This window comes from Saccopteryx bilineata, chromosome 1 (assembly GCF_036850765.1).
Source record: "Saccopteryx bilineata isolate mSacBil1 chromosome 1, mSacBil1_pri_phased_curated, whole genome shotgun sequence".
NCBI lineage: Eukaryota > Metazoa > Chordata > Mammalia > Chiroptera > Emballonuridae > Saccopteryx > Saccopteryx bilineata.
The window spans coordinates 301118027-301260170 of record NC_089490.1 but is presented as its reverse complement, the minus strand read 5'-3'; the positions used below and the strand labels follow the sequence as shown (position 1 = coordinate 301260170).

Here is a 142144-nt window from a genome sequence, read left to right as displayed (position 1 = left end):
GTATACTAATGTTGTATTTGGCCCACTCAGTGAATTCTCTTACAGCTGTGATGGTTTATTTGGTGTTCTTTGCTTCTTGTGGGATTTTGGGGTTTCACATATGCAAATAGTGATAATTGTACCTTCTTTCCACTGTTTATAATCTAATTTCTTTCTATGTTTAATTGCATTGGTTAGCTATTTCTAGAACAGTATCAATGATGAAGATAGTGGACATCTTTCCTACGTTCCTAACACTGATGAAAATGCTTCTCACGTTTTCTCATTAAACTTTGGGATTCAGAGAGATTTATTTTATCCCGTGGAGAGAGTTCATACATTCTCACTTACCTGCAAGATTTTAATAAAAGCATATAGCTAATGATACAGAGTATATGGTTGCTTGATATGAAAATTCATGAGCAGACAAAAAAGTCATACTGTATATGGTAACAAAAGTGAGAACAGTGGTTATTTTAGTGGAGAAATGATTGCATGGGAAGGCTCCTGAGTGAGTCTTCTTGGGGGCAGGAAATATTCTCCATGTGGTCCCTGGTGGTGAGTGGTATTTTTGAATCAGTGCTAAGCTTGCTTCATTCAAAAGAATGGGGAGAATTCATTCTTTTTCTATGCTCTATAAGAATTTAAGGGCTTTTAGAGATCACTGGTTGTTGTTTTTTTCTTCTTCTTCTTTTAAAAATAGGCTTAGAAAATGATTGTAAAAATTTCTGGTATGTAGTGTTATAGAGAGAAAGTTCGCCAGCTTTTTCTATTTTTTAAAAATTGATTTTAGAGAGAGAGAAAGGGAGAGAGAGAGAGAAAGGGAGAGAGAGAGATTGAGAGACATCAGTTTGTTGTTCTACTTATTGATGCATTCATTGGTGGATTCTTGTATGTGTTCTGATCAGGGATTGAACCTGCAATCAGGATGCTATAACCAACTGAGCTACCCAGCCAGGGCCTATATTTATTCTTTTGTAATTGGTTTGTTTAAGTTTTCTGTCTTTTGTAGAGTCAGTTTAGAAAATTATATGACTTATACAATTATTCATTCCCTTGAAAAATTCAAATGAATGTACATAGAGTTGAGGAGAGTAGTTTTTTAATTTCCTTTATACCTTGGTTCCCCTCTATATGCCTCATTTGGTAGAGATTTGCTTTCTCTCTTATTAATTAGATTACTTACTTACTTATGCATTTTCCTAAAAGTCAGCTCTTAGATTTATTCTAACATTTTCCTTTTTTAATTAATATATTTATTTCTGCTCTTAGCTATTAAATCCTTCCTTCTGCTTTCCTAAGAACCGTTTTATTTTTATAGCTTCCAAAATTGAATGTTTCACTCATTTATTTTCTATACCCTTGATTATTATTAGTATTTAATCAAATAAATTTTCCTCTTGCTATTACTTTTGCTGTTATTTCATAGGAAATATTATATATATATATATATATATGGTCTTAATTATCATGTTCTAACTATTCTGCTGCGTAGATTTGCATTTCTTTTTGGACCTTAGAATTATTTAATTTTTTTTTTCTGGATGAAGCCGGTTTCCTTTTATTATAATTATAATTTTTTTTAATGGGGTGACATCAATAAATCAGGATACATATATTCAAAGATAACATGTCCAGGTTATCTTGTCATTCAATTATGTTGCATACCCATCACCCAAAGTCAGATTGTCCTCTATCACCTTCTATCTAGTTTTCTTTGTGCCCCTCCCCCTCCCCCTCCCCCTTTCCCTTTCCCTCTCCCCCCTCCCCCCATAACCACCACACTCTTATCAATGTCTCTTAGTTTCACTTTTATGTCCCACCTACGTATGGAATAATGCAGTTCCTGGTTTTTTCTGATTTACTTATTTTACTTGGTATAATGTTATCAAGATCCCACCATTTTGCTGTAAATGATCCGATGTCATCATTTCTTATGGCTGAGTAGTATTCCATAGTGTATATGTGCCACATCTTCTTTATCCAGTCATCTATTGATAGGCTTTTTGGTTGTTTCCATGTCCTGGCCACTGTGAACAATGCTGCAATGAACATGGGACTGCATGTGTCTTTGCATATCAATGTTTCTGAGTTTTGGGGGTATATACCCAGTAGAGGGATTGCTGGGTCATAAGGTAGTTCTATTTTCAGTTTTTTGAGGAACCACCATACTTTCTTCCATAATGGTTGTACTACTTTACATTCCCACCAATAGTGTATGAGGGTTCCTTTTTCTCCACAGCCTCTCCAACATTTGCTATTACCTGTCTTGTTAATAATAGCTAATCTAACAGGTGTAAGGTGGTATCTCATTGTAGTTTTGATTTGCATTTCTCTAATAACTAAAGAAGATGAGCATCTTTTCATATATCTGTTGGCCATTTGTATTTCTTCCTGGGAGAAGTGTCTGTTCATGTCCTCTTCCCATTATTTTCTATACCCTTGATTATTATTAGTATTTAATGAAATAAATTTTCCTCTTGCTATTACTTTTGCTGTTATTTCATAGGAAATATTATATATATATATATATATATATATATATATATATAGTCTTAATTATCATGTTCTAACTATTCTGCTGCATAGATTTGCATTTCTTTTTGGACCTTAGAATTATTTTTAAAAGACTTTAAACATTTTTTTCCAGCAGTGAGAATTTTTTATTTTAGATTTTATTATTCATTTCTAGTTTTAAGGCAATATGACAAGAGGAAAATTTTTTGCACTTTTTTACTTTGGGTGCATTTCAGATGAAGGGGTTTTTTTTGTTTTAAGAGTAGAGAATTTGAAATATGCAAATGAAGTATCCTTATTAAGCTCTATTATTTTGGTCTTCTGTAGACTTAACTTTTATCCACTTGATCTTTGATCAGAGAGGGTTGAATGAAAGACTTTTACAATTGATGTGGTTTCAGTTATTTCTTCTTGTATCTTCTTTCATATTTTCTTTGTAATTTTTTTTTTATGAGAGGAAGGGAAACAGTGAGTCAGATAGTGAGGCAAACTCCCACATGTGCCTTGACTGATATCCACTTGGCAACCCCAACTAGAGTCAATGCTTGAATACTGAGCTATTTTTAGTGCCTGAGGCTGTCATGCTTCCATGGAGTTATCCTCAGTGCCCAGGGCCACCCTTGAACCAATTGAACCACTACCTGCAAGAGGAGAAGAAGGAGAGAAGGTGTGGAGAGAGGGGAGAGAAGCAGATGGTTGCTTCTCCTATGTGTCTTGACTGGGTACCGAATTCCAAATGTCCATACTCTAAGCCGATGCTCTATCCACTGAGCCACCAGTCAGGGCCATTCTTTGTAAATATTGATGTTACCCATTTATGCATAGGTAGTCAGAACTGTTTTTATTTCATGGTGAGCCTTTTCTTTTAGCATTATAAAGTGTCATTCTTTGTCTCAGATAGTGTTTTTCATCCCAATTCAGCCTATCTGACATTTAGACCCTGAACTGTTTATTTTCCTGTGCATGTACTTGGTACCATTGTCCATCCTTTTATTTATTTACTTATTTGTTTATTCATTTATTTATTTTTATTTATTTATTTATTTTTAAATATTTTTTTATTTTATTTATTCATTTTAGAGAGGAGAGGGAGAGACAGAGAGAGAGAGAGAGAGAGAGGACAGACAGAGAGAAGGGGGGGGAGGAGCTGGAAGCATCAACTCTCATATGTACCTTGACCAGGCAAGCCCAGGGTTTCGAACCGGCGACCTCAGCATTTCCAGGTCAACGCTTTATCCACTGGGCCACCACAGGTCAGACTACTTATTTATTTTAATTCAGTGAGAGGAGGGTTCGAAGAGACAGATTCCTACATGTGCCCTGACCAGGATCCACCCAGAAAGCCTACTAGAGGAAGATGCTCTGCCCACTTGGGTTATTGCTTTGTTGCTTCTTAGTGTCTGAGGCAGAGGCCATGGAGCCATCCTCAGCACCAGGGGCCAACTTGCTCCAATTGAGCCATGGCTACAGGAAAGGAGGAAAAGAAAAAGAGAGAGAGAGAAGCAAGAGGGGTAGGGATGGAGAAGCAGATGGTTGCTTCCTCTGTGTGCCCTGACCAGGAATCAAATCTAGGACATCCACACGCTAGGTCAACGGTCTACCACTGAGCCAACTTGTCAGGCCATCCTTTTATTTTCAATCTTTTAAATCCCTTCGTACTATGTGTATTTTATATGCAACAGGGTTGGTTTTGCTTTGTCATGCATTCTGAAGTCCTTTTCTTTTAATAAGTGAGTTTGGCTTATTAACATGGATTAAATGACATATATGTTTGGTCTAGTTCTGTCATTGTCTTTGTGTTATGCTGCTGTGTTTTTTTTAACTTATTTACAAAACATTGTCTCTGTGGACTTACCTCACTGTGTGTGTAATTTAGAAGGTTTGTATTTTTCTGGAAGTTACCTTCATAACTATAACTTTATAGAATATTCTTAATATCTTGTTTCTTTAGACAGTTTCTGTTAATTCTCCGTAGAATGCATTCAATCCTCTATTTCTTAAGACAATAGGTAGTAATTTTTTTCATATCTCTGTTCAGTGTTCTTGCTTCACCATGATAATTGCCTCATTACATTATTTTTAAAATCCCGGTTGAAATATTTAGTTGCAATTTATTCAGCTCTGTGGAAACCTTTTCCTGCTGATTCTTCTTCGTCTACTATTTGTTTTCCCTATTTCTATCCTCTTTTCCTCATGCTTTCTTTGTACAGACCTGTGTTGACTCCTTCTCAAATACTCACTTTAGAAGGAGGGCAGTTTTTCTTGAACCAGATATTTGCGGTAAGTTTGTACCTACCTAGGTGAACACAGCAGGATGGGCTGCATTCTGGGTTTCCGGGACTTCCCATCAGGACTCAGCGTTTTTTGTTTGTTTTAATTATTTTTTTTAAGTGAGATGAGGGGAGATAGTGAGGCAGACTTTCACATGCACCCTGACTAGGATCCACCTAGCAACCCCATCTGGGGACAATGCTCACAACTGAGCTATTTTTAGTGCCTGAGGTGGAGGCTCCACAGAGCCATCCTCAGGGCCCAGGGCTAATGTGCTCAAATCAATTGAGTCATGGCTACAGGAGGGAAAGAGAAAGAGAGAGAAAAGGGGGAGAGGGAGGAGAAGAGAAGTAGATAGTCGCTTCTCATGTGTGCCCTGACTGGGAATCGAACCTGGAACTTCCACACTCCAGGTCGATACTTTACCACTGAGCCAACTGGACTTAGGGTTTTGTAGAGAATAGCTTGGACTTCATCTCTATTCAACCCAAGAGGGAAGGCAGCTTTGGGGGAATTCACAAGCACAGCCACTCTCTATCCTACTGTTATGAGGATGGACGGTCTCAGTGTGATATCTGGTCTTATTTCACCCTCTCTGCTTCATGGAATTGGGTCCAGGGACTCTCTTGCACCCATCTCATTTACTTCATTTCTGCTTTTGGAATCATGGGATGTCAGCTTTTCATCTCAAGGAGGGCTTCTCACCTTCTAGAAATGTATTTTGCATGTTCTTTCTGAGCTCTGCTTCTAGACCTCCTCTCTCCAGCGCTGCCAACCACATCTTCATCACTGGGATGGCATGTTCATCTCTCCTGTGGTTCCAAGCTTCGGCTATCTCCTAATTTGCAAAGATGTTATTTGTGCCCCTGCCTCTCCCGTGCCTCGTTGCTCACAGGTGAGGTCCCAGAAGAGGAGGAGGAAACGCCAGCTGTGCAGTTCTCTTGTCTCACTGGAAGCTGACTGCCTGGCTGATGTTATTGTCACTACAACTCTGCAGCCAGGTAGTGGCCACAGTGTGAGGTAGGTGTGCCCGAGGACAGCGGAATGGCTCCTAGGAAGCCCTGCCAGAGGTCAGGAAGATCTGAGCCTTCTGGCTCACAGGGAGAGGGCACCAGGCGAGGGTGAGAATGGTTCCCCTCACAAGTGGGCCGTAAGGTTTTGACCACCACACACAGGAGTGGGAGCTGAGGGCGCAGAAGCGGCTCTGCCTCCTGAGGACCTGGAGTCTGCTCTGCATGGCCAGGCTCCGTGATCTTGAACCTGCTCAGTGCTCACAGGGGCAAGATTGCCTTCTAGCATTTACAGATGGGACAACCAAGCGTTAGAGGAAGAAAGAGTGTCCCAGCAGGTGAGCTTTCTGACTTCCAGCTGTGAACTCTCTCTTTCGAAAGGTCGGCCTCACAAACCATCATAGGCGTCTGTGGTCTTAAGCATGGGCTCCTAGGAAGAGAACAATCACAGTGCCTGGAAGACTGTCTGCACGCTCAGCCTCTGGGCCTCGCACTGCTTGCTGTTCCCACACGTGGACCTCTCCTTCCACCAGCTGCAGTCCCAGCCCCTGCCCAGCACAAGCCCCTGACACGTTCCCCGGAGGTCAGCCTTTGACCATTTCCCATTCTCCCTCGCACTGGCCTAATTGGGTACCCGACCCTGAGCTTCCTTTGTATCTCGTACTTAACCTGTTCTTTTGAAAGACTCTGAGCTTGTTCCTTTGCCTTTACTGTTCCCTATGCAGGAACTCGCCTGCCTTCCATTGTTCACTGTTTATTCCTTTGTCTTACTTAGGTCTCTGCTCAGAAGTTATCTGCTCAAGGGCTGCCCTTGGCCATCCCCAATAAAATAGCACCCCAGTTACCAATGTACTTTTATGCACACGTTATTTTATAGATGTTTTTGTTAATTTGTCTAGCTTCAACCATTAGAATATGAGTTTCATGAGAGCAAGAATTTTGTTATATATGGTGTTATGTACTCAACAATGAGAAAGTGATGCTTATAATAGGCACTGCAGTGTACTATAAAAAGGAAAGAGGAAGGAAGGGAGGGAGGAAGGAAGGAAGGAAGGAAGGAAGGAAGAAAGGAAGGAAGGAAGGAAAAGAAGGAAGGAAGGAAGGAAGGAAGGAAGGAAGGAAGGAAGGAAGGAAGGAAGGAAGGAAAGAAGAAGCAAAGATCACTGTATTCACACATCACACCAAACTAGCATTTATATGTTAGTTGTCAATTTCTCCCTTTAACTGTCATGTTTTTGTGCCTTTTGGACAAAGGCTGCCCCTGCATAGTAGAGGGACAATATATGTTTGTTTGTTTTTTAATTGAATAAACACAGCATCTCTGCCTCAAAGTGAATCTCAGAGTGAAGAGGATTATGTTCAGAAACCTTGGGGAATAGGGCGCCTCTGTTCTGGTGCTCCCTATTATCGACCCCACCTCTAGGCATTATTTATTCACAAAAGCACCATTGTGATATGGAGAATTCTTTTTAGAAGCAATAGACTTCACTTCCTAGGGACCAGAAGTATTTCCAGGAGGGCTAGCTAAGGCCTGCCCCTCCCCTCTGCCATAGGTGGAGGGGGTGGGCCCCCTACCCATCAGTCCATCAGCTGTCCTCTGACTGGCTATACCCTTCCCTCCCCGTGCACATAAGCATTTAGAAAAGGAGTTGGAAAAGAGAAATGCCTAGCCATCGTGAGCACTCTGGGAGTTCCCTGACGGAATGAAGGCAACAGGTGGGATATACTCACTGGGTCAGGAGTGCCGTGTGGTCCTCACTCCTTCTAGCACACTGTATGGTCGCTCCCCCGGTCCTGGGCCCACCTGGTGCTCTCCAGCCGTGGCCCCGTCAGGTACCCACTGTGCTCTCAACCCCAATGGCTCAGGCTCAGATCATTCAGTGTAATGTTTCCTTCAAATGGAAGAATGTAAAATTGCTCAATATGACAAGCAATTTGCCACAAAAAGGAAGAGGAGTTCTCAGGGCTGGGGAGCCAGGTCCCATATACAACACCCTGGCCCAGCCACTTGCTGGATGCTGGTGATGTGGGACAGGCCCTCAGAGGTCGTCTGGCCCTAAAGGCCCCGAGGGTTGTGCTGCTGTAAGGGTCTCAGATTAACAGCCATCACCACAGGGGTCTCTGCAGGATCACTGTTCTGGTTCAAACTTCTTGGTGGCGGGGCCCTTTACACGTCCTTGTCACATCCACCTGGCCTCAGCTTGAAACAGCCAGTGCGGTGGCCTTCGCGGTCTCAGATGACAGCTTGATTCGGCAGAAAGCACTCATCGCTGCTGAACTGTCTGTGGTTTCCAGCTGTTGCCCTAGCTCTCCCTTCTAGAGAAAGTGGGTCTGTCCAACAGCCGCCCAGAGCAGAGCTGTGCGCACACCCCTTCGGTGCCACCATCATTTCTTTGCGACACCTGCTCTTGTTTCTCTGTGACAGTGCCGTGGGAAACCACATGGGGACTGCACACCCTGGACAGAGGAGCTGAGGGTTAACATCTTCCCAAAGGCAGCTGTAACCACCGAGTGATGCGTGCAGGTTCCTTCTTTCGCCGGGATAATTCCGAGGCGTGCGTGTTGCACTATTTCCCGATTTTCCAGCTGGATCCGGGCAGTCAGCTATTGAGAAGCGGGATCACTAACCCCCCCCCCCCTCATGGGCTGCCTTCCTCCCCTGTACCGCTCTCCCCCAAGTTCCTTGTACCTGTCAATAAACCTGACTCTAGACCTCTTGGCTCAGAGGTTGTTTCTGGAAGGACCTCACCCAAAAACCTAACAGGTTTGGAAGAAAATCGTAGACAACTGTATTTAAAAAAAAACAAAAAAAAAAAAACAGATGGAGAGGTGTAACCTATTCGTTCATGTGAGGACTAGCACCGTAAACGAAGCCTTTCTCCCCAGTTAATCTTTGTGCTTGTTGTGACTGTCACTGGGCTCCCCGTAGGATACATCAGACATTTGACAAAATGCTACCAAAAGTCACGTGATGAAATCAAGGGCTATACAGACACCTAAAACAATGCTGAGAGAGAAGAACAAAAATAGGGGGTCTCGCTCGGCCATGTCGCCACACCTACTGAAAGGAGTAAAAGGAAAGCAGTGGGCACTGCCCAGTCAGGGCGGGCCTGCGTGGAAGAGGCAGCTGGAGCCAGGAAAGCGGGCATGGTCGAGGTGGCCTTGACGTAAGCAGGACGGACAGAGCCTTGGGGACGGAGGGCCACATGTTCTTCTCCATTTCTACAGAGACCCAACAGAGGAAATGGGCTTGGCCTCCAGCAGAAAGGTGTAGTTTAGGTCAAAGTAAGAGGGTCAGGCTCAAGGCGGGATGGCTGAGGCAAACAGGGGCATTTCTCACTGGGTAACTAGGAATTCCTGTTCTGAGAATGCCAGGACTTGTCTGTGTCCCACGGGGTGTTTCCTGGTTTGAGAAACACATACCACTCATGGGGCAGGTGGGACGAGCCATGGGGCCAGTCCCTGGTCGAGGTATCTTGACACTTCCCATGTAGTGCTTCTATGATCTCGTAAAGAGCGTAATGGCAACATTTCTGGATGGTGATATGCTATTTGCTCTAAAAAAGTAGAAGTGTGGATTCTTGTCATCTGTCACCAGCAACTGGCCACATCTACACACTCTGACTGCAGACCTAGATACAGACATAGCAAGCCCACTAGGAAACACACAGACTTGCCGAGAGGACGTGTGGGTAAGATTTGGTTTCTCACACTAAACTTTATGGCAAAGATCTTTTTTGGTGCTGGGAGCTGGCTTGCTGGTGGGAGACACGATGCCTCCAACCCCTCTGGAGCAGGCACTCACGCACACACGCACGTGCTTGTGTGCAGACTTTGCCCCTAGGCTGTAGTGCAGAGTGGGTTTAGCCTCCATCCCCTGCTGTCATCCTCTGCCTCACATCTCTCCACAAGTCCCAAGGATGGACAGAGATAGAGGAAGAACTCTAGATCCAACATCCCAAGAGCATTTCTCGGGCTGACTCTGGGAGACCATCTTGACGAGCATCCACACCTGGAGTTTCTTCAGCCTCACCCAGACCTCCTGGAAGGTTCCCAGAGGGCACTGCAGAAAGACCGCTCCTGCTCGGGGACAGTAGGCTTTCCCGAGCGCTGGTTTCTCTGGCTGGTCCTATACTCCGTGCTGCCACCTCCCTCCACTCCGCCCCCTCCTTCCTCATTTCTCCTTCCCATACGCCTGCACCATGGAACCCCTGCTATGCTCAGGTCCTTGGAAACCAGACCCCTAGTCTCAGTGAGAGGAGGAAGGCGTATAAGAGAGCAGCCTGGACCAGAAGTCAGAACACTGAGGCTCACTTCACCACTTCCCAGTCCAGTGGCCGGTATGTCACCAAGCAGCGCCCTTGTCCTAGCCTGTAAGAGCAGGGGGTCTCCAAGCATGGACTTTTGGAGAGCCTCCACCATGTCCCAGCTGGAGTGTAGTGGAGAGAATGCTGGCTGTGCCCTGCACATGATGGGGACCCAGTGAATCCTTGCTAAATGCCGTTGAATAATGGAAACAGAAGACCTAGATTTGCAACCCAGTAGCGTGACTTTTGCCAAATCACTAGTCTTTCTTCAATCTCACTTTCAGCAGGAACAAGGGTCTTGAAGCGACCATCCTGCAAGACCATACCTGTGAAAAATATCATTCCCCCTCAAGGTGGTCTCATTTCCTACTTTAGATCTAGCCTTTTGACAAGCACTTCCACATTCAGGGTAGTATATTCTCAGGAATTCTCTGACATTTCCTGAGTGTCCGGCCTTGTGTTGGACTTATAGCCATCACGTTTCATCATCTTAACAATTTAATGGAAAACTTTTTGCTATATGTGTGTCTTCACAGGCATTGAAGGAGAGTCTCAGACAGTGAAGGCCCAAAGTTTCATTTGTTCACTTGTTTATTTACTCATTTACAACTGCTCCAGGCCCTGTGCTTGAACCTGGGCATACATTGGTGAATCAGGCGGCAGGGCTTTCATGCCATGGAGCTGAGGTCTTTCAGACTCCCGCTCAGAGCTCTCCCTCTCTCCATCGTCAGATGGTCTCTAGAATGTCCCAGTCCCAACACTCTCATTTTAGGTCCTGTGATAGCTTTTAGTCTGGTACAGTGTGCTCTCTGTTGGCTGGCAGCTCCCTTTGCTGGAAAGTTAAAAAAAAACAAAACAGCCCCTAGGTGGCTTGCAAGGAACCACAGATAACCCTCGCCCATATGAGTCACCCCAAGATGAGGTTAAGATTCCATGTTTTGGGTTCATCTATTTCAGGAAACTTTATTCTAAGTATTAAAGTTTGTGCCTTTATTTGCAACAGTCACCAGGCTCTGGGGGGCTTGCAGAACACAGACCTCTAGGCCTTAGTACAGGTGCCTCACACACAGTCGGTATTTAAGAGACACTTGCTGAGTGAATGAATACAGAGTTGAGTGAACGTTCTTTGGAGGGGGGACTGAGTGTGAGCCCTGGAGGCTGAGCCCAGAGTAATGTGCACCTTACTCCGGCCTCCTCTTCCAGATGTTCTCCAGCTGAGCACACAGCTTCCCCTCACCTTTCCATAATTAATGTGGCATCCTCAGTAATAAACATGCGCCCTGTGGGCTCCAATCTTTCTCATTAGAAGCCCAGGTAGATGGCTTCTCTTCATTTTCCTGGTGCTAATGAATGAATCATGCTGCCCAGCAGATGACCCTGTGCTGCCCTGGTCTGAAAACACTCCCATCCTTTCAAGATATGGTTTTGGTGGCCAACACAGAGTCCCCACATTGAATGGGCATCGACCCAGGTTCGGTGTCTTTGGGTGGATGGTGGCGCAGGTGGTGCCCCAGCCCTAATGGGCTTCAGGATGAAGCCTCAGCCTTCAGCATGATATTCAAGAACCTCTCGGGCTTGGTCTCAACCTGCCCCATTGGACCTTTATATCCTTCTCTGTGGTGTGTTCCTTCCTTTTCCAGTAGCTAGTTCCTGCATTTCCCCCTTATTGGACCCTCTTCCTGACGGGTCTCTCTGCAGCCCGGGGCGTATGGGAAAAGCCCACAGGAGTCCCCCCTTCATGACACCCTCCGTGAGCAGCCCTAGCCCACGTCCCCAGGTCCTCCTTCCACGCTCACACAGACTGCCTTCTAGCAGTCACTGACTGCACGTCACTCTCCTTACCCGGTCTCAGATTCCTTGTCTTTAAAGGAAAGGAGAGCCCTTCACAGACTTCTAATGGAATTTCAGTGACCTTGATTCATTGAACATTTACAAACGTTTATCACGTGTTTAGTTTAAAACACACAGGACTATGTGCAGAGGACACGAATTCGAATAAAAACACAGCTTTACTTTCTTTATTTTTCTCTTCCTTTCCAGGTGAGAGGAAGAGAGATAGACAGATTCTCACATGCGCCTTGACCAGGATCCGCCTGGCAACCCCTGTCTGGGGCCGATGCATTGCCCATCTCCAGCCATGTTCACAGCCAAGCTGTTTTTAGTATTGAGGAGGCTCCACAAAGGCTAATATGCTCAAACCAATCAAGCCATGGCTGCAGGAGAGGGAGAGAGATAGAAAGAAAAAGAGAGAGAGAAAGAAGGGAGAGGGGTAGAAAAGCAGATGCTTCTCCTGTATGCCCTGACCGGGAATTGAACCCAGGACTTCCGTGTTGGGGGCCGATGGTCTACCACTGAGCCAACCAGCCAGAGCCAGCTTCACTTTCCAGTGGCTGTGTTGTTCAATGAAACGTTAAATAATAATAATGATGATGATGATGATGATGATAATAATAATAATAATAATAATGGCTTCATGTTTACGCTTTCCAGGCACATGAAGCCCAATGCTTTCTATCCGGGCAAATGTAAAGGAGACTATAATACCAAGTAATAAAGTGCTTTAAAATTAGATAGTTACAAATAAATTGGAGCGGATCTCACTATCACTGCTCATCTTTAGCTCTCTGTCTGTCTGGGCTCCCTATGTAGGCTGTGAGCTCCACGAATCAGAACAGGAACTGTCCCTCCTCGTGATTTCCACAGTGCTCTTGGCAAAGTCTGTCCACGATTTCCTGGCTGGTTAATCTCCTTTCAGAACCAGGAGGACCAAGGGAGACGCTGCCTGCTCAGAAGAGGATGGCACTGGCTGCCCAGCCAGCCGGGCCTTACAGAGGTCACCTCCCCAGCTCCTGCCACTGGCCAAGCCCAGCGGGTGAGGAGTGGTTGTCCCTCCCGAAGGGCTTCAGGGTAGAAGCTCCTGTTCTTCCCACTAGATCTTGAATTTCTGACTCTTGTTTCCTGAAGATTCTTCTCTTGGAACCATTTCTGCTCCCAGATCATCTCTTCTAAACCTCCTCCTTTGCCGACGCTTTGGCCCGTGAGCAAGGCCGAGCGAGGAAAGAGCAGTCCCCTCCCTCCCTGTCCCCTCAGCCAGCCGTGCCTCCTCCCTGCCCACCTCCAGCCTCCCCGGTCTGCCCGCTGAGAACTCAAGCACAGCGGGCTGGTGGGAAAGCCCTGAGCCTCTGGAGACCGGGGTCGGGTCTCAGTTCTGGAACTGTCCCTGTTCCATCTCCAGGCCCTGATTCTGTGTCACTTCCAAGATTATTAGGAGAATCAAATAAGACACATGTTAATGGACTTGACTATCTGGCTCATGGGAAGCAGAGCTGAGGGGTCATCATTACTTGCATTTTAAAGAGAAACCTTTAGGTTTTGAGTTTTAAAGTAGTTTCCTAAAGCAAGGATGGACATTCAGACCATGTGGCCTATGGGAGGAATGGAATATGGGGACATCAGGATTGTCCAGGCCCCATCTAGTGACATCATACAAGTAGAGTGTGCTCCATCTCTCTCCCATCTCTGTCTCTCAGGGCAGGTGCTGCCGGGAGGCAGAGAAGGACAGGGTGACGCCTTGTCATGCTGGGCAGAAAGAGGACAGGGGAGAGGTCACTGGTCAGGGCAGCATGCTCCCGGGGGACCCAGCCAGCTTCCAGGTCATTTCACAAAGGTTGCTGCATCTGCAGAGAGAATTTTCCAGCTCTTAATGAAGCACGGAGGCAGTGCGTTGGTCAAGTTCAGCGTCTAATCCCCAATTAAGGTGCTGGGTCTTAGCTGTATCCGGCACCTGGCTGCTGATGGCTACGGTGATTGTGTTTCTCACTGGCTCTCTCTTTCACTTCCTTGTACAATTTCCCATGGTGGGGGTGAGGGCCTGGGGGGGTCCTTCCCTCTGGCTCTGACAGCCAGGACCCTCTCCCCCAGGGTATGCCCTGGTGTGTGAACAGGGAACCCCCTGCATTCAGCATAGCTTCCAGCTCTTCCCTCGTCCCTGTCCCCCACCCTGGTCTGAGTCCCTCCCCTGCTCCCTTAAGATTCCCCAGCCATGTCTCTTGTGGCCTTAGCCCATTTACTAAGAACCTATTCTGTGCCGTGGAGGAAGAGTGACCCCCTCTTCACCAAGGCAGAGGCAAGGGTCCCAGAAGGCATGACTTGCCCCAGATGGGCAAGGGTGGAGCTCAGATCTGCTGTGGGTCTGTGTGACCCGGGTCCTTCACCACACCGATCCCCCTTCCACCGCTGATATGACACGAGGTCTGCAGGGCCCTGTGTCTGAGGACAAGGAAGGATGAAGATTGCTATAAAGCAGCTTACTACAATGATGACAGCTGCCATGTTCGAGCCAGTGGCCAGGCATTTAGCAGATGCTGAGTTTTAGTTTTTACATAAAAGGAGTGTGCCCACATACTGTCTGGGCAGGTGACTGTCCATCTCATCTTCACAACAATCCTGACACCTGAGTAACGTACCCTCGTTCTACAGATGAACAAGTGGAGACATGAAGAGACTACAGGTTAAAATGTAAGAAATTTCCGTATCTGTAGGTAGAAAATGGAAAACAAAATATCACCAACTACATTATGGCTCAGCCGAACTGTAAATGAAATAGCCAACCTAGTTCTTTCTTTCTTTTTTTTTTTTTTTTTTTGTATTTTTCTGAAGCTGGAAACGGGGAGAGACAGTCAGACAGACTCCCGCATACGCCCGACCGGGATCCACCCAGCACGCCCACCAGGGGTGATGCTCTGCCCACCAGGGGGCGATGCTCTGCCCCTCCGGGGCATCGCTCTGCCACGACCAGAGCCACTCTAGCGCCTGGGGCAGAGGCCAAGGAGCCATCCCCAGCGCCCGAGCCATCTTTGCTCCAAAGGAGCCTTGGCTGCGGGAGGGGAAGAGAGAGACAGAGAGGAAGGAGGGAGGGGGGTGGAGAAGCAAATGGGCGCTTCTCCTATGTGCCCTGGCCAGGAATCAAACCCGGATCCCCCGCATGCCAGGCCGACGCTCTACCGCTGAGCCAACCGGCCAGGGCCCCTAGTTCTTTCTTAATTCCAAAATTCTTGCCTTCCCTCCACAGCACAGCATTTTTTTGTGCAGTTCTCTGAAAACGTATGATACAATGGAACGGAGCTGGTGCTGTGCAGGAGAGGACACAAGCTCGGCTCACCTTCTCCTTTGACTTTGGAAGTCCCTTTTCCTGCTCCAAGGAGCACTGGCCTGGTGAGACTCTCTTGAGCAGGGGCCATCTCTAAGAGCTGCTGGTCAGAAGCACTCCGGCTGGACATTGGTCTTGGAACAACCACAACAACTCTCTAACAACTCTCTAAGTAGAAAATGCATGGGCAACACCCAAGTAGAAAGAGGTCCTCACATAGCATTTTGCCCAAGCGGAGGCAGACCCAAGACAGAGCTCCCTGAGGAGGGAGTGCCAGGGAATGTGCTGGGGTCTGGCCACAGGCCCGCCCAGGCTCAGCACAGCACAGCACACAGCTTTCATCAGAGCTGAAGCCTTGATTGTACACGTGCAATTGGGGTTTTCTCTGATTTCTAAAATCAGATAGTTGGGCCAGCCTGAGAACACCAAAATTATATGCATTATTTACCAACCACTAGAAAAGTCAGCTTAGGAGGCAAAGACCATCTTTCCATTTTTACCTCCACCAGAATGTCATAGAAACACAAAGATAGCAGACTCTTTCAGAACTTGAGAGAGTTCCCTTCATTATGTCTTTGACTTATGCACAAAGAAGCTGAGGCCCAGTGTGTGCCCTGCCCAAGATCACATGCTCACTGAGGGTTAGGACCCGGTGGTTTCTATTCCCTAAGCTCCCAGTGTCTGGTCGAGAGCCTGAATCATGGTAGGTGCTCAAAAAATGTGTGTGTGTGTGTGTGTGTGTGTGTGTGTGTGTGTGTGTGTGTGTATGGACCAAACTGTTGACAAAAGAGTAAAAATAATGGAATGAAATGAGAGCTATCTGCCTCTGGCCTTGACCCATGGCCATGTACCCTAGAAATGGTGGTGTCTCTGTGAGCACAAGAGCACCTTGCTTCAAAGTGAACATCATGTTTCTGTTAGAGGAAGGGAGATAGTGAGACAGACTCCCTCATGAGCCTCAACCAGAATCCACCCAGCAACCCCATCTGTGGCCAATGTTCAAGTACCAAGCTATTTTTAGCACCTGAGGCTGATGCACTCCAATGGAGCCATCCTCAGTGCCCAGGACCATGCTCAAACCAATAAGTCACTGGCTATGGGAGGGGAAGAAGGAGAGAAGATGGATGGGGGGAGAAGTAGATGGACACTATTCCTGTGTATCCTGACTGAGAATTGAACCCAGGGCATTCATACACCATGCCCATGCTCTATCTTCTGAGCAAACCGGCCAGGGCTGGAGCAAAGCCATTTCAAGTTCCAGTTTTTGGTCCGACCAACTTGAGGGGCTTGGGTAGGGCTGCTTCATCCTTCCTTGGGACAGCACTGAGACCTATTCCTTTTGAACACTACCCTGGGTCAGTCCTCTCCACCTTCTCTGCACTGCCTGATGAGGGGTACTGAAGATACCACATGGCTAGCATGTGCACTGTGATGGCATCCATCTATAGGTAGGTTTTATGGATCTCCCAACAGGCTAAGTGAGACCCGAATCCTCCCTAGCACATGCTTTCTTAGAATTCTTTTGCCCTCAAACCAAAATATTGAAATCATGTGCAACATTTTTAAATTCCTGATTCCTGGGTCCTACACCCTGGAGCACGGCCCAGGCATCAGGCTTTTCAAATGTTCTCCGAATGTTTTTTCTGTGCAGCCAAACCCAAAAACCTCTGCATAAGGTCCATTGTCTCCCCATCACCTACCACACAGTCCTTGTGTTCAAGGAATGTCTGTTGAACGGATGAATGAATCGTGAAGGAAGGGAGGAATGGGGGGCTCCCGGGCAGGAGCAAGCAACAGTGTAACCTGGGAAAGTTTTGGAGCTGTATGAGCCAAGGCCAGCACCCCTCCCCCTTCCCATGCCTCTCCACCACCCTCCCTCTTTCCCCACTAACTCTGATTCAGGGTATCTGCCTACAGTTTGGGTTTGTGTGCTTCAAAAAAAAAAAAAAAAAAAAAACCATCCCAGATGATTTGAATGTGCAGGTTTAGTTAAGAAAACCAAGTGAGGGACTGAATAAACGAGACATTTAAGCTAATTGGAGGGGTTTTAGTTGGGACTGAAAAAATGCAGAAGCAAGAACATACTGTATGATTTAGGAAACTGGTGAGTTTGATCTCCCACTTGTCTTGTTTCCTTTCACTTGATTCTCAGAATAAACAGCACTTAGTGGGGCAGCAAGAAGTAGCTCTTTCCTCCTTCCTTCTCAGAGAAGCTAGTAACTGCCTGGAAACGTGAGTCTGGCCTTCTCTCTCTCTCTCTCTCTCTCTCTCTCTCTCTCTTTGCAGGTCGCTGTGGTTGCTGCCCCATTGGTATATTGTACCACAAGGTCACGGTGTGGAGGAATAAACCATGAAGGGAAAGAGGGGTGAGTCAATCCGGAACTTCTCAATAGTCTCCATGCTCCACTCAACTCAGCAGGACCTTGGAGCCTGAAGAGCTGTTCCAGACATTTAACCGGCCATCACCGGGGACATGGGGGAACAGCAGAGACAGTGAAAGACGATGGTGAGGAAAGAGACAGCAAGTTAGCCCCTGCAGACACTGTGGAGTCTCCTCCACTTTTTCATCTGCTGCTGCAGGTACCCATGGCCCCTCCTTGGCCTACAGGGAGCTGAATGGCCAGGCAGGGACATGAAGTGACACTATCCACCAACCCAGAGGTCTGCAAATGACTCGAGGCTGGGCATGCAGCAATTTTCAGTAAACATAGTAAGACAAACGGGCAAAGAGCAAAACTACAGAAGCGGGCCTTTTTCTACCAATGCCCAACGGTGTTTTCTGCAGGGATGAGAATATCTTATTCTGTGCTGTCCGATATGTCAGCCACTGGCTTCCAGGCCACACTTGGGTGTGACTTAGTAGAAGGAACGGAGTTATACATGTCATTTCATATTAATGAGTTTAAATTTAAATAGCCATGTTAGGAGCTACAATATGGGCCAGTGTAGGTCTATACTGTGGGGTGAACGGAGGAGGAACATGAACTTGGGATGCGTGGGAAAAGGAAGCACGGGTCTGGCTCCATGTCACGGGCGAACATATCAAGCTCCCGTGTGTGGGAGGAACACTGCGGCACGTTTTCCCTTGTAGCGAGAGCCAGGCCCTGGGCTGCAGCTTCTCGGCATCTTGCGCTGACTCAGAGTTCTTGTTCCCGTGACACCAATGGCAGCAGGAGGGGCTCCTACGAACCTGTGGCACCTGCGGAGGAATAGCTCCATTCCTCCGCTGCAGCGTTCTCTGACCCCTTCCCAGGGAGGATGCTCTCTGCCGGGCTGGGGGAAGGAGGGGAAGAGCCGAGATGAGTGCTCACAGCTGACCAGACCCTCTGCAATATGCAGTTACCTCTCAAATTGAGAGGCAAGACTTCCCCGGGTCAGAGTCTGTTATTAACTTGCTAAGAGTGGTGTTGGGAAAATCACTTAACTTTCTCTGAGGCTTCTCTGTAAAATGAGGGGCCTGACAGACTCTGAGATGTCCAAGGCTCCTCATAGTGTGAAAATTAGTTTTCTAAGGCTGTAAAATTCCCTTTCTGGACACGAACTGAAGTCAAATGGGACAGTGGAGTGGCTCCTCTCCCAAGTGCACTGAGTTTTTCTTTCAACCCTAATCACACTCAACATCAGCTGTTTTATTTATTCATATTATCAGTACTATTAGAACAGCTTCTATTTTCTGCTGCTCAGCCTGGATCACCCCCAGGAAAACCATGGTTGGCTTCAGCCAGGCCTGAGCGAGCAGCGGCCCAGGAACTCACACAATCAGGCCCCGAAACCACCGAGCGGGGTTCACATAGTGAGCACTCGTTGCCACTTCTGCCTTCTCGCCAGCTCCCATTTCTTCCTTGCTTCTATCGTTCTTCCCTGTCTTCTCTCTTTCCATTTCCTCATTCCTCCTCCATTCTTCCCTCTAGCTTCCTCTTTCTCTCCCTGTTCCTGTCTCCCATCCCTCACCCTCTGGGCTCCACCAGCCCTCGTACTCCTGCCCTCTCTCAAGTCCTGGGAGCTCTGGCCAACCTGGTTTCATACTCTTCCCAAGTGACAGACTAAGCCACACTTTGGTGGGTCGGAGGGGCAGCAGGTAGCCGCATGGGCTGGGGACACAACTTCCAATGTTTTTTCAAACACAATGAGAGCCAGGCTATGGGAGCAGCGCCTGTGGCTAACAGAAATCAAAAGCAGAAAGTCAGAAAGCTGCCAGCCTGGTGTGGACTAAACATTTGTGTACCCCACAAATTAGTGTTGAAACCCTAACACCTGGTGTGATGACATTAGAAGGTTGGGATTTCAGAAGGCAATTAAGATGGAATGAAGTAGCCCTGGCCGGTTGGCTCAGTGGTAGAGCATTGGCCTGGCGTGCGGAAGTCCCGGGTTCGATTCCCAGCCAGGGCACACAGGAGAAGCGCCCATCTGCTTCTCCACCCCTCCCCCTCTCCTTCCTCTCTGTCTCTCTCTTCCCCTCCCGCAGCCAAGGCTCAATTGGAGCAAAGATGGCCCAGGCACTGAGGATGGCTCCGTGGCCTCTGCCTCAGGCGCTAGAATGGCTCTGGTCGCGACAGAGCGACGCCCCCTGGTGGGTGTACCGGGTGGATCCCGGTCGGGCGCATGCGGGAGTCTGTCTGACTGCCTCCTCGTTTCCAGCTTCAGAAAAAAAATACAAAAACAAAACAAAACAACAAAAAAAAGATGGAATGAAGTCATGAGGGTGGGTGGGGCCTTATTAGTGCCCTGATAAGTGTCAGGGGAGAACTTGCTTCCTCTATTTCTTTCTGCTGTGTGTAGGTAGATAGAAGGAGACGTTGGCTGTCTGAAATCTGGAGTCAACATTAATCAGAGCCCAACCACCCTGACACTATGATCTTGAACCTGTAGCCTCTGGAACGGTGAGAAATAAACCTCTGCTGTTGATAGCCCACCCAGTCTATGATATGTTGTTATAGCAGCCTGAACAAACTAAAACACAGCCAAACCCACTCTCAAACACAAGTACCCCATAAGGCATTAGGAGTGATATTTGGGAGTTGGGAATCAAAATGGGGGAGGTTATCTTCTCTCCTCTAGTTCACGGAGGGGGACCTGCTCCTCGAACTCAAAGAGCCTCATCTTACAGAGAGAGGCAGGCAAAGGACAGACACAGGCGGGGGGGGCGGGGGGCATCCAGCAACCTCTCCAAGGAAGCCCTGCAGTCTTCCACTTGTGGCTCAGACCCCTCAGCGTGGCTGCCTCGTTGTTGGGAAGACCTCCTCAGGGTAGCTGCAGCTCGGGCTAGAGACCACTGAGTTTGTATTTCACACGTGTCTCTGTTCTCCTTCCCCATGTAGGGAAGTGAGAGAAAACCCTGGCTTACAGGCACTGTGCTCTCAACAATGTCTTAAGGACTTGCTGCTAGGTCAAATCAGTCATTCTTTCTTCTCACCCCACCCTCTGCTCTCCCATTCTCCAAGGTACCCTGCTCTACAGAAGTAAAACTTGGGACCCTGGCTGTGTCTGGGACCCAAGCCCCCTTTCCAGCCCTATTCCTCTTCGTCGAGGGTAGCTGAAAAGCAGAGGAAGGGAAGATGTCTTTGAACAGTTAGTTTTCTGTAAGTCTGCAGGGCCAGGCTGGGGGGACGAAATTAGTCCCAAGGCTGGGTTCCTACCCAGCACACCAGAAATCGATAAGCCTTAACAGTTCGTTACCTGTGTAGCTGACAAAGCGTCAGGGCCCTCAGAATATTGAAACAGTCAAGAGAAGGTGCCAGTAATGGGCATGTCCTTAGCATCTGTCCTTAGCATCTGGAGCAAGTTTCCCCAGCATCACACACATCCAATCCCAGCAGGCTCCTGATGATTTGGTTTTCATGGTGGTGTGGTGTGGAGAGGCTGGCACTGATGTGTTGGAAGAAGAAGAACAAAGGGAGCATTGTCACATTTGAGTAACATAGAAGCTCAACCAGGAACAAAGGCGCTTGTTATGCAATAGACATAATGAAAAGGGCGAACCCAGGGCAGCAACCTTGAGCTGCAGAGCTATGGAGTGACAATTTCTTCAAAGGAGATGAAACCAAACTAGCTTCAGCTTCAGCTTTGGGTAATGGGAAGAAACAGGCTCAGCCTAAGTTGCTGGTCAGCTTTCAAGAAGGGGGATGTTTTCAATGGACCACTCTCCCGACCACTGTGGCTAGTCACACAGACTTAAAGGCAATAAATGATGACAGTAAATGGCTATAAAGGGAAGGTGAGTGACAGGCTGGCAATCGGTGTTCAGGAAATTAACTGAGATTGAAGAGTCTGTAAGTTTTAAAGACCAAGGCTGACAGGGACACCAGGAGAGTCATAGCTCACGGCTCCAGTGAGCATGAGGCATGTCCCTGTACTCACATTCCGCAGCAGAGGCTGTCTGCTCTTCCCTCCTCCGTCATCTCTGTGGTGTCAGCGAGTTGAAGGGTGGGGCAAGGCTGGGGACTGGGCAGAGCGACTTGTTCACACTTGAGGCAGAGCTGTCAGTGCCCTCTGCAGTGAGAGACCTTTACATGGAAGACAGAAATGGTATCCTGCAGTTCTGTGAGGAGTACTTTACCCAAAGGAGCATGGCTTTCTGATTTTTTTCTTCCCATCAGAGAAATAGAGTTTAACAGAGCAGCACAATGGCCCGTGAAATTCAGGGAAGAGTTTTCTTTCTGACCCTAAAGACTATGAGTGTGTGAGCAGGAAAGCTGGGAGATTTCTTTCTTTCTTTTTTTAAATTTTTTTAGAGACAGACAGACACACAGAGACAGACAGGGAAGGAAAGAGATGAGAAACATCGACTTGTTGTTATGGCACTTTAGTTTTTCTCATACAACTAAAAATATATGCCTTTACTTTCTCATACATGCCTTGACCTGGGGCTCCAGCTGAGCCAGTGACCCCTTGCTCAAGCCAGCAACCCTGTGCTCAAGCTGAATGAACCCGTGCTCAAGCCAGCGATCTGTGGCTCAAGCTGGATGAACCCGCGCTCAAGCCTGCAACATGGGGTTTTGAAACTGGGTCCTCAACATCCCAGGTCGATGCTCTAACCACTGCACCACCACCTGGTCAGGCGAGATTCCTTTCAAAGAAGACAAGCTGGCAAGCAGTAGGGAAAAGGTTTCAGTATGGAAAAGGTCTTTAAAATACTGGAGATTTTCTTCTGGACTGGAATGGTTAACTCGCCTGTAGGCACAGGGGGGGGGAGGTCCACAAATAACTGCTCTGAGTCACCAGTTCCACAGTGCCTGGTGTGTCCCCGGCTGCCTCACTCACCCAGCCAACTCAGCCTGCGTGACACAGGTAGATGACCTAGCAGCCACACAGCCTCTCAGATTGCAACACATCTTATTTAAATACACCCAAGACTGAGTGAAATGATCATGAGCTATCACTTTGATTTTCACGACTAACATTTCAAATGTCTTGATATTTCCTCCGTCTTCATTGTGCTCACGTGTGAAGCAGATCAGGCTTCTCTCCCTCTTTCTGTCTCTCTTTCTTTGAGCATTTTATTATATGAAACTTTTACATTAAAAAAACTATAAACAAATATATAGAGCTCTACTTAGTAATATGATCACTGCAGTATCCAGGGGGTGTGCACTGATGTCTAAAATCTACTTTAAAATTTATCAAAAAATCAGTAAGTGTTATGGGTTGAATTGCATCCACCAAAGTTCACATTTAATGTCCTGCCCATCAATACCTCAGAATGACCTTATTTAGTGATAGGGCCATTACAGAGATCATATAGTTAAAATCAGGTGATTAGGGTGGGTGTAATCCTATATGACTGGTGTCCTTATAAAAAGGGAGAATTTGGACACAAACACAAACACACTTAAAGGGATGGCAATGTGAAGAGGCACAGGGAGATGACAGTCATCTATAAGCCATGGAGAGAGGCTGTGGACAGGTCCTTCCCTCACAGCCCTCTGAAGGATCCAACCCTGCTGACACCTTGATCTCTGACTTCCAGCCTCCAGACAGTGAGATGAGACATGTCTGTTGTTACAGCTAGAAATTATGGGGACTTTTCTTCCCAGCTCTGGAATCCTGGGCTGGGGGCCTGGTGTGGGGCTGGGAATGTTGGATTCTCAGGGGGGACCTCTGCAAGTGAGATGTCCCTCCTGATTTTTATCTACCACACATGGGTTTGGGACCAGCCATTCCATGTCTCTCCCTTCTACCAGCTTCAATGTGGCTTCTTTTTGTAGCTTTAGTTGTGGGACTTCTGTTCAGCTAGATTTCAGGCAGATCTGAACAATGGTTGTTTTCTAGTTTAGCTGTAAATTTCTGACGTGGTTGTGGGAGGATGTGATTACTGTGTTTACCTACGCCATGGTCTTGATCAGAAGCTCATTTCTTCCTTGTTCCAACCATCTAACCTCAGAGCAAGAACTCCCAGCCGGCCCTGGGTACTAGCCCTTCTCCTAAATGACTGGGGATGCAGGAATGTGGCTGGCCAACAAGGCCACCTGTCCATAGTAAGAGTCTCTGAAGAGGGATGACCGCTTCCTTTTATCTTTTAAAGCTGTATCTTTCTTAGTCCTTTGTTATAAAAGTAAAGATACTCTTTGAAATACAGGTTTTATTGAGACACAGTATGGGGCGGAGATGAAAAATAGGGGGAAAATACAGGTTTACCTCCAAATAAGAGACACAGTATTCCACAGATAAATTGTCATTTAGTCAGCCATTCCCTACTAATGGACAGTCAGGTGTGTCCAGGGTTGTTTTTTTTTTTTCCTTTTTGTCATTACAACCAATAGTGAATTAAGCAAATATTTACATATGCACTGGTATTATTATTTTTATAATAGAGTGTCTCCAAAGCAGAATTTCTAAGTCAACATGTAGGGATGTGGTGTGTGTGTCTTTTAAATACCATTGTTACTGTGGAGATTGCTCATTTGATCTTTTCTGTAAAATTATCTAGTCATTGAACTTCTAGGAACAGAGCTACTATTTGTAACAAAGTTACCTGTTCTTTGTTCTAAGAAAACATGCTGTAATGCTCTCTTTCCCTCCTAACATTTTTCAAAACCTCAAGCATACAGCACAGTTGAAAGGACTTTACATTGAACATCCATAGAGTCAGCACCTCAATTCTCCTCTATTAACATGTCACTATACTTGTTTTATTAGGTGTCTGTCTCTCTATCAAAACCTCTAAGTATCCATCAATCCAGCTGCGCCATTTTCCTAGGGCTGCTATAGCAAAGTATGTCAGACCAGGTGCGTAAACAACAGAGACATCTCGTCTCACAGTGTGGAAGCCGGAAGTCTGAGCTGAAGGTGTGAGCAGGGTTGGATCCTTCAGAGGGCTGTGAAGGAAGGACCTGGCCCCAGCCTCTCTCCCTGGCTTGCAGATGGCTGTCATGGTGGGGGTCTTCCACACAATCAGCAGAAGAATGACCAGAATAGTAGGAATGGGGGGAAGGACGAGGGGTAGGCAGTGCTCCCAAAGGGAGACCGGCAGCTCCAACCTCACTGCAGGCCACAGTGGCAGCCTTGCTGCGTGAGGAGAACCGACAGCATCAGCACCGTGTTCTGACCCTCTTGTGCAAACCGGGGTGGAAGGTACTGACCACCGGGGTGCAGGGGAGCAAGGTAGACTGTTGAGATAGCTTCTGCATCAGGGTCAGAAAGCACCACGCTGTGGGTGCCCACCTCGCTGAGCTAGACTAGAGAGGATGGCCAGGCAGAAGGTAAGGAAAACCAAGGGGAGGGGACCCCAGTCAGCAGTCACCTCAATGTTGGTACTACTGTGGACGCCCAGAAAACCCTAAACCACAAGATGGCAAAGATAGATTGATCTTATCGGCATGAAACTTCCAAAATATGTTTCTAAGGAGACGTTCTCAGCCCACTGAAGTCATCGCGGCAAATGGGACCAGCTGCTGAAAGCGTGGAACTGTGGCTACAAGTTTTGAGCATCTGCTGCCCTTAGTGTCCTGGCTCCTGTCTCCTGGCTATTATCCAAGTTTAAGATTTATGTCTTAATTATGTAAATAGAGTGACTATGCCATCAGGGGCTCTGGAAAGCTAATTACTAAACAAGATTTCGACACTGCTGAAGTCGAGACTAATGAATCCCTAGGCCCCTGATGCCCTGACTGTAATTGTGATTTTGAGGATCTCATGTATTTCAACAGACCATGCGAGAGCACCTGGAGAGAGAAGCCCCTCTCTCCATGATTGATTCACTGAGACTCCATCCAACTCCCTTCTTTCACGGACGCTGGGGGCTGGAAACCATCCCTGGCCAGCCTCTCTTATTGCGTGACCACCTCTACGCTCACCCAATCAGCCTGTCAGAGCTCAGGCTCTGGGCAGGGACCATATGAATTATTACACCTCATGCCAGTGGGGAGAGGGAGATTCAGCCAGAGCATCAGCTCAACTGGATGTGACATTTGCATTTGGAGAACGGTGGGAGGTTGAGAGGGTTTCACTGTGGTCCCTTTCTCCCCAACTCTCTACTTTTCATGACATGTCTGATTGCCCCTGACAACGGACAGACTGGACAGAGAGATCTCTTGACCCCAAAAGGCCCCTGAAGGCACAGGAACGCTGGCTCTCCTCGTTGTCCACCCTCACCCTCCTCCACTACCACATCCCAGGGCTCTGGGCTCTGTCTCTCTTGCTTTATGTGGCCATTTCTCCTTTAATTCCAAGTCGCCTGGTCTTGGCCTCTGCTGTTATCCAGTGCTGTTACAAGAAACAGCCCTGTGCACTCTGGTTCTGTGATTATTATAAAATACTTTTGAGGACCATGTCTGGGTACATCTGCAACAATGTGATGTTGGGGATTTGTCTGGTATCCCAGAACTGTGGCCAAGGTCCAAACCAAAGCAGCAGTGGGAAGGAGACACCAAGGAGCCCTACGTTCTAAAGAGAGCTGCCCAGGAGCAGAGTCAGCGGGTCCTGGCAATATGATAACGAGGTTTAAAAGCCACAGGTTGCAGAACCAGCCTGCCACCTTCAACCCTCATGCCATCCTGACCCCTGTCCCCCCACTCCTGTTTATATAAAGAGAGGGCTGGGAAACATGTTGACCTTACAGTGCTCGGGGTGAGGAGCAGCTCCTTTTTGTCCCCATGGGAAGACACACGTGAGCACAGAGACCACTGGCCACTTCTGGCCTGGAGGTATCTGTAGGAGGCCGGTGGAGGCGGCCTCTGCTGGCAGAGGAGAAATAACTCTAGAAGACCTGGAAGGAAGGGTTGGAAGTACCCCCTCCCAGGCCCATCACCCTTGGAGAACACAGGGAAAGTCTGCCGCCTTCCCTGTGGCCTACCTGAAGAGGCGTGGGGCGAGGAGGGCCAGGAGTGGTGTGCTATCCAGATTGTTGCTGTCACAAGTGAGGAGAGCCTCCAGCCAAGGGGGGTTGGTGGTCACAACCCAGATTGAAGGGGGACTTTGCCACCTCCTCTCTGGGTGGGTCCTTGTATGAAAGGAGACCAGGTTGAGTTGAGCATTGCTCTAAAACATGATCCCACCTTTTACGTGGAGACTGCCACTTCGGCAGGGTCCACTAGCCTCACAGGGGGCCAGACTGAACCAGACCAAGATGAGGAATGCCTCCTTACCACCACTGGCCCGCAACGATGCCGAGGTGCCTCTTGCCTCCCCATCCCTCTCCCTGTCCCCAAGTCTAGAAAGCTAGACCCAGAAGAGGAAAGAGGGGGAGCAGACAGGAAAGAAGAGACCACGCTGCCCTTTCCGCCTCTAGTCCCTAGAGCCGTAATCCTCCCGAGGCTTTAGGGGGAAGGAAGAGCTTTGAGTCAGATACAAATTTGGAGTTTTAAACTGACTGGACTGAGTTTCAATAACTGAAAGTGACAGGAACATCCACTTTCTGCCCAAAATGTCATGAAGTGATGGGGGAAAAGGGATCCAACAGAACATAGCAGAAAGCAGCGACTGGAAAAAAATTAACTTTCGTCTTCATATCCCGCTGAGCTGAGACTCTTCAATGACTCACTACACATCATTCCAGTCAGTGCTCCCTAATAAAGCCCTGTGGATGGAAAGCTCAGAAGTCTTTACAGGGTTCACCAGGACACGAGAGAACGGGTATGCTCACATGCTCTGAGTAGGGGTCAACTGGGAAGGCCTATTGAGGGAGCAGTTTGGCAATATGTGTCCTAAGCCTTGAAAAGTCCAGGCCACTGACCCAGCAGTCTTATTCTTAGGAATGTTTATATCCATCCAAAAGATCTGAGGGGGCACCGATCACGCAGCAGGCAGGCTCCGGGTGCGCTGACCAGGACAGATACGATCCTCATCCCCGAGGACATTACAACTTGGTGGAAGGGAGATACAGGAAGACGAGATACCACAAAAGCCTGACTAGTGCTCTCACAGGATGAAAGGCAGGCAACGGTGGCCACCATGAGAGAAACAGCTGAGCCTGTCTGTGGTAATAATTGTGATGGTGGCGTGTCAGGGGAGGCTCATCCAAGACAGTGATGTCTGAGAGATGAATAGGGATTAGCTATGGGTGAGAATGCAGCTGAGGAAGAATGTTCTAGGCAGTGGGAAGCGTGTGTACAGAGCACAGAGGCAGAGAGATCATGGAGTGCTTGCGAACCCAAAGCAATTCAGTTTGGCTAGGAAGAGAAGCAGGAGCGGGGAGGTGATGAGGGGGAGGCTGGAACAGGGATGCAAGGGACCCTAAGGAAATAATTCAGGATGCGTACAAAACCCCACCAAAGCACCATTTATAATACAGTATCTGAAGTTTGGAGACAACTTAGATGTCAAATGGTAGATTCCCAGCAGCACCAATACAATAGAACACTGCACAGTGGTGAATGAGGCTGTCGAGGAATATTTATTGACACAAAGAGATGTTCAAGGTTATATTATCCAATAAAAATCAGGATATAAAATATGTAGAGTATGATCTTACTATTATTTTAAAAAGAACTTCCTGGCTCTGATACTCTGGAATATGATGAGAAATTCAGAGAAGCTCTGTGTTCCCCTTTCCTGGAAAGCTTTAAGGAAAAGTCTCATCCTGTACTCACCTGGCCCACTTGGACCCTGGACAGTTCTGCCTGGAGGCTGGGAGAGGCACCCAATGACCTCTAGAGGGCCCTGACAGCCCTCTAGGAGCAGGGAATCTGGTGCAGTGCTGCTTGGCCGCAGATGTTCCCTGTCATCAGTCAGTTGAGGCATCTGTGTGCTGTGCCGCTTGTTTAAAGAGTGAGGCACTTGCTAATTGAAACTAAAAGATCCCTCTGTCTCATATCTCACTCACAGCCAACATGAAAGCCACTGGGCCACACGTGACCGGGATAAAAAGGCAGCCCAGAGCTGCAGTGCCTGTGGGTTGGTACACCCCTTGGAGGTCACATCTTGCTCTCTTTCTCTCTCTGCTACTTGAATGAGCAAACTGCCCCACCTCAGAGCAGCCAGGTTACAATTTGCTTGACATGTCCTCATCTATTATCCTCAGTGCAGCCAAAGAGAAAGGTATTTTTAGACCCAATTAAAGATGGGCAATCTGAGCTCAGAGAGATTAAAATGATTTAGGTAAGGTCACACAACTGGTCGGTGACAAAAGCAGGACACCAATCCAAGTACCTCTGACTAGCCAGGAGAGGGGTGTCCTGTCTACTGGGTGGCTCTGTCCTCGGACCCGTGAGGAGGTGCTGAGTTGGAAGGCACCAAGTCCTTCCTTAAGCAGATTGAACCTTGGAAATAATGGCCTAAAGGTAGATGAGGAGGAGCACTGGGGTTCCAACTATCTCTGTAATGTTTTGAAAGCAAATACACCAAAATGTTAGGATTCCTGATTGTTGTACCATCTTCCTCTGAAGCTTGCAGGGAGACAGGGGAGAGTCCAAATCCACATGCTAATACCAAAGGGGTCGGGGAAGAGGTACCATGTACCCCTTCCCCAGTTTCCTTCAAAAGATGGCGTGTTTGAGAGATGCTCTAGCCTCTGCCTGGGCAGATGGTGGACTCACCCAGGGTGAGATCTATGCAGAAGCTGGACAGTCCTTGGTTTTCCCGCTGGAGCAATGAAAGTGGAGATTAGATGGACGCCAAGGTCATTTCCAACCTGAATTTTCAATAATTGTGTGGACCATTGGAGGAAACAGAAACTTAATCTTTGTAGCCCAGAGTGGCCTCCAGCCTTAATGGATTGATTCCCTGCTATGCAAAGTCGGTCCTTTGTCCACGTCTGCCTTGAGTGCTGTGCTGCCTTCTCCCCTGTGGAACTGGGCTGCTTCAATGACCAGCCCTGTGGGGTCTCCCTTGCCTATGTGCACAGCATCTGTTTAACTCGCAGGTGCTGAGGTATGTTACACTAGTTCTTGGAGGTGTCCACTCTGGATTGGCAAGACGAGAACAAAAACCTGGCTTTATTCCTCTCCATGACCTTAGAATCTGAAAGAGCTCAGCGAAGAGGGGACAGTCAGTAAGTAATTAATCCCTCAAGAAGAAAGAAAGGGAAGGAGAGAGGGCGAAAGGAGAGGAATGAGATTTCTCTGCAGCCCTACGGACCCCAGCCCTCACCACCGCCTCCTTTACCGCCCCCCACTTCAATATGGAGTCAAAGGTGACCTGGAATCCCGCAATTGAATTTTTGTTTGAAGTCAACTCCAAGCAGGGTTTCTCCCGGAAGAGTCGAGAAACAAAAGGTTGACCAAGAGCAGAGGTCAGAAAACGGACCTTGGACCTCTCCTGCTCACGTGACTACCTGGATGGTGGTGCCCCCCACTCTCCACGTCCTTGTTCGCTGACTTCTCAAAGAAAGGAACAGAGAAGCAAGCAATGGAAACATTTGTCACGGCAGCCCTGCACACACAGACTGTTATTTTGCGGGTCTGCGGGGAGCTCAACGTGTAGTGGACCACTCAGTCCCTGCTTCAGTTGGGACCGGCTTCCGAGCCATGGATAGGGGCGTCCTCCACCCCACCCCACGCCGCCCCGGGCAGCTCAGGCACGCAGATGGTACACACGCGCACAGCCGGGCAAGGCTGGGCTGCCCCGCCCCCGGGGCGAGGCCTGTCCCGGGGCGGGGTCTTCCCGGGGCGGGGTCTTCCAGGGGCGGGGTCTTCCAGGGGCGGGGTCCTCCGGGGCGGGGTCTTCCAGGGGCGGGGCCCTGGCGCCCCGTGGCCAGGGCGTCCCCGCTCCTGCCCGCCCTGCCCCGTGCGGCGCTCGGGCTCCGCGGAGCTGTCTAGGAGCAGAGCGGGAGCAGGCGGCCCTCCGCGCGCACCGCACCGCCTCCACGCTCGGTCCCTACGCCACACGCCCACCCGCGTCCGGCCCCGCCCCGCCCCGCCGCTGCCCGTCCACTGCTCCCCGCGGGCCGGAGCTGGCCGAGCGGCTGCTCGCTGGGGCTCCTAACGGCGCGGCGAGGGCGGGAGCAGGCACTCGCCAAGGGAGCGGCGGCCCAGACGGCTGCCGGTGGTGGTGGTGGGGGCGGCCCCGCGTGGATGCGGCGGGAGCCGGACACCTGGAGCAGCCTGCGCCGCCTCCGCCCCAGGGCGCCCTATGGCTTGAAGGTAAGCGCCCGCGGGACAGACGGGCGGGCCGTACCGGGCCGGTTCGCAGGGAGGCCGGCGGGCCGGGCCAGAAGTTTGTTCGGCCACGCTGGCGCGGTCCGCGCGGACCACTCCGCTTGCGGTCAGGCTGTCCACCGACTTTCCGTCGGGCAGCCTTCCCCAGGGGTGGTCTAGTCGCGACGGCCACCCCACTATCCCTCCCTCTCGGCGTCCTCCGTGCCGCCGGGCGGGCGGATGGGGGTGGCCTCCCCGCGGAGCCGCGGATGCTGGGGCGGGCGCCTCTCGGCCTCCCCAGTAGGGCACTTTCTGCCCGGGACGCCAGAGCGCGCGGCCAAGGGTTCGACCCCCCCAACCCCGAGGGAGAAGGGTGGTTTTTGGCTACTCGGCGTTTGTGTGGCCAGAGACTTTTCAGTGTCTAAAGACTAAAGCCAGGGAGGGCTGCGGGCCCTTTTACCTTCCGGCTGTCTAACGGACCGCTGTCCTTGGTGCTGAATTGCCGCTCTCCTTCGCCCCCTGTCTGTTCAAGATCCAGCCCAGGTGGGAGGCTGGGATTTCAGACCCATCTAAATTTGAGATGGTGGGAGCAGTAGCGGAGAGTGACCGTCTGGCTCTGAAGTGGACCAGGAGCCCAGAGCCCCCGCAGGGCAGGGCGGGATGCAGAGGCAAGAGGCAGCTCTAAGCGCCAGGGACAGCATGTCCCCCTCCTTGTCTGCGACCAGCAGCCTGCTTGAAACTCCTCTTTGGAGAGCAGAGAGAAAAGGCTGTGTGTGTCTATACACAGCAGGCTTCATCGTGGACACTAGGCACAGCCCTGTGGCCCCACAGAGACAGATCCGTGCTCTCAGCCACAGAGAAGCTGTTTGAGCGAGTCACTGTTGCCCACCTGGCACCCCACTACTTTTTGTGCTGGGGACTCCTGAGGTTGGTGCATGACACTTTATGGATCTCTTTCCAGTTTCTTCTGCAGATCCAGTCACTTCTGGATTTACCCGGGCTACAAACCTTTCAGGCTAATCCTTGTTCTTCCCCAGGAACTAGATTTTCAGTTATTCTCTCTCCTTTGGATGCAAATATGTACTCTGATTATCCCTAATTTCCTCCTGTGGAATTAGGACCACTTGAAAAAAGAATCATTCTTCTCATCTTTTCTTCTGTTGCTGCTGTTTGATGAAGGTGGGGGGGGGGAGAGAGAGAGAGAGAGAGAGAGAGAGAGAGAGAGAGAGAGAGAGAGGCCATGATGCATGTGGCCAGTTGCAAGAGAATCAGTGAGGGTTTTGCTGGGTCCCAGCCCCCTGCCTTTGACTTCCTTGCTTAGTGTTCAAAATTCCTGGCATATGTGATTAGGAGTGGGGGGTTGATGCTATTTCTGAAACCAAACATCTCACAAGGAAGAGGTTTGAGAGGTTGAACTTAGAGCCAAGTGAGGGCGATGGTAGCCCCAGCCTTGTTCTAGTGGAGAATATTCTGAGGTCCTCCTACCTGCACAGCCTAGAGATGGGAGGTGCGAAAGGGCCTGGAAAATGGGGGATTCTGATTTATCATAGATGCGTTTCTCCAAGGTCATTTTTTTTGTTTTTGTTTTTGTTTGAACTCCCTGCATCTGAATCACCCAGGAATCTAGTTAAGATGTTTATTTTCGGTTCTTCCCAGGCTGAGGCCCAGGAATGTACTGTATATTTTAACTATATTTCTGAGTGATTTGTGTGGACACTGGATTAAGAAATCACCTGTCATAAAAGTTCTGACTTCTTTGAGTGACTAGAAGGAACATAATTAAGATCTTCATCGGCCCCCTCCTTGGGTCCTGCAGTTATACATATTAAATTTTTAAGTGGGGGACCATCCCCCTGATTAAATCCCTTTGCTGCAATAAAGAGTGCAGCTCAGTCTCTCTCCTCTCTCCCAAGATCTTCCTGGACTTTTCTTCTAAAATAAATTTTTAACTTTAACAGTCTTCAATATGGCTTCAGGTTGACCTGTGTAAATATTGATACTAACTGTCCTCCTTGGGTTCCAATGCAGTGTGTTCCTCCTCCCCTCACATTCTGAGGGAATTATTGTTTTTCATTATGTGTGTACTGTGATCTGCTAACCTAACTGCTCCTGAAATATCAAGGAGTAATTAGTTCAGCTTAGTAGCATGTCATGTTCCCCAAGGCCGGTAGCCGCTCGTGCCCAGCTCGCAATGACATATTGACTGTATTGATTTGGTTTTTGTGCTCTGTAAGCCAGGAAGCTTGTAGGGTTGGATAAGTCTGTAATGATGCTTGTGGGCCAGTCTTCTGCCTTCACATGCAGGGTCACATTATTTATTTATTTATTTTGTCTAGAACATGCAATATTGCAGGACAATATGAACTTGAGAGAAACCCTTCTGTTCTTTTCTTCCTTCTTTACCGGGGAAACAAAGGGAGGTCAGGGGTGCTTATCAAATATGGCCTCTTATATACCTGGGATTGATCTGCTGAATTTAGATGGTCTGAGGTCACTGTTATCTGGGTGAACATATGTGAGGGGAAAGGCATGTAGACCTGGCCTGTAAACAGCTGTTTCCATCTTCCCTACAAACAGGAGTCTTATTTTGGAGTTGAAGAAGCAGGGCTGTGCAGATAGCATGGGTTGGGGGAGATAGATAATGAGAATGACGAGACTTCCTTGAGCCAGCCCTGCCCTTTCCAGTGACTCATATTTTCTGAAGTTCCACCTTCCATTTCTTTCACCCATAGGGCTTAATACCTATGAATCTCCATCAGTGAAAGTGTTTCAGAACCCAGGAAGGGAGAGAGGAATCAAAGTTGAGGTTTTATAACACCAGGACCCCAAGCACCAGATTGTCTATCACAAATCATATGACCTATAATTTGAGGTTCTGAAAAAAAACTTAGAATGGTTGTCCAGTCAGTTCCATTTCCCCAGGGACATCTTTCCTTTAGATTATTTGGGTTCCTCCATGGTCATCCTAGATGCCCCAGACCCCAGTCAAGGAAGCTTTTTTCTTTAGTCAAGAAATATGGTGGCCCTGGCCGGTTGGCTCAGTGGTAGAGCGTCGGCCTGGCGTGCAGAAGTCCTGGGTTCAATTCCTGGCCAGGGCACACAGGAGAAGTGCCCACCTGCTTCTCCACCCCTCCCCCTTTCCTTCCTCTCTGTCTCTCTCTTCCCCTCCCGCAGCCGAGGCTCCATTGGAGCAAAGATGGCCTGGGCGCTGGGGATGGCTCCTTGGCCTCTGCCCCAGGCGCTAGAGTGGCTCTAGTCGCGATAGAGCGATGCCCCGGAGGGGCAGAGCATCACCCCCTGGTGGGCGTGCCGGGTGGATCCCGGTGGGGCGCATGCGGGAGTCTGTCTGACTGTCTCTCCCTGTTTCCAGCTTCAGAGAAATACAAAATATATATATATATATATATATATATATATATATATATATATATATATATATATATATATATATATGGTGATCTCTCTCCTATTATTAAAATTCTCTCATAAAAGAGTGGGTAAGTTTTCTAGTTTTAGAGCATTGAGATTGGGCTCAGCAACCAATGCATCTCCATTTTATCAGGAGCTCTGCTTAGCAAGAAAACATCTTGCATCTAGGAAGTGCTTGGAAACCACATAGGGTACACTTTGGTTCAACTTCTCAGCAGACAGCCTCCCTGGATGTGATCTCTTGTTTAGCTGAACCCCAGCATGGCATTTCCCTTCCCCTCACTTCCAGTAGGGCATCTTATAGCCCTGGGAGGACTCAGTTATTTGGCTTTGGGATTATGTATCAGCGCTCCAGGATACTAAATGGAGCCACTAAGGGTGTGCATGCAAGTTGTATGTTTACCAATTCTGGGTGGGAGACTGTTACCTCCAATATTTTAGAATACTCTAACAGTATTGGAATCAAGTCTTAGTACACCCTGCGTCTCACCTGTTGCCATCGCCAATGCAATTGAAGATTTTTAAAAATAGAATCACATTATCTAAGTGCACAGGCTTGGAAAATAGCTTGATTATAGTGTCAGTAATGTGGGTGGAGATTTAGCCCCTTGGTTTGTTCCTGTTTGGGTCCAGAGAAAGGAGAGAAAATTGCCCTCCTGGTCTGCACACATTCCCTCTTCTTTCCCCTTTCACCTCAATTTTATAAGTGGGTTAAATCAACACCCTTGGCAGCTGGGATGTCCCCTGGGAAAGTGCAGCCTCCTCTCTCCCTAGGAGACAAGGGAATGTTTCTCTGTGGAGGAGCAGAGGCCCCTGCTGGCTCCAGAGTGCAGGGAAGAGGCAAAGATGACACACTGGGGACTTCTCCCTCCCCTGGATGGCAGAGGCTATGCTGCTGCAGTGTCCCCAAGCCTGAGACCTGGAGTCTTTGGGAGACTGTGGGGCAGTGTGCAGGGATGGGAGCTAAGAAGCAAACTCATGGAGGCCCTAGAAAGGGGATGATGTTACGCATGCACATACAAGGCATTGGGCATTGGCTTAGTGCAATGTGGGCAGTTTTGTCAATCTGATGGCACCTATAGGTATCTTTACTTTTTCCAGGAGGAGATGGGAATTCTTTGCTGTCTGCAGTGATGTGGAGGGGGTGGTGGGAGGACCCTGGCATCCCTGGAGCCCTCTGAGTGATGTCAGCCTGCTCCCAGACACAGATGGTGAATGAAGTCATTGCAGCATCACCCCCCAGGGCCCTGTCCATAGGCCCCAACCAGCCTGACAGACCTGCCCTCCAGGGCTCTGCAATTCACTATTAGGCCTAGTGTACAGAATGCAGCCACGGCCCTAAGGACACTCCCCTGCAGATATCTGGGAGCCAAAGTGAGTGGGCCTGTTCATCATCACTGGGCTCCTTTAGACTGCCCCTGCCCTTCTCATTCTCCATATAACAAGGCGTTGTTGTTATGGTTTGGATTCCAATTGGCCCAGTGGGGGAAAGGCATTAGAAATGAAATGATTTTTATTATGTGCTATATAATTGCCTCCTCTTCTTCCTGTTACCCAGGCAGAAACATCACTAGCAATTCCCTGGGAACCACTGGTCTGGGAACGTGGCTCACTCACAGACTTCCTTAGAAGGGCTGCTTTGGACAAGTGGTCCTGCTCACCAGTCTGTCCATCACTGGTCTCATTATCCTAACAGCCAACCTTTATTGTGCACTTGCTGTGTGCAAGCACTTGACATGTGTTTTTTATTTCAACTCCCGATTCTGCAACAACTCTATGAAGTTGGCACCATTATTACCCCCATTTTACACAGGAGAAGCATAGACTTAGAGAGGTAAGTGGCTTGCACAAGGTCACAGGGCTAATATGCAGAGTGAGATTCAAAGTCAAACTGATGCTAAAGCCATAGCTCTCTCTGAGCTGGGTAGGTGGCACACAGAACGTACTTTCTTTTATCCACTGAAGTGACAGAGCATATTGCTCAACATACCAGGAAAGGAGGAGACAGCAGAGGTGAAGGATGGATGGAATAACTTCTTGGGATTCTTGAAGTTGAGGAAAATCTACATGTTCTGTCCTTGGATCTGGGCCCTTTGGATGAAATGCACCAGGAATAAGCCTTAGCAAGCAATGTGCGTGGAGAGGAGGAAGGCAGGAACTGGAGGGAGGCAGGGTCAACTAAGCAAGGAGACTTCTGACCTCACTGTGAATTTTTTAAATGACATTTTACAGCATTTGGCCGCTTATTTAAACTGTTTAAAAACAACATAGAATGATAGTTCAGCCTGTGGGTTCTGGAATTAGATGGCCAGAATTTGAATCTCAACTTTAATATTTACTCACTCTGTTCCCTTAAGCAAGCTGGTTAATCTCCCTCACCTTGGGCTTCTCATCTATTAGTGGGATGGTAATACTGACCTCATGGTATTCTAAGGTGTAAGCCAGTAGGCACCAGAGATTTGAAATAGTCCTTAAAAAGCACCCCATAAATGCTAACAATAATGATTATTATTGTTAAGAAACTTGAGAGAACATTTTTAGTTTTTTTCTTTTTGCACTAGCGCAGCATCTGATTTTACATCTCTGAAATGAACTGCATTTCTAAAGCTTTTTACAGAATCCATGCTTCCATTTCTTTCTTACATTCTCCACTTATCTGAACTACAGTTTTCACACTCACCTCAATGAGTCAGAAGCTCTTACTCATCTTGAGCAAGGGGGTTCAGGTTGCAGTACCTTGCACACAGCAAGTGCATGATAAATGTTGGCTGTTGAGATGATGAGACCAGTGATCAAGGGACTGGTGAGCGGGACCACTTGTCCAAAGCAGCCCTTCTAAGGAAGTCTGTGACTGAGACACTTTCCCAGACCAAGGGTTCTGGGAAATTGCTAGTGATGTTTCTGCTGGGGTAACAAACGTAACTTCATTTCTAACGCCTTTCCCTCATTGGGCCACTTGGAATCCAACAATAACCACAAGGTGGGATGGAGACGTGAACGGCAGGGCAGTCTAAAGTAGCCCAGTGACTAAAACCAGGTCCGGGGCTCCCATATTACCACATTCAAGCCAAGAAAGGACACTAGTCTGCACAGTGACAGCTTTGCACAGCCTCATTTCTCTTCCTGGATTTCCGGGTCCTTCATCTCTCCTCGTGGTTGGAGCCTTCTTGATTGGCATTGTCACATGAGGTGATGCACTCGGGCACAACCCATTTTTAATTAAAAATGAGAAATAAGAAGAAAGTACTGGTGCACAAGGATAAGGAGCTGTCTTTCTTCCCCTGTGTTGAGAGGGCCGACACACCTCACTCTGAGAAAATCCCCAAGGCTGGTAGAAATACATCTTTTGGGGTCAATAATGGCAGGAGTAAATGCCACCTATTTTTTGGATGAAGTCTGAGAAGTCTGAGTTTTGGCCCTGCCTGAGAAAGGGATGGACACAGTTGTTTCTAGGACTCTCTTACCCTGAAAGCTATTTCCTGACATTGGTTTTTTTCTCTTTCTGTGAATCTTTTCTTGGGGAGCACTCTTTCCTAACTGATGCAGCTACTACTGACCACTCACAAAAGCTTGCTGTCCAGCGAAGGTAGGAGATTTCTGAGGGTGTGGCAGGTGTTGTTTCCTGGTCATCTCCGTCAGGTCATGTAAGCATTCCTCTCTTGGTCTCTGAGCTCCCTCAGCTCTGACACTCATTTGTGGCAGGGTCAACATGAGAAGCATATTGACAAGTAGAAACCAGGTCCAGGAAGAGGATGTCAGGCCCTCCAAAGGTATTTCCATACACATCTTCCCTTGGGAATGTGTACAGCTGAGGGCCTGGGTCACTCTGCATGACTAGTGTCACAAAGTCTGCCCTCCGGCCAGTCTTCTCTGGTATGCTGGAGGTAGATGGTGGCAGGTAATGACTGCTCTCCATAGAACCATGCTGCCCTCCGCACATCCTGAATCCTTCCTTAGTTACATGCTGTGGTAGCCAGCCTCCAAGATAGCCCTCACTACTTCCTACTTGCCAGTATTCATATTTTTGTGTAATTTCCTCCTATGTTAAATAGGGAAGACCTGAAGACTTGTGTACCAATAGCATAATGCCTAAATGACAGATTGCGACTTACAAAGATAGGTCATAGGAGATATCATGATGTCTACCCTTTTCTTTCTTGGAAAAGGGAAAAGCCAGCTTCCATGTCATAAGGACACCTGAGCAGCTCTCTAGAAAGGTCTGCACAGCAAGTAACTGAGGTGTCCTGCCAACAGCCATGTGAATGGAACATCTTGGAAGCATCTCTCTCCTCCCTGGACCAGCCTTCAAATGATTATGGCCAATGTTAAGGTCTCAACTCTATATAACCTTTTTGAGAGACCCTCAGCTAGAACCACCCAATCAAGATGCTTGAATTCCTAACCCATAGAAACTGTGAGATAATATATTTTTGTTGTGTTAAGATACTAGGTTTGAGGATAACTTGTTGTGCAATAGTAGATAACTAATATACACTCTGAAATTATTCTTCATGAAGTTGTCCAAACCTGTCTTCTACAACAACATGGGATCTGTTCACTCTCCATAAAGATGAATTTCTCTCACTGGACTAAAATTGCCTCCGTGAGTTTCAGGGGGTGCCCTCTGTTATTGTTACCCTGAGTGCTCATGTTCCACACATTGTGCTCGTGAGCCTCTCAACCATCATCCTCACAGCCCTGGGTACTGATTTCTGTGCCCTTCCTTCCCGCACTCCTCTCTGAAAGCCCTCTGCCATGGCAGCCCTTTGGTGTGCACTTTCTTTTAATTATTTCACTGAATAAGTATTATTGAGCACCTACTATGTACTAGGCATTGCTTTTGGTGGCAGATGCATCATGGCACAGAGCAAAGATCCCTGCTGTCTTGGAACTCACGCTCTCATGGGAGGAAAAAGATGATAAAAATAAATATGTAAAAGTAAATTACTGAGTGTGTTAGTGGGCAATAAGTACATGGGAAGAGAAAAAAAATCTATTAGAGATCGATGAGGTGGCATGCTGAGGGGTGAAAAGAGCAGGAAGTTTGCATTATGAATAGGGTAGACAGGAGGGACCTCACTGAGAAAGTGACATTTGAGAGCAAACTTAAAGGATGTGTAAGAATGAGAGATGCAGAGATATCAGAGAAAAGAGCATTCAAGGCGAGGGGCAGGCATCATCCAGTCTGCGTGCATTTATAAGCATTTTAACAACTGTCTTGTTCTTTATAGAATAGTAATAATACTCTGCATTTGGAACTCCCTTTTAATTTTTCAGAACCCATGAGGCGGTAGTAATCTTGTTGGTGTGTGAGTCACTTTCACGTACACTATCCCTGTTGGTCATTCCAACCCCTGTAATAACTCTTGTTTTGCAGACGTGGCCCCTGAGGCTTAGAGAGTTCATGTGAAACTTGCCTGGGCTCATGGGGCTTGGAAGTGCTGGAGCTGCTACCTTAGGACCACTCCTGTGGTCCTTTCTTATGTGGCCATCTCAGTGCTTAATGCCAGTCTTCCAATTGCACGTGACTGTCTTCCCCACTAGAAAGAGAGCTCCTTAATACAGAGTTTGTCTCCTACTTCTCTGGAAATTGTTATAACCTCAAATGATGCTGAACAATTGCTCATCACTTAAATTGATGTGAACTAGTGGGTGAGTGAGTGAGTGGGAGGGTGAGTGAGGAGGTGAGTGATGGCTTACTTCCCCATGGCCGCACTTACTTGGAGCCCAACAGGAGTGTTTGGAAGCGGCCGAGGCATCCTCCACAGGTTGAGTGGGTCAGCGAGAGGCTTCAGACCTTCTCTTTTATCTTTGGTTAGCACTCTCTGCTTAGGTACATTCTAGTTTGGCTGGACATTCTTCACAGTTGTTGTAGGGTGTGGGGGGTTGGGGTATGTTGAATAGGGAAAGCTGCTTCAGTCAGACATGCCCATGGAGAAGAAGGTATTGGGGGAGCTGTCAAGGAAACAGATGCAGCTGTGTTGGTCCAGGTTAACCTGGGGACCTGTAGACAAACAGAATGGGCGATTGTTGGGCATTATCTTTGGAGCCCTGAATAGTTTGTTTTGAATTTGGGATGTAAAGTTTGGGGAATTGGGCTGATCCTTAGTTTAAAAGATACAGATAAAAATTTTCTGATACATCTGATAAGGGCTTAATGTCCAGAGTTTATAAGGAACTTATAAAACTCAACACCAAAAAAAAAAGTCAATTAAGAAATGGGCAAGGGCCCTGGCCGGTTGGCTCAGCGGTAGAGCGTCGGCCTAGCGTGCGGAGGACCCGGGTTCGATTCCCGGCCAGGGCACACGGGAGAAGCGCCCATTTGCTTCTCCACCCCTCCGCCGCGCCTTCCTCTCTGTCTCTCTCTTCCCCTCCCGCAGCCAAGGCTCCATTGGAGCGAGGATGGCCCGGGCGCTGGGGCTGGCTCCTTGGCCTCTGCCCCAGGCGCTAGAGTGGCTCTGGTCGCAACATAGCGACGCCCAGGATGGGCAGATCATCGCCCCATGGTGGGCAGAGCATCGCCCCTGGTGGGCGTGCCGGGTGGATCCCGGTCGGGCGCATGCGGGAGTCTGTCTGACTGTCTCTCCCTGTTTCCAGCTTCAGAAAATAGCAAAAAAAAAAAAAAAAAAAAAAAGAAATGGGCAAAAGACTAGAATAGACACTTCTCCAAAAAAGGACATACAGATGGTCAATAGACATATGAAAAGATGTTCGTTGTCACTAATCACCAGCGAAATGCAAATTAAAACCACAAAGAGATATTACCTCACACCTATCGGAATGGCTATCATCAATAAATCAACAAACAAGTATTGATGAGGATGTGGGTAAAAAGGAACCCTACTGTTGGTGGGGAAGCAGATTGGTGCAGCCACTGTGGAAAGCAGTATGGAGTTACCTCAAAAAATTAAACATGGAACTGCCTTATGACCCAGTTATCCCACTTCTGGAAATACATCCTAAGAATCATGAAACACTAATTCAAAGAATATATGCACTCTTGTGTTCACTGAAGCATTTGCAATAGCCAAGATCTGTAAGCAGCCCAAGTGTCCATCAGTAGATGAGTGGACAAAAAAGCTGTGGTACATTTACACAATGAAATACTATTCAGCTATAAAAAACAGGGAAATGTTACCCTTTGCAACAGCATGAATGGACCTGAAGACTATTATGCTAAGTGAAATAAGCCAGATAGAGAAAGACAAGATTTCATGCATATGTAGAATCTAATTAACGAACAAAATAAAAACAGACTCATAGACACAGAGAGTAGACTGACAGCTGTCAGAGGGAAGAGAGTTGGGGGACTAGATGAAAGGTGAAGGGATTAAGCACAGAAAAAGTAGCTCATAAACACAAATAATAATACGGTGCTTACAGGAGGGAAAGGGGAGATAAATGGTGATGGAAGGAAATTAACTTGGTACAGATGATGTATTGTGGAATAGTACACCGGAAACCTATGTAATTTTATTAACTAATGTCACCCTAATCAATTCAATTTAATATTAAGAAAAAAAAGTTTACATCGTACTTTTTAAAAAGGTGTAGATATTACTACCTAAGACCCTTCAAAAACAATAACAATTTGAACTATCTTTCTCAAAATCACTTCTAAAACATGTGACACCACCCCCTGCATAGGTGGCTATTCAGTGTAACAAAGTGACTCAGATGACAAACTTGGAAGCCGGATGGATGGATGTTCAGGTCTGTGCTCTGCCAATGATCAGTTGTGTGATCTTGATCAAGTTACTATGACCCCTTTGAAATTCAGGTTTTTTCCTCCATAAAATAGAAAACCGTAACACTTATTTCATAGTCTCTGGCACATGGTAAGCACTAAATAAACATTCACTATCATTATTTTTATTATCATTGGGAGGCATAAAAATGTCTACATATCCTTCCCAAATTTTACCCTCTCTCTTCTGGAGGGAAGGAAGACATTGCAGATGAGGAAATTCAACAAGGTGGGACCTGACTCCTAGAGTGTTACCCTTAGAAGAACCCAGTGCCACACAGCAAGAGAGTGGCAGAGCTGGACTAGAACTTGGCTCTGCCCTGGCACCCTTTCTAGCACACTGTGCTGTTGCCAACCACAGGTTAGGGCGGGGAGCATTCAAGGAAGTCTAAGTAACTGAGTGCTACAGAGTAGAGTTTGAGGTGGTGGGGGAATAGTACAAGGTGAGCCAGAGGCTAAGCCAGGGGCCAGTCTACGGACCCTGCAGCCCTGTGGAGGGGACTGGAGGGCAACAGGAAGCCATTTTGAAGGGTTGGGCTTTAAGTCGGGCAATAATTCAATTGACTTCATTTTTATATATTTTTTAAATCACAGAGGCAGCCTTGCTGGAGAAATGATGCAGAGCAGGACTAGAGGAAGAGTAGCTAGGAGAGAACCTTCTGCATGTCCTTGAGAGGCCCCGCAGGGCTGAGGCAGGCTAGGATGTTCATCCAAAAGTGACTTCCCTGGAGGGAGCCCAGTGTGGCAAGGCTTCACAGCACCTTGGGGACCTAGACTAACTCTGTCACGCAGAGATGAGAATATGCCCAGAGAAGTAAGCAATGTATCTAGAGTCTCATGGCTGCATAGAAGGACCAGACCCAAACCTCAGGCCTCCCTGTGACCCAGCCCACTTCCTATTACACCAAACCCTGCGCCAAACCACGGAGAGCCAGAGATGGTGTTGGCTATACCGCTTGACCTCAGATAGCTTTACTGAAAGTTCCCCCCGGTTTATCCAGCTTTAGAACTCATCCTCTTGACCTTTCTCCCCATTTCTAGGTCAAATTGCTGATTTGGTGACCTTTATTACACTATTGCCTGGGAAATTCAGATAAGTACAGGAAAAGTGAAGTTTAAAGTAGGACCAAGTTGGTTCTTATATATTTTGAGGAGCTCACAGCTTTGAGAAAAGTCATTAACATTCCCATTTTTCACAGAGAAATGCAGATTGTAGGCAAGTTAGTGCTCAGTATAGTAAGTGACATGGAGAAGCCCTTTGGAGACTATATTATTGTCACTAATAATAACACAATAAGGTACACTGATAACTCATTAATCAGGTCTGAGCACGGGGCAGCAAGCAGGGGACAAAAGAAGGAGTGGCTCCCCTGCCCTACACTGAGCACACGCCTGGCAGGTAGTAGGCTTTCAATAAGTAATTGCTGCATCTTAGTGGATCTGGGTCCCACCATTCTGAAGGAACCAGATGGCAGGCAGTCACCCTGGAGAAAGCAAATGCCCATTGCCTTTCTGTCTAAGCACTTTCGCTTGGCTCCTAAATGTGATAAGCACAGGATGCCTGTGAAACCTGTGAATTAACCCCAGGGCATCAGGAGAGTCTCCACAGGAAGAGGGGAAGTGGAGCAGACCTCTGCAGAGCTGGCAGCTGGGAGTCTGACACACCACTGTAGGAGCAGTGTGCTGCAGGGCCGCTGTAACAAAGTAGCACAAACTGGGTGGCTTTACACAACAGAAACTTATCTTTTCTCAGTTCTGGAGGCCTGATGTCTGAAATCAAGGTGCCAGCAGGGCTGTGCTCCCTCCAGAGGCTCACGGCTCCTGGCTCTCCTTGGCTTGCAGCAGCATCATACCAAATCTGTCTCTATCCTCACATCCACTCCACCCTCACATCCCTTTCTCTCCCTGTGTCTCTGTCTTCTCTCCTTTTATTATTATTTTTATTATTATTAATTATTATTATTTTAGAAAGAGAAAGAGGGTCAGACATGAACGAAGAGAGATGAGAAGCTTCAACTCATAGTTATGGCACTTTAGTTGTTCATTGATTGCTTCTCATACGTGCCTTGATCTGGGGCTCCAGCTGAGCCAGTGACCTTGGGCTCAAGCCAGCGACCTTGGGCTTCAAGCCAGGGACCATGGGGTCATATCTATGATCCCACACTCAAGCCAAAAACCCTGCGCTCAAGCTGGGGACCTCAGGGCTTCAAACCTGAGTCCTCAGTGTCCTAGGTCGATACTCCATCCACTATGCCACCTCCTGGGCAGACTCCTCTCCTTATAAGGGTGCTATTGGACTTAGGACCCACCCTAATTTAATTATGACCCCATACCAACCCTGAACTATCTAGTAATTATCCTTAATTATATCTGCAAACACCCTATTTCTAAATATTGTCACATTTTGGGTTGTGGGTGGACCTGAATTTGGTGGGTGGGGAGAGTCACCGTTCAGTCCACTGCAGGAGCTCCCTGGTTCCTGGTCCCTGTGGACATCTTTGGCCTCTTCCAAGGCAGGGTCATTTCCCTCCCAGGCACCTGTTCTTAGAGCAGCTGTCCACTTACTGAAACTTTAATACCTGAGTTAGAAGGCAAACCAGGATAGGAAAGAAAGCCATTGGTATGTCCGGGAGCTCAGGATTAAAGAGGATGCCCTGACCTCTGGCACTATGGTTAGGAAGAGGCAAAGCCACGGGAGTTCAGGGAAACAGAGAGCATGGCAGGAGTCACTTGAGTGTTCCGTAAAGGGGCGGCCCAGGGGAACCTGGGTTCCTGCAGCACTTGGGCTTAGGCCTAGTGAAGGTGGAGGCTGGGTGCTAGTATAAAGCGCTTTATGTAATTGCCAGAAACTCAGGGATTCAGAGTTTTTCACTCAACATTCATTCTGCTAGCATTTATCAAATGCCACCTCCGTGTCAGATCCTCAGCCATTGTTCACATTTCACCGGTGAGAACACTGAGTCTCCAGTAAGCCAAGAGGATTATCCAAGGTCTCTGGGGGCAGAGACAGGACAAAATTCCAAATCTCCCAACTCTCGGTGTACCTCCTACATAGCAATGTTTTCTCTCATGGACTCCAGTCTGCCTTTAGGACCCATGGTCCCCACCAAGGAAGAGCAGTAATAGTAACAACCCTTGCATCTGGACAGGGCTTGACTTTGCAGAATGCATCTCTCCAAAGTCCTTTTACTACTGCCCTGTGATGTGAGGAGGTGGAGGCAGAGTGAGGAGGGCTTCACAGCTCCTGCCCCCGAGTTCATCTTTGCTAGGTGTGGAGGAAGGGAGGTGTGAGGTCTCCCCATAGAGAAGGGGGAAGAGCTAGGTCCTCACAGACAGAGGCTAGCAGGGACTGGCTCCGTAATAAACCCCAAGGGAGCCCTGTTAGTTTGCCCAGTTGGCCAGTCCTTGAGGACAGAGCAGACGCTGATGGTGCTGGACACTTTGGGGGCCCCTGGCATGGGTCACGTGCCTGCAAATGGGAATTGGCAGCCGTGCAGACTTCGCCTTCCTGTGGTTCTGCCTCAGCAGCCAACATGCAGTATCTGGAGCTGCCTGGTGCAGCTGGGCTGCCAGACCCTGCCCTCTGGAGCTTCCCAGTTTGGATGCTGCCTCCAATGACCTGGTCCATAGTGGGTACTCAGGAATTATGTGTTTCATGACTTGAGTGAGGAAAGTGTGTCCCTGCATTGTGACACATGGGAGCGGGGGGCTTGTGAAGGAAGGAGATACAGAGGACTTCCAAAGAGCTATTGTCCCAGCCTAGCTTTGGGACTTGAGGCCTGTGAGGCTTAGTCTGGGGCTTGGCTTGGGGCCTGTACCAGCTCCCTGAGCAGCCAGAATGCCAGGCCTCCCAGCCTCTCTGGCTTCTATCTCTTTATCCCTGGGCAGTTACCTGCCATCCATAGCATCTCGCCACTCTGTCTCCATGGCAATATCATAGCCCCAGGAGTTCATGGTAGTGGTAGAGGGGAGAGGAGGAAAAGGTCAAGGACAGGAGCACATGTGACCAGCATGTCCATGTGCCTGTTCTGAGTAATGAAGCTTCAAGAGGCCAGAGAGGGTGCCCTCACCAAGGGCCCCAGACATCATTTGGTTTAGGAAAGGAATCAGGAGCTCTTGAGCAGCAGGGGAGTCTCTGTCCTTGGGAGCCCTTTGGAGCCTGGCAGCTTGGGGTCTCCTTCCATGGAAATCATGGGTGGTCCAGCGTGGGACAGAACCCAGGCTCTCTGTGGTCCAGAGACACCCACCCAGTGGAGTGTACCCACAGCCTAGCCCTGCATGTCCTGCCCTGTCCCTGTTTCACCAGACAGCGGACCTTTCTTCTTCTAGTCAAGTGTCTGCTTGTGAGTCACATGTTCCATGAGGCTGAGCAAGGCCTGGAGCGGGCAGGGGGCACCAGTGCCAGCTGAGTGAGTGCAGAGCCTTCAGCAAACAGCCCTGGCTGCCTCAGCCCTGGGGAGAGACTGGCGGGATGAGCCATAATAATGGTCAAAATGAGCAACTGGTCTGAAGACAGTCGATTTGATAGTGCCTCTGTGCATAGCCTCTGAGTTTTAGTCCTTTAGACACAGAGACCTGGGAAAGCCTGATAGAGTGGGCACAAAAGTGAAGAAATAAAATATAAAGCCAGAATACAGTATTTTTTGCCAGACCATGACCCTACTCCTGGGAGCCTACTGCCTGCTCCTGGGTGATGTGGCACTCAGCTATTTCATGGGGCTTTCTTTCTGTGCAGACTAGACACACATGGGTCTTTATAGGGGTCTAGAGAGTCAGGAGACTTAGGTTCCAGCCTCTGTACCATCCCTCCTACTAAAGAAAAATATATTCTTTCATTTTTAAAACAAACACTTAGAAAAACTTATTTATGACTATGAATAGGTGTCAAGACTGCCACAATAGGGGAGAGAGATTACCTCTACTCCAAATATGCAAATAGGATAGACAGCTGGGATGTATAACCAATGAGCAGAATGAGGGGCTCAGGGGATTCTTTCTAAAAGGCTTCAAAGGATGCTGGCTAAAGGCAGGCCAGTGGGACCAGGTACCAAGGTGGGGATTCTCTCTAAACTCACTTAGTGGGATTCTTGCTAAAACTTGGCTGGGTAGGTCTAAGACAGGGCCTAAAGATGCGGCCAGTTGAAAGCTCAGAGAAGCCTGACTAAAGTTTGTTCAACCTTAGTTGGGTGGTCGGGGATATTTAACATCTCTTGTCCTCTGAATCCTATTTATAAGACTAGGATTGGATTGGATGAGGTCCTTTGAGTGGAAACAGACTACAACCACCAGTACTGGCTCTTGTTCCTCCTCCCTTCACCAAGGACCACACCTGCAAGTCACAGATGCTGCCTTAAAACAGTGGTCCCCAACCTTTTTTGGGCCACGGACTGGTTTAATGTCAGAAAATATTTTCACGGATTGGCCTTTAGGGTGGGATGGATAAATGCACAAAATAAAATTATGTGACCGGCGTAAAAACTGTGGTATTTTTTTGTATTTTTCTTAAGTTGGAAATGGGGAGGCAGTCAGACAGACTCCCGCATGCGCCCGACCGGGATCCACCTGGCATGCCCACCAGGGGGCGATGCTCTGCCCATCTGGGTCATCACTCTGCCGCAATCAGAGCCATTCTAGCGCCTGAGGCAGAGGCCACAGAGCCATCCTCAGTGCCCGGGCAAACTTTGCTCCAATAGAACCTCGGGGGCAGGAGGGGAAGAGAGAGACAGAGAGGAAGGAGAGAGGGAGGGGTGGAGAAGCAGATGGGCACTTCTCCTGTGTGCCTGGCCAGGAATCGAACCCAGGACTCCCGCACGCCAGGCCAACGTTCTACCACTGAGCCAACCGGCCAGTGCAAAACTGTGGTATTTTTATTTATTTTTTTTTCTTGTATTTTTCTGAAGCTGGAAACGGGGAGAGACAGACAGACTCCCGCATGCGCCCGACCGGGATCCACCCGGCACGCCCACCAGGGGCGACGCTCTGCCCACCAGGGGGCGATGCTCTGCCCCTGTGGGGCGTCGCTCTGCTGCGACCAGAGCCACTCTAGCTCCTGGGGCAGAGGCCAAGGAGCCATCCCCAGTGCCCGGGCCATCTTTGCTCCAATGGAGCCTTGGCTGCGGGAGGGGAAGAGAGACAGAGAGGAAGGGGGGGTGGAGAAGCAAATGGGCGCCTCTCCTATGTGCCCTGGCCGGGAATCGAACCCGGGTACCCTGCATGCCAGGCCGACACTCTACCGCTGAGCCAACCAGCCAGGGCCAACTGTGGTATTTTTAAATATAATTGTTGAACTTACGAGACAAGCGTCAAGAGTGAGTCTTAGATGGATGTAACAGAGGGAATCTGGTCATTTTAAAAAAATAAAACATCGTTCAGACTTAAATATAAATAAAACGGAAATAATGTAAGTTATTTATTCTTTCTCTGCGGACTGGTACCAAATGGCCCACAGACTGGTACCAGTCTGCGGCCCGGGGGTTGGGGACCACTGCTTTAAAACATCTACTATGAAGGTGTTAATTTTACAATCAGATGCTTTCTTGCCCGTGGTAGCATTCCATGTACCCAAGCGAATAATATCTATTATTTAAAAATACTGACCATATTGTATAAAGGATGATTTGTATCATCTTAAATTATTGTGACACAGCCATGAAAGATAGGGCATCTCCCTGTCCTTGGTGTTTAGTGCATAGTAGACCCTGAACATTTGTGGAGTGAATGTATGAATGAAGAAATACGTATATTCCACAAATTAAGAACTTGAGTAAGTTGGAGACTGCTTTTAAATCTTAAATATTGTCCACAGTGCTATACACAGTAGTGGGCATTCAATAAATGCTAATTCATATGTGCACACACACCATCAGTGCTTGCGGGGGTATACACACAGCATAGGTTGTGATGGACCAGCACTTTTTTTTCCAGATCATAACTGGTACACGTCCTTTCAGATACATTAGTGTGTTAATCTCGGCTGACATACTTGGAGGAAGCAGTAATCTGTGCAGGGTGGTCCCTGTGGCCTCTTTATCAATGACCATAAATAGCTGTGTTTCCACATTAGAAGTAAACACAACGCTTTCCTCATTTTTTCCTGGTGATGTCTGTCGGCCTACCCCTGGCCTTCTGTGTCACTGACATGGGCCAGAGCTGCAGATGCGGGAAGGAGAGTCCAGGCATGGGGTAAGGAAATTGGTGAAAGAAGCATTTATCAAACTATAAGGCCTGGAAAATCATTTTCTAATTTAAAAAGTAATATTATGTGTGTGTAGGAATATGTGTGCTCATGTGTAAAGATTGCTAAATACTCAGGTTAGACACCATTTAACTTGCTGAGCAATGGCCTCCTTTCACTAATTGCAGATCTTGGTTGTGTCGTCACCAACTAGCTGGGAGCCCTAAGGTCGCTGAGAAAATTTTGCACTTTGTTCTGCCCTTTTAATCATCTCTGTATGGTCTTGCCTCCCCACCATCAGCCGGCCACTCACCAGGCCTAGGAGTACACAGGTCTTTGATGTCCCTCCCCACTCAGGCTGGTCCCAGCCTGCCCTGCCCTATGCACAGTGAGCAGCCCTAGGAATGGGAAGCTGCTGTTAGGTTGAGTTTCCAGGAGGAGGGACAGCAGTTGGCCCAGGCTCTAATGAGCAGGACCAAGGTGACAAAGCCCATTAGTTTGGAACGGCTACCTGCAGAGGGACCAGGGCCAGCATCAAACCAGCAGCCTGGAGGCCTGCCATTTAGACAGCACATAATTTCCAAATTAGAGGTTTCTGGCCTGGATTTTGCAAGGCAGACAGAGCTCAGAGGTGGCTCTGGCAGAGGCTGCAGAGAGCAGACAAGTGGAAATCTTACATGGACTGTGATTTCATTCAGAGTCAAGTGGGCCCTGGGCTTCCCTCTCCCCCTTTTCATTTAGATGCAAATGCAGATTTCTTTTCAGGGAAGTCCTGATGCTGTGGTCTTGCTTCTGGGGTGGGGGGGGGAGGTGATGATGGGGGATTCCAGCTGCTGTGCCCTGTGGGAGTCAGTTACATCAGAGCCTGGGGTTGGGGCTGGAGACGTTGGAGTCAATGCAGCTGCAGCTTCTATTGTACTTTTTCAACTGGCCTGAGGCAGAGGTACCAGCAAGCTGTGTGTTAAACCCCAACTTCCCTGCTGAACAAGGACAGAAGCATCCAGTCCAGGAAAGGCTGTGCTGGAGAACAAGGTCCCTGTTGCCTTTAATGCTGAGAGTTCCTCTTCTTTTTGTTTACCTGTGGCTTTCTATGATTGAGTGAATCCCATGTATAAGACGATCCCATGTATAAGACGGACCTCAATTTTGGGACCCGAAATTTGAAAAAAAGACTACACTCGTGAAAAAGTGGGAAATGCAAGTAGAAAAAAAATCTACAACGAGTGCAAAAACAAGCGCAGAAAAACGGGAAATGCAAGTAAAAAAAACCTACAACCACTGTATAAGACTTGCCCAGTCTTTAGATCCCAAATTTTTTTTAAAAAAGTGCTTCTTATACATGGGGAAATATGGTATATAAAGAACTCTTACAAGTCATAAGAAGAAGAGAAATAACCCAATTATAAAATGGGTAAATGATTTGAACAGATATTCCTCCAAAGAAAATTTATAAATAAAATAACCATTGCCATCCTAATGGTGTAAACTGATACTTCATTGTGGTTTTGATTTGCATTTTTTCTCATGACTAGTGATGTTGAACATTGTTGGTCAAATAAGTTTGTAAATATGATATATATGTTTGCTCACTTATAGTTTGTATTGGGTGTGGGGGACAGGCTGTAAGCAGGCCGGGTCATTATAGCCTAAGCTTTAGTTTTAAGACTAAGTGCCTGACCAGGCGGTGGCGCAGTGGATAGAGCGTCGGACTGGGATGCAGAAGGACCCAGGTTCGAGACCCTGGGGTTGCCAGCTTGAGCACGGGCTCATCTGGCTTGAGCAAAAAGCTCACTAGCATGGACCCAAGGTCACTGGCTCGAGCAGGGGTTTACTCAGTCTGCTGAAGGCCCGCGGTCGTGGCACATATGAGAAAGCAATCAATGAACAACTATGGTGTCGCAACGAAAAACTGATGATTGATGCTTCTCATCTCTCTCCGTTCCTGTCTTTCTGTCCCTATCTATCCTTCTATCTGACTCTCTCTCTGTCCCTATAAAAAAAACTAAAAAAAAAAAAAGACTAAGCTTTTCCCCACACCCTTGACTGAATGCATGATGTGGGGTGGTGCACTCTCATGAGGAATCCCATTGTGCTTCAGATAACTGACTTTGTATCAGAAACTTCCTTGTTTGTATATATTGGATTAAAAGTTTTGATTTCTATACTATAAAGTGGGGCAGACCAGGAGCTTGCTCACTCGGTTCCTGAAATTAGCATTAGAGAGGAGAGCAGAGAAAGGCCACATAGAGGAGGCCAGGAGAAGCAGCCAATATGGTGGAGTGCTGAAGGAAAAGCCAGTTTGTGCAGAGAGAAGGAGATGGAGAACAGAGGTGAATAAGGCTGGTGAGCTAGAAACCTTTGATTCTAGGAAACTTGGATAAGCCAGTAGCTTTGTGAGTACTGAATGAGTGGGTTTTGGAGCCCAGTGTGTGTTTTTACTTGCCCACCGGGTGCAAGCTAGGATTAAAGCTAATGGCCCACCAGTTCTCTGCTCTGTTGTTTCATTACCAACTGTCCGAATCCAATGTGAACCTGCATGGGCCAGGTGGCTGTCAGGATGGCCATGAATACTGGCTTTACAAACATCTTTTCATAGGTTCATTCATTCTTGATAGAGCTAAACAAGGATGCTCAGTGAGGATAATAAAGAAGGTGGATATCCTGGAGTTCCCACAGATCTTGGACTAGGCCTGGGGAGATGAAGGTGAAGCTTTTCTGCTTCTCCTCCAGCCAGGACAAGCTATAGGGGATGCACTAATCTGTGACTGATCAAACCCACCGGGCCTGACGGGGAAGGGGTATAAATTACAGAGGGAAAAGCTGGGGTCTTGGAGTGAGTGAGACAGACTCTAATTCTAAATCTGCCTTCTATGGTCATTGACTCAAAGAAAATTACTTAACCTGTCTGAACCTTAGTTTTCTCACCTGGAAAATAGATTACTGTGAGAGGTTCCTATGGTTGTGTACTGCTAAGTGTTTTAACAACCAGCTCTCAAGAAAAAAAAATGTTCTGATTTGAGCATTTGCCAGTTTCGTTGTGTATATACTCAGACTGGGACTGGGAGTGAACTGCCGACGTATCGTGGTTGTGACTCCGTTGAATGCACCGTTGGAGAAAGACTCGCACACCCAGCGCCAGCATGTCCTGTCATATGGCTCTCCTAGTATTTGGGGTGTACAGGTTCACCAGCCATGTTAGTTTCCTTCCCCCGCCCCACCAAGGGGACTCTGAGTGACTTAGGTAGTGAGAAAGGTTGCTTAATTCTCCATGTTTATTTAACAAATACGTAGTGAACCAGAAGTCCAAGTCCTTGGAGCAGAGTGCAGGACATGGAGAAAGGGGTGGGGGTGGGTTTTCTTTACACCCGTGACCCAGCTTTGCCTGCAGACTGCAGCGTGGTTAGGTGGCCTTCCCGTGTGCTGTCACCTCTCTCATGTCATGTTTTCATTATCTTTGTTGTCTTTTTCACTGGGCTGTGATCTTGAAGATAATACTATGTCTTACTTATTTTGGTGTCCACATTGTCTACCACTTTGAAAGAATTTAATAAATATTTGTTCAAAGGTTTTGTAAGCTCGAAATCCACCTGAAGAGGTAAAGCTGAAACATTCAGAGAGCAATGCATGTTAATGGTTAGTCACACTTACAGAACGTCTCATTGGATAACTTTTTTTAGTTGAAATAGTTAACAGTTATTGAATGCTAGGCATCAATATAATCGCTCAACACATGATCTCATTTAATCTCGGCAACAACCCAGTGGAGTAAATATTATCATCACCATCATCCCCATTTCATATACAAGTAAAATGAGCAACAGCAGTTTCATAGATTTCCCAGTTTTTTATTGTTGATATTGTATGGATAGGGCCAAGATGTGAACCCAAGCTTGATCCTTCCTGCCCCAAGAAGTGGAGAAAGGCATTGTTATTCCCATGTTGTAGGCGGAAAAGCTGGCTTCTAGAGGGTGAAAGAGATGAAGTGACCTTCCCAAAGACACACAGCTAACAGGATGCAGAACCAGGATTGAGACCTAGGTCTTTTAATGGCATCCTAAACTGTAATGTAAGGTACTGCACGTGACAAAGCTTCCTTCAGAGCAGGGCAGCGCCTCTGGATGTCACATGGTCAGGGAAATCTTTTAGAAATATGTAGGGCTTGAGTTGTCCCCTGGGGAGCTGGGGTTGACCTGGATCGGCAGATGTTGCCCCTGTGCTCTCCAACACTCACTCGCATATGCACACATACACACACCCCAGCGGTCCTGTTCCATGACTCTCCGAGTGGAAAGCAAGGAATAACTTTCAGATGAGCTCACCCTGTCTCATGGAGACCACAGAAAAAGTGCCTGGCCACCGCTAATATCCCCTTTGTGTTCATGTGTCGTTTACACACAGGGTCCACTGGCCCCAGGCTGCCCAGACTGCAATGGCCTTTCTCGTGGTCTTCATCTCTGACTCTTCAAGAGGTTGTCGTGCTTCCAGTTACTTGAAAGCACTTGTCTCCCACGCATGACCTGGGGTCATCCGCCTCTCACTGGGAGGGCGGCAGGCTGTGTCACCATGACCTGGGGTCCGCCACCTCTCGCTGGGAGGGTGGCAGTGTCGCCACAAGGGCTGAGCCTGCAGCTGTGAATCACATTAGATAAGGCTGGTGGGAGCCAGCTGCGCTGGGCTGCCAGAGGGGAGAAGATCAGGGATGGTGGAGTTCACTTGGCCCCCTGAGTCCCCAGCTGCTGGACTTTCCTGTGCATGTTTATTTTTTGAGTCATGTAAACTGTTAAAGTAATAATTTCCAAAAGGTTAAAAACATATTTCTCAAACAATCAAATGTTGAAGATTTATTTACTCACTAGTGACAGAACCAGAAAGATGACATAGCCAGGTTCAAAGGACGACACTGTGTGTATCAGTGAAAGAAAGGGAGAAAGCTAGAATAAGATTGCTAGATTAGATTCAAAATTTATTAATCTCTTAGAGGGCAATAAAATAATAAAGTTGGGGGTCTTCTCAACTGGATAGAAGTCATTCACAGCTTATTATCAATTCTCTCCCTGTTACTCTCTCTTATGGCCGGGGTGGGGAGACACTTTGGGATAGTAAACAATAAATAAACAAAGTGCCCTGCCCTCCAGAGAGGGGCTATAGGTGGCCGGGTTGCCTTACTTCCAGGTTTTGGATACAGTACCTTGAACAGCTCAAAGGAATTCAGCCGGTCTTGGGTTCTGGGAGATTCTGCCAGTTGCTGACTATGATGAGTCTAATTGTGCGTTCTGGAACTGGGGCTATACCCACAGGATGGGCTCAGGAACCCATTGGACCCATCGTAGGAAGTGCTGAGCTCAAGGACCCACTGATCGCCTTCCTCTGTGAGCCCTTCCTAGGACTGTTGGATCACAGCGATGTTTTAGGTCCCCTGGAATTAGTGTCAGTTCAGAGTTGGCATCGAGTTATACCTGAAAAATCCGATTATTTCTTTTTCTCCAGCGCACAGTCACCCTGGCAAAAGGCCATCAGTCCCTTTGGGGAAGGCTGGGAGAAAGAGTAACAGGATAGTAAGTGCATTCTTCCTTCAGGGGATCTGGCCTTTCCTTCATTTAAGGGATTCTGGGTCTGCAACTGGCTCACGTCCAAGAACTGATGGAGGAGTGATGATGCTCTGTTTTGGTGATTTAAGTTAGACTTGTGTTTGCCTCACCTAGAACTCTTCTGCCTCTACAGGTCAAGTGAGGTCCACTCGCTGATGCTGTGGGTCTCTGAGCCAGACTCTGCTCTGCCCCGGGGGACAGTGTGGGGTTTGGGGAAAGCCTCTGAGGGGGTTTTGAGAGGTGGGTGCTGATCCTGTCTTTGCTACTAATTAGCTGCATGACTTTGGGCTAGTTAATAAACCTCCTGGGCCACCTTCCTCAACTCTTAAAGAGGGAGGACTAGCCTTGTCCTGTTTGGACAGAGGGCTGACTTGAGGCCTTTGAAGAATCTAGGATCTTTAACTGTGGCTTTTGTTTAGCTTTGAGTTTTAGATGGTGTGAGTGGAGGACAAAGCTTGGTCTGACCCACCAAGTGCTTTGGTTCAAACAGTGTTGCCAGCATCTTAAAATGAGAGGATTTCAAAATCTGGAAACGTCCAGATTTCAGTCTCCTTTTGACAGGCAGGGAGCTGGCACGTTCTCCTGCAGCGACAGTAGACTGAGAGGGCTCCGTTAAGTGGGGCATGTTTTTCCCAGTCCACCAGCCCACCCTCTGTGTCACCCATGCTTTGTACCCGGTGTTGGGGGTAGATGTGCACAAAATGTGAACTATTGACCTTGCAGAGTGACAGGTGCTGGCGCCAGACTCAGGGAGCAGTCAATGCCTCCACTCAGATGTGCCTCATCTGGCCCGCTCCGACATCAGGCAACCCCTCACTCCTCTCTTGGTCTCTCTGGCTCCAGCTTGTGGAAGGCCTGTCTGGTGTGTCTGAGCATAAAGGCTCTGTTCTTTCCTCAACTAGGACTCCCACTTAAACTGTTGACCTGGCCTCCCCATAGGCTCCCCAAGACACCATCTAAGAGGGAACAGTGCCGTGTCACTCTGTCCTTCTGCTTGCTTGCACAGCAGTCCCTCATCCAGCACAGCACATTTTATTGAGCACCTACTGTGGCCGTGGGCTTAGTGGTAAAAGCAGGATGCTTTATTTTATTTTAATTTTTTTTAGGTGAGAAAAGGGCAGATAGTCAGGCAGACTTTTGCATGAACCCTGACCAGGATCCACCCAGCAACTCCATCTGGAGCCAGTGCTCTAGTACTGAGCTATTTTTAGTGCCTGAGGCTGATGCGCTCCAACAGAACTATCTTCATCGCCCAGGGCCATGCTCAAACCAACTGAGCCACTGGCTGTGGGACAGGAAGAGAAAGAGAAGGGAGAGAAAGAGGGGGAGAGAAGCAGATGGTCACTTCTCCTGTGTGTCCTGACCGGGAATCAAACCTGAGAACTCCATATGCCAGCCCAACGCTCTACCACTGAGCCACCAGCCAGGGCCAAAGCAAGATGCTTTTCAAGACCCACCCTTGGCCCACTGTGATCTGCACCTGTTGGAAGGAGACCTGTTGTTCACAGCTCTTTTGCATAGCACAGGGACTTGCCCTGCCTACACCTACAGAGTGCCAGGCCTTTCCTGTCTCACCTGCCCACCTTCTCAGGGAGTCTCACGTGCTCTCCTCCCCCAGGCATCTGGGATGCTCCTCAGCTTTATGATGAGAATTAGTTATGAATGTCAGAGGGAAGAAGGACCGAGGAGTTTGGACAGTCAAAAAAGGGCTCTTCTGAGGGAATCCTGGAGGGGAATCCTCCAAAGTAGGTAGAATTTGGGCAGCTGGGAGTGGAAGCAGGTGGAGAAATGGCAACATTCAGAGTTGAGGAATGAGGAGAAAGAGGCAAAGCAAGGAGATAGGAAAGGACTAGATCAGCCCCAACTAGTATAGCTTTTCCATGGGATAGCAGCAGGCATAATTTCAGAAGGTCCAAGATAGACAACAGAGAGCTGAGACTTTGTCCTTCAGGAGACCAAAACTGTGGATTGGGAGCTGGGCTCAGGAGTTCATGGGGGATGACTGGGAGGTGAACGTAAAATAGGCGGGGAGGAGAGCCTCCGAGTTCCGACTCCTAGACTTCACATCTGGCCACCCAGGCTTCGGCCTGGGGGCCTGGTCTCACCACACCAATCAAGCAGGGACAGCTGCTTTGGAAATGGCCAAGGAGAGACAACCCTCCTCACCTCAGGAGAACCCAAATGAATTCTGAGCCCCAGCCTCCCTGGGAAAGGAGGCCAGCTTGGAGAAGGAACAGGGCAGACAGCTTTGCCCTCGCCTCACAGGCCCCTCTGGCTCTGCCTTCCCCAGTTCCTTCCCTTGAGGCTGGGGCTGCAGCTGGGAGAGGCGCATCACACCGTGATTACTGAGACACCAGCTCCGTCAGAGGGCACAGTATTGTGGCAGACTCCTGGGCTTACTAGAGTGGGGAGCAGCTCTGAGAGGATGCCAGGAACCCCTGTGTTTGCAGGAACAGTTAGGAGTTCCCCAGAGTTGGTGTGGTCCCCAGCCACAGCGCATCCGGACTGGGGTAGGAGCCGGACACGGTCACTAGCTGTGCCGCCGAGGCTGGGCTGCTCCAGGCTGAAGCTGGACCCTCTACCCTTTGCTCTGGGCTGCCCTTGGGGCCTGGGTGTTCTGCTGGCCCCAGAGATCTCATCAGGACGTAAAAAACTGGTGTCAGAAGATAGTTGCATCTTCCTGTCTCAAAGCTCCTTATCCCTGGTGACTCCCCCAACTTCCTGTCCTCTGCCCCATCTCACAGCACAACGATGACTTCTCAGACTGAAGGTCTTCTGACTGTTCTCTGTTGCCAGGCACCACCCCCAGAAACCCCTCTGGGTCCTTTTATGGAGCCTTATCCTCACTACAGGCACAGATGTGTGCTTTCATGGACAGTAACCTTAGCAGACAATGGTTCCCAGACAGGGAAGGGAGGATGCCCTGGGTACTCTGAGCACCTCCCTCAGTGCTGGCCTCTCAGCACAGACTGGGCTGGAGGTCACATGGTGCAGGGTGGGAGGATCTGGGCAGAGGAAGGCTTTAAGGCCCCCTGGTAGCCACACACATGTGTTAGAAAAGGAGGCTGAGGCCCAGAGGGAAAGTGACTTGCTTGATGGTTACACAGCTAGCAGAGCTGGGCTGGAGCTTGGGGCTGGGCGCTGGCCCAGCTCTCTCCATGCACGTCCCGTGTCTGTCCTTGCACCCTGTGCACACGTGGCCTGGAGCCCCGCCTCTGTTCCCCAGTGCCCACAGGGGTCACTTGCCCTTACCCGTGTGCAGGGTGAATGGTGGCTGACGCATGAGCTATGTGAGGCCGGAGCAGGAAGCACCCTCTTTTCTTTCTCTCTTCCTTTTTATTTCTTTGGAGTGTGTCATGAAACATTAAACATCGGGAAAATTTCCTTTTTCTTTTCTCACAACCACTTTCATCCACTTCTGCCAGGCGTTCTCTGCAGCAGGGATGTGCCTGAAATCTCAAATTCAGTAAGAAACCTGAGGGAGCGGGTCAGAAAGGTGCAGCGGTGGGTGAGGATTTTACGATTTTAAAAACATCGCAGAGCCTGCAGCTGCCAGTGTGCAGTGGAACCGAAGGTGGCCGTGCAGGGCAGTGGTCTCCTGACCTCAGCCCATGCTTCCTTTGGTTCAGACCCAGCGTGGGGGCCGGGGGGCTGCTGTTTTTGGAGCTGCGAGCACACTTAGGGCAGGTTTAGGCTTCCAAGGGCTGTGAGGCACAATTGGATCCATCTCGAGCGCTCCAAGGGCTTCTACACAGCCCTGTATCTGCTCTGGATTTGTGCAGCATTCTCCTTATGTCTAAGCTGCAAATGAGATCAGAAGTGGCCAGCTAGGGTCTGTCACACCAGCCTGGCAGCATGGGGGGCAGGTGGGCAGGCAGATGGGACAGGGTGGCTGGTTCCATGCAGACTCCCCCCGCTGTGGAGACAGAGTGTGCCTTCCCACATCCCTTCATATGCCACAGACTCCTGGTTCCTCAATAGTGCCCGTATGACTACAGGTCTCCGCAGCATGCTTTCTGTCTGACTGCATGTTACCAGCAGGCTGAGGCCTGCGAACCTGGCTTTGATGATGGCAACAAGAACATGGGCTTTAGAGAACTGGGGGGCTTGGGTTAGAACACCAGGTCTGCCAGGTACTAGCTATGTGGTCATGCAGTTTCTCAGTGGCATTGCAAGTGGGAGCAAGCTGTGTATCATGAGAAGCAAGTCACGTGACAACTGCTACAGGTTTCTTTTTCTTGTTTTTACAACTACTTGCATCAGCCTATACTGTAAAATAAGGCCATTGTTCTGACCATAGACTGTTGTGAGGTTCAGCAGGGATAGGGGTAAAATAGCTAAGAGAGTGTGTTGCTACGTTCGCAGGGGCGTCCCAGCCCAGAGGACAGAGTGCTGCAGCTGGACGCACCGGGCCTCAGCCCTGCTTGGCGCTTGGGGCTCAGCTGGGCTGTGAACCATGCCAGCATCATCCGCTTCATCTGCAGTACGAGGATTTATAATATTTACCTTTTCTAAGGCTTCAGTTTTTAAACCTTTATTTAAGGTTGTTTTAAGAGTTAAGAGAAAGATAAAGTCTCAACAGTACCCAGCAGATGGTGAATGGTCAATAAACAGTAGCTACTATTACTAACAGTGCAGTTGTATGGCTAAGAATCAGGGTCTGACTCCCGGTGTCAGGGGTAGAACCTGGTCTTCTCAGCAGACTGACTGTAGGGAAACAGCCTCCGTAATTCAGGGTGGGCCATGGGCTCAGGAAGCAGCTCTGCCTTCATGCTCCAGGGAGCATCCCCAGAAAGGGGTGAGTGGGCAGGTGGAGCCTAGGACCTCCCCTTGTTTCACATGTGTGAATTAGGTCCGTGTTCCCAGCAGGAGTGATGCAGGGCCCCACGGTCCAGCAGGAAGCCACAGGAGGAGGGGCAGAGGTCAGACAGAGAGGCAAGCTTCCTGCAGCTCATGGACTGAGGCTGGAACGACTAGGTCTGCCCTTGGAAATGCACTAGAACCCTGGCTGGGAAGAGCCTCCTTAGCCAGGCCATGCCCAGCATCTCTGTCCAGCACTGGCTCTGGGGACGGGCTGCCCTTGGTTTAGAGTCCTGTTTCCACCACCTGCCAGCTGGGACTGTGGATATATAATTGAACCTCTCTGGGCCCCAGTCACCTGAAAACTAGAGGCATTGTGAGAATCAAAGGAGAACACCTATATAAGGAATGTCATTGTGCCCAGAATAAGTTCGGTGATTAAATGACCGGTGTTAAAAACTGATCAGTTGGAGGGTATTAATTTCCCTCTCTTTCTCCTCTGCCTCCTGCCCCTTGCACCAGAAGCTCAATTCACACCTGACACTCTCTGCACCTGTGGTTGAGTGGGCAGGAAAACCTTTTCCTAGGAGGAGTTCTGGCATCCTTGTACAGGTGGGAGCCATGGCCCAGCCCCTGTACACAGACACCTGGGTATCGGAGGTTCCTCCCACCTGACCATTCCCTGCGCCACGTGAGATGCCTTTTTTCTGTTGGAGATAATTTTAGACTTACAGAGGAATTGCAAAAGTAGTACAGAGAGTTCCAGTATACCCTTCACCTAGCTTCCCTTAATGCTAACATCTTACCTAACGGTGCTGCAATTATCGAAACTCAGAAAGCAAAGTTGGTTCCATGATGTTGTCAACTAAGTGGCAGGCTTCACGTGCACATCCCCAGTTTTTCCGACTGCTGTCCCTTTCTGGCTCAGGATCCAACACAGTTCTCCCCATTGTGTTTATTGTCACATCTCCGTAGTCTCCCCATTTTGTGACAGGTCTTTAGTCTTTTCCAGTCTTTCGTGACCTTGAGACTCTGATCAGGCATTTGCAGTTTGTAGGACACCAACTTTAAACATCAGTGATGATACTCACTCACATCAGGGTTCCACAGTCGTGCTTTTGTACCTTTCTACTTCTATCTCTCCAGATTCCCGGAGCCTGGGCTTCTGCCAGAAACCTGGCCAGGAGAGCGAAAGGCCCCATTCAGCTGCTCAGTGGCAAGAAGTTTCCCTGATTAGTGTGCCGCACCCGCCGTGCCCTTCCCTCTCCGTGTCCTCTCTCCGATTCAGCCCATCCCGCTTATGCTCACATCTGAGCTTCAGCTGCTGAGCCAGGTGCTCCATGAGGCAGCAATCTCCTCAAGGACGGGGGCTTGCCTCCTGCTCAGCGCTGTGTCCCCAGCTCCTAATCAGTACTGCTGACAACAGGGGCTCAACAAACATGTGCCGAGTACATGCACAGCCCCCACCCCCACAGGGCCGTACTTACCGATGGCCCAGGGGGTGCAGAGGGCAGCACGCAGGTGACGGAAGTGTAAGGCATGCTGTGTTCTCAAGGGACAATCGGCCTGGGAGATCCAAAACATACTGGAGAAGCTAGCATTCTGGCCAGACAACACAGTGGACACCCTCTTGTCCACTGTGATTGATAGACCAGTTGAAACAGTTTATCACTTTACCTTAAAGCATTCATCTGGCAAAGTTTTCGGTGTGTGTCTTGAGCCTGTGTTTTGACTATGAGTCTGCCAAGGGGAGTTTGCCTCGCCTTGTTTACATGTGTCCCCAGTGCTGTGTGGACAGCTGCCAGGTCTCCACTGTTATTTTATGTATGTATATATGTATGTATGTATGTATGTACTTATTTATTTTAGGTGAGAGGAAGGGAGATGTTGAGGCAGACTCCTGATGTGCCCCTACCAGATCCAGCTGGCAACCCTTGTCTAAGGCTGATCCTCGAGTACTGAGCTATTTTTACTACCTGAGGCTGATGCGCTTGGACCAACCAAGCATTCTCAGTGCCTAGAGCTGATGCTGAAACCAATTGAGCCACTGGCTGCGAGAGGGGAAGAGAATGGGAAGAGGGAGGGGTGGAGAAGCAGATAGGTGCTTCTCCTGTGTGCCCTGGCTGGGAATTGAACCTGGGACATTCGTACACCGGGCTGACGCTCTATCCACTGAGCCAATGGCTAGAGCCTCACTGTTATTTTTTAAAGGAGAGCAAAGACTTGAACTTATTAAACAGTACAAACGTGGGCTCCTAGAGTATCAGAATTGTTAGAGTTCTCTCAGTCACATGTAACAAGTCAGGATTTCTATTTCTTTCTGGTTATTTTTCTTCATCAAAAAATTTCCCTCCAGGCATTCATTCAACTTACTTTTTATAAAAACCTACATTTCAATTTGGATTTTGTGTTTGGTTGTTTATGAAACAATGAGCTAGATTAGTGGCAATTATAAGAACTATCATGAATGGGTTTGGGAACAGGACTAGCTGACCAGTGAGCACACAGTTCCCCAGGGATGACGGGAAAGTAAGTAGGGCACAGCCTCCTGGAGCAAGTGTGATGTGCACTGTGGGCATCGGCCAGCATCCTTTCCTGAGAGCAGTGATTATTCCAATGTGCCAACAACCTGGAGGTGCTAGAGTGCTTTTAAAGTATATGGTCTTTCATCTCAGTTTAGTTTGTCCCTGGCTGAGCTCCCACTCTATGCCTATCCTGTGCCAGATGCTGGAGGAGCCAGAGAGGAACAAGATGTAGACCTTGCCATGAAACAGTAAAGGAGATGGGAAGGGACAGACTTGCAGACTTTGATACTGCCAGCACCAAGAAGAACAAGTCGTGTATTGTGAGACTGAAGATGAAGAAACATGTAATTCTTCCTGGACAAGATCATGGAAGGGTTCTAGGAGGAGGTGGCATGAGAGAGACCACAAGTGAGAAAGGAATTTGGAAGAGGCAGACACCACAGAGCATCATCCTCTCAAAAAAAGTCAAGATGTGGGTATCCTCTGACACAGAAGCAGAAGGTACCAGCGGCAGCTGGGTCCACCTGTTTATTGTCATCAACGTTTATCCCAGTAGGCCAGAGGTGGGGGGGGGAGGGAGTCCAGCCACTGTGCAGAGTGTGGAAGGCTGTGGAAAGGCACAGGGCACCTCTCCCAGGCAATAGCAGCCCTGCCTACCAGGCTGCTGCATGCAGTCAGCTCCAGATCTCCGTTTGCCTCTTGCCGAGAAGACGGGTGTTTTGTTTCCACCTGCGTGCACACCCAAGCTGCTGAAGAGAGGATCACTTCCTGAGAAGCAGAGTGATTGGATGATCAGCTATAGAAAGTCTAAAGCAAAGGTGACTTCTGAGGAGAGAGATTTGATTTTACTGTGTCACTCTGGCTAATAGCCAGGCATAAAGGCTGCAAAGGAGACTTAACTTCAGAAATGGTAGGACAGGGGCTCCCAGAAAGAGGGCCGAAGTCTCCAGATGGGGCTGGAGAATGGTAGGAAAATCTTTTTTTGCCCCGAAGGCACCCATGTTTCCTTAAGCGTCCCCAGCCTGAGGTTGCCGTCTTCCTGCCACCACCAGCCTTGAGAGTGAGAATCAGGTGAGAGGATATTAGACCCTCATGCAGAAACAGCCATGGTGCTTCAGCAACATATCAGCAACTCTGCCACCCTAAACACTGCTATAAAACAGAGGATTCAAACTGAGCCTGACCAGGCAGTGGCGCAGTGGCGCAGTGGATGGAGCATTGACCTGGTACGCTGAGAACCCAGGTTTGAAATCCTGAGGTTGCCAGCTTGAGCATGGGGTCGCCAGCTTGAGTGCAGGATCACAGACATGACCCCAGGGTGGCTGGTTTGAGCCTAAAGGTCACTGGCTTGAAGCCCAAGGTCGCTGGCTTGGGCAAGGGGTCACTGGCTCTGCTGTAGCCCCCAGGGTCAAGGCACGTATGAGAAGCAATCAATGAACAACAAAGGTGCCACAACTACAAGTTGATGCTTCTTATCTAGGTCTCTTTCTCTCTCTCTCTCTTGCTAAAAAGAAAACAAAAAACAAACAAACAAAAAACACCTTCACTATCCTCTGGGCCTGGCAATACATGTAGATTGAGTCGTACCAGCTGGGCATAGAGCTATAAGGATTGGTGGGGACTATGGTAAACTTAAGAGCACTGTGCCCCAACTGGCTGGGGCTGGATGAGTGACAGGAGAAAGGGGACTTTGACAAACTCTTGGGGCCTTGCTCCTTTCAAACTGAGGCAACAGGGGAGAACATAAGGGTGGGGAATACAGCATAGAGCAGTAGGTCCTTCCCCCTCCTCCATCCTTGGAGTGAGGACGAAGCCTCTTTATCAGCTGGGCCCTCCCCGTGTAAGGAGGGCTACTTCTGCTTAACTCCATCTTGTTGTTGCCTTGTGAGGATGCTGACCCAGTGTTTTCAAAACCTCATGATTCTTTTTATAGGAGAAGCCAGAGAGCTGTGTTTTAATGTAAACACTTCAAATTTTTAAATACTGGCAATAAAAATCATAATTTTTCAACAATGCTGTGTGAACCTGTAGGTCAAATAAGTTTGTAAATATGATATATATGTTTGCTTGCTTATAGTTTGCATTGGGTATGGGGGCAGGCTGTAAACAGGCTGGGTCGTTATAGCCTAAGGCAGTGGTAGTCAACCTGGTCCCTACCGCCCACTAGTGGGCGTTCCAGCTTTCATGGTGGGCGGTAGCAGAGCAACCAAAGTATAAATAAAAAGATAGATTTAACTATAGTAAGTTGTTTTATAAAGATTTATTCTGCCAAACTTAGCGAAAATCTGACATAAAGTACTTGGTAAATAATTATTATTACATGCTTTAACTTGCTGTAACTCTGCTTTATAAATTTTATAAAGTTACTTCCCTACTTTATAAATCACCATTACTGTGGAACCGGGGGTGGTTAGAAAATTTTACTACTAACAGTGATACAAAAGTGGGTGGTAGGTATAAAAAGATTGACTACCCCTGGCCTAAGGCTTAGTTTTAAGACTAAGTTTTTCCCCACACCCTTGACTGTTTCATGATAGGGGGTGGGGCAGTCTCATGAGGAATCCCATTATGCCTCAGATAAGTGACTTTGTATCAGAGACTTCCTTGTTTGTATATTGGATTAAAGGTTTTGATTTTTACACTATAAAATGGGGCAGAGGAGCCCATGCTGGAGGAGAGCAGAGAGGAGAGCAGAGAAAGGCCATGTGGAGGAGAGGAGAAGCAGTCAAGATGGTAGAGTGCTGAAGGAGAAGCCAGTTTGTGCAGTTTGTGCAGAGAGGAGTTGGGGAACAGAGGTGAATAAGGCTGGTGAGGTAGAAAACTTTGATTCTAGGAAAACTCGGATAAGTGGCTTTGGGAGCCCTGAATGGAAAGGCAAGTGTTTTCCCACTGTGTGTATTTCTTGCCCGCCAAGTGGAAGCTAGGATTAAAGCTAATGGCCCACCAGTTCTTGGCTCTGTTGTTCATTACCGTCTGTCTGAATCAAATGTGATTCTGCATGGGCCAGGTGGCTGTGATGGTGGCCGTGGCTACTGGCTTTACAGAACCCAACAAAAATACCTGCAGGGTAATGATGCCCCAGAAACCGCCAGTTTTGGGGCTCTGGTATGGAAAGGACTAGCTAACCAGTGCTGTGTCTCCATTGCCAGGCTGGTGGAGACCAAGCCTAAGTAGTAGGCAGCCTTGCAAATAAGAATTTTACCAGCCAGCCCCTGCCAGCTTTCATTTCCCCCTGCAATAAACAGGGTTGATTTCATGTTCTGGCCCGCCCAAAGTTGTGCCTTGGGGCTTACAGTATGTGCCTTATTATAGGAAAATAGCAGGCTGTTTGTCAGTTACACACTGGCTTAAGCTTCTTGGATGGCGTGTGTGTGCACGCGCACGCGTGTGCAGGAGTGGCAGGTGACAGCCGCGGTACCTTGGCCCTGGCGGGTTACTTGCACAAACTTGGCAGCTCAAACTGATCCCTGAAAAGAGCTCCCCCCTCCACTCCCTCCTGCCACAGCCATCAGAGCTCCCTGTCAGCCTGTGCCTCAGGGAGCTGTCACAGCCTCATTACAGCTAATTCATCTTCACTTAGCACATCAAAGGCTGATTTATCAAATTGGGTGGGCGAGGAGGAAGTTTGATTAGCGACATTATGTTGTTTGCCGAGATGGCACTTAGAAAACTTAGCTCATCTGGGTCCCAGGAGTCCCGAGTTAAGACCCAAGTGTGTCTGTTCTGCCTCGGAAACTCTCAGGATCAGAATGGTGTGGCAGCTCCAGCCAGGGGTGCCTGCTCCCTTGGAGGTGTTCCCAAGTGCCCGTGTTTGTGTTCTACCCTTTCTTTGCAACCCCACCCACCCCCGCCCCCTCCATGGGATGGTGGGGTGGGGGGGGGAGTGGCAGGGAGAGCCAGAGGCAGCAGTTACCAAAAGAGGGCCTGGGGTGCATAGGGTCCCTGGTCCCATCTAGCGTCCCCTGTGGCCAAGCTCTCCTGCCTAGGAATCCCCATCCCCGCTGTCTTTGCAAGTAATGAAGGCCTCCTGGATTTGAACTGTTTGCCCCAGCTGTAATCTGTGTGATTGCCTTTGGCTGGCTGCTGAACAAACACATTCTGAGGTTTAACCCCTCCCCTCGGCTCCTGGGGAAGAATGGGACAGAAAACCTCCCAAAGAAATTACCTCCAGAAGCAAAATTCTGTCAAGAAATCTATCAGGCCCATGGCTCTGGGCTATGCCCTGACCGTCTGGCCACCATCCATGAGCACATAACCTGCAGTGTACCTGGCTTCACCAGTGTCCAGAGGACAGCTAGAGAATGGTCAGGCTTACAGAGCAGCCCTTAGAAGGAAAAGGTTAGAAGAAAAGCGTTGTTGCCAGGAAGTGAACAGTCTGGGTTGGGACTGTGTACACAGCAGGTTCCCAAATGCCAGCTGTGGCCCACCTCTGCTAAGGACAGGAATGGGGAGGATGAGTGTGCATAAGAAGTTGGAAAATTTTTGGCTAGACTCAAGAGAGATACCCATAGAGTCTCCATAATCATTCTCCCTTAGCCGACCTAACAGGTTTGAAATTGCAGATGCTGATAATAACGATACTTGCCATGTAGCAGGTCCTTTCTATGAGCCAGACAGAGAGCCATGTAGGGCAAAGCAAAGGACCCAGCTAAAGACCTTAACTGCAATTCTGGTAGCAACTCTCTCTGTGAACTTGGGTGAGTCCCTTCAGTTTTCTAGGTCTTAGTTTTTAATCTGTATAATAAAGAGGTTAGATTAGTTCTTCTCTAAGGTTTCTTCCTAGAAAGAAAAAGGAATATTCTGCAGTTTTCTAGGTTAGCAATCAAGAGAATATCTGGGCCAGAGACTAGGCTAAGAACTTAATGTAGCTTGTTAACATTCACCACAACCCCATGAGGAAGGCAGTCTCACCTGGTTTACAGCTATGCAAAGCGGCACATTTCCTATCAGCATCTGCCAGGACCACCAACACTCAGTAATAGTTATCAGAGTAGTAGCCTTCCCAGTAGAGGCTAAGGATTTAAGAGGTTTAAGACAACCTCTGCCCATCAGACACATCTGAGAAATGTGCCAGACACAGAAGTCGTGGGTACCAAGAACACATGCAAGCAGCCATCAGATGGTACCGACCATCTTCGCTAGCTAATGGCTCCTGGGTGAGAGTGTAGGTATACTCAGTTTATAGACGGCCAAAGGAAGGTTGAAAGTCCTAACATTTTATAGGGCTTTAGAGTTTGCAAGATACTTTGAAATATATCATTTTATTTTGTTCTTCCTCTACTCTCTGAAATTAGGCATGACTGCTCTCATTATTAAGTTGTTACTAATTATTATTAAATTGCTAATTAGAGCCATGGCTCATCCAAGGGGACAGGATTGTCCTTCTGCATGTCAGACGTCCGCTGGCATGCAGTGGATTATTATATGAAATAAGCCAGTGCTGACGATTGCATGGTTCCTCATGGAGTCCTCCAGGTCTTATTGTGTGCCTGGCCTACCTCTGCCTTCAAGAATATACAGTCTCATAGCCATTGTATTGTTAGAATTTATGAGGTAGTCTACAGGCTATGTGGGGCTTCTTTTTATTGAAGATTCTGGGGAAAGAGTCAAGGTTGTTACAACTCTGCATGGAGACTTTACCAAGGTCACCTGCCAGGTGGTTTCCAACATCTTAGGGCTTGACCTCAGGGCTGATTGGTGGGAACTACATGCTGGGCATGGCTGAGTCTCTCTGGAGTGTGCAGAGACTGGAGGGACACAGAAAATTGGGGGTCTCTTTCTTTCCCCCACACACCTCAGCTGCATGTCTCCGGCCACTGTGGCATTACTCTTGGTGGTGTTAGCTGCCATTTACAGAGCATCGACCATGTACTGGCCCCTTTATTTGCATTTCTAAGTTAAATTTATAACCACACCAGCAAGGAGGGAGTTACTGGCTCCATTTTACAGGTGAGAAGACTGAGGCCCAGAGTGATCCATTGTTAAGGCTACATGGCTAGCAAGAATTGGAGGTGAAACTGATATCCAAGGCTAGCTGCCTGATTAAAACAACAGCAACAAAACAAACAAAAAGAAACGGGCCACATTGACTTTTCTCCTTCAGTCCCCAGGATAAAAGGAAGCTCTTTTCTTTATATTCTGGTCATCACTTCTTAGAAAAACCTCAAATGTTGGGGACAGGGTGCGGAGGGGTGAGACTGTGTAGGGCCAGGGGGCACACAACGGTCAGGACCTGTGCCCATCGTTGTGGTTGCCCTACTGACGTCATGTGGAAGAGGAAGTTAGGGGCTCTGTCAGTGACTGCCAGCTGTTCTGGGGCAGGGAAGCAGTCTCCCCACCCCTCTGTGGCTGTGCCTGTCTTGCCCTTCCTTCAAGTGAGGGGCCAGGAGCTCAGGCAGGCAAGATGCCCAGGCCTATGGCGCTGCCCCTGTGGCTGGGTCCACACCCCACGGACAGAAGGAAACAAGGGAGCAGCAGGAGAAGTGTGGGCTGAACTGGTTGGAAGGGGCGAGCCCACAAGCAGCCCCTGAGTGAGACAGGGCAAGGCGAGTCCCGATTTTGCCCACACTCTGCCCCAAATGCAGCATGTGCTGTCCTCCCTGGAGATCACTCCACCTGAGCAGCCTGATGCCTGGAGACGCCAAGAGTGTTGTTTTCTGGAAAATTTCCGGGTGCCTCATGGCACTCAGGACTCTGAGCAAACTTGGGTGTTGCCTAGACTGCACTTCCCTCTTTAACAGGTTGTGAGGGGATGTACTAAGGGCTCTTGTGACACCATTCTGAGACCTCTCCTTATCAGTTCCTGCTACTCTCCCTCTCGGTTCCTGTTTCTGCATCTTTTTTTTTCCTTTCTTTTTGTGACAGACAGAGGAGACAGAGAAAGAAATACACAGACAGGAAGGGGGAGAGATGAGAAACATCAATTCTTCGTGTGGCACCTTCGTTTCTCATTGATTGCTTTCTTATATGTGCCTTGACCAGGGGGCTACAGCAGACCAAGTGACCCCTTGCACAAACCAGGGACCTTGGGCTCAAGGTGGTGAGCTTTGCTCAAACCAGATGAGCCCACACTCAAGCTGGCGACCTCGGGGTTTCAAACCTGGGTCCTCCACGTCCCAGTCTGACACTCTTATCTATCCACTGAGCCACTACCTGGTCAGGCTGTTTCTGCATCTTTAACATGGAAATTGTATCTCATAGGGCAGCTGTTCAGATTAAGTGAAATAATATATGCATAGTGCTTCTCACCGTGACTGGGGCAGCATAGCTCAGTAGCTGTTACCTTTGTCAGAGTGGGTGTCTACTCCCCACCTTCTGTCTTTTTTTTTTTTTTTTTTTTTGAAGCTGGAAACAGGGAGAGACAGTCAGACAGACTCCCGCATGCGCCCGACCGGGATCCACCCGGCACGCCCACCAGGGGCGACGCTCTGCCCACCAGGGGGCGATGCTCTGCCCATCCTGGGCATCACCATGTTGCGACCAGAGCCACTCTAGCGCTTGAGGCAGAGGCCACAGAGCCATCCCCAGCGCCCGGGCCATCTTTGCTCCAATGGAGCCTTGGCTGCGGGAGGGGAAGAGAGAGACAGAGAGGAAAGCACGGCGGAGGGGTGGAGAAGCAAATGGGCGCTTCTCCTGTGTGCCCTGGCCGGGAATCGAACCCGGGTCCTCCGCACGCTAGGCCGACGCTCTACTGCTGAGCCAACCGGCCAGGGCCTCCCCATCTTCTGTCTTACCAGCTCAGCCGCCATCTGTAGAAGGGGGAAGATGACCCATTAGACCAAAGTTGTCACATCTTTGAGAAAGGGTCCCGGAACTCCAGTGATACTAGTCAGAACCAAAGGGGTGATGGGAACCGAGGTGTGAGACAGGAAACCAGCATTTATAATAAGGCAACAGGGTCAGGAAGATCACCCAGGTCTGGCTCATAGCTGTATTTGGAGAGAGAGGCTGCAGAGGTTAAAGAGCATATCAGACTTTTTTTTTTAAACAAGTCGTTATAGAAAATTTTAGACATATATAACATTAGAAAGAATAGTACAGGAACCTAACTTCAACCACAATAAACTTAATGGCCAATTTTGTTTCATCATACCCCTCTCCCTCCATATTCTTTCCAAATAAATCACAGACACCATGTAACTTTACCTGTAAATATTTCCATGTACTGTAAAGATACTCAGTATCTCTAAAAAAATGAAAGATTCTAAAAAAAAAATTAATTGAAATGTCACTATCACATCTAAACATTATTATTAACCATTTTTTTAATATTAAAAATCTATTCTTCAAATTTTCAGTTCTCACATGAATGTCAAAGATCTTTAAAAAGCTCGTGTCTTTGAATCAGGATTCAAATAAGGTTCACACGTTGTAATTGGCTTATAGGACTTTTAAGTTGCTTTTATTATAGATCTTCTTCCTCCTCCATATCTCTCTCTCTCTCTCTCTTTCTCTCTCTTTTTGTTGTTGTTGTTTTCTTGCAATTTATTTTTGGAAGAACCAGATCATTTGTCCTGAAGCATTTTTCCGTAGTCTGATTTGCTGATGCGTCCCTGGGAAGTTTCACCTTCTGTCTTTGGGGCACTGCACTGCACCACACCTAACGGGTTTGGGTGGGACTCACCAAGTTAAGTCTTGCTCCCTCCTGTCACCTTTGTGGAAAAGATGCGTCCCCAGGGTTGGCCTGCTGGAGCAAGGTGGGGGTGACGTGGGAAGGGGCTGCCCAGTAGCGGGATTGTGGGTGGTGGCTGCTATTTGGACCAGTCCCTTTCTCTGCTTTTATGAACAGGGATGTGTTTTCATAAAGCAGAGCAATTTTCTGCCAAATAGTGAGGATTGTTTTTCCTTCTTCTAGAGCAATAAGGTTCAGGATTTGCCTCCCTCTTGACTTTCGACAGCATGTTTTCTCAATTCTTTCTTGAAATTAAAGTAAAGGTCAAGGTGGCTGGTCTGAGACCCAGCCCTCCCCCTCTCCGGCTTCTGCTGGGGAGTTTGGCAGCTCAGTGTGTCTGCCTTCCTGGGCCCCTGTGACCTGGCCTGGCCCCAGGCCCCACCAAGCTCAACCTCTCAATTCTGTTCTTCCTGGGGAAAACTGAGGAGGGCCAGTACGAGAGGGAAGGCATGGAAGAAAACAGCCTGCGGGCTCCATTCTGAATTTAGATCTCCTGAGCAATTTCTACAGGCCTCCTTCTCCCCGCTGTGTTCCTTCCTTTGGGGGGCAGGTGTGCTGGGCCCCACGCCCTCCACCCTGCTTCCTACCAGCCAGGTTTCTGCTCCGCAGGCATGTGAGAGACCCGGTGAGCCGCCCCTTCCCTCCTCCTGCTGAGCAGCTTGGATGTTTCATCAGAAGGCAGCAGCACTGGCAGAGAACAGTGCCGCCACCACCCTGCTTAGCATACCTGAGCAGCTCCCCCCACTCCCTCCCCACTGAGTCACTCCAACGAACAGTTAATTAATTTGTGACACTTTGACAGTTTGCAAGGAGACATTTTACAGAGACATCAAAAGCCACAGGGATGGGGGGGCTGCCAGGCACTGTGTCCCCAGACCCTGCCTCACCCCAAGGTAGACCCCAGGAGCCCCTGGCCCAGAAATGAGAACATGCAGGAGGCCTGGGATGAGGCCATGAAATGCTGAAGTCCTCCGCTGTCCAGGCCATCGACGCAATCCACACTCCCACGGACACCCGGCCAGCTTGGGGAGAGGCAAAAACAGTAGGTAGGTGCCCAGGAGGAGAGCATCAGAGGCGAGGAGGCCCCGGCCCCATCACCTCCGGTCTTGCCTGGTTCCTAGACATGCAGAGGCCCTTTCCACCGCTGGGTGAGCAGTTGTGTTCTCTTGCTTCCCCCTGGGTGACCCCCAGCCTTCCACCCTGTAGCCCAGGGGTCGGGAACCTATGGCTCGCGAGCCAGATGTGGCTCTCTTGATGGCTGCATCTGGCTCGCAGACAAATCTTTAATAAAAAAATAGTAAATGTAGTTAGAACCAACATATACTCTATTACAGGGGTCCCCAAACTACGGCCCGTGGGCCACATGTGGCCCCCCTGAGGCCATTTATCCAGTCCCGCCGCACTTCCGGAAGGGGCACCTCTTTCATTGATGGTTAGTGAGAGGAGCATAGTTCCCATTGAAATACTGGTCAGTTTGTTGATTTAAATTTACTTGTTCTTTATTTTAAATATTGTATTTGTTCCTGTTTTGTTTTTTTACTTTAAAATAAGGTATGTGCAGTATTCATAGGGATTTGGTCATAGTTGTTTTTTTTATAGTCCGGCCCTTCAACGGTCTGAGGGACAGTGAACTGGCCCCCTGTGTAAAAAGTTTGGGGACCCCTGCTCTATTATAATGTCAAATTAATTTTTCTGCTTATATAAGTAATACACGTTTATTGTTTAAAAATAAAATACAGAAATATGTAAAGAAGTGAAAATCTAAGATTCTATCATCCTAAAACAGGGGTTGGGAGCCTATGGCTTGTGAGCTAGATGTGGCTCTTTTGATGGCTGCATCTGGCTCACAGACAAATCTTTAATAATAAAAAAAATAATAACGTTAAAAATATAAAATATTCTCATGTATTACAATCCATTCATTCCTACCGTTCATGTTGATGGTTGCAGGTGGCTGGAGCCAATCACAGCTGTCCTCTGAGACAACACCAAATTTTTATTGGATAATGCGTAAGGTACACGAGTCGTTGTATGGCTCTCACGGAATTACATTTTAAAATATGTGGCATTCATAGCTTTCTCAGCCAAAAAGCTTCCAGACCCCTGCTGTAGCTCCTTAGACCAGCCATAAGGCTCAGCGGCACTCCCTGTGCTCACTGTGAACGTTTACAGTTGCTGTTTGATGCTGAGTGAGACAAGGGCTGCAGCCACTTTGGCCTATTGCATGCAACTTCACACCCACAGTGGGTGCTAACCTAGAGGCTGTGAAACCCTGCCTCCCAGGCTTTGCAGGAGCCCAGAGCTGTCCCCCCAGCTCTGTGCTTCCCTTTCCACAGAATTCAGGGTGTCTCCCCACATCCCCACACACCTCCCTACACTCCCCTTCACAAACGCGCATTCCTTTTCTTTCAATGGCTGTGCCCCTGCGTTCCCCAGTGACAGCCCACCTGGAACTCCTAGATGGACCCCAACCAGCAGGGCATCCGACCCCAGCTATCATCAGGACTGGGACCCAGCGGTCCAGGTGAAGATCTCTGAGGGATCTAGTGCCCCTTGAGAAGGATCCAGGGAGAGAAACAGCAACCAGGGTAGAAAAAGCCCCTGGGACTGGTTCCTTCATACTTGGGGGTGATACCAGCTCCCAGGATGCCTCTTATTTATTGAGCACCTACCATTGCCAGGTGCTGTGCTGGGAAGATCATAGAAAGACAAGGGAGGTATGATTCTTTTTTGTTATTGTTGGGGTGACATTGACTAATAAAATTATGTGGGTTTCAAATGTACAGTTCTATAATATATTATTTGTGTGTTCACTACCCCAAGTCAAGTCTCCTTCTGTTACCATTTATCCCCCTTCTACCCCCTTCTACGTACCCCACCCCCTTTCCCTCTGGTAACAACCATATTGTTGTCTGGGTATATGATTTCTTGTTATCTTTGCTTAACCTCTTCACCCTTTTCACCCGACCCCCCAACTCCTCTCCCCTCTGACAGCTTCAGTCTGTTCTCTGTATCTATGAGTTTGTTTCTATTTTGTTAGTTAGTTTATTTTGTTCATTAGATTCCACATATAAGTGAAATCACATGGTATTTGTCTTTTTCCAACTGGCTTATTTCACTTAGCCTAATGCTTTCCAGGTCCATCCATGCTGTTGCAAAAGGTAAGATTTCCTTCTTTATGGCTGAGTAATGTTCCATTATATATATGTCCCACAGCTTTTTTTAGTCTACTCATCTACTGATGGGCACTTGGGCTGCTTCTATATGCTGGCTATGTTAAAAAATACTTCACTAGACAGAGGGCTACATATATTCTTTTGAATCAGTGTTTCAGATTTCCTCGGATAAATTCCCAGATGTAGAACCACTGGGTCATAAGGCAGTCGCATTTTTAATATTTTGAGGAAACTTCTATTTTCTACAGTGGCTGTACCAACTTGCATTCCTACAAACTGTGCATGAGGGTTCCCTTTTCTGCACACCCTTGCCAACATTTGTTGGTTTATTGATGATACATCCTGATAGGTGTGAAGTGATATCCCATTGTGGTTTTAATTTGCATCTACCTGGTGTTTAGTGACTTTGATCACCTTTTCATATGTCTATTGGCCATCTGTATGCTCTCTTTGAATAAATGGATGCTATTCAGGTCCTTTTCCCATTTTTAAATTGGATTGTTTGTTTTTTGGTGTTGAGTTGTATAAGTTCTTTATAAATTTTGGATATTAACTCCCTATCAGATGTATCATCGGCAAATATGTTCATTCATAGAGTGGGTTGTCTTTTCATTTTGTTAATGGTTTACTTAGCTTTGCAAAACCATTTTAGTTTGATTTAATTAATTCCATTTGTTTGTTCTTTTCTTTTATTTCCCTTGCTAAAGGAGATATAGCAGAAAAAATATTAGACATCTATCAGCGATATTGGCCTACAATTTTCTTTCTTTGTTGTGTCTTTATATGATTTTGGAATTAGGGTAATGCTGGCCTTATAAAATGACCTTGGGGATGTTCCCTCCTCATGAATGTTTTGAACTAGTTTGAGAAGGATAGGTGTTAATTCTTCTTTGAATGTTTGATAAAATTCACCTGTGAAGCCATCTGGTCCAGGACTTTTGTTTGTTGGGAGTTTTTTGAACACTGCTTCAATTTCATTAGTTGTAATTAGTCTTTCTGTTTTTCTGATTTTTCCTAATTCATTTTTGGAATTTTTCTATTTCCTCTAGGTTATCCAATTTGTTGGCTTATAGTTATTCATAATATTTTCTTACAATCCTTTGTATTTCTGTGGTGTCAGTTGTTACATCTTCTGTTTCATCACTGATCTTAGTTATTTGGGTCCTCTCTCTTTTTTTCTTGATAAGTTTGATTAAAGGTTTGTAAATCTCATTTATCTTCTTAAAGAACCAGCTCTTGGTTTCATTGACCTCTTTTATTACTTGTTTTTTTAGACTATTTCATTTATTTCTTCTCTGATCTTTACTATTTTCTTTCTTCTGCTCATTTGGGCTTTGTTTATTGTTCTTTTTCTAGTCCCTTTAAGTATAAAGTTAGGTATTTTATTTGAGATTTTTTTATGTTCTTTAAGGTAGGCCTGTAATGCTATGAATTTCTCTCTTAGGACATCTTTTGTTGTGTCCCATGGATTTGGGGTATGTGTTCTCACTTTCATTTGTTTTAAAATATATTTTGATTTCTTCCTTGATGTCATTGTTAACTCATTCATTGTTTAATAACATGTTATTTAGCCTCTATCTCTTTGTGTCTTTTTCTGTTTTTTTGTTTGTTTTTTGTGTATGATTTTTTTTATTATTTATTTATTGATTTTTTTAGAGAGAGAGGAGTGAGAGAGAGAGACAGAGAGAGAGAGAAGGGGGAGGAGCAGGAAGCTTCGACTCCCATATGTGCCTTGACCAGGCAAGCCCAAGGTTTCAAACCGGCAACCTCAGTGTTCCAGGTCGACTTGTGTATGATTGATTTCTATTTTTATACTATTATGGTCAGAGAAGATGCTTGATATGATTTAAATCTTCTTAAATTTATTGAGACTTGTTTTTTGTCCTAACATGTGTTCTATCCTACAAAATGTTTTATGTGCACTTGAAAAGAATGTATAGTCTGGTGTTTTGGGGTGAAATGCTCCAAAGATACCAATTAAATCCATATGAAATAGAGTGTCATTTAAGGCCACTGTTTCCTTATTGATTTCCTATCTGGAATATCTACCCATTGATGTTAGTGGGGTATTAAAATCTCCTACTATACCTGTATTTTTGTAAATCTCTCCCTTTATGTCCATCAAGATTTGCTTTACATATTTAGGTGCTCTTATGTTGGGTGTGTAAATGTTTACAAGGGTTATCTCCTATTGTTGGATTGCTCCCTTTATCATTATGTAGTATTCTTCTTTGTCTCTTATTATAGTCTTTGTTTTAAAGGTTCATTTTGTCTGATATAAGTATTGCTACCCCAACTTTTATTTTCATTTTCATTTGCATGAAACTCTTTTTTTCACCCCTTTACTTTTAGTCTGCATTTATCTTTTGTTCTGAAGTGGGTCCCATGTAGATAGCACATACATGGGTCTTGTTTTCTTATCTATTCAGCTTCCATACTATGTCTTTAGATTGGCACATCTAAACCATTTACATTTAAAGTCATTATTGATAGGTATATATTCATTGCCATTTCATTCTTTATAATTTTGTTCCTCTGGTTTTTTTTTCTCTTTTTTTTCTTTTTAAAGAAGGCCCTTTAACATTTCTTATAATACTGGTTACATGGCAATGAACTCCTTTAGCTTTTTTCTTGCCTAGAAAGCTCTTTATTTCTCCTTCAATTTTAAATCATAGCTGTGGTTGTAAGTCCTTGCTTTTAATCACTGAATATTTTGTGCCAATTTATTCTAGCCCAAAATGTTTCTGTTGAGAAACCATCTGACAGCCTTATGGGAGCTCCTTTATAGGGAACTGTCTTTATTTTGCTCCTTTTAATATTTTCTCTTTGTCTTTAACCTTCGACATTTTAATTATGATGTGCCTTGGCGTGGGCCTCTTTGGGTTTATTTTTGGGGGGACTCTGTGTTCTCTGGACTTGTGTGTTTTTTTCCTTCACCAGTTAATGAAGTTTTTAGTAATTATTTCTTCAAATAGGTTCTCAATTTCTTGCTCTCCCTCTTCTCCTTCTGGTAACCCTATGATGTGGATGCTATTATGCTTCTTGTTGTTCCAAAGGTCCCTTAAACTATTCTTTTTTTCTTTTTGCTGCTCTCATTGGGTATTATCTTCTACCTGTCTTCCAAATTGCTGATTTGATCCTCTTTTTCATCCAACCTACTGTTTATTTCTTCTAGTGTATTCTTTCATTTCAGATATTGTACTCTTTATTTCTGAGTATTTCTTTTTCATGGTTTTATGTCTTTTTCCATGCTGTTGAAGTTCTCACTAAGTTCCTTGAGCAACCTTATAACCATTTTTCTGAACTCTATATCTGATAAAATGCTTGACTCCATTTCATTTAGCTTTTTTTCTGGAGATTTATCCTGTTCTCTCATTTGGGACCAGTTTCTTTGTCTCCCAATATCGGCTGCTCCTTTGTGTTTGTTTCTATATATTAGATAGATCTGCTATGACTTCCAGTCTTGATAGGATGGCCTTATGTAATAGGTATCCTGTGGGACCCAGTGGTGCAGTCTCCTTGATCACCTGAGCTGGGTGTCCTAGGAATGTCCCTTGTGTGGGTTACATGAGCCCTCCTGTTGTAATTGACCCTTGATTGCTATTGGCCCATTTGTGCATTGGGTCCACCCTCAGGCTGGCTGACTCTGAGAATCAACCCTGACCACAGTGTATGAGCTGCTGTGCAGGTGCTGACCACATGAAGCAGAATTTGCCTCAGCAGGGTCTGGGGCTGGCCGAGATCTCCGTTTGGATATGCTGACTGTGAAGCTAATTGGATCCTGCTTTGATAATGTCTGAGCCTGGGTGTGTTGGTTCTGGGGCCTCTTGGGAGGGAATCTAGTTCAGGTAAATGTCAGATGCTGTCTATGACTGGGTCTGAGGCAACTCAGCAAAAGTCCTAGGATATACTGAGTCTAGCTGTCCCTTGCCAAGTGCCTACAGACCTTTTTAGGTGGGGCAAAGTCTCAGGGAATCTTCAGAGGAGACCAGCAGAGTCCATCATGACCAAACAGACCAAGATTTGGCCGTGTAAAGAGAGGGCTCTGCACCAGTTGGGTTTGAGAGGAAAAATGGCCCCCACTCTAGAGCCACACAACATAGTCTCCCATCCAAGTACTAACCAGGCCCGACCCTGCTTAGCTTCCGAGATCAGACGAGATCGGGCGCGTTCAGGGTGGTATGGCCGTAGACAACTTAGTCTCTAGGTATAGTTTTCATGCTGGTGTACTTCACAGTTTGGCAAGAATAGACACTAAACAGATAATTAAATAATGACTTAATTATACTTGTGATAATTAAGGAGCACATGTGCTGTGAGAACATTAAGCAAGAGGACGGCTCAGAGCTAGGGCATCAGGAAGGCTTCCCTGGAGAAGGGGCTGACTTGAAGGGTAAGAAGGAGGAGGACATCAGCCAGGACTGAATCCTGAGCCCTGATGGAAAGACAGGATCTGGGTGGAAACTGGGTCATTGGGACCCAAGGTGAAGGAGCAGGGGTACCTATGCTGGTAGGTCTGTGGCTTTGGTGTCAGGAAGTTGAATGAGCACCCAAGGGAGGGCTTCTCTTGGCTGCGAATGGGAGGCAAGGCTGGGAATGCCTGGTTACATTCACTCTAGCGAGTAGGGTAGAGGCTTCGAACAGGTGACTGGGTTATGATTGGGCCACTGAGGACCCTCAGGTCTGTGCTCACTCTCCTGGCCTCAGCTGGGTGGGACCAAACACAGTCAGAGACCAAAGATGGGAGAGATTCATCCAAGCTGTTACACACTTTCTGAGGACACCCAATTTCCCACAGATAACATAGCCCTGCTGCTGATTGCCCTGCAGAATTCCAGGTTGGACCAGGAAGGCTGACCATGCTGGGAGAGAGCAAGGGAGAATGGTATCAGTGTGTGGCATTCCTTCCTGTTCCCCCCTTCCTGCCCTGGCCACTGGAGGGCAGGTGTCCCCAGCAGCCTAGGTGTATCTCACATCTGTCCCCCAGAGCAGTAGAGAAGGAGTCCTTTATTATTTCCCTGAACTCCTGTAGCCAAGGAATTTCTGAGAGCAAGACCTTGCCTGTACCTGAGTGGAGGGTGTCCCCTTTCCTTAATAGGAAAAAACAATCGCTGTTTCTAACTTTTGGAGTGACCACTAGTACCTTAGCCAGCCCCCCCCCCCCCCCCCCGGCCTCACCATCCCACTTCCCTGCATGTCGAGCTTGGGAGGCGGGGAGAGATGTTCAGGGTGAAGAGAGGGAGGGTGCATCCTGGAAATGACAGCATTCATAACCCCACCCCCACTCCTGTGTCCCCTATTCTCTGTTCCCAACGTTCCTCTCTGTTCCTCCTCTGCCTCCTCCCCACAGGTCCATCCCACCATCTTTCCCACACCAGCCCCAGGGCTTGGAGACCTTCCCATGGGCGGGACTGTGCCTGTCCATCTACCACAAGGGCCTTCCCAAGGGCTGAGCCCTGAGGGCTCTCTCTGTGGCTGCCTGGCCCAGGGCTCTGGGCACGTGAACTCCTATTTCCCCTGTCCTCACTGAGGTGGCCTTCTGGGCAGCAGTGAGGCTTATTCAGTGACTTCTCCCTTTCCCTTTGTGGGACTTCCCCTCCCACTCTTTCGTCCTGAGACTGCAGGGGAAGCTGCAGGAGTTGCTGGGACAGGACGCATCTCCAAGTCCCAGCCTGGATGGACCTTTGATTGGCATGCCAAGGGTGGTTTGAATGATGGGGTCTGAGGAGGAGCCCTTGCCCACTCACTCCCAATTCCCATCCAAGTGAAGTCACTCCAACAAGCTGCTTTTGAAATGCAGATGTAAAACCCTCCCCCCTTCCCTTTTCACTGAAATGTTTCGAGTCTCAGAAAGGGGGGGGGTGCAGAATGATGTGTAAAAGACAGCAATGTCTCACCTGCCATCAAGCCCGATAAGGGATTGTTAAATTTTAATTAGACAATTTGCTTCCTCCCAGTGCCAGACATCAAGAAGAGGCAGCACACGGGGACCAGGCTGCTGGGATTTGTCCTGTACCCTGGGCCCCTCAGCCCCAGAGCCCTGCTGGGGAGGGTATCACATTGAAACCAGAGAAATGGAACTGTCTCCTCTCTCCTCTGGGACCAGCCGGCTCTCCTCCAGGTCCCAGGCTGCCCTAAGCAACTGGCCCTTTTGGCCACACCTCACTAGGCTGAGGACCAAGGGTGCCAATAGCCTGCCGAGTTTTTTCTGAGAGACAATCTTCTTGTTAGGAGTCAGCCTCGAACTGTGGAGTCCTACAGGAGTCCTTTGGCCCAGCACCCTGTGAGAAGCCGTTTCAGTCTGTAGGCGGGTGGCGGGTGAGCAGCCACCTCCTTGTCGCGTCCTCCCCACTGTCCCCTCTCCTCTACCCCTACCCTAGAGCTAGCACATTTTCAAATCAGGGCACACAGAGAAAATATTCCGATTTCTAAGGCACAAAGGGTGAATGGCGGAGGAGCTTGGGGCCAGAAACACAAGCTCCACACTTCCCCTTCCCTGGGGACCCCACGCACCTTCCTCATTCGGGAGTCTTACTGGGAAGTTGCCATGTAGGCCCTGCGGGCAGCGACAGCCACAACAGCTGCGGGCAGGCTGAGTGTTGGGGCAGCTGGTGGAGGGCACTGACCAATGGAGTGAGGATTCTGGAAGATCTTTCAGTTGACCTTTGCCCTTCTGAGCTGGGGCAGGGCAGTTTGTGCTGGCGATGAGGGCCAGGTGATTTCTGGCACTTTGTGGCCTGGAGCTGAGGGCCAACCACAAATGGAGTATCCATATTCCTGGCTACCTCCTCCTCCTCACATACCAGGGCAGCCGAGAAAGAAACCCATGGAACCTGTCTAAGTGTTGCCCAGGGAGGAGGAGGTGGGCAGCAGTGGGTATCCCTTTGACTGCATAGGGAAGATGATGGTACCTTGGGGAAGAGGCAGTCCCTGCTCCAGTGAGGCCTGGCATCTGCAGGTGTCTTTGTCTGCTTGGCCGCCAACACAAGACACCTCAGACTGGTGGCTTAAACAGCGGACATGTTCTCACAGTTCTGGAGGCTGGACATCAGCAAGCAGGGTGCCCGCACTCCAGGTGCTGGGGACACTCTTCCCGGCTTTCAGTGGCTGGCCTCTTGTGTGTCCATAGAGCAGGGCAGCAGGAGGGAACACTCTCTCAAGTGACTTGTCTTATAAGGACACTCATCTCCTCACAAGGGCCCCACCCTCAGGACTTCATCGAGACCTGACCATCTCCCAAAGGCCCCGCCTTCAAATACCATTACGTTGGAAGAGGAGAGGTTAGAGCTTCAGAATATGAATTTTGAGGTGTCCATGCAGCAGGGTTAGGTCATCCGCTCCTCTCCCTGGAGATAGGACTGTGTAGCTAAGCCAGTAAGCACTAAGAAGTGGCAGTGACCATGTAGGCATTGGTGCTCACTAAGTGCTCCATGGTTGGGGACTGTGATCTGGAGTTTTTGCAGACAAAGCAAGAGCCACCTGGGTGGAAGGGGAAGGGGCGTGGTGGCACATTGTACTTACATAACACCAAATCAGAATGCTTACTCTGACGCTGAAAAAAATTAATAATGTGGTCCTATTTCTCTGAAAAATTTTAAAACTGTTAAGAATAATTCATCTTGCCTGACCAGATGGTGGAGCAGTAGATAGAGTGTTGGACCGGGATGCGAAGGACCCAAGTTCGAAAACCCAAGGTCGCTGGCTTGAGCCCAAGGACACTGGCTTGAGCAAGGGGTCACTCACTCTGCTGTAGCCCCCTGGTCAAGGCACATATGAGAAAGCAGTCAGTGAACAACTAAAGTGCTGCAATGAAGAGTTGATGCTTCTCATCTCTCTCCCTTTCTATCTGTCTGTCCCTGGCTGTCTCTCTCTGACTCTCTCTCTGTCTCTGTTAAAAAGAAAAAAGAGTAATTCATCTTGGCTTATATATACATTTATCCAATCTCCACTTACACACACAAACACACACACACACACACACACGAAATTTGGACCATCCTGGCACATCCAGGGTGCTGGCTGCTGTGTGGCCTGGTGTTCCACCTACTCAAGTGGGCATGGGCCTCACCCTCAGAAGGCTTTTCTAAAGCCAGAGCCAGGCCAGAGTACCTGAGCCTCTCTGCTGCACCCACGGGCAAAAGTTCAGCTGCACGAAGAGCTTGAGGTGCTGGGCAAGGGCACGGGTCTGAGGGGTCCTCCAGGTGCCCCCGGAGTGAGCGCAACCAACGGCTGGCCTCTCCCTGTGCCATATCCTCACAGGACACCCCTTGGAGCCCAGGGACAGAAGGAGAAGAGGGAGGCCCAGTGCTGGAGCCGCACTGGGGAGGCCTGGGACCTGCACATTTCTCGGGCCTCCTGAGAAATACCAGCAGAGATGCCGGAGGTCACTGTAATTTGTTCATCCTGTGTGGACACATACTCCCATCAGCATCTTAACGTCTCTGAAATCAGAATTCATTCTATAATTGACCCCAGTGTAGAGCTGTGTTGGGGTGTGATGACACTTTTTCTTTCCTAGTGGTATATGAAATGGGTGCGTCTTACATTAAGTTTTGTCTTAGAGCTTAGGAGATGCCACCATTGGGGTTAGAGTCCTAGCCGCACAGCAGGTGGGCTGGGGGCAGGTGTTTCAGGGCAGCTGCTACCCCACCCCTCACACTTCTCCTGCAAAGGAGGCTCAGGAACAGACATGCTCTCTCTCTTTTTATTTTTCTTAACTCCCTCCTAAGGGGAAACAAACCTAATTGCTTGTTTCTTTTTATTCTTTTGCTCTATTTGGTTGTTAAAGTTAACGTTCCTTGAGGGTTTGCTTGTGCTGGCCACACGTGGTGCCTCACCTTACTTCATCTTCACAACGACCGTTCTCTCCATGTTGTAGAGCAGTGTTTTTCAACCAGTGTGCCGTGAGACATGGTCAGGTGTGCCGTGGGGAAATTAAACATGGGTCCCCAAACTACGGCCCGTGTGCCGGATATGGCCCACGGAGGCTATTTATCCGGCCCGCTGCCAGCCGCCTCCATCCAAACATAAACATTCCCCTCACAATCCCTCCAGCTATCAGCAACAGGAAGAGTGGAGGCACAGGGACCGCTCACTGACCAATCACCTTCTAGGATTCATCCCGACCACTAGTGATGAACCAATAGTAGGCCGCCTCTCACCCACACCCAGGAAGGTCCCCGCTCGGGCTGCTGCGCACTTGTCATTGTGTGGCCGCGACGAGTAGTTGAAGCTGCTACTCCTCCCCATGGTCCTGATTTCTAATCCTGGTCAGGACTAGAGGTAAATGTTGCCATCACTAGATGAAGCCTCAGCCTCAGCTGGTTATGTCTATCCTGATGGTGTATATAGATATTTGACCTTTTTCTTTTTAAAAGAGGCCCCCGCAGAGGGTGATATACAATGCATCACAATGCATCACAATGTTATCTAACTTTAAAGCTAAAGTTTGCTGATCTTCCTTTGGACAGTTTTTGGTTATCTGTTGCCAAGGAGTTCCCCATTCTTGCCAACAAAGCTATTTTGACATTGCTCCCGTTTTCAACCACATATCTATGTGAGCTGAGCTTCTCAAGCTTGATTGTGATAAAAACTAAAACCAGAGAGAGACTGAGAACTGTTGAGGAAGAGCTTTGTGTGTGTCTTTCTACCATTCCTGCCAGGATATCCCTTTTGTGTTCATCGAAACAGGCCCAGGTTTCACACTAAGTGAGTATAAATACATTTAGAAACTATATTATTAACTATATGTATAATATGTACTGTATTGGAGTGTCATTTTGTGTCATTTTGGTAGGTGGTGTGCCCCAGGATTTTGTAAATGTAAAAAATGTGCCGTGGCTCAAAAAAGGTTGAAAATCACTGCTGTAGATGACAAAACTGTGAGGCTCAGGAAAGCCGAATAACCAGTCTGAGACCCCACAGCCAGCAACGGTAGACCTGGGATTTGAACCCGGGACTTTTGGTCTTCAGCCCCTATGTTATACCACTATCTCTCGTGATAGAGTCCCTTACCTGTGGGGTGGATTTGCTGATGTCTGAATTTCTGCTCAGCTTGGCACTGAACACAAGCTAGTCAGGCAGCCCCTGTGTGTGAGAAATCCCAGCCCAGGTAGGCAGAGTTCTGAGGACACAGGGGGACTGGGGTTGATAGCCTGGTACCAACATGTTAATAGGATTGATAGCATTTAGGCCTTTTCTGTGATTTCCTATTCTTCCTATCATGTGAATATGTACGCTTGTCTCAGCAAGAAGCAACAAGAGCAATTGAGAATCAATTCTAAATTAGAAAATTAAATGCAACACTGAATGCTTCTCTAGCCCTGGGTGAGTCACCAGCAAGCAGAGGAGTGAGTGCTCAGCCTCAGCCCCTCCCTGATCAACAATGGTCCTATTTGCCATCTAAACTGCACCCACAATTTTAAGGCCCAGTTTAAGTTTACCCCCCCCTCCAGGAAGCCTTCCAGGAACACCCTGGCTGTGCCCATGTGCACATGCTCTCTGATTTCTGAACATCACAGTAGTGGCGCTGTCGTGTGCCACCCAGGTGCCCTGTAGCAGGAATGCACTCCTTCCCCAACTACTGGGGGCGTCAACAACTGACAGTTTGCAGTTGGGTTCACCTTGTTGGTGCTGGCCCACTGCTGAAGGGAGACCCCTCTCTCAAGGCCACATCCTTTCCCTGGGGCAGCCCACACCTAGGAAAGGGGTCAGAGGCCCGACCCTACTGCCCTACGTAAGGCAACCCCGCAAGGCTCCTCGAGGGGGCACCTGAGACCTTTGGTGTGGCAGCAAAGCAGCCCAACTCCTCTGCCCAGGCCTGCACCCCTCATGCCCCTGCAAGTCCTGAGCCTGAGAACATCCCCAATAAATTTCCTGCATGCTCATCTCCTCCTTGGTCTGCTTCCTGGGGACCCTCATGCCACACCCATGACACTTCGGCCCATTACTCTTGTTACTTGTTTATCAAGTGGCCTTTGCTAATAGCTACTTTCAAGTGTCTGTGGAGGGGTTTTGCCCAGGAGGACTCACAGAGGCTTTGATTGGGTTCAGCACACCTCTGCCGAGCGTTGCTGCCAGCAGATCACCAGGTCAGGAGCAGGATGAGAGCAGGATGCCTTTGTTTATCCCACAGAGGTGAGGCGGACAAGAGCGAGATGCAGGGTGGCCTTGAGACGCTGACACCCAGTGAAAACAGCAGACACACATGGGTGTGTTCCGGAACAAAACCAGGAAACCAGGGTGTGGGAGCCCCAAAGAAGATCCAGCCGGGTGGGCGTGGGATGGGCTCAGGGCAAGAGGGTTCGAGTGAGCTTGCCAAGAAGGATGTGCAGGGACTGGGCAAGTGGAGAGAAGGGGGATGAAGTCTTCAGACACTTTTCTGACCTGTAGAACGCGGATAATAACGACCAGTCTTGGAGGTTGCTTTGAGGATAAAGGAGATAGTATATCAAAAACAGAAAAGGACTTGGCGAACTGAGCAGTGCTATACATGAGGATGGAGATGGCTTCCCAGACAGGCTCGGGACCAGACCGCAGGAACAGAAGTCTGGTTGGGCGTAGAGAATGGGTGGGTGGAGAAGTCAGGGACCGGAGAGTCCCCATCAGATGCCACTGGCCCCACTCAAAGAGGGACTTAAGGAAGTGGGAGAAAGGGCAAAGAGGAACCGCCAGGATGCTGGGCTAAGTGTGTGTGCCTCTGTGTCTCCAGGCCTCCAGCAGCCCTTGGCTCCGTGCTTCCTGCCTGGGAGGCTAAGTAGATACTGACCGCACAAATGAATGGTGGCTGCAGTCCCTGCTGCCCGGTCAGTACATAAGTACAGGTCTCCCTCTGTGTGCTCCACACAGGAAGAGGGCCCACTTGGCTTGCAGAAGATAGCATCCATCTGACACCGTGCTTCCTACCTTGAATTGGAAGACTTGCTGCATGGGTGTCATTCTATGGCATCTCACGTGGAATTAAGCATTTTGCTTTCCCCAGAGACCCCACAGTAGTGGCCCTGGGTCGGATAACATTCACGCTCCCCTGCTGAGAGGTGGCAGAATGATGCGTGAGACAGGTGCAGAGGTGAGCAGACTCTTCTCCCGGGTCAGAGGTGGGGTCCCCTCTCTCCTGTGGTGTCTGCTGTGCCCTCCATCCTAATTTGGATGTGGTGCCGTGTTCATCCTGAATGGCATAAACTGGTGGATCTCAAACCCACCCGGGTTCCACCACACCTGGAAATCATGGTGCTTTGTGCGGGATGCCTTGGAATACTGATAATTTTAATTTCATTGTATGAAATAGGAACACTTTTGTTAGCAGGAAAGCCAACTCTATTATATGTGCATTATGTTTCAATCATAACCAAAACACAGGCTGTCAAGCTCATCAATGCCTCGCGAGTCTGCCTCTGAGCCCTGCTCCTGTTTCTCAGTAAGCAGCACTCCCAGCCTCCAAGAGCCCAACGCAGTCCCAGAGTTATCCCAGACAGCTTCTCTCCCTGCTTCCTCCCACCCCCCGCACCCACGTCTATCCAACGACCAGTTTCCACGATGCTGACTTCCAGGTTAGCTGTGGATGCTGAACACTTCTCTGCACCCTCAGTCTGGGCGACCACCACCTCTTACCTGAAGCAGAGCCACACCTCACTTCCCTCCAAGGTCCCCTCTGCATTGTAGCAGCCAGTGACCTCTCTAAAATACCAGTCTAGTGGAGTCAGTCCTCTGCCCCCAACAAGCTGACAAGGCCCAAAATGACCCATGAATGGCCCTCCAGTTTAATTTTCCCAATGTCACCGTCATGCGCTACACTGTTAGCCAAACAAAAGTGTTTGCTGTTTGGGGCTGTGTTGTGTTCTCTCTGGATGGAACGTCTCCCCCAGCGTGGTTGCCTGGCTGACTCCTTGTCCTACTTCCTCTCAGATGACGCCTCTTTCAGGACGTCCTTTCCCACTGGGATGGTACACCTGGTCCTCAGGGCTCTCGATGCACATGTGCAGACCTCATCGTCTGCTGCTGGGGGTTCCTGCAAGGGCCTTCCAGTTGGGGTCCTACCACCTTGCTTGGCCTCGCCCTTCCATTCTCTACACGACAGAATTTCTCTCCAAAACGTAAAGCTGATCATATCCTTCCTGCTGCCGTGGGTTCAAGTCTAAACTTCTGGTATGACCTGTAAGGCCCTCTGTGACCCTCTGTGGTCTCAGCTACTGCAGCCTCCTCAGTTTAACTCATTGCAAGTCCCTCCATGCTGCCGCTAGCCCAGACCTCTTTCTGGCCCTCCACTGTGGTGCCTGCTCCTCAGCTCTGCCTTGAGCTGATGCTGCTTCCTATGTCTGGACCCTCCCCTGGCTCCCAGGCTTTGCCAGGCTAATTTCTACATACCCTTCAGGTGTCTGTTGAATGTCACTTCCTCTAGAAAGCCTTCTTTAAATCCCTAACTAGGTTATGTGTCTCACTCCCCAGCCTCACCCCATTCCACTTTCAAGTGCCTATCACTCACAGACTGCATTGCTTGATGGATTGGTTATTATTTCATTTATTTATTTATTTATTTATTTATTTATTTATTTATTTATCCAAGTGAGAGGAGGGGACATAGTCAGACAGACTCTCGCATGTGTCCCAACCAAGATCCACCTGGCAACCCCCATCTGGGGCTGATGCTCTGCCCATCTTTGGCAATGCTTGCAACCGAGCTATTTTTAGCACCTGAGGCGGAGGCTCCATGGAGCTATGCACTTAAATCAATTGAGCCATGGCTGTGGGAGGGGAAGAGAAAGAGAGAGAAAGAGAGAGAAAGAGAGACATGGGGGAGGTTAAGGAGTGGATAAGCAGATGGTTGCTTCATCTGTATGTACTAACCAAGAATTTAACCCAGGACATCCATACACTGGGCCAACGTTCTACCACTGAGCCAACCAGCCAGGGCCTGGCTATTGTTTCTTTTAGATTGGGAGCTGGAGAGTTATATATATTTTGTTTCTACCTAGGCTTCTAGCACTGTGTGGAACAATGCTCAGTAAATATTTATAATTCATGCATATTCCTATTCCAACTCTTAGAAGCTAGAACGCCTCACGAGCTTGTCTCAAGTGTGCAGTGCACGGGACGTGTTTAATACGTGTGTGTTGGATGAATGAGTGAATGAATGAACGCTCAGCGCTTCTCAGGCTCATTTATTTTATTATACTTCTTAAAAAGTCATCCTTGCTCATCTGTTTTACCACCTGCAGGAACTTGCCAGCAGAATACTGGCAGCAGGCCTCGATGTTTTAAGAAACTGCTCAACATGACACTTACCCTGAGGCTGGAGAATTCTCTCCATTAACTTCTAGTGGTTGGTTTTAGCAGCAGAGTTCTCCCTGGGAGGCACACGCTTTGCAGGTCCTCCTGCTCACTCCCTGTGTCCATTTCTCCTGGCCAGAGCCTGGCCACCCAGTGGCCCTGCTGCCCCAATGGATCCACTGAACCTGTCCTGGTACGATGATGACCTGGAGAGCCAGAACTGGAGCCGGCCCTTTAATGGGTCGGAGGGCAAGGCCGACAGGCTGCACTACAACTACTATGCCATGCTGCTCACCCTGCTCATCTTCATCATCGTCTTTGGCAATGTGCTGGTGTGCATGGCCGTGTCCCGTGAGAAGGCCCTGCAGACCACCACCAACTACCTGATCGTCAGCCTCGCCGTGGCCGACCTCCTGGTAGCCACATTGGTCATGCCCTGGGTTGTCTACCTGGAGGTAAGTTGGGGCCCTGCCTCACTTGGCACTGGCTCCAGGGGGCGCGGTGCTGGAGCCTCGAGTCCGGGCTCCTCGCTGTTTTCTATCCACAGGTCACCCGGTGCTTTCCAAGATGCTCTCTCCCTTTTCACTCTGGGCTCAGTTTCTCACCGTATAAAATGGGTACATTGTCTCCTTAACAATCCCAATGACCAGGTATAGAGTCCTTACTAAGTGCCAGGCCTTGTGTTAAATCCTTTATATATAGCCTTTTCCATAGAATCCTCCCCGCAGCTCTGAGAGGCCGGTGCTGTTAACAACATTCCACAAAAGTTGGGTGACCTCTCCGGCATCAGCCGGCAGGCCCAGGCTGGCACTCTGTCCAGGCTGGAGTCAGTTTATGAGGTCCTTCTGGAAGTGGGGATGTTTGATGAGGACCCCGAGGATGGGGGATGTCCCTGCTTCCGGGCCCGAACCCTCCATTCCTCTTCCCCACTGCTGCCCTATGTGCCCCTTCCCTTCCCGCTTCCCTGGTAGGTCCTAGCACCTGTGTGGGGGACGTCCAGCTAACAGCCTCTGTGTACTGTGCAGCTGCCCCTTCCTCAGGGTGAGCAGAGTCGCCACTGCCCGGCTCAGGACAGAGCCTGGCTCTGAACCACAGCATAGTGAGTTGGCAGCCCCACTGCGGTCCCGGCGCTGTGCCCGGAATTTCTCAGACACAGACTCAGCAAGTGCTCATCCTGGGAGGGTGTCCTATTCTCCTCACTTTACCAAAGAGGAAACAGAAGCTTTGCGAGGTTGCCTGTCTGCACCCAGATCACGTACTGAAGGATGAAGCTGCTGATAAAGCCGCCCCTCTGTGGACCTGCCCCTGGCGGACAGGCCCCTCAGGGCTGGTGGGCACAGGGGGGAGGCAGAGGCAGATTTAACAGCAGGCACACAGGGCATGTGCCCTGGGCCCTGACTTCTGAAGGGCCCCACAAAACCCCAACTTTACACTTTTTTCTAATGACACCAAGTTTAGTTTCATATGTGCAATTTTAACATTAATAGTACATAATATTTTTTATTTATTTAAACATATATTTTTATTTTCCCTGTCTCTCTCTCTTTTTTTAAGGGGCCCAATATTTTCTTCTGTGCCCAGAACCTCAACCAGCTGTAATCTGCCTCTGGTGGGAGGGTGAGGTGACATGAGTGGGCTCAAGCTGCGCCTGCCCCTTTCTCTGCCCAGCAGTCGAGGGTGGAGTCTGAGTGCACAGGAGGGATCACTGAGCTGTCCTTCCTGCCCTGGGCTAGAGGGGAATTTACCTGTGCCATGGGGGCAAGCCTTCTTTGAAAGGAAAACAGGAACCTTGTAGGCTTGAGCAGAGAAGACATTGAGGAGAAGAAGCTTATCCACTCCTTACCCTCAAAGTGGCCTTGCACCTTGTCTCTCTGCCAGGGGCTCCCGGGCTTCCTGCTGTCTCTACCACACTGCTCACAGGGAGCTCTGGGCCATCACACCCTTGCTGTCCTTTAGCACAGCCGGAACAGGCTGGAGCTTTCCCAGTGACCTGCCTGGATATTCGGGAAGAACCCAAAGGAAATGAACAAGACACCAAACAACATGGAAGCATGTGGGCCCAGGACAGAGCCATGTGCCAGGGTTCAGTTCCTCTGCGGCCCCAGTGCTCTCGAGGGCCCAGGACAGAGCCATGTGCCAGGGTTCAGTTCCTCTGCGGCCCCAGTGCTCTCGAGGGCCCAGGACAGAGCCACGTGCCAGGGTTCAGTTCCTCTGCGGCCCCAGTGCTCTCGAGGGCCCAGGACAGAGCCACGTGCCAGGGTTCAGTTCCTCTGCGGCCCCAGTGCTCTCGAGGGCCCAGGACAGAGCCACGTGCCAGGGTTCAGTTCCTCTGCGGCCCCAGTGCTCTCGAGGGCCCAGGACAGAGCCACGTGCCAGGGTTCAGTTCCTCTGCGGCCCCAGTGCTCTCGAGGGCCCAGGACAGAGCCACGTGCCAGGGTTCAGTTCCTCTGCGGCCCCAGTGCTCTCGAGGGCCCAGGACAGAGCCACGTGCCAGGGTTCAGTTCCTCTGCGGCCCCAGTGCTCTCGAGGGCCCAGGACAGAGCCACGTGCCAGGGTTCAGTTCCTCTGCGGCCCCAGTGCTCTCGAGGGCCCAGGACAGAGCCACGTGCCAGGGTTCAGTTCCTCTGCGGCCCCAGTGCTCTCGAGGGCCCAGGACAGAGCCACGTGCCAGGGTTCAGTTCCTCTGCGGCCCCAGTGCTCTCGAGGGCCCAGGACAGAGCCACGTGCCAGGGTTCAGTTCCTCTGCGGCCCCAGTGCTCTCGAGGGCCCAGGACAGAGCCACGTGCCAGGGTTCAGTTCCTCTGCGGCCCCAGTGCTCTCGAGGGCCCTGGACAGAGCTACATGCCAGGGTTCAGTTCCTCTGCGGCCCCAGGGCTCTCGAGGGCCCAGGACAGAGCCACGTGCCAGGGTTCAGTTCCTCTGCGGCCCCAGTGCTCTCGAGGGCCCTGGACTCGGCTCACCCCGTGTTCTGTCTGAGGGCCTCCCTAAGGGGCCCCTTCCACATTTATAGGCCTGCTCCTTTCTTGCTCGCTTTCAAAGGAGGGCCAAGGGTCAGACCATCAGGGAAAAATGACCTCTCTATGTGTCAGTTTCCTTACCTCTATATTATGGAGGTAATAATAGTATCTCTCTAATAGTGTTATTTGAGAATCAAATGGATTAATTCATTTAGAATGGAAACAGGCTCATAACAAGCACTATGTAAAAGTCGGCCGTGACAAGGGCATTCGAGATGAAATGACCAATAACACCCAGCAGCTCCCCACCTAGAGAAGACCTCTCACACCAGACAAAGAAGCATTTGTTCCTAGAGTGGGTGTGCTCTACCCAGGCCTGTGAGCATGGGTTCTGGGGCTTTCAGACCCGCCGCCCCTGTCCAGACTCTCTAGGGTAGAGACAAATCTGTACATGGGCTGTCCAGGGCTTCTAGCAATCTCTAATACCTGTTCACTGTTACTTTAAAGGGACAGCTCCGTGTTTCAGGGAGCTGTGCTCAAACTGTCTCATAGTCTCCCACCAAAACAAGAGCTGGACAGTGAGTACTACTTACAGGGCATTCTCGCAGCTACTTATCATCTCTAGAAAATGTCCTAAGTGGAGTATCTCTATCCCAACATCCTGTCAAAGTATTCTTGCAATCACATACCGTACTCTCTGTTGTCTAGAATTTTTCCTTCTTGTTCCATTCCCAGCGATGTTAAATGTCTCTACTAAATAGCCCACCGTGTTAGCACCTGTCTAGGGTAGACCTGGATGCGCCTTGTTTATCACAGTCAGTGTATGGAGAGCACACTGGTTTGGGAGTGGGAGGACTGGGTTCAGTTCCCGACTCTACCGCTTTCCATCCGGAGAAGCCCCTGAGAGACTAGTCAGGACCACCCGGTGGTGTGTGCCATGCCATCGCAGCCTCCCGGCCTTCTGGGGGGGAGGGTTCACTGTGTGCATTTTCCAGATGAGCATGTGGGGTCGAGAAGTGGACCAGCTAAGACCCCAGAGTCATTGGCTCACTCGTTCGACATGCACTAAGCAATGATACGTCCTCCCCCCGCCTCAGGGAGGAGATGGGTCGCCCGTGATGGTGCAGTCTGACAGAGGTGACGATGGGACAGTCCCCACAGGAGGTGTGGGGGCACCACAGTGATGTGGTACTCGGCACGTGTGCAGGGGGATGGGGCTTCCAGAGGAGTTATCCAGGCGACAAACAAGGCACTTGGGGTTCTGAGGTGCACCAGCCACACCTTAACTTCAGAGGCTTGCTGTCACAGCCCACAGATGGGAGGTGTGAGTGCTGGGACAGTGCCTGACACACAGGAAGGGCTTCATATGTGCTGCTGATTATTGGGGTCCAGTTAGCTCAAAGGCCTGTCCTGCTGGTCTCAGCGTCAAGGGAGCAAAATGTTAGTGAGTAGTGTGTCCCCAGGGCAGGGAAGGCCTGGACATAGCAGTCCCTGCTGTGTGAGTTCTGAGAATCATACAGGAGATGAAGCACATGCCCGTGGTAGGCATTGCAGAAACAGTGGCGGCCAGCACGGTCCCTCGGGTCTTTGAGTCAGCCACCTGCCCGACTGCGCTCTGGGGCAGCCGCCCCTGAGACGTGCAGGACAGCCCGCCCTTGTTCTCGGCCCAGAAGGACCTTGGGGGAGGGGGTGGAGAGCTCCTTAGAGGCAGGGACTTGTCAGTTCTGTTCAGCACTGTACCCTGGAGTCTAGCACAGAGCTCTGCACACGCTGAGTGTCTACAGGAAGGAGAGAAGATAGGGAGGACAGAGGACCAAGGTCCCCGGGGACATGAAAGCGGCTCCAACCTACTAGTCCAGGAGCGGCTCCAGGGGGCATAGGCCAGATGGGCCCAGAACTCTCCCCGTGGTGCCACATGTAGACTTTGTTTATGCCAGGGAAGCCCTTCTATCCCCATCCGCCTCACAGGACGGTCTGCTCCTGCCCACCCGAGCAGCGCTGCTCTGAGGTGTAGGGACCCTGCTGCTGTGACACGGGAGAAGCCTGGTACGGGCCCCATGTGAGCCAGAGAAGGCAGCGCCACCAGGCTTCCTGCCTCCCAGGGGAGGCTGCTGTTTCTTCCCCACTCAACAACAGCTGCTGTGGTGCCTGCCACTGAGCTTCAGTGCCCCAGAGCGGGACAGAGGGCAGCGCTGAGACGAGCGGGTCACGGTCCAGCCTGCTGCTGAGCTGTGACATGCGGTGTGGCTGCTGCCCTGCCCATTTCTGAGCTGCTTTGCCGCCCCTCTTCTCCTGTGGGTGGAGGCCCACGTGTGTCTCCTGTTCCGACTCTGTGCTCAGGAATGGGGCCGCCCCAGACTTCCAAAGTTGCCAGGGCAGTGTGAGTTTGAATGCCTGTGAACAGCGGTGTGGGCTGGGGGTGTGCGTGGGGGGAGGGTACGGGAGTGTGTGTGTGTGTGTGTGGTGGGGCAGGGGAGGGGCAGGAGGAAAGTGCTCCTGCCAGGAGCTGGGCCCCTCCCACCCCACCCCATGGCTGTGCTGCTCCAGCCCTCCCCAGCGCTTTCTGCCAGGCCGGCAGCCCTAGCCCAGACTCCTTCTTTCATTCTTCAGGTATCACAAGGAGCAGAAATGTCATCCCTGTTTCATAGGGTCATTGTCTTCACTGTTGTTCTTAACAGACACTTAGTGGGCCCCAACCCTGTGCCATGCTCTGTGCTGGGCACCTAGGGAGCTGCCTGATCCCCCGAGAAACCTTGGCCCGAGCGGGACCAGATGCTGAGCTGAAAGGCCTGGGCAAGTCGCTGCCCTGCTCTGAGGCTGGGTTTCCTGCTTGGTAAACTTGGGTCTCCAGATGATCACACAGATGTGTTATGGATAAAAAACATCGAAGCCCTGAGTGTAGCGGGTCATCTCTCTTCTAGCACAGTTCCTGGCACAATGTTGCCTTAGATGTCTAGGAGGAGAGGGGCTAGGCAAGGGCCTCAGACATCACAGGCATGACTCCCCATTGCTGCTCCTCGTCTCCAGACCCCTGGTGGAGACGCACAAGACCTCATGGCTGCCCTCTGAGCCCATGGCGTGACCTCCCCCGGGAGGACTGAGCACTGCCCTCAGCTAATCTCCCCTCTACTGTCCACCTGTCATGTTGCTTTGTCCCCAGGTGGTGGGAGAGTGGAAATTCAGCAGGATTCACTGTGACATCTTCGTCACTCTGGACGTCATGATGTGCACGGCAAGCATCCTGAACCTGTGTGCCATCAGTATCGACAGGTGAGCTCAGTGAGGGTGGGGGAGGCGACCCAGGCCATTCACCTCTCTGGCTGCCTCCCCCCCTTCAGGGTCAGGCTCTGTCTGTGGTGCTGTGTGTGGCTATCTTTGTGCCTATGAGTCCATGGGTTTGTGCACTTGTGCGTGTGTATGTGTGTGCGTGCACACATGCACACATATGTAGGTGCGGTGTGTCTGGTTGGGAAAGTGCCATCTTACAGACAGCTACCAACAACACCCGGGCTGGGATGGAGGAGAAAGCACTTGATTCCGACTAAAGCTCTAGTTCTGTCACTTTCTGCTTAGGTAACCTTACGCAGATTGTGAAAGTTCTCAGAACCGTGGTGTCATTGTCCAGAAACCAAGGACGATGAGACCGCCCATTTGGAGCTATGCAGCTCGGCACGTGGCCCAGGGCCCAGGTTGTGCTCACCTCGCTGAGTGACATCCTTAGAGCTTCTCACTAATTTGCACACGCAGGCCATGCGGGCTCCCAGAGGCCCCGGCCCTGCTCCCCTTGTGGGGTTCTTAGAAGACAAAACGAGCTACTGTGCAAGAAGTGCTGGCTAGGAGGATGTGAAGGTTCACGGACAATGGCCGTTGTCACTGTTTTCTGCTGAGCGGGGCTCGACCCATGCTCAGAGGGACCAGGCATCAACACACCCACACACACCTCCGTTTTCAGTGGGCCCAGCACAGGCCCAGGAGGTACGGGCTCCAAAGCACAAAGACCCGGCCATGGCTCCCCACAAGGCCTAGCATCCAAGCCCGGTGACTGCAGCAAAAGATGTGGTCCAGGATTCATGGTGACCGGTTAGTCGTTAGGCAGTTAATCGGGCAGCACCCGATGTCCTCGCTGCTGAGCTGGGGACAGGAAGGAGGGTTTACTTAGAGTAGACAGGCAGGTCCATGGAGGTGGGCCAATGGTCCCCCAGAGTAGAGTCTCTGGCTGGGCCTGTTGCAGAGTGAGGTGCCCTGTCCTGTGCCTGCAGGTACACGGCCGTGGCCATGCCCATGCTGTACAACACCCGCTACAGCTCCAAGCGCCGGGTCACTGTCATGATCGCCATCGTCTGGGTCCTGTCCTTCACCATCTCCTGCCCAATGCTCTTTGGACTCAACAACACAGGTGAGTTGTGCCTCTGTCTGCCAAGATCTCTGCTGGACCCTGAGGGGGCTGAGCCCCTGGCACTGACATGGTAGACATCTAGTGGTGTCCATGGGGGCCTGTTTGCCACGCTGGACTGAGGCCAGGGCGGGTCTCCTGGGCTAAGCCTGACTCCGTGTTGTACCTGGTTGGGCCAGAGAGGAGCAGTGGCTTGGGGCACAGTGGAATTGGGTGAAGCATGGGGGTAATAATTTAGGGGGGTGTCTGGCCCTTTTCAACTCTGTTAGGTGGAAGCAGGTCAGATAGCCACACAGACTGCATGTGCACGGTGTTGTGTATATGCACACATGGGAGGTGCCCTGGCTGTGGTGTCTGTGTAATGAGGCTGCAGCCCCAGGGCTGGGGAGTTCAGGCCACACCTCAGCCACTGGGAGCAAAAGGGGGAACAAGCAGGAGGCTAGTGCTCTGTGGCCAGCCCTTCGCGAGGCATTCTGAGCATCTCAGATAGAAGAGGCACCAGGCCCGCCTGTGGGCCTGGCATCCAGCTCACGCTCTTCAGGGTGGCAGAAGCAGGCAGATGTGCCCCTGGAGACCATTGCAGGACTATAGTACACAGTGAAGTCCTAAAGGTGCGTGGTGCCAAATCTAGCTCCTGTGGGGATTGCAGTAGGAGGCAGTAGGTCTAAAGATGCCTGGGTTAGTGTGGAGAGTCCCTGAGATGGGTGACAGACACCGACTAGACCTGGAAGGAAGCTTGGGAACACAGTGGAACACAGGTGAGTTTAGCAAACAGGACCCGGTGGCCTGTTTGGTGGCAGATCTCCCCCCGGTATACAGGAAAAACTAAAATAATGGCTTGCTCTCTTAAAATAATTTTCTCCAGGTACCTTTCCCACACATTCAGGCTCCAGCTGTGTGCTCATAGACGGCAGAACTAATGACGACATAATGAGGGGATAGTAATGGAGGAACTGGGAAGCAGTCACAGCTCAGCTTTTTGCTTATGGTTGTTGTTGTTTTTTGCTATTGTTTTTTCAGTTTCGTTTTTGTTTTTTGGTTTTTTTTACAAGAAAGGATGAGAGAGAGACAGATAGGGATAGAGAAACAGAAAGGGAGAGATGAGAAGCATCACTTCTTCATTGCGGCACCTTAGTTGTTCATTGATTGCTTTCTCATATGTGCCTTGACCGGGGGACTCCAGACGAGCCAGTGATCCCCTTGCTCAAGCCACCAACCTTTGGACTCAAGTCAGTGACCTTGGGATCATGTTGATAATCCCATGCTCAAGCTGGTGAGCCTGCGCTCAAGTCGGCGACCTTGGGGTTTCAAACCTGGGTCCTCAGTGCCCCAGGCTGATGCCCTACCCACTGCATCACTGCCTGGTCAGGTTCACGAGTTGTGTTTTTAATGCCGTGATGTACACTGCACGTGTATTTGTATCTAATACCTCCAGGCAACCGTAGACATCTAGTATAGGCTCTATATCCTTGCCCTTGCTCTCTCGGTGGACGCTGTGGCCCTGGGCCTGCTGACCTGCCACCTGGGGCTCTCCCTCCTCCAGAACAGAGCGAGTGCATCATTGCCAACCCCGCCTTCGTGGTCTACTCCTCCGTCGTCTCCTTCTATGTACCCTTCATCGTCACCCTGCTGGTCTACATCAAGATCTACATTGTCCTCCGGAGGCGCCGGAAGCGGGTCAACACCAAGCGCAGCAGCCGGGCATTCAGGGCCAACCTGAAGACCCCACTCAAGGTCTAAGCTCCTCCTCTCCACTGTCCCCACTTACCATCCCTGAGGTGGCTCATCAGTTCTCAGTGGGGACTGGGGCTCCACAGCAGGAGGTGTCCAGGCTGGGGGAGCTCTGAGCAGGGCACAGTTCCATGGAGGGACTTGAATCTCGAGGGATGGGAGGTGCAGAGGGTGGTAGAAGCGACCCAGATGGAGGAGTCTGTGCGTGGACCAGGTCTTTGAACACAGCGGCCCTTGTCACCAGAGGCAGATTAAGGTTGGTTGAGGCCCCAGGTGCAGAATAAAATATTGGGCCCCTTACATTAGAAAAAAACCCCACAGGGGTTTTGTGAGGCCCTTCAGAAGTTGGGGCCAAGGGCACGCACCCAGTGTGCCCGCCATTAAATCCTCCTCTGCTTGGCGCCCCCCTGGACTCCTCTTTTTCTCTGTGTCTCCTTCTCCCTCCCTCACTCTGGCCCCTCTGTCTGTCTGTCCCGCCTGCCGATGCCTCTGTCCCATCCCCTTGGCCATCCACACCCCTGTGCTTCCCTCTTTGCACACCTCCTTCCTCCTCCCCGTTCTTTTCTGCTTCTCTACTCTGCCCCTCTTTCATCTACCCCCGCCTCGTGTCTTGTGCATTCTCTCCTTTGCTCAGCCCTCCCCGAGGAAGACATTGTGTGGGCATGGAAGGAACAGGAAATTTGGGGTTAGACACATCAGGTCCGAATCCTGGCACTGCCACTTGTTCTACTGAGTGACCTTGGGCAACTTGCTTAACTTCTCTGAGTCTCGGTTTCCTTATCTGTCAAATGGGAAGGAATCATAACACCAACCTCACAGGGTACTCTTGAGGATTCGGTGTGAGAACGATGTGAGTGTGCCTAGCGTGGTGCCAGACCGGTAGCAGGCGCTCCATAAAAGTCAGGGCTCATTTGTCCCCCTTCCTGCCCACCTCTTCTTATTGCAGGGCTGCCCCTCTCCCTTACCTTGGTTGCCTCCTCAGGCCCCTCCCTTCTGTTCCCCGCTCCTCTCTGAGCCTCTGTGCCCAGTTTGACTACCCAGCCTTGGGTGTCTGTCCCCACCCACTTCCCCGTCATGACCGGTGTGCTGGCTCACTCCACAGGGCAGCTGTGCTCACCCCGAGGACATGAAACTCTGCACCGTTGTCATGAAGTCTAATGGCAGTTTCCCTGTGAGCAGGCGGAGAGTGGTAAGTGCTTAGGTCAGGCCCCACAGCCAGGTCTTTCTGCCCTAGTGGAAACCACCAGCCACAATTCTCAGAAACCTCACCACTGGTCAGGGAGACACACACTTTCTGGGATCCCCCACCATCGCCTCAACTGCGGCCAAACTCTCCAGGCGTGGGGCAAGAGAGCTCAATTCTGCAAGGCACCAAGAGGTCCCTGCAGCACAAGAAAATGACTGGGAGAAAGGACTTGGCCTTTAATAACATGATAAAAACAGTAAGAATGGCTGTTACCATTCACTGAGCACTTACCATGTTTCTGTTATCTCCCCAAATCCTCACAGCAACCCTGGGTGGTAAGTCTTACTGGTCCTTTCACAGGAGGACACAGAGGCTCAGAGAAGTTGGGTGACTTGCCCAAGGCGAACTAGTTAGTTGGTGGGAGCGCATATCCAAGCCCAGTCTTAGGTGTCTCTGAAATCCATGCCTCCGATGCCCTCTGCCCACATGTGCCATCTTTACCAGGGGCAGGCTCTGGGGCTGGAGACCGGGCTGGGGGAGGGGAGCTGAGCAGCCACAGGGCTGGTGTCAAGTGCAGCCTCTCACAGATCCCAGGGGTGCACAATCACAGCAGGCCCTGGCTTTGCCCAACGGTCAGCACCAGGGTCCAAGCACCAGGTGTCCCATTCCCTGGGCAGGCCACACATGAAGTCCAGGCCAGGTGTCCTCAGGAAGCAGGCCCACCCTTCACCTGCCAAAACAGGAACTTTGGATTGGGGCTGAGGTGGTGCCCCAGGTGTGCCACCTGGGCATAGGGTGAGGCTGCATTTCAGCAGCTCAGGCTGAGACGCTGATGCCCGGAACAAAGAGACCTAAGGGAGAACCTGGTAGGCCATGGGTGGGTCCACGGCAGGGCCCGCTGGGTCAGCCCAGCAGGAGCCTGTGGGGCCCACGGACTCCCCTGGCACCTCGCTCAGTGCACCAGGAGACGTGGAGCCCTGTGTGGGTGCTGCTGCGGGTGCTTCAGGTCAGGGGACAGGAAGGTCAGGAGCATCCCCAATGCAGTTTGAACATGAGTGTCTGGAGGCGGGCACTGAGCATCAGTGGTACTCTATGCTGAGCAGCCTACCTGGCACCTGGCACTGAACTGGCACTCAAGAAGTGTTGTCTAGTTAATAAAAGGGGAGGGCAGGGGGAGTAAGCCCCTGCAGAGTGGTTGTGGGGTCACTGAGGATGCATAAGGATTGCTCTGGGAAGGGAACCCGATGACCCTGCAGGCAAGGACTGCCGTGGGGCCTGGGGCCTGTACCCAGAGAGCTCCTGCCTCCCAGTGGTCACCCTCCCTGAATCTGGGGCGGCGTGACCTGGGATGTTTGCTGAAGACTGAAGAGGGAGATAGGGAAGAGCTGGGCGGGGCCAGGGGAGGCCAGCTGAGGCTGGGTGGCTACTGCCTGAGCACCTGCCCGGCTTCACCCAGAGCCCCCGCCTCATGCAGGAGGCTGCCCGCCGAGCACAGGAGCTGGAGATGGAGATGCTGTCCAGCACCAGCCCCCCCGAGAGGACCAGGTACAGCCCCATCCCGCCCAGCCACCACCAGCTGACCCTCCCCGACCCGTCCCACCATGGCTTCCACAGCACTCCTGACAGCCCCGCCAAACCCGAGAAGAATGGGCATGCCAAAGACCACCCCAAGATTGCTAAGATCTTCGAGATCCAGTCCATGCCCAACGGCAAGACCCGGACCTCGCTGAAGACGCTGAGCCGCAGGAAGCTCTCTCAGCAGAAGGAGAAGAAAGCCACCCAGATGCTCGCCATCGTCCTCGGTGAGCTGGCCGCGCTGCTGGCTCCGGCCCAGCCCTGCTGCCCTGGCTGAGGGATGGACCCCTCACTGCAGGTCCCGTTACCTGCTGCCCTCTTCCTATCCGTGATTGGTGGGTCATGGGACTGCTACTTTCTCAAGCCCAGCCCACGCCTCCTCGTGTACCTATTGGGTGGGTTCTACAATTATGCTCAGCTTACAGATGGGACACCTGAGGTTTAGAGTGGTCCCATAACTTGACCCAGGAGGACCCATTTTAACTTTAATTTAAACTTAGGTAGTCTGACTGTAAAGTATGGGAACTTGGCCCTCGCCGGTTGGCTCAGCAGTAGAGCAATAGCCATGTGCGTGCAAGTCCTAAGTTTGATTCCCAGTCAGGGCACACAGGAGAAGCAACCATCTGCTTCTCCACCCCTCCCCTTTCTTTCTCTCTCTCTCTCTCTCTCTCTTTCCTCCCACAGCCATGGCTAATTTGAGCAAGTTGGCCCTGGGTGCTAAGGATGACACCACGGCCTCACCTCAGGCACTAAAATGGCTCAGTTGCTGAGCAACAGAGCAACAGCCCCAGATGGGCAGAGCATAGCCCCATAGTGGGCTTGCCGGGTGGATCCCAGTCAAGGTTCATGCGAGAGTCTTTTTCTCTGCCTCCCACCTCTCACTTAATAATAAAAATAAATAAATAAAGTATGGGAACTTGATCAATCTACCATAATGACCCCTAAATCTCATGACCCCAGATAAGTTACTTTCTCTCTCTAGTCCCATCAGTAGATAAAATTACTTCTCTTTCTTTTTCTTTTCCAAGTGAGAGGAGGGGATGCTCTGCCCATGTGGGCCATGCTTGCAATTGGGCTATTTTTAGCACCTGAGGCAGAGGCTCCATGGAGCCATCCTCGAACCATGGCTGTAGGAGGGGAAGAGAGAGAGAGAGGGAGGGGGAGGGATGAAGAAGCAGATGGTCGCCTCTCCTGTGTACCCTGATGGGGAATCGAACCTGGGACATCCACATGCCAGGCCGACACTCTAAGCCAACTGGTCAGGGTTTAAATTACTTCTCAAGGTTGTTGTGGTCATCAAATGACAGATGGTAGTGAAAGCATTTTATAAACTGCTAAACAGCACACATGGGGTTATCATTATGGTCTTTGGTAATACTGCTTTTTCTAAGAATTGAGAAAATCAGTTCCCCTGACCTTAACCAAGACCTGTGGGGCCAGAGCTGTAATAATTTTAAAAAGGGCCGCAATGGAGGGCCCGGCCTAAGTGAGAGCATGGCTCTGTCAGCAGGTCCCATCAGTGAGGCAGGTGCTCAAGTAAAAGTCCCTAGAAAACCAGATAATAACGGTCAAGTGTCAAGGCTGCGCTGATAGGGGTGGTTGGGAACAGGAAGGACTGATGGGACCCCACCTTCTGTGTGCGGTGCTCTCCACAGCCACCCTCTGACCTCCCGACAGCCCTGTGATTTGAGCAGGCACGGGAGGGCTCACAGTCACAACAGGCGAAGGAGCTGGGTGATCACTGACTGTGCTGCCATGTTGCCAGGAGGAACAGAGGACGCTTCCAGTCCACAGGGGCTCTGTTCTGTAGTTCTGCCCTTCCTGGGCACCCCTCCATCCCCAGGGACCCCCAGAGTGCCTGTGGAGCATTGTGTGCACACAATGACTTGACACCCAGGGTCCCACCCAAGCGGGTGGTCCTGAGTTCAGCAGAGTGTTGGGGGCAGACATCGATTTGGGGGACAGTGCAGGTCTCTTGCCCTGGGCTGTAACTCCAGCACACAATCCGGGTGCCCACTGAGTGTGGGCCCTCCCAACCCAGCCCCCCGCCCCCCGGCACCCGGCCCTGGGCCAGCCTGATGGCCGCACTCTCCTCCAGGTGTGTTCATCATCTGCTGGCTGCCATTCTTCATCACGCACATCTTGAACATTCACTGTGACTGCGACATCCCGCCTGTCCTGTACAGCGCCTTCACGTGGCTGGGCTACGTCAACAGCGCCGTGAACCCCATCATCTATACGACCTTCAACATTGAGTTCCGCAAGGCCTTCATGAAGATCCTGCACTGCTGACCCAGCTGCCCACCGCCCAGCCCAGGCTGCCCAGGCTCAGTCCCCTGTGCTGTGGTCAGGGGGGTGTGGGTGGACTTCTCTCTGTGGAGCAGGCCCTGCAGTGTTAGCCTGGCACCGTGGCCCAGGCCCAGTCCCCTGTGCTGTGGTCAGGAGGCTGTGGGTGGACTTCTCTCTGTCGAGCAGGCCCTGCAGTGTTAGCCTGGCACCGTGGCCCAGGCCCAGTCCCCTGTGCTGTGGTCAGGAGGCTGTGGGTGGACTTCTCTCTGTCGAGCAGGCCCTGCAGTGTTAGCCTGGCACCGTGCCCCTCGCTGCCTGAACACCCTCACTCTGCTAAGGTGGCAGAGAGCCAGACATGGTGCCAGCCCTTGGGCTGGACCCTGTGGCTCAGGGGCCCTCACAGAGCCCCTTCCACTCCCAGACCCCTTCTCCTAGGCACCAAAGATGTAGCCACCTCTTTTGACCTTCCTTTGGGGCTCTGGGTGCTGGGGCCAGGGTCAGGGCTCAGCCTGGTCTGCACAGGTCTGTGCTAGAGTGGGCAGCAGGAAGGGACGGATACTTCATAACCACGAGGTCCACACCAGGAAAGCCAGAGCTCTTACCGAGGCTCTGGCTAACTTCAGTCTGAGGAGACCCATGTAAACACCAGATCATAGGAAGACCCCAGGGAAGCCCAAGCCAAACATCGCTGCTCCCTCTGCCTCCTGACAGGAGCCTCCGCCGCCCACCACAGTGGGTCCTGAGCTGGCCCACTCACTCCACACCTCATGAGGGGTGGGCCCCGGGGGTTTCCACAGGGAATGAATCCCTACCCAAAGCCCACTCTGCCGCCTCATGATGTCATGATGGACTTGGGCGCACCCCTTCTTGTAGCAATTGTCTGGCCAGTCTGGGGGTGGGTAGGGAAAGTGGCTTGTGACTCTGTTGGGGGCCTGGGCTGGGGTGCCTGAGATCTTGGGGGACTTCTCCCCGCCATACTCTGCCACAAAAACCACTTTTCTTTTCTCCTCCTTTTGCCCTTCTCTTCCATGGCCTCGGCCTTAGAGGACTCCCAGCTAAGAGCCTGCTGACAGCCATCTGGCCTGGCCCTGTCCTGAGGGACAAGGGGAAGCTGCAGCTTTGGGGTGGGGGGCAGGTCCCAGACTCTGTAACATCATCACACATGCTCCAAACTAATAAAACTTTGACAACAGTCACATGGGCGGCCCCTTGTGGGGAAAGGCGCGGTGCCACCTACGTCCTCTGCAGCAGCTGTGGTAGCAAAGCCCTGTCTCTGGACTGGCCATAGAGTCAGAGAGGCGTAGACCCTCCCAGAAGGGTGACCTGGCCAGGGCCATTGGGTGGGCAGGACTTTGGAGGAAAGAAGAGAGGCTGGTCCAGGAGGGCTGCAGAGATGTGTGTGCCGCCCGGTGGTCCTTCCCTCGTCCCCGTCTCCTCCTAACAAGCTGCCCTGAGTGCTCGACTCCTGTTCTTGGGTGGCTCTGACCCTCCCCTGTCAGCCCAGATGGCAGGGAGAGCATTTCCAGCGGGACTCCCAAGCATGCCCAGCAGGGCAGTGGGGACCTGTGGAGGGAGCCGGGCTGCCCCACCCCCACCTGCCCCTCCATGCAGGTGCACCTCCGCAGGCCCAGCCCTCAGCCCTCCTGCCCACCAGGGCAGAGAAGGCTCCGTGGAGGAGGTATCTTCGAGGTGCCGGCTGTGCTGTGTCTGTGTCTGCCCTTCGCCCGGTCTTCTGTGCCACAGCAGGACCCTGTTTGGGGTGGGTTGCAGGGGCAGGGAGGCCCTGAGTGACGTGGCTCTGTCCTCCCTCCTCTCAACCTGCGAGCCAGTCGCAGCTCCAAGCCTTTTGGGGTCATGACACGGGAACTACCCAACAACAGGAATTTGGCTTTTTAAAAGTGAAATACAAGTCAGCTCGTGAAGGAGGAATATCCTTACCACCTTGGGAGTAACCGCAGTGATAACAAACAAGGCTGCACACCCACGGGCTCGGGCTCAGGGAGCTGGCAGGGCATAATTTGCATGCTGAATACAGTATTTTTAGCACCAAAGTTTGGAGCACTGAACTTGCCCTGAATGTTTAATTATGGCCGTTGATATTTTCTTTGAACCTCCATGTAGCCCCGAGCTCTAAGAGTGTTTCCTGTCCTCAAAAAACTCCAGAAGGTGGGCAACACTAGTCCCTCAGGAGTCAGTAACCCAGTAGCCACCTTCTGGGGAAGACAGCAGATCCCCAAGGTGGCTACAAACCCCAGGACCTCTCAGCTGCTGAACCCCATGCCGTAGCCAACACACACAGACACACACAGACGGCACACACGCACGCCACGTCCTCAGTCTGAAAAAGATCTTGGCCTGGATGGGAGCTTAAAAGCTCCTCTCATCATTAGAAATCTTACAAGATCACACGGGTTTATCACATGTGGGGACTGAAAGGGATGACAAAGGAAAGGAGAGAGAAAAACAGAAAGGAAGGAAGGGAGAGAGGAAGGAAGGAAAGGGAGGGAGGGAGGGGGGATGGAGGGGAGGGGAGGGGAGGAGGGAGGAAGGGAGGAAGAAAGGAAGGAAAGAAGGAAGGAAAGGAGGGAGGAAGATGGGTGGGAGAGGGGAGGAAGGCACCCTCAGAGCAGCTGAGCAGGGAGAAGAGGGCAATAGGGCAGGCATGGGCGGGAGGCGGGATTGGGGAGAGTTGCCTACCGCTGTCACGATGCTTCAAGTCTTTCTGCCAGACAGCAGATTGACAGCTAGAGTGGGCAGGGGGAAGACTGGGTTCCACCCTCATCCCCACCCCACCCCTGTGTTTCAAGGGCAAAAGAATGCGTGTGGGGCCCAGGCATGCCAAGGTGGGGGGGCCGCCCCAGGTTCTGGCTCTTTCCGGAGAGGCCCTGACCACGTGCCCTGACAGCAGGGGTGGGAGGAGGGAACTGGAGGCTGGGCAGGCTGCAGCCCTGGCTTCCTCTCCTCTCTGCTTTGCCCTGTGCCTGTCTTTCTCGTAGAATTCCATTTAATCAAAGGATCACTCCTTTGCCTTTATTGCAGGTGGAGTCCCTCCAGCCTCCCCAAAAGCACCCCTTAAAGAAGTTAGCCTTTCTGGCCAGGCACCGTTGGGCACCTTGCACATGTCCTCTCAGAGGTCTGCACGTGACTACAAGGTGTCAGAGCGTCCAGCCTCATTCTTCCCCAGTGGGCTCCTCCAGGTGGCAGTGGCTGGGGGGACATCCTGGGAATTGGGAAGGCATGTCATGCAGGAATAACTCCATCCATCCGTCCATCCACCAGCTGTTGTCATAGTGACTATTCATGGGGCAACTGCTGTGCCCGGCCCTGGGCGAGATGCTGAGAGTAAAGTGGTGAGGAAGGCGGGCATGGTCCCTGCCTTCACGAGGTTTGCAGTGTGAGGGGTGCTAACCACACTTCACTGTAAAAGCTCCACGTCTTCTGGCAGAGCCCTGACTGGATGGGACACCCCGTTCGGCCACCCAGTGCCGGGCACCATGCATCTGGGTGACATGACGTAGATGCGGTGGCCTTGCTGTGCCTTGACAGGTAGGTAGGAATTGGTGAGGGCAAGAAGCCTGCTTGGAGGACTTCCTTAACGGTGGGTCAGGGGGTCCCCAAAGAAGCACCTGCTGATCCTGCTTCCCTGGTGGTCTCAGGACAAGGCAGCCAGTTCCCAGCAACTAGGGGCGGTAAAGACTGGCCTGCCTGGCGGGCACTTCCAGTGTGCTCACCTGCTGGTACCCTTGCCCATCCGTCCCTGCCCCAGGGAGCATGGCCCAGCCCTGTGCCCCATTGCTTCTCTGCCTTCCAGCCCCAAGACCTGGGCTGTGTCTGTGGTGTTAGTTCCCATCCACCCGGGGCCGTGGTGGGCCCTGCCCCACGGATCTCCTGTCCTCAGAGTCCCCAGGGTGGGTCCAGGTGATCCCGCCACAGGGGAGAAGCCTCTCTCAAAGGGTGGTTGCCTGGTGGCTGGGCTGCCTTTGAATCAGGTCTTCTGACTCTGTTGTCTTATATTATCCACTCCATCCATTTCCTGACTGGCCTGGAGCAAAGTTGGAGAAGGCTAGTGTGGTCAGAAGATTTTTGAAAAGAGAAATAGAGGTAGAAAAACCATTCTGGATTACTTTTAGGATGCCTTTGGTGCCTGTGAGTAGTCCAGTGGCCTTTTTGAGTGTATGTGGGGAGAGGTGGGGGACAGGGCAGTGGGTTTCAGCAGCAGGAGGCCAGCGTCCAAGGACCCTGTGCCTGGAGGTCTGCTCCTGCCAAGCAGATGCCCTGGTTCTGGTTTGGGGGGCCCAGGGAAGTAGGGAGCTGGTGGGGAGTGAGCAGACCATCTTTCAGTGGGACACCACCCTGGCTTTTTTGACTTTTGGGATTTGGGAGGTCAGGGAACAGGGTCACCCTCACACTCCCTCTCCCCTCCCAGCTCTGCTACTCAGCACTGAAGCTGGCATCTGCAGAGGCCTTTTACTGCCAGTGGGGCTGGGCCACTCTGTGTCCACCAGAAATGCTGCAGGGCCACTGTACTCGCTGGAAGCTGCCCCCCCTTTTTTTGTATTTTTCTGAAATGAGAAGCAGGGAGGCAGTCAGACAGACTCCCACATGAGCCCGATCGGGATCCACCCAGCATGCCCACCAGGGGGCGATGCTCTGCCCATATGGGGCATTGCTCCATTGCAACCAGAGCCATTCTAGCACCTGAGGTGGAGGCCATGGAACTGTCCTCAATGCCCAGGCCAACTTTGCTCCAATGGAGCCTTGGTTGTGGGAAAGGGAGAGATAGAGAGAAAGGAGAGGGGGAAGGGTGGAGAAGCAGATGGGCACTTCTCCTGTGTGCCCTGGCCAGGAATCGAACCTGGGACTTCCACATGCCGGGCCGACATGCTATCACTAAGCCAACTGGCTAGGGCATTTCCCCCATTTTTACCCCTGGTTTCTGTCCTGAGACCCAGAGAGGTGTATGAGGCTGGAGTGAGGGGGGCAGCCCCTTGGCACCTTGGGAGTAGATGCTGCTGGTGAAGGGAAGGATGAGGGTCAGGGAAGGGGAGGAAGATGACACTACTTGGGGCATGGGGAGGGGCTGGGGACTTTGTAGAAACAAAGCTCCAGCATGCACACCGTATGGGTCCTCCTGAACAGGCCCGACTCGAAACATCTCCTCCCGTCGGCCCCATGAGAATGGTCTGTGGAGGCCAGGCTCTGTGCTTTGTCCAGGGCGGGTGTAATGCTGGTGGCCAAGGCCAGGCAAGTTCCCACCGAATTCAGACAGATGGTGGAAGAACTGCGGAGCCGGAAAGTGTCGGGACATACCCGTGTATTGGAGGCTCGCAAAGACAGGTGAGCAAATAAACAACAAAAGTGAAAGAGCTAGTAAACAAAGGAAAATCTGCTATTCACAGTAAGGGTAAGGGAGCAAAGAAAACCACACCTCATGGTGGCAGGAGAGCAGTCTGGGAGAATCATCGCCCAAGGGAAGCACCCATAGCCTTACGTAGGCTGCGCACACGTGCCTCTGCCACGTGCTCATGCACTAATCAAGCAAAGTGCTTGCAGCTGGCAACCCCGAAAGCAAGCCTAACACAACTGCCCCACAGTGGGGAAAGCCTGGGGCTGACAAACTCCATGGTCCATACTACTCTGTAGTACAGAAGCCCAAAAAGCCAACCTGGCCCCAGCCCTGCTCCCCATCTAAGCTGAAGCTCCAACCCTCCCTCCTGTGCTGCCTCCACCACCTCCACCACCTCCCCCACCTCCCCCACCTCAGCTGCTGCACAGGGTGCACCAAAGCAGGTCTACAGTTGTGTAGTGCCGGTGTCAGGGCCACATTGGATTCCAGCAGACGGTAGAGAAACTGCGGAGCCGGAAAGTGTTGGACAATTCTGTTTAATAAAGTCTCACAATGGCAGACAAGCACACAGGCAGGGGAAACTGCCTCTCAGACAAATGAACAGCAAAATGGCCCCTGACAGTGACAGGCAGGCAATCTGCGCATCCGCAATCCCCCTGAGCACAAGCACCCATAGCCTTGTATAGGCTATACAGACGTGGCGCTGCCACGGGCTCACACACTAACCAGGCAAAGGGCTTGCAGCCAGTAAACCAGCGAGCAAGCCTAACACAGCTGCCCCACAAGTTGTATGTAAAGAGTTTATTCTTGTATCATTATTAAGTATTGTATTATTTTTGGTACAAACAACTGTAAACCTCCTTTTGCTCACCCTGTGTTCACCCTCCTGCCGTTCCCTGTGCGGGTGAGTCCTTACACTGCTCTTACACTGCTGTTGCTCATCTGCAAGCAGAGTGAGGTCCAGCATCAGCCCTGGACACCCCCCTCCCCTGCTGGATGCAGACCTGGCCACCTTGCTTTGCTAACACTAACCCTGCTGTGTGGCTCTTAGGGCTCAGGATAATCCAATTGACAGATGGTCCTCAAAGTTCTGAGTCAATGGGCACAACCTACAGAGGGGCTTCCCCCTGCCCTACAGCTGCCTGACACTGGTTTGGTATCTGTGTCACACACGCCAAGGAGTACAGGAAGGCTGCCCCTTCTGCCCTTGGATTGACCAGCCAAGGAAGATAGGCAGCGGCTTCCATGCCTGTGGGGCAGCTGTGTTAGGCTTGCGGGAGGGGTTACCAGCTGCAAGCACTTTGCTTGATTAGTGCATGAGCACGTGACAGAGGCACGTGTGCACAGCCTGTATAATGCTATGGGTGCTTGCACTCGAGAGAGATGGGGAATTGGGGAAGTGCAGGTTGTCTGCCCCCCCCCCCCCCCCCCCCCCCCCCCGCCAGCCAGCCAGCCAGCCAGCCAGCCAGCCAGCCAGCCAGCCAGCCACTGTGAGGGGCCATTTTCCTGTTTGTTTGCCTGAGAAGCGGTTTCCCCTGCCTGTGTGCTTGTCCGCTGTTGTGAGACTTTATTAAATGGGTATGGCCTGACACTTTTTGGCTCTGCAGTGTCTCTACCCTCTGCCCAAATCTAATGTGAACCTCCTTGACCTCAGCCGCCAGCATTACAATGAGCATGTTGCCAAGAGAATCCGGAAGCTGGCTTGTCTGTGCACCCTTCCAAGAGAAAAATCCCTTTGACTTGGGAGAAACTGTCAGAAAGCAATGTGTGGAGTGCTCCCAGCTGCCTTCCCCTGGCCCACATGGGAGCTGACTCAGTCGTTCCTGCCAGTCAGTGAGAGAAGCATTACAGCTGTGCAATGATGCACACGAGGCTGAGAGTCCCAGCAAACTGAGGTCACACACTCGTGGGGGCACGGCAGGGTTTGTACCCAGGTTGGTCTGTCCTCAAAGCCTCTATCTCTCTACTTCCCAGCTCCCGGGAGCCTCCCTCTGTGCCTCAGCCCAGTTTGGCAACTACCCTCTCCTCTTACTGCTTACAGCAACAACCATGCTGCCATGACCTGGTTCAGTAAGCTGGGGCGGCATACCTGGAGAGGACTGTGTGTGCAGACATAAGCACACGTAGTGACACCGCTCATCCTGAGCCAGCCACGGGCTCTCTGAACCTTACTGCATGGGATGTCGACACAGTGGCCATCTCTAACCAGGCAGTCAGAGAAGGCTTCAAAGGTCGGGAGAAGCACGCTGGATCTTGAGAGTATAGACTCAGTGTAACTGCTTCAGTCTAACTTACTGAAATTAAAATAATGTTTCTTCGGTGCCACTAGCCACAGTTCAAATGCTCAATAGCACGGAGACCTGGTGGCTATCCTCTTAAACAGCTGCAGAGAGAGGAGGTTCCACCGTCTCAGAGAGTGTTTTGTTGGACAGGCCGGTCCGGGGTAACTCCTACATTAGGACTTGGGGTACCTTCAGTGAACACGTGGGAGCACAGCTGAGGAACAGGCTTGTGGGGGCGGGGGAGGGGAATGCTTGGTTTGGGACACATTGAGGGTAGAAGGTCCAAGCGGAAATGCACAGTAGGTAACTTAAGAGTTCCTGTCCTGGCCCTGGCCAGTTGGCTCAGTGGTAGAGCGTCGGCCTGGCGTGCAGGAGTCCTGGGTTCGATTCCCAGCCAGGGCACACAGGAGAAGTGCCCATCTGCTTCTCCACCCCTCCCCTCTCCTTCCTCTCTGTCTCTCTCTTCCCCTCCCACAGCCAAGGCTCCATTGGAGCAAAGTTGGCTCAGGCGCTGAGGATGGCTCCATGGCCTCTGCCTCAGGCACTAGAATGGCTGTGGTTGCAACAGAGCAACGCCCCAGATGGGAAGAGCATCACCCCCTGGTGGGCATGCCCAGTAGATCCCTGTCGGGTGCATGCGGGAGTCTGTCTGACTGCCTCCCCCGTTTCCAACTTCAGAAAAATACAAAACAAAACAAAAAAAAACAACAAAAAAAGAGTTCCTGTCCTGCTTGACCCAAATCTCCCTCAAACAGAGTTTGAGATTCAACTGCATACTTTCTCCCTGAGAATTTCAAGGGCCCACTATAACCCAATTCTCAACACCCCAGAAAACCATTAAAAGGCAGCTGTGGAAAGGGGACTCAGGGTGATGCTGTGTGTGCCTGTAAGGGTGTGTGTCTGGAATTGGTGGTTTGCAAGTGAGAAGGAGGTACCAGCAGGGTTGTGCTGGTTGGAACAGCCCTCGCATGCCTACCCCAGCTCTCTCTCGGAGGAAGAAAGTGCAGGAAGCAGGGGTCTCATGATCTCAACCCAGGCCCTGGGGTCCTGTAATGCCAGTGGCCGAGGCCAGGCAGGTCCATATTGGAGTCAGGCAGATGGTAGAGAAACTGTGGAGCCAGAAAGCATTAGGGCCATTCTGTTTAATAAAGTCTCACAGTGGCAGACAAGCACAGAGGCAGGGGAAACTGCCTCTCAGGCAAACAAACAGCAAAATGGCCCCTCAAAAGCAATCTGTCATCTGCAATCCCCCATCTCTCTCGAGCACAAGCACTCATAGCCTTATATAGGCTGTACACACATGGCGCAGCCACGCACTCACATACCAATCAAGCAAAGTGCTTGCAGCTGGTAACCCATGAGCAAGCCTAACACAGCCGACCCACAGGTCCTCAGAGCTGAAATGATTCCTAGGGCTAGTCATGCCTGAATCCTCATGGGGTCCCTGCCATTCATAGGACAACAGGTGCACTGTAATGCTGGTGGCCGAGGCCAGGCAGGCCACATTGAATTTGGTCAGACAGTAGAGAAACTGTGGAGCCAGAAAGCGTCAGGCCATTCCCGTTTATTGGAGGCTCACAAAGACGGGGAGCAAATAAACAACAAAAATGAAAGAGATAATAAACAAAGGAAAATCTGCTATTCGCAATAAGGGCAAGGGAGCAAGGAAAACCACACCTCATGGTGGTGGGAGAGCTGTCTGGGAGACTCGCCACCCAGGGGAAGCACCCGTAGCCTTATATAGGCTATGCACACGTGCCTCTGCCACGTGCTCATGCACTAATCAAGTGCTTGCAGCTGGTAAACCCGCTAGCAAGCCAAACAAAGCTGCCCCACAGGCACAAAGATCATCTAACTTTTGTAACTCCTTTCTTCAAGGTTTTCCCTCAAACTCTTTCCGATAAAGTAAGACAGATACTGTTGTTCCTCTGTGGTTCACTCCTCCCTGTTTCCATGGATTGATCTCGGCTCACATGGCTCACATCCCTTCACTGGTTCATCTGCACCCTAGATGGGGAGCCAGACCCAGACCTCAGGGTACAAGGGGCAAACAGCACTGTGCCTCTCCCCTCCTTCTTCCTCTCCAGCACGTTCTAGGAAAGGCAGAACCTCCAAGAGCAATTTTAACTATGTCTTCCCTAACGCTTAGTCTGGGGTAAAGGAGAACGGCCAGGCAACTGCAAAGAGTAGGAGGATGGGACAGTCTGTGGAGTACCTGCCCCGCCCCAGTCCTCAGGACTCCCCACTCATCCAACCCGGAGAGGAAAAGGCCCCCACCCTGGGCTGCTGGCCAGTGACGGTTTTTGTAGGAACCCTAAGGAATGGCACAGAGCAAAGCCACAGGCCGCCCCCTGGTGGATGTTCTCAGCCTGGCCACTCGCTCACTAACACCAGGATGCTATCCTGGAGGTTCTGGGTTCATTGGTCGAGGGTAACGCCAGGTACTAAATAAGCCCCTCTATCCCAGCCCCCCTCCAAACACACCTCACCCAGGACATTCTAACGTGAAGGGCTGATTTGTAACCACTATTCTAGGGCATAGCCCAGCTCAGTGCTGCTCCTAAGGGTCCCCATGGGGATCATAGGCTGTGCCAAGGTGGGGTGAAGTGTTCAGGGCCCACAGGATGGGTGGCAATGCTGCCAGCTCCACTAAAAGTGACTCATGAACTTGGCCTGTGAGTGGGACAATAGGTTTCCTCTGCTTTGCCCCTCTCGTCCCACACTAACATAGGCTGCCAACGAATGTCCCCACACCCAGCCCAGGAGGGTGACACACAAAGGCAGGACTGCCCACCAGCTGGGGCTTGGAGCTGTCCATTAGTTGGGGCAGAAGAGTCTTTTTCTCAGACAATTACAAGAGATCCTTGAGTTGGAGAGGTTGCTCCTGCAGTGTGGGAAGGTCGAGGGGAGCAGGGTAGGACCCTTAGGTCACCTGTCCTGCCCTGCTCACAGCCCCACTCCACTGCCTCCCAGTGGCTGCCAGCCCTGGCAGAGCCAGAGGGGACATAGATGTCAGCTGTCTGCTGAGCATCATACAAGGTGCATGTGAGCAGCCCCAGCCTGTCCCAGAACCAGCAAGACAGGCCAGGCCAGCTGATGGGAGACCAGGGTGTGGTTGCTGGGGAGATCTGTGAGCTTCGGCTAGACAGGAAAGGCCCTGTCCTATGAGTCCAGATGGAGCCCAGATAACCTGTTCCTCACTGTCACTGCTGCTACTGCCCACGTCCTCCCCCGCCACCTCCCCGTGTGACTTCACACACACACACACACACACACACACACACACACACACACACACCATACTAACATGACTGGCCCCTATGTACAACCTAGCTCCACAGGCCAGTCCATCTCTGAAGGAGACTCTCAAATCCATGGCTTTATTGACTACGAGGTTTGAACTGAGTCATAGAACTGGGCACAGCAAAGGTGGGTCAAAGAGACCAGGGACTGAGTGCCCTGTGAAGGATCTCTCACGGGCAGTTGGAACACAACCTTCTTTCCCCTCTAACAGCCTGTGGAAGGCCCAAGCACTGGGACCAGGGCCACTAAGCAGGTATGGCCACTCTAGCAATAGGGGGCTGGCTGGGCTTTCAGTGAGAAGCAGTACCCTCTGATCTTTCAGCTCCGCCCCACACAAAGCAGGGGTCTGGCTCTCCGGGCCCACCCAGGGAGGGCTGGAGTCACACAGACCTGAGCTGGCAGGAGGCACTCTGTCTGCAGACAGGGTTTCTAGGAGAGAAAAGGTCCTGTGAGCCCAGGCATACCTGGTAAAATGTGACAGGAGTGCTGGGCATGAAAGGGGAATTCATTTTGGGGCTTGAGTCCAGGCAGAGGAGGAGGCGGCCGGGGTCTGCCAGAGAGGCACTTGGAGGACGTATTGCAGGGACCTCTCCAAGCCAGAGCCCTTTCCCAGCTACATCCTCTGTGCCGCTCTCCCTGTCCCTCTGTCTCCTAGGGGACCGGGTCCCTGTTTCCTCTCAAGGTCGAAGGGGCTGGTGACAAGTAGGGAAGGGGCCCGGCCAGAAGCCCAGCCTCACTTCCCTCAACCCCTCGCCCTCATGGTAAGGAGGCCCCAGGTGGTCTACACTTCCATCTGGTCTCCAGGCTCAGCACTGCCCAGAACGGCCAGTGGGGGCTCCTTGCCCTCTAGGAAGGCGACGATGCTCTGCTTTTGGCTCCGGAGGGCCAGCTGCAGGGGTGTGCAGTCCTCCCCATCCTGGACGTCCAGCTGGGCACCGGCTTTGACCAGTACATTGAGGATGGCCATGTTGCCCTTCAGGGCAGCCAGGTGGGCAGGGGTCCAACCTCTCTTGTTGCGAGCATGAACATCGGCGCCGTGCCCCAGTAGGGTGATGACAGTTAGGACAGCACCCCTCTGGACCGCCAGGTGGAGGGGTGTCCAGCCTGACTGCTCGGCAGCATTGGGGTCAGCCCGCCAGTGCAGCAGCGCCGCCACTATTGTCTCCTCCCCGTGGCGGGCAGCCAGGTGCAGGGGTGTCCAGTTCATGCCCCCAGAAGCCCCTACGTCCGCATGGCTTTCAGCCAGCAGATGGACAATCTCCAGGTGGCCCTTGTAGGCTGCTAGATGCAGGGGCGTCCAGCCCTGCTGGGTCGGCAGCTCGAGGCTGGCCCCATACCTGAGCAGCATCTCACAGATGAGGTATCTGCCCCTGGCAGCCGCGGTGTGCAGTGGACTGTAGCCATTCTGGTCCAGGGCGTCGGGGGCTGCCCCACTCTTCAGTAGGTGTTGGATGACTCTCACTTTGCCCTGCTCCACTGCCAGGTGCAGGGGGGTTCTCAGGTTTCTCTGCTGAGCATCCAGCTCAGCCCCTTGTCCTGTCAGCAGCTTAACCAGGCTGATGTGGCCAAAGTAGGCAGCCACATGGAGAGGGGTCTTGCCCTCAGCTTCACTCAGGTTGGGGTCAGTCCGATGGGAGACCAGGAGCCGCGCCACCTTCTCAGAATTGTTCTGTGCAGCCAGGTGGAGCGGGGTCCACCCCTCGTGCTCCTGGGCGGCCACGCGGGCCCCATGGTCCAGAAGCAGGCGGGCGGTCCGGTCGTCGCCATTCTGGGCTGCGAAGTGCAGCGGGGCCCAGCCATCTTCATCTGCCAGGTTGGCGTCGGCACCATGCTCCAGGAGCAGGGCGCAGAGGTCAGACTGCTGGTCCTGGGCGGCGATGAGGAGGGGTGTGTAGCCGCAGGCTGTCTGGCAGTCCACGTCAACCTCATGGGCCAGCAGCAGCCTCACCTGCTCCACGCTGCCCTGCGCCACCAGGAAGTGGAGGGGGGTGACCTTGTTCTCATAGACAGGCAGCTCCTCCTTGCACGGAACCAGGTTTGCACGGTCTGAGAGCTGCAGAAGCCGTTGCAGGCAGTCTCCTGAGTCTGCTGGGGGGGAGATGGGGCTCAGAAAGGACCTCTGACCTGTCCAGAGGTCATCCTGGCCACCCCCTGCCTTCTGAGAGTACTGTCCAGGAACAGAGCCTATGAAGTGTCTCTCCTGATACCACAGATCTCCATGCGGGATCCACTGCCCTAGAGAACTGACTCTGGCAGTTCTTCCTGTCAGAGTGAGGTAGAGTCCTGGCCAGGTCCTCAGTCGGTAAGAGAGCGTTGTCCAGATATGCCAAAGTTGTGGATTCAACCTTTGGTCAGGGCCCATGCAAGGATCAATCAATGAATGCATAAATAAGTGAAACAACAAATTGATGCTTCTCTCTCCCTCTCTCTAAAATCAATAGATTTTTTTTTTTTTTTTTTTAATGAGAGGAGGGTTGTTGGTGAGACAGACTCCTGCATGGGCCCTGACTAGGATCCATCTACCCAGCAACCCCCATCTGGGGCCAATGCTGGAATCAACCAAGTTATTTTTAGCACCTGAGGCAGACGCTCAGAACAACTGAACTATCCTCAGCGCCTGGGGCTGATTCTAGAACCAATCAAGCCACTGGCTGCTTGACAGGAAAAGAGAGAGAGAAAAGAGAGAGGGAGAGAAGCAGATGGAAGCTTCTCATGTGTGCCGTGACCAGGAATCAAACCTGGGACATCCACACGCTGGGTCAACATTCTATCCACTAAGCCACCAACCAGGGCCAAAACTTTTAAATATATATATATTCTTTAAAAGCATGACTGAGGCAGAAAGCCTGGGTGGGGTGCAAATCCTGACCTCACCCCTCAGCATCATGTGACCTTACTCACTCTGACTCTTTGAGCCTCCAGGTCTTGATCCTTAAGGGGGACACAAACAATGCCCACCTCATACTACAATTGTGAAGATAAATTGTGTAGGTAAGAACTTTCAGAGGAATACTTGGCACAAATAAATGCCAGTTGAAAATAAATTTTTGGAGCTCTATGGTCTGAACTCTTGAGGCCATTAGGACCGACTTCCTTCTGTTCTGCCCAGTGGCTTATTAAAATTAAAAGCAATAATTTCAAAAAATAAAAATTACCTCCAGGCCAACCCCCCAGGGATTCTGATTTCATTAGTATAGGGTGCGCTAGGTGTCGGTTCTTTTCTTTATTCTCTGATGCCTGGGGAGGAGGCAGGGGGCCAGGGAGGGGAAAGAGTGAGAGTCCACTTTCTCTCCTGCCACAAACCCTCTGGTTCCCGCTGTGGCACTGCGGACTCACCGCTGTCTGTTAGCTCCTGGCAGACCTCCTCTCTGACCTGGGAGGGAGAACCAGGAGACACAAGGATGGATCAGCGGGGCTGTTTGGGTCCACGCCCCCTTTTACTCCTTCCCTCTGTCTAGTATTCTCCATCCTGCTGTGTCCTGGGAGCCCCCTCCTGAGCCATTCTCACCACCAGCTGTGTCTAAAGGAAAACCCCGGGAAGAGGGAACCCTGCTGGAAAGAGGCAGCCCAGGGCTCGACCTCCATGAGAAGCAGGGAGCCCCACACCAGCCATGCTGGCTGCCCTGCTGGGGACAGGCAGAACAGAGTGGTGGTGCTGAGCGCCCAGCAGGACAGCCTGGGAGGGCTCTGCTTTCTCCCACACCCCAGGGAAGGCATGTCTTTCTTAGGGCTGAGGAGCTTTGCACAACCTAAGCTTGGCTTAGGCAGCCTGGCTTGGCTGGCAGAGTGTGGGCTGGGTGCCCATTTCCGCCTCAGCCAGTTGGCTTTGTGAAGGCCCCACCTGTGCGTGCATCCTCAGTGCAGGCCAGAGACCATGCCCAGCCCACCACTCACCTCCAGGGGCCGGCAAAGAGACGGTTTGCAGGACACCTTCCTGGCCAAGGCCTCGCTCTTGGGGTCTGTCACAGGACTCTGGAGCAGGGACAGCAGCATGTCTGTCTCAAATGTGATATCTGCTCCTCAAAGAAGAGACAGTAAAAGAAGAAACAGGCTGAGTAGCAGTCCCATTTTAGATATCCTGCATTTCTTGTGTCCCTTGCTAACCCCAAAACCCATTCCTGGGCTCACACATATCCTTGAGTGAGACCAGGAAGCAGAAAACATGGGTCCCAGCCGTAGCTCAGCAAGGCCACGTTTGGCAAGTTGCCCCTCTGAGGGTCTGTCCTTTTCCATAAAATGAGGGAAGGACTAGGTGACCTCTAAGATGCTCACATTGCCACATATGTGCATATGTGCGCAGTGATCTCATGGTCTGGGGACATTTTATGAATGAGGACACTGTAGGAACTGGAAAGCCGGACCCAGCTGCCTTACTGCCACAAGGTGCACAGTGAGCTCCCAGAGGCCGGCCAGCTGCAGTCTCAGCGCCCTGCCCGCCGGGCCACCTTCCCTACACTGCGGCACAGGCTCTGCCCAAGGCCCTGCAGGGCCCCCTCTGCAGAGCACTCAGGAGTGGCCTGGGCCTTCCATCACTTCCTCTCTCAGCCCTCCCCTCGTGCCCAGCCCCGCCCCACCGCTCAATTCCTGGGCTGGCCAGGCTGGGCGAGAACCTAGAAAGCAGGGCCTCTTCTTGGGGTCCTGGTCCCAACAGCACCGCATTAGGTCCACCATCTGTTGGGCCTCCCCTGGCCACTGGACAGAGACAGAAGGCAGGGAGGGCCTCACGCCGGCAGCCACTCGGATGATGACGTTCATCATGTTGAGGCCTGAAAAAGGAGGCCCAGGCTCTGGGGTGCCGGGAGGGGCGGCGGGCGCAATGACTGGCCAGGAGGCGGGCTCCGAGCAACCCCACAGGGTGCTGTACCCAGCAGGGCCTCAGTCGGTGCGTGGGGCCTGAACAGCTAGACTGCGGCCCGCTTTCTGTTCAGGTCTCTGGACCAGCTCCAGCCACCTCCCGTACCAAGACCAGACGTGACCCCACGCTGTAGACCCTTACAGTCCAGAGATACCAGGACTAGTCATGAACATGACTTTCAACTTTGCTCGATTATCCAGTTTCCTGACGGTCTGTTTTCTGCGTTTGTGGGGGAGGGGTGCGGAAAGAGCACACGGAAAGCCTGGGTTGGGCTGGTGTGTGCGGCCTTCCTGCTTCCCTGCAGGTAAGCTCCAGGAAGTAGGTGGGGAGCCAGGAGGGTGCGGATGGGGGCCCCTGCCACTAGCCTTTTTGTTATTATTTTAGAGAAAAAGGAAGGTAGAGAGAGAGGGACAGAAACATCTATCTGTTCCTGTATGTACTCTGACCAGGAATTGAACCAGCAATTTCTGTGTATCGGGACAATGCTCTAACCAACCGAGCTATCCGGCCAGGGTGAACCTGCCATGGGTCTTGTCCCCACAAACCCTCAGCCCTGCCACAAGCCCTCCTGGGCCCCCATCTGAGGGCACCACCTCTGTCTGCTACCTGCGTAGGGTTTCTTCTGAGTGAGGATCTCCCAGAGGACGATCCCGAAGCTGTAAACGGGGAAAGTGCTCCCTGAGTGACCTTGGATATCCACGGTCATCCAGTCAGGGCCCCACAGACCACACAGTCTCAGGCAAGTCCTCTCCAGCCCCAGTTCCTCTCCATACTCCCCTCCCCCGTTGGCAGGGAAGGGTCAGACATCCTCCCTGTCCTGCCCTGCGCTTTGGGCCACGGGGTTCAGGCAGGGTGGCGACAACTAGCTACTCCCTGAATTTGCAGAGGGTGCCCAGCCTCTCTCTTACCTGTACACATCATATTTGGGCCCTGGGGCCCTGTTACTGTTCAGGAACATCTCAGGGGGGATGTAGCTGATGGTGCCCCGCAGAGCCGACCTCTCCATGTACTGCGGCTGGGTCGACTGTTCCATCCACTTGGACAGGCCAAAGTCCGAAATCTGGGAGGAAGCCAGAGGTGGGGACAAGGCAGCAGCACAGTCTTGCTTGCAAGGAGCCACCTTGGCTTCTCGCCCCTTCCAGTACAGAGTGGCGCTAAGAGTGTGGACTCTCCCCACCTCTACCGTATATGTGACCTGGAAAGTCTTGGGTAAGTTATCTTTTCAGAGCCTCAGTTTCTTCATCTATAAAGTTGAAATAATATGCTTTTATGAGCATTAAATGGGTAAATATGCAAAAAAACACAAAACATGTAGAATAGCGCCTGGCACATAGTAGTCCATGGTCGGTGCTGCCTTCATCCAGAGGGACTGTGAATAAGGGTGCTGTCTTTGGTGAGTTGCTGTTCATTTCACTTCCACGTCCCCTTAGCATTTGCACCATGAATAGTTATTCCCTCTTTGCTTCCATCCACTGATTCATTCTTACGCCAGTTGACCCTTTACTGAGCGGCAGCTAGGTTGGGTACTGAGGACCAGAGGGCGGACAGAACTGATGAGGTGCTCACACCCATTACTATCCTAAATGATGATTCAGATAAGAGGTAGTGTCACTAATGGAAATAGTTTTACTTTTGGTTACATACTTACAATCGGGGTTAGCAATAGGAAGAGACGGGTACAATAAGGGTATGCGACAGGGCCCTGCGGGGTGCACTGGGGAAGACCTCCCTGTGGAAGTGATATTTATGCTGAAAGCTGAAAGTCCCTCGTTAGATACAGAGGGCAATGTGAGAGCACTTTTCCTGACAGCGGGAACAGAATATGCAGGAGTCCTGGGGCAGAAAAAGACTGTTGTGTGTGTTAGGAACTGAGAAAGATGGCCATCAAGACCTTTTATACAGTCATCTCATTTACACACATCTTCACCTGAAGCAAAGAATGGGAAGGCCAGAGATTCTACCCACATCAGAAATGTTAGACCAAGGCCCAAAGAGTGTCACTGCAGCCATCCTGACACCACACTTCATGCACCAGATGGTGCTGCTAATCCTGCTCTGCTTTAGGTGTGATTCCTGCCCTCAGCATTTGTCCATGAAGGAGGCTGCTTAAAACTCTTGACTGGCCAGTCAGATGGGTAAACAGTCCTGCTCACCTGGAGAAGACTCCAAAGTAGAAAGGGGGCAAAGGTGGACCGGGGTCCTCACCTTGACGTGCATGCTGCCATCCAAGAGGATATTGCCTGGCTTGAGGTCCAAGTGGAGCAGAGGTGGCTTCATGCTGTGGAGGAAGTTCATGGCCAGGCTGGTCTCATGGATGAGGCGGAATCTGAGCTGCCAGCTGAGGCTGTGGGTGGGCAGCACCTTCTCCAGGGAGCCGCTGGCCATGAACTCCATCACGATGCCCAGGGGCTGCTTGCACACCCCATAGATGGGCATGATGTGCTGAAACTTGATCTTCTCCATTTTGGTTGCTTCTTCAATGAGGCCATTCACATCAAAGCTGTGTAGGGGGAAGACAGAGGGAGGTGACGCATTAATTACGAGAGCAGCTAGCAGAGCACACAAACTGGGCTCGATGCACCAGGCTGTGCAGACCCGAGAGGCCTCGGGAGCCCGTGAGGTCGGAGAGGAGGACAGAGAGACAGGAAGGGATGTCCAGCAGGACTTACGGATTAGGGTCTGTATGGCCAGCAGGAAGAAGACAGGAAGTAAAGGAGTTTGCAAGTTTAGGAGCAATTTCACTCTAATCGGAGTGGTCACAGAAAGCTTGCCATTCATTCTGACCGCGTGTCTATCTCCCTCTGGTAGGTGGCAAGCCCCCGGAGGATCAAAACTATGCCTCCTGCATCTATTTCAAAATATTATTTATTGACATTTTGATTATGAAAGTAATACATATAGCTCATATAGAAAAATCTAAGAAATACAGCGAGTTAAAAAAAAAATTAAACGGCCAGTATTCTCAGTTTCCAGAGTTGGGCTGTGTTAATTTCTTACAGTCCATTTCCAACGTCAGTCTCTGTCTCCCTTTACCCCAACCCTTTCAGCCCCTCCTAACTGTCTCCCATTTCTGTCCCACAGTAAGGGCTGGTTTGTGAGCAGCCTTCCCTGTCAGTGCAGCCTGAGCGTACCCTACAATGTTATTCTCCTGGAGCGAGAACTGTAGGGCCGCGTGGCGTCCCATTTTATGGATAAACTACAGCCATTCCGCCACAAGCTCAGGACCATGCACACAGCACAACGCTTTGTTCTTTGTAGAACAGGGAAGCACTTAGAAAATAAAGCATTTGCAAAACTTCCTGCTCTTTTCACTGAATGTGTCCACAGAGCAATAAACACGCTAATTGCCACAGACTGTTTGGGGACTGCAGGATAGGGATTAGGGAGAGATGGCATTTTTAACAACACAGTCTTTTCAAAGCTGTGCTGGCACTGCAGTCAGAGGTGGCTGGAGACTTGCTTACATGCCTCCTGGGAGCCAGCCAGCCACTCCCAAGCTCTGGAAAAGGCCACTGGCTCTGCCACGAATCTGAGCGGGCTGGCTGGGCCATCCTCCTGCTGTTGTCTTGACTTCTCTGTTGTCCCAGAAAGCTCCCGCCACCTCTGCAGTACTTTTATCTGTCTCCTTGCGTCTTTCTGAGTTCACAGGAACTGAGACATCTGTCGTGAAGTGGACAACAAGCAATGGATCTGAGGGCACTTTGCCCTGATTTCAAATCCCAGTTTTGCCACTTAATTTCTGATGACTTGAATAGGTAAGCCCTGAACCCTCGTTTCTTACCTGTAAACTGGGGCAACAGTACCTGCATGGCTCCCCTTAACACCCAGACTTGAGAGAGCACTTGCCATGCCTGCTGTCCCTCTTTTCCTCACCTCCCACTACCCTTTTCATCTGGATTCAGCTGTTGCTAAGGTTACCAACGACTCCGCGTTGTTCTAGCTTATGAACAATTTTCAGTTCTCAGTTTACAGGGTCAGACCTCTCACTCTTTCTTTTTCTTCTTGAAATGCTCACTTCCCTCAGCCACGTGCCGACACTCCCCAGGATTGCCCCCTCTCTCCTGTTCACTCCTCCATTTCCCTTGCAGGCTCCAGTCCTGTGACCCGACACCACCCCGGGCCCTCATCCCCTTCCTTCATCTTCTCATTCTATCTTCTGTCTCTAGACAACCTCAGCATCTCTAATGGAGTTATCTGACACTTAACGTGTCTGGAGCTGAACTCTTGATTCCTCCTAAAACCTGTTCCTCCCTTAGTCATCCTCACCCCAGTGACTGGGGCCTCTAGCTCCTAGTCCTCAAAGGTCCTGATGTCATCCTTGACTCCCCTCTCCCTCTCCTTCCCACAGCCAGTCCCTCAGCACATTCTGTCAGATCTACCTTGAAAATAGAGTCAGAATTTGACCGTTTCTCACCACTTCTACCCATTGGCATCTTGGCCCAAGCCTCCTAATGGGTCTCCCTGCTTCTCTCCCTTCTCCTCCCCCATCTGTGATCCACCCAGCAGCCAGAGCAACACTTGTAAATGCCAGTCAGAGCATGTCACTACTCTGCCCTGGACCGTTCAGGGCTCTCTTCTCAGTCACAGGAAAAGCCGAGGTTCTGACAACAGCCTATAAAGTCCTCCATGATCAGCCGCAGACACTGCTCCCTGATCTCTTCTCCTACTCATCACCCCCTTCCTGATTCTGCTCTTGCCAAACTAGCCTCTTGCTGCTCCTCCACCATGGCAAGCATGTTCCCACCTCAGGACCTTTGTACTTGCTGTTTCTTCTGCCTAGAATACTTCTCCCTAAGGCCATATGGCTTGTTTATTTATTTCAATTCTCTACTCAAATGGTATCTACTTAGGATTTCAAGTCTAGATGAAATAGCAACCCTACCCTAACATCAGCAAAACCTCACTCCCCCCATATAGAAGTGGGCAACAGCTTAACGTTTCTAGATCAAATGTATTTTTGGAAGAGCAGATTACTCACCCTTCCTTAGGGCTTTTTTGTTTTCTGGGTTTTGTTTTTTTTTTAAGTGAGAGGGGAGAGACTGACAGATTCCCACATGTGCTCTGACTGGGACCCACTGTGCAACCTCCATCTGGGGCCAATGCTTGAATCAATCGAGCCACTGACTGAGAGAGGGGAAGAAAGAGAGAAGGAGAAAAGAGAAGGGGAGAGAAGTGGATGGTTGCTTCTCCGGTGTGCCCTAACCAAGGATCAAATCTGGGATACCTGCATGCCAGGCCAATGTGCTATCCACTGAACCAACCAGTCAGGGCTTCCTGTAAGCATTTTAATCAAGAAAATATCAGGTGGTTATAAGTGTTATAAATAAAATTATTTATTTGTTTGTTTGTTTGTTTACTTATTTACTCATTTATTATCTTCCTCCATTAGATTATAAGCTCCATGAAGAGATATTTTGATTTCACTTTGTTTTAAAATGAATAAATGTCATCCATGTCTTAGCTTCAATTACATATAACGAATGACACAAATTTAATATCGTTAGCTCAGAACATTTTCTCTGAAGTTTACCTGACAATTCTTCTTGACGTGTACAGAACTGACCTCATGATCTTCCTCTCCAAACCTGGGCTTATTTTCATGTTTTATTTGTTTACTGTCAACAATATAATCCAAAAAATATTTATTGAACACCAACTCTGTGCCAAGCTCTAGCAATTAGGGTGATGAACAAAACACACACAGATTCTGTTCTCACAGAACAAATACATTCTAGTGGACCCTTGTTCCTCTGGGCAAGCCACACATCAGGTTAACCTTGTCACGCGCTTCCTCGATGTGGCCCCCATAGCCAATCCAGCACCAAGTTGAATGTATTTTTACCTCCGAAATATTGCGTAATCTATCCCTTTCACTCTATCACCAACACATCATTCTAGACTCCACTAGTCTCTTGCCTGCATGATGGATGACAACAGTCTCCTAACTGGACCAGCATCCACTCTACCATTCTAGTCCATTCTCCATCCTGCAATTCTGATCAATTTCTCCCCATCACCACCAACCTCCACCTGACTACAGACCCCTCAGGGCTTTCCACTGCTCCCTCTCTCTCAGCTCCACCCACAACAGCCATTATTTCAGCCTTCACTTAGTATTCCCCTCTTGCCACGGGCCTTTTGCTCATTCTGTTGCCTCTTCCTAGAAAGTTTTCTCTTCTTCTGTTACTTAACTCACACTCATCCTTCCCATGTCAGCTCAAGTGTAACTTCCCCAGGAAAGCCTTTTTATGATCTCAGTCAAGATATGTTAATGAGTTCACACAGAACTGTGAATCTTGGCCCCGGCTGGTAGCTCAATAGATAGAATATTGTTCTGGGGTATAGATGTCTGGGGTTCGATCCCCAGTCAGGACACACAGGAGAAACGACTGTCCACTTTTCTCCTGCTTTTTTCCCTCCTTCTCTCCCTCTTCCCCTCCCTCAGCTGGTGGCTCCATTGATTCAAGTGTATGGGCAATGAGGGTAGCTCAGTTGGTCCAACTGTGTTGGCCTCAGGCACTAAAAATAGCTCAGTACTCAAGCATCGGTCCCAGATGGGTTTGCTGGGTGGATCTCAGTCAGGGCACATGTGGGAATTTGCCTCACTATCTTCCCTCCTCTCACCTAAAAAATAAAAAAAAGAACTGTAACTCTCTCCTTTCCTGTAATACTTCTCACAGTAGCACACTTACATTCACCATTTACTTGCAGGTGAGCTGATGAATGTCTTTTTTCCCATGGGCTGTAAGCTGCAGGAGAACAGTGCCTTATCTGCTGCACTCATCAGCACACCCCGGGATCTAGCACAGCGCCTGAGACATGGTAAGAGGGTCATACGCATCTGTCAAGTGGATGCATGAATGAGGTGGAGGGAGGGTCCTGTGAAGTGATACACAGAAACTCCTAGTACAGCATTCCAGGCGCTCCACCCAGAGCAGGCAAGAACTGTCGTTACATCCTTAGCCCACTCCACCCAGGGAGTCCCTGAGTCTCAGGAAGGAAAGTGCAGTTATCGTCAGTGTCCAGCCATCTAGTCTTGTCAGTGCCATCGTTTCCCTCTGTTCTTTCCTTCAAAGGCTGTAGCTAGTTTGCACAAATCCTAGCATCTACCTCTGCTCCTCAGCAGCAGGAAGGGGTCAAGGGAGGACAATGAGAGAGTCTGAGGCTGTCTCCCTTGGCCTTTAGTCACAGAGCAAGTGGGGTCTGGGAATTAGAAGAGGAACTGGCTTGAATGTGTGGGACCTGAAGCTGTCTTCAGAGCTTGCATGGTGAACTCAGAGGACATGACAAAGAACATGAAATAAGGTGCCCATAGGAGCTGCCCCCTCCTAGGCCCTCTAGCTGAAGGCCCAGGACCCTGGGAAAAAGACATAGCAAGTGTCTCTTTTTCACGGCAGCACAGGGGCAAACGCACAGCCAGGCCCAGCAATGCGGCGAGCAAGGTGAGGCTTCAGCCTACCTCAGTGAGAGGGTGGGCATGGGTGGAACCAATGGGGAGAGGTGAGCATGATGAGATGGGCAGAAGTCGTAAACAAAAGCAAGGACAGAGATGGCAGCATTTCAGGCTGGATCTCTCAGCCCGGTCACCATAAGAGCCAGCAAGTGGCCTGGACAGGATCTCCATCCCCCAAGCCTCCTCCAGCCTGCACTGCCTGGGCAGGGACCACGTCAGACAGCTGTGGCTCCCCACAGGTCACCGGGCATTGCTGAGACAGGTGCCACAGCCTCCGAGCCAGCCCAGCCCTGCCTGCCCTGAGAGTCTGAGGACGAGCAGGAGGGTGGCGGAGGGCCGGCGAGAGCAGTCATCGCCGCCCTGACACGCAGAAGGCAGAAGGTGCCAGAGGAAAGGAGGCAGGGCCAGCTTGGGAGGTTAGATGGGGCAAAGGCTTCTTGGAGGGTAGTTCCTGCTCACCTATGACCCCTGTGGATTCCAGAAACAGGTGTGGCGCACCAGCTGGACTTCAGTTACAGAAGCAAAGGCAGCTGAGCCAGGGGTACTCAGGCCACTGGGTAGAGTCTAGAAACACTGAGAGGACAATCCTCATCCTCGGCCCTGACTGGCCCTCCCTCCCTCCAGAGTTTCTTGTTCCCCGTTTCCACTCTGTGGTCAGGGGCGGGGCAGACAGGTACCTGCTGGCTTCTGGCAGAAGGCAGGGGGAGCACTTGATGGCAAACTCTGTCCGCCAACGCTTGTGCCGCGCCTGAAACACCTGGCCGAAGCCGCCACTGGCCAAGGGGAGCCAGTCGCCCTCGAAGTCATCACGGGTGAAGACCAGGAGGCTGCCCAGACGCTGCTGCACTGCCCCGGCCATGGGGCTGGTGGCCCGTCTGCTGCAGGCCCGCGCTCTGCTCAGGGGTGGCTGCGACTTGCTCAGCTCAGGTCCTGGGGCTGGGGTGGGGACAGCCAGCCCCTCCTTCCTTTCCCGGAGGAGCCAACCGGCCCAGCGAGGGCGGGGAAGTCCCTAGCCTGAGCCTGAGGCCCCTGGCAGTGGCAGTGAGGGGCACCTGGCTTAGGAAAAGGATATGTCCCTCTAAGCACCCCCGCAGACCCCTTCCCAGCCCTGCATCCTTCCTTGGTCTTAGCCTGTGAGTTTGCTCCCTGCCCTGACCCTTGGAGCTGGGGGTGGCGCTGGGCAGGGAAGGGGTCCTAGAGCTGGAAGCAGGAGTCTGGCGGAGAAGTTAGCCCCAGCTCGGAAGGGGCTGATTTGTTTATTCACGCAGCTCATATCCTGGGAGTTTATGACAGGTTCTGGACTGCCTAGGGGTCTCCCCACTGTTGAGTGTGGGGACCTTGGACTCTCCCTCCTTCAGGGATCACGACTCTATCCTCGTGATCCCTGAAGGAGGGTGGAGGTGATGAAACCTTAATCACCCCCCAGCAAGCATGGGGTAAAAAAGTTACAATGGGGATTTTGTAGTCTGAATCTGTTAGCCTGATTGGTTCCATTTCCTTTGTTGTTGGGTTTTGTTTGTTGGTTAGCCAGTCCTGGGGTGCTAAAGGTCACGAGGAAGGGGTTAGCCAACAGTGGGGTGAGAGGCAGGGTGCCTGTCTACAGGAAGCTCCCCTCCCTGGCCTGCTCTTAGCCCCAACCTGAAAGGGCTGGGTGCCTGGTCTGGGGCTGACTGTGGGGGAGGTGGACTCTGACCCAGTTAGTAGGGAAGGCTTGCTGTCAGGGACCAGTGATGAGGCTCAGGGAACAGCTGGAGCATGACTCCCAGCAGACTCCCAGGTAACGGGGTAGGTGTGTAGCAGGGGCTCCAGGTGGAAGCCCAGAGCTTGCTCTTTCCATCACAGTTTACATACCAGCTCCAGGATGCAGAGTGAGGACCGACGATTGGCCCGGACACAAACACTGTGATCACAGGGACCACGACAGCCACCACTGTGCATTAGCTTTGTCCCAGAATCAGTGGCTTCTCTGCTTGTGGTACCTACTCTACAGATGTGATCTTGCTGAAATCCACGGCGCTGCCAGGAGACCAACCTCTCCCTACTTACAGATGGGGGAACTGGGCTTAAAAACAGGGAGTAGTGAATGTCCACATAACTAGTAAGTGATTCCTGAGGCTCAGAGCCAGGACTGTTTGGTTCCCATAGAAAGGGTCAGGCACAAGAGGAGCAAGGAGTAGCCTTTTAAGACTATGGGGAGGGGTTGGGGGGGATAGAGTTGTGATTCCTGAAGGAGGGTGGAGGTGATGAAACCTTAATCTGGAGCAAGAGACAAACCCAACAGACAACATCGTGGGGGGCCCCCAGCCCGTGGGGCATGACAGCTTATTGCTCCTCCAGCAGCCCTCCCTGCCCTGCCCAGTCTCCCCTCTGACCCTCCCCTCGGAAGCTTGTAAGATGATAGCGGGTATTACTGTCAGGGGGTCGGGAGATCTACTAGGTGGTGAGCATGAAGATTGGGAAGGTGAAGTCCACAACAGAAGAGGCGGAGGCACAGACAGGATCCAGGTGTGTTACTGTTGGCTCGCTTGTTAAGACAGACAAGTTGTGGGTTCAAGAAACCCCCTGAGGCTTCTGAAGAATCTGGCCAAGTAGATATATGCATATACCTGTACAACTGGACTCATTAGACCGAGCTCATTCTTTCCCCTCTGCCTCTCCTAAGTGGGCCAGGATGAAAAACTGAGAGTCTCTGGACAAGCTTTGGGGGAAGTTGTAGGGAGAAGGGCCCTTAATGAGTGTAAGGTCCCAGAGACAAAGAATGCCTAGATCCCTCATTCATAAGAAGGCAGTGCTCAGGCATTTGGGAAAGAGCAAGATCAACCTAGAGGCTGCTAATTTCTCTCCAGTGGTCTGAGTACCGAAGTTCCTATATCCCGCCTGACTGGGAAGTCTGCTGCTGGTTAGAACAGAGGAGAGAGCTGGAGAGCAATGCTCCACCTTCAACTACAAATATTGATCAACTTACAACCTATGCAACTTACGACCATTTGACTTTACGACCACAATCGCTAGCCACGATTGCTCTGCATCTGACAGCGCAAGCGTTGCCCAGCTGGGCGTACGACAGTGCGGACCAGCTTCCGGCAGTACTACCATCTCCACGTGCACCATTTCAACTGTTATCCCAGACTCAGTACAGCAATTTGTGTTTTGTGTCTTGAATATTTTCATCAAACCCCTCCCAAGAGGAAACTTTGCAAATATTAAACCAGTTGTACTGATAATGCAGTGTTTTACTTAAACCTGACGAATGTAAAAATAAGAAACAAAATGGTGTAGAGATGATACAAATGGCATAAAATGAACAAAGAAAATTATGATATATAACAATAATGAAAGAAAATTATGATAAAATATGACTTAAAGATTTTTATAACATCATTTCACAGTACTGTACACATAGCCTACTCAACTTATAACCAAATTGTGTTATGACTGGTCTGTTGGAACCAATCGTGGTCGTAAGTCGAGCACTAGCTGTATACCATTCCTACCCATGAATGGGAATGAGTGTGAATGGATGGGAATGAATGAGGCAGGGACAGTCTGACAATCTCCCAAACCCACCAGAAGGGGCATGAAATATGTTCTAGCCATAGGCATTTTGCCCCAAGATGCTTCAAGTCTTTCCCATTGAACTCTGTCAATGCATTTTATCTTGGTAGCTCGAGGATGGACATTTTCTCTCTCTCTCTCTCTCTCTCTCTCTCTCTCTCTCTCTCTCTCTCTCTCTCTGTGTGTGTGTGTGTGTGTTTTTATTTGTGGGGAGCCTAAAAATTTTCAACCTGCTACCCCCAAACCAGTGTTCCTGTAGAGTGGTCCTGCCATCCACTGGAAGATGCTGACACCCAATGTGAGCCTTCCCTAAACTTGAATGATACACTCTTTGCATACAGGGAAATTTCTCAGTCTGTCCCCATTATCCACTCTGCAGACGTGTCACAAGATACCCGGACAAGTTCTGGCAAGTGGCAACCTCTGATAACCTGTGTGCTGCTGTGAGGGCAAGGCCGGTCATCATGAGGAATGCATGCCGAAAACTGGAACATCTGCCCGGGAAGCAAGACTCTCCCAGAGAGGAAGGGGTGGCAGGAAGCAGCAAGGGCAGGGCTAAAATGCAAAGCATGTGAGTCAGTTAGACCTGCATTTAAACCTGGGCTTGTCCCCTACCACAGCTAGTTCCCTCCAAAACTCAGTACTCTCACCCAGGTGATTCGGGCAGATTAGCTGCCACCTACTGATAAAACCAGAATAATGTCCGATGAGACAAATTTAAAACAGTCATTCAGAGAAAGCTGGAAAAATAAAATTCAATTGGCCATTCTTAGAATCATTTCAGGGTTCTAGCTATTCAGTGTTCCTCTCTGAGGTTCATGGGATTGTGTTCTGAAAGTTGAGATGTGCAGGCATACAGATGTGGCTGCTCTGTGAAGCAGGGAGCACAGGCAGGCCTCCACTGTGGCCACAGGACACTCCCAAGCAGCCTGCTGCTAGTCTGATGCACCCAGAGGATGAGCCCCGACACAGTCATCTGTTTCTACCCAGGAAGATGGACTTGTTCCTGAATACTCCAAAAAAATAGTCTCCTTCAGGGTCAAGATGGACTGAAAATGGAGTACAGTATCTCAAGAAAGGAGTAAGAGCCAGTGGTGGGGTTCAGCCAGTTCACACCAGTTTGGCAGAACCGATACCTAATTTTTTGTTGAGTTCCGTTAACCAGTTGTTAAAATGGCACTTGTAACCAGGGTTCTCTTTAAGGTGGACGCCTGGGCAGCCACCCAATATGGAAATCCTAAATTTACATTCCTTACTCTTTTTTAACGTTCATCTGTGCAACAGCATATTCTAAGCACCTATAGTAATGTTCATTACATCCATAGGTGAAAAAATTGCAAGTGAGGATGCCAATCAAGAAGCAGTATGGAAATGTCTTAAATAGCAGTTTCATTGTTTTTTGTCAGGTGTTATTTAATATCTTAAAACTCTTTCTTATAACATAACCTAGTTCTGTGTACCTATTTTATTGTTCTTATTTAAGTATTAAATGCATGAAATAATAAACTACCTTTCAATATATCTTCTTTATATACTTAAAATGGTCATTAGGGCAGAGAACTGGCTGTTAAATTATTTGAATCTCACCACTGGTAACGAGCATGTCTGAATTGACATGTTGTCAATTTTTCCCCTCTGATAGGGAACACTGGCTCCCCTTTGAAGGGCTTTTGATTAAAAAAAAAAAAATCTTAAGTGTCAAGAAGCCAGAAATTGGAAGCCCAGTGTTTCAGAAAAGACAGTTCATATGGCCAGAATTATGGTCACAGGTTCTTTGGAGACTTGGATGCTTGAATTGTGTCCATAGTAAAATAAGAACCAAATGCCCCAACAGTTCTCCCCTCTCAAGCCTTCACATGGCCAGGGCTTTAGAGAACCTCAGTCTTACCCTGACCCTCACCAGGTTTCAAACTCATCAATGAATCCAAGAGGTCATGGTCAATATCTTTTCTAGAAGTTACAAAAGGACTGCAAATTTAAATAGGGCCCCCTTGAGTTTAATAACCAATGAGGTAGAGTGATGTGACTCCCTTTAGGGGGGACTTCAGCAGGAAAATACCTCCCTCCACACCCATATGCCAGCCTCCCACTTCCCCTGGGCCCTCCCAGGGCGGGCATGAGCCGGGAGGAGTTAGGACCAGGAAGGACCTTCGCCTCCAACGCAGCTGTCCAGTGGTGCAGCAGAGCGCACTGGAGGGCTGCCTGCTGTGTGGGAAAAGGAAGGGTCTTCTAAGATGTGACTGACTTCATACTTCTTTACTTCTTGTATTTGGTTTCTCTTCCCTCTTTTCCTTACTTTTTAAGAAAGTTCTTTCTTCTTTCCTTTCTATTATTTATTTATTTATTTATTTATTTATTTTAGGTGTGGGGAATTAGACTACTTTGGGCACACTAAAAGAAACCAAGAAAAAAGATTTGGTCTGTTTGTTTTGTTTTTCACCACCTGGTGGTTGGGAAGAACACACCTGGGTTTTTTGTTTTCTTTTGTTTTTAAATCAAGGCCATTCCCCAAGCATCAGCATAGAACACAACTTTGAAGAGCCAAAAACACCTCAGATAGACTAGTAGTATATGGCTCCTGAACAGGAATCGTAGCAGGTGGTGTTCAGGGCTGCATTTTCAGCACTTGGCATGTAGGAGGGAGCTCGTGTTATATTTGATATGCATGATATGCATGAGTGAATGGATGGGTGAAGGGAAAGGTGAAACGCAGGCAGTACGGCTGGCTTTGGCAATCTCTCCCACCTTTCTGAAGGGTCTCCTTTAGTCTCAGTGAGCTCCTCCCTTCCCTTACACTTCACATTTACCCCCACTTGACCCCAGGGCCAGGCAGCTAAGACCTTTAGGCAGCTAAGTGGATAAGCTTCCTAGAAGTTAAGCTTCGGGAACTTCCAAGGACTCTTATTCCCTGAGGAAGATCTCTCAGCAGCATCCATTGCCACTGACCTCCTCCAGTCAGGTCCCTTGACTTTGTGCATTTAAAAAAATAATAAATTGGTTTTCTAAGCAAAACACTTTCCTGATGAATAGGAAGAAACTTATGGTGAGACTTTTGGGACCAAAGCAATAACAAGACCTGCCATCCACGGAGTCTTTGGTCGGGGCCCACCCTGTCTGCAATGATTGGCCTGCATTGTCTCGTTTAACCCAATCCTCTGAGTGGGTACTATTATCGTTTCCATGTTTCTAGACTTACAGGAGCCAAGTAGCTTAGCTGAAAATTAAGTGCCCCAGGTTTTGAACCTGACTCACCTCTTGCCAAAGCACATACTCTTAACACTGTAATGTGGCCAGAAGAGCCTTGATTAAATAAAATATGGACCCTCAGACTGTGAGGTGCATCCAGATGTGGGCTTTGAAAGTAGGAGAAAGTGAGAGGGTCCCCATGCTACAAACCATCTGCAGGTGCTCAGTGGCCTTCTCCATCCTCCATCAACCCCTCTGGTGAGGGTGAGGGTGGATGAGGGTGGATGGGCTGGTGCTGAGAGCAAGCTTTGATGACCGTCACACTCATCAGGGCTTTGCCTGCAGCTGAAAGATATCTTTGGAAGCTGTGTCTGTGGAAAAGTCTGTATTAGCTCAAACAAATTTGACTTCCGGAGAAACTTTAGGAGAACTTAGTAACAGTGGACATGTCTCTCTGTCTTTGCTTTCTTTTTTCTTTTTCTTTTTTTTTTTTTTTTTTGGCCTGGAAAGAAATCAATGTGTCCCTGTCTTGTCAAAAGCCCTTCTCACCAGTAAAAGAAAAACTATCTATGTTCAGATAACTGCATTTGAGTGTGGAAACTTGGCACATAGGATGTCAACAGATGCGGTTTCGGGCCAGGAAAAATGATCTCTTTCAGTCCAGCTCTGAGTTATGTACCCTTTCCTGAAGGTGTTACTCAAGAATGACCTCAAAGAAGGAGGAGTTAATCCTGGCTGGTTGGCTCAGTGGTAGAGCGTTGGCCCAGCATGTGTATATCCCTGGTTCGATTCCTGGTCAGGACACACAAGAGAGCAACCATCTGCTTCTCCACCCCTCCTCCTACCCCTTATCTCTCTCTCTTCCCCTCCTGTAGCATGGTTCAATTGGTTCCAAAGCATTGGCTCCAGGCACTGAGGATGTCTCTGTGGAGCCTCTACCTCAGGTGCTAAAAATAGCTTGGTTGTAAGCATGGCCCGAGACAGGCAGAGCATCAGCACCAGATGGGGGTTGCCAGGTGGATCCTGGTCAAGATGCATGTGGAAGTCTGTCTCTGCCTCCCCTCCTCTTACTTAGAAAAGAAGAAAAAACAAACAAAAGAAAGAAGGATGAGTCATGGTTGGTCCTGGGACTGAACCAGGAGCAAGTTGGAGCGGAGGAGAGGAGTTAATGAGGACGAGTGCTGAAGCCCTGTCCCCACAATGGAACGCGTGGAGTGCAAGGGCTGGCTTTTCCTAAAAACCACAGCGGGTTTAGCCAAGAGCCTATGGCTGTTTCCAGATGTAACCTGGAATGATGTGGAAACAGGGAACCAAAGGAGGCTATGAAGGTGGTTTTTTTCTTTTTCTTTTTCTTTTTTGCCTTGAAACTCACAAGAGAAAAACGAAACAAAAAGAAACTGTTCCCTGGCCTTGTGAGGGAGAGTGTGGCCAGTCCTGGGAAGGGAGCCTTTCACGTCAGTCCGGTCTAAACAAGTGAAGGAGGGAATCAGAGCACTTTCTTCTGCCCGGCCTTTGGGGTTGTCTGAGTTTTAATCACTCTTCCCCATCTTCTCTCCCTACCCACAACCCATGCCCATCTCTGCCAGGTCTTCCTTCCAATTTGGGAAAAGGACAGCTCAGACATTAACCCTTCCAAGAAGGCATCGGCTGTGTGTGCCCAGCTCTTGTCCCAGTGCCTGCTACATAATGGGCACTTAAGAAACAGACGCTATTACTCATTGCATTCCAGCCCAAACCATTACTACCACTGGGGAGAGGGAGGAGCCTGGAAAGTCTAAAATGGGTGAGAGTAAGCGGACTTTATCCCAGGCTAGTGCTAGTGAAAACCCCCTAGTGCCTTTCTCTGCTACATTTTAATCATTCAAGCAATGTTTATTGAGCACCTGTTCTGTGTTGGCACACATTTTGGTGGGAAGAGGGGTGGAGGAGGACAAGCAACAAACAGTAATTATACAGTATCGTTGTACATCAGAATGATAGTACCTTGTGGAAAGAAAGGGGCTGGGGTAATAGGGCAGGAGCACTTTGCATTTAAACTGGCACTTTCAAGATAAGTAGATCTAAGTAAGATAAAGGGGACAAGGGAGCGCATATTGACAAAGGTTCTTTTGGTCCTAGTACCATCTCACATACCTGGAAGCAACAGCCTGAATCACAGCTGGACCAAGGGGTCAGTGATGTCGGGGCTCCACTTAATTCCATCCATTGATTGGTTCGGCTTTTCTCTATTTTGACTCCATTCTCAGTGAAGCCATCCTCAAAGATGGTAAAATCGCCACCACAGCTCCAGATTCATGTTCCATCCTTTGAGCAACCCCAGTGAAGAGAAAGGTCCTCTCCTTTGCTCCAGCACAGGCTGGGTTGAGTGTTGATTATCATGTTTCAGGTCACATGATTCCCTCTAAACCAATCACCACGGCTAAAGGGATTTGCAGTGCTGTGATTGGCAGGTCTTGGATCCCATGCTCCTCTATGGAATCTGGAGTAGACTCAGCTTCACCTGAATCATGTGGTTTTAATCATGGGGATTGAGTGGTTCTCCAAGAACAGGGGGAATGGGTGCTGGTCAAGCACATACCAATTGTCCAATCTACAAGGAAGTAGAAATGAAAGACCCAGACCAGGAAAAGTGAACTGGTCCATCTGAGGTCGCAGTCTGGTGAGGTCAGAGCTGGGGCTCCAGCACTAGGTCCACGCTGGTTGAAGGATGCCCTTTGGAAAGAGCCTGTGGAGGCAACCTTGTCCAGCTGTCCTGTTGATGAACAAGCGACATTCCTCCTCAGCCCTGGATAGCAGTTTTCTGTTCACAGTGAGGCCAGGTATAGCAGCACAGCACAGCTATTTCGAAAGTTTTTGTTTCAAAAACACCATTCCTGCTTCAGTTCCTAAACTGAATTTCTTATGACTTCACTAGTTCTGAGAACTAAACCCCCTCTCCAAAAAAAGCCACATATTTCTTTATTGCTTTTTCAATTATCCAGAGCCTCTGATGTAGGGTCCACCCAAGAGTAGGAACCCTACTCTGATAGCACTTGAAGGGAGGAACATGTCCCCAGCAAACATCTGAGGGGAAGAGGAGACCAGGTCTAATTCTCGTTGTCTGATGTTAGGTGCTGCTGCTGACTGGACAGATAAGGCAGACTAAACTTCCACTGCCCTTGGAAGAAAAGTCACAGCTCACTTCAGTAGAAATAGAGAGCACGTAGGAGGGGCTCCATGTCATCAGACATGCTGTCCCAAAAGTTGTGACACTGACAGCACTCCGACAGGAACCTGAAGACCTCTCAGTGCTGGCAGGACAACGGGCACCCTGGCCTTTGGAGCGATAACCCCTGAAACCCAGGGGCTGGGATTTGGATGACCTCTGGTCTCAGCAGATGTTCCTTGATGTGAGGTGCACAGATCAGGGGCCAAGATCATGTCAGGTCCAAGTGGAAGTTTTGCTGGGGTCTGATTTGCTTCTCATAATAATAATGTCTCACTACCATTATAAGAGTTATGGGGGAGGAAGTATTATTCCATTTCTCCCAAAGTCACTTTATATTGTCTAATAACACAGTGCTTGGCACACAGTAGGTGCTTGATAAATAGTTAATGAGTAAGGGGCATTTTGGGATCAAGCTGTCATCTAAGTGACCTTGGCTGAGGAGCTCCTCAATGTAACAACAGACCCTGGACCACCTTGCCCCCCTCCCATCTGAGGAGGACAGCAGTGTCTAGAAACCTGAGCACCTTTGTTTTCACATGAAGCGGCCTGGCCTCCACAAGCTCACCCCCATCCCAAGCCCCCTTTCATATGCCTGTTGATCAGATGGGAAGGTAATCCTTCCAGCGGGGAGCTTTAGCTGTTATCTGACAGACTACTGATGGATTAGCAAGGCTTTCAGCTAAAACCTTACAGGGGTTAGAGTTTCATTTCTTCCTTCACGCTCAGGGAGCCAGTGAGAAAAGCGGGCTCTATTCACAGCAGGAGAGACAGGGCTGGACCGTGGGTAGTGAGGTGCAGGGCAAGGCTGGGTCCTAGCCCTGGCTCAGCCATGACTTCCTCAGGAATGGTGGACGAGACACGGAATATCTGATGGGAAACAGCACACCTACCTGACGGGGCTCTGCACATGAAGTGAGAGCAGGGCCATGGAAGCCTCTGAAGTAGTTAAAAACCTTCTGCATGATATTATCATCTTGCCACAGGAGAAAGAGCTCAAGGTTGAGGGCTGTGCCTGAAACACCAGGATTGTAGGGGTGGGGCCTTTGAACGTGGCCCTCTGGCCTACATTTTCTCAGAAGAAACATGAAGGGGAATCATCCCATTTCATGTCCTGTGGATATTATGAGGGACAATCGTAGTATCAGCCACACATTTCTCTGAGGAGTGGGGGACCCAGTGGCTTTGGTGATGGACGAGACATTTTCATGACCATGAAGGAAGCCACTGTCATTACTGGGGACTCACCCACAGACTCTTGAGGACGTGGCCAAGCACAGATTCAAGGATATGCCTTCCCAGACGACGTGTCCTTACAGTAAGGTTATTAAACAGCTTCTGTGCACACCTCACTCTTTTCCTTGTCCATGAAAGTTCTCACAGAAGTCTTCTAAGTCCTCCAACTAGAGTTAAAGTCTAGTTGTAGAGAAAAAAAAAAGACACAGAAATGAAGTATTTAAAAGTGCAGGGTATGCCCATGCTGGGTGGCTCAGTGGATAGTGTTGACCTGGTCCACCAGAGGTCGCGGGTTCAAACCCAGTCAAGGCAAGTAGGAGAAGTGATTGATGAGTACATAACTAAGTGAAACGAGTTTCTCTCTCTCTCCCCCTTCCTCTCTCTCTCAAATCAATGGGAAAATTTTTGAAAAAGAATGTGCAGGACACAACAGTAGGACATCAGAGAAAAGATGCCTAGTGTGGGTTGACGAGGGCTTCATGCTGAGTGCATGCGGGTCTAGACGGACTCAGTACAGATCCTCCAACAGTTGCTTCACCCCTCCTGTTTCAGTTTCCTCATCTGTTAAGGGAAAATAATAATAGTACCCACTTCATCAGGCAGGGTCTGAATCCTAGGAAGAATTTTAACATGAGGCACTTGCCACATTAATGGTGCCAGGGCTTTGAGGACGTGTGGGACCTAGAGAGGGACAGAGAAGTAGGGGACGGCAGGAGCTGATGCCACAGGATGGGAGTGAGCAGAATGAATGCAGAGGTGGGGGTGCGGGCCTGAGGAAAGAGGGCTTGGTGTGAAGCACCGTCCACCACCAAGCCTCAGGCTTCCATAGGAGCTGGAGCGCTGCGGTGACCCACCAGGACGTGGGACCCAGGGCCAGTCCTGAAGACTGCTAGCTTAGATGGGGCCAGACTCTGACCCTCAAACCAAGCTGACTTTTAGGTGGGGCTTGGCCCCGCGATCACACCGGATGATGGGTAACACGCAACGTCAGGTACAGTTTTATTAATATTTGAGGGGTCACGACAGAGATATTTATTTTAAACAATACCTAAAACATATGAATCATAGCTCTGATTCATTTCTACTCAGTGCAAGGCATGTGTATAATTCTTATGGTAGCTTAAGATAATGTGAGTGCTTTATCAGCAAAATTTCAGAAAATTTAAAAAGTGCTGTGCTCTCACCACCGCTTTGCCCATCTATACCACACCCACCCAGCTATGTGTGCACACACGATACAGCTATGTGCACACCCGCCCGCAAAGGAGTTTGCCTTCTAGCCTGTGGACAACTGTGAGAAGGTGTCTGAGAAGCAGAATGAAAATGATGGATTATGAAGAGGATTATTCTGGCTTCTGTGCTTAGAATATGGAGTGAGACAGAGGAGTCTGCCCGGAGGCTATTAGAGTAATGAAAGTTAACCTAATTCAGGGCCTGTTTCTTTCTTATTTCCCCCCACCCCCATCCCAGAATATGATGCCAGTTCAGCAAAGTCTAATCCCATTGAATACGGGTCTCAGCCCTTCATGCTTCCCTGTGCATGCCCCCACCACACCCGGACTTCAACCAGCCATCCTCCCCAGCCCATCCCTCCTCTTCTGCTGGCTGGTCTACATCCAGATGACATTGAACTTGGAAGCCCACATCTCTATACCCCCACCTTCCTGTAGAGTCAGACCCTTCCAATCCTGACAACAATCCTCATATTTAAGAACTCTGGAAAAAATACATATATGGGTGGCCAGCTAGGGGCATCTATCTACAGAAGCAGCAGACTGTGGCATAAGGACAATACCAGCTACCCTCTGAGGGCTGCTGCATGCTGGGAGGGCCGCTGAGAGCTTTGCAGAAATCATCTCATTGAATCCTTGGGACAGATTCAGACAGTGGGTATTACACTGCCCCCACCCCCGCCCCCACCTTTTATCAACAAAGCAGTGAGGGGGTGCAGTGATGTCAGAGTCAGAGCTGGGCTCTGAGCCCGGACGTCAGGGCAGCTGCCTGCGGTCTGGCACAGCAGTTACTCCTGCCCCGCGGCTCCCTTTCGTCCTGTCCCCTCTTCTCTGTCCCCTTGGCTCAGAGTCTTGCCACTTGGAGGACAGCTGACCTGGCCTTTTGGAGTCTTGATTTCCTTATTTGTAAACTGGATGGCAGTGTGCAGGCTATGTATTTTTGCACACCGCCTCACATTTAGCAAATAAAATTGGATGGATCCCTATAAAAAGGATACTGAAGGAGATGGTCCCTAAATTATTTCCATCTCGGACATTGTGGGAGCCTGTGTCCTTACCACCTGTTCCTCTATTTCTCATTATCTTTCTGTGTTTTGATCTAGCCGAACATCCCCATTGCACACGAACACGCTCATTTTTACGCAGAAATTCACCTCTGGGCTACAGAGATGCGAAGTCTGCCAGTGCCTGTGTGTGTCTGGGTGGACGCGTGGCTTAAGGGGAAGTGAGGGATCTAAATGAGCAGATGGTGCTGCCGAAGATTAAAAGCACAACTGTGAAGCTGGGACAGACACGTGATGAGAGGAGTGATGCTCAGGCCGAGCTGAATCGGCACATGTGGCCACTGTCACACTCACGGAGCACTCCTTCCAACCTGCCACGGTGGGCGTCGGCTCGGACCAGGCTCACCTGTGCTCACCTGGGGTTGGGGTGGCTGCTCTCCCTGCTCTGCCACCACCCAAGGCCCTCCCACTCCCCCTCAGAGCTCAGACTGAGCAAATCAGACCAGGCACCATACTTCCGGGAGAATCCAGTCTTCATTTTGCCAGTTTTGAAATTGGTATCAAATTTGAGAAGAAGAACTAAGAAGAAGGAAGAAGGGAGAAGGAAGAAGGAGGAAGGAGGAAGGGGAAGGGGAAGGGGAAGGGGAAGGGGAAGGGGAAGGGGAAGGGGAAGGGGAAGGGGAAGGGGAAGGGGAAGGGGAAGGGGAGATAGGAGAAGGGAAAGAGGAAGAGAAAGAAGAGGAGGAGGAGGAGAAGGAAGAGGAGGAGGAGGAGGAGAAAGAAGAAGAAGAAGAACAACAACAACAACAACAAGAAGAACAAGAAGAGGAAGTCGTCATTTTGCAGGCTTCAGATTGCAGCACTGGGAGCTGTCTGAGGCAGTGTGCTGCCGGCCAGCTGCCTGCCTTGCTGGTACCCTGCCTCCTTTCTAGGGCACTAGGGGAAGGGGGACCTCTTGCCCCTGAAGCCTGGTGAGAAAAGAACTAAAGATATCCTGATGTATGTGTATGTGGAGATGCCATCCTTGGAATCAGTGGTTGGAATAATGAATAGCAAATGACAGGGACACATCTCTTTAGTGAGGGGACTTGGGGCATTGATCTTAGCAACTACAGTACTCCAGTGTCTGGGCTCCTAGTCACTGCACAAGAGATCTTGCTGATATCAATGCGGCAGGCTCCACTCATACAGTTCCTGGCCAGGAGAACGGTCATTCTGCCTGAGAGCCCTGGGTGTGCTCAGAACCCCACCCAACCCAGGCCAGACACCTTGGAGCCAGTATTAGAAGGCAGGCCACTGGACAGGCAGCTGGGTCTTGAGGGAGCCTTATGTTTGCCACCAGGCATGGAGAGAGGGAGAGGCAAAGAGACCCTTCATTATGATGGAACTTGTGAGAGGATGTGCAGATGTGTGAGGGGCAGAGGTGTATATAACAGTGGGTGCACCAGGTGCACTGGGTGCACGCCCTGGGCCCCGACTTCTGAAGGTCCTTGCAAAACCCCAACCTTACACTTTTTCCTAATGTAAAGGGCCCAATATTTCCTTCTGCACCCAGGGCCTCAACCAACTTTAATCTGCCTCTAGTGAGGGGGGAGGGGAAGATAATGAGTTTATGGTAATTTCATGCCTAAAAATAAGAGTCACTATTAAATAAATGCCTCTTATGTTTTTAGTCACCTATGCCAGGAGCCCACAGAACTCCACAGGTAGGGAGTACTGCTCTCATTATGTAAGAAGGGAAACTGAGGCTCAGGATAATTAGATTAATTTTTTTCACGCTACATTTAATAGGTGGAGGAATGTTTTCCATGCAAGTTATAAACATAAGCTGGAGTCGAATTCTGGCTTCCGTCCTTACTGGCTCTGTGAGCCTGGGTAAGAAGTACACATTGTCTGCACAAATCTTTGTATCGTGGTTTCTGTGCCCAGAGAAGTGATGACCCCACCTCCCAGGGTCTGCGAGGCAGGGTGGTTAAGCACGTATTTCGAGGCCTAGCTCTGGGTGCATGCGCAGGGTGGAGGCAGGCTTTATCCTCTCTCTGTGGGCCTGCAGGTGGCAGGCCAGTGAGGACCAAGAGTCCTTGGCACTGGGAAAGGCGTGACTTGGGAGTGAAGTGGGTAAGGGGGCGAAGGACTAGGTCCTCTGGCGAGTCTGTACTTTCAAGGCATTCAGAATATGAGATTTTTGGTGGAAAAAGTCATGGAGGATTGAATGTCATCTGGACTCAGGATACTGCCAAGTGGTGCTATGCTTCACGCAGTTCAATCCAAATTCTTGTCCTAACAAGTCCCCAGGAATGTCCTTACAATAGTGTCCTGGCCTGTTGGAATACGTCCTGTCCTTTCTTGTTATTTTCTCCCAATGTTTCACCCTCCTCTGCCTTGCTGCCCTCTAGAACTGCCATGGTATTGTTGTCTAGGACAGCTGATTAACATCTGTTACTTGACGTTACCTCTGCAGTGGATTCAGGGTGGTTATTAAGTATCACCTTGGTCACATCCTCCTTAGGATGGGCAGTCCCACTCCTTTTCCCCTGGAACCTGCAGTCTGCTTTCCTGAAATAAGCCCTGAACCTTAGGGTGCGAAGGACGGTGCTCATGCTCGTGGCTCCTGGCACAAAGGGTGAGCCCTGCCTTCAACATGTGATTGGCCACAAGGTGGTGTGTGTCAGAGGCCACAAGTGTTAGGAGGGCTGGTCCATCCTGGAGGTGAACACCAGCCTGTAACACATCTCCCTCCTGAGGGGAGGGGCGCCCCGGCTGCAGCCAGACCTCCCTCCTCCACGGCACAGAAGATGCAGCCCTCGGCAGGCTCTCTGAGGCAGAGATAGTAATATAACTTGACATTGCCTCTCTGGGGAAGAGATTACACAAACAATATCCACTTTCAAGAGCCAGGAAGGAGGAGTACAGCCAAAGAGGGGGAGCGGGAGGGGCCGGAACTTCAACTCGGAGACAAGCCTGCTGGTTACGCACATGGCCAGCCTTTTCCGTTTTTAAAGCTCCACTGAATTCTCTCTGAAGGTGGCAAATTTTGCAACCTCTCATTTTGTTCTCTTCAGTATCAAGACATCTCCCCTTGCAATTCAGTAATCTGCTGAAGTGTGTTTGTATAGTGGGACTAAGTGGGCGGGCCCTGGCCTCTCTGCTGTGGCCTGTCACTTGCCTGCCACCCAGCATCACAAGTCCTCCAGGGAGCTTACTCCAACCCCAGGTGGTGCCCTTATCCCACAATGAC

The 142144-nt window shown here is 50.2% G+C and overlaps 2 protein-coding genes across 4 annotated transcripts; one reads left to right on the top strand and one right to left on the bottom strand.

Annotated features, from left to right (window-relative positions):
* Positions 1-30528: 30528 nt before the first annotated feature.
* DRD2 (dopamine receptor D2) lies at positions 30529-103411 on the top strand. Of its 3 annotated transcripts, none has more exons than XM_066253627.1 (8): positions 30529-30748; positions 88257-88572; positions 94235-94344; positions 95334-95470; positions 97011-97201; positions 98301-98387; positions 99859-100186; positions 102058-103411. In XM_066253627.1, exons 2-8 carry the CDS (start codon positions 88288-88290, stop codon positions 102249-102251), a joined length of 1332 nt encoding a protein of 443 aa, XP_066109724.1. In that variant the 5' UTR covers positions 30529-30748; positions 88257-88287; the 3' UTR covers positions 102252-103411. The 3 variants fall into 3 exon arrangements, with proteins under 3 accessions (XP_066109724.1, XP_066109727.1, XP_066109726.1); XM_066253629.1 differs by lacking the exon at positions 30529-30748 and adding an exon at positions 83482-83560; XM_066253630.1 differs by lacking the exon at positions 98301-98387.
* Positions 103412-113198: 9787 nt separating this feature from the next.
* Positions 113199-126347, bottom strand: ANKK1 (ankyrin repeat and kinase domain containing 1). The gene is made up of 8 exons (XM_066253626.1): positions 126166-126347; positions 120241-120535; positions 118944-119095; positions 118642-118691; positions 117791-117946; positions 117075-117193; positions 116517-116553; positions 113199-115265 (listed from the first exon to the last, which is right to left on the bottom strand). Exons 1-8 carry the CDS (start codon positions 126345-126347, stop codon positions 113962-113964), a joined length of 2295 nt encoding a protein of 764 aa, XP_066109723.1. The 3' UTR covers positions 113199-113961.
* Between the last annotated feature and the right edge of the window lie 15797 nt (positions 126348-142144).

Excerpts from the sequence above, each read along its gene's own strand:
- DRD2 (XM_066253627.1), top strand. The coding sequence starts at position 88,288 with ATGGATCCACTGAACCTGTCCTGGTACGATGATGACCTGGAGAGCCAG. Across the intron at positions 88,573-94,234 it reads CCTGGGTTGTCTACCTGGAG|GTGGTGGGAGAGTGGAAATT; the intron begins GTAAGTTGGGGC and ends CTTTGTCCCCAG. Across the intron at positions 94,345-95,333 it reads TGTGCCATCAGTATCGACAG|GTACACGGCCGTGGCCATGC; the intron begins GTGAGCTCAGTG and ends CTGTGCCTGCAG.
- ANKK1 (XM_066253626.1), bottom strand. The coding sequence starts at position 126,347 with ATGGCCGGGGCAGTGCAGCAGCGTCTGGGCAGCCTCCTGGTCTTCACC. Across the intron at positions 119,096-120,240 it reads ATGGCAGCATGCACGTCAAG|ATTTCGGACTTTGGCCTGTC; the intron begins GTGAGGACCCCG and ends GCTTCCTCCCAG. Across the intron at positions 115,266-116,516 it reads CCAGGAGCTAACAGACAGCG|ACTCAGGAGACTGCCTGCAA; the intron begins GTGAGTCCGCAG and ends CCCCCCCAGCAG.